The sequence below is a fragment of the Pleurodeles waltl genome, chromosome 7 (genome assembly GCF_031143425.1).
Source record: "Pleurodeles waltl isolate 20211129_DDA chromosome 7, aPleWal1.hap1.20221129, whole genome shotgun sequence".
Classification (NCBI taxonomy): Eukaryota; Metazoa; Chordata; class Amphibia; order Caudata; family Salamandridae; genus Pleurodeles; species Pleurodeles waltl.
Window position 1 is genome coordinate 1418970390 of NC_090446.1, and position 144179 is coordinate 1419114568.

At 44.9% G+C, this 144179-nt stretch overlaps 2 protein-coding genes across 2 annotated transcripts in view; both read left to right on the forward strand.

Moving 5' to 3' along the window:
- The first annotated feature begins 31281 nt into the window (after positions 1 to 31281).
- On the forward strand, positions 31282 to 84241 carry LOC138246427 (serine protease inhibitor swm-1-like). Its single transcript, XM_069201036.1, has 4 exons — positions 31282 to 31384; positions 42153 to 42205; positions 42297 to 42353; positions 83656 to 84241. The coding sequence occupies exons 2-4, from the start codon at positions 42166 to 42168 to the stop codon at positions 84021 to 84023; spliced, it is 465 nt and encodes a 154-aa protein (XP_069057137.1). The 5' UTR covers positions 31282 to 31384; positions 42153 to 42165; the 3' UTR covers positions 84024 to 84241.
- A 54576-nt stretch (positions 84242 to 138817) lies between these two features.
- LOC138246428 (serine protease inhibitor swm-1-like) overlaps positions 138818 to 144179 on the forward strand; it is a 25334-nt gene continuing 19972 nt past the window's right edge. The window contains exon 1 of the mRNA XM_069201037.1: positions 138818 to 138926. The gene's annotated coding sequence lies outside the window, so the exon portion shown is untranslated. The remainder of the gene's footprint in view (positions 138927 to 144179) is intronic.

Below are 144179 nucleotides of genomic sequence, written 5' to 3' on the forward strand. Positions count from 1 at the left end.
TCACCTGGGAATTGACCAGGAATTTTATTATCTTCAAAGAGGTCTCCCCTGTCACAGGCAGATATAGCTCACACCTGGGCATGCCCCTTTTTTTCTCCCTAGCCTGCTAGTTCTCAATAAGTTGCAGTAAGAGTGAGAGAAGAGGCATAAAGAGTGTGAGAAGTGCCCTGGTGTCCTTGACTGGTGTCAGAGTCAATCCATCATGCTCAGACCTACAAGACTGGATCTTAGAAACGTTTTGCAAAAATTCATCAGGGATAGTCATTGTGGAACCAAGGCCAACATATTAGTTGAGCCACCAAGGATGTATGTATCCCACTCTTTTTGCCTGTTGTGCCAATCCTCACAATTTATTCTGATCTTTGCCATCCTTCCATTCCTCCAACCCTTGCTCCTTACCTGCTCCTTCAACCCTTCCCTGCCATTTAGCCCATCCACAGCCCTTCCCACAGCCTCCTCCCTTCCTAGGACTTACTTAATGGTGGCTAGAGTACAGACGTGGAGCAGATGAAGGTGCACCAATGTCAAGCCTGCAATTGGCCCACTCCCAGCACACAAACCTGTGTCCCCCCAGATCCCCCTGACTTATACCCCACTGTTCTTCGTGCCTTGAACCCCAAACTCCCCACTACACACTGATTTCACACCACACAACATAGAATAATCCTTTACATGCCAATTTTGCTGTTTCACCTGCACCACCATGCCTGCAACAGCTCCCAAGAAAAAATCCAGTACACCCACTCCTAAACACATTCAAATACCTACCAACAAGCACACTCACACCCCATCACATCCATATAATGCATGTTCCTCAACCACCACTCACTCAACAAGCATACCACTGAGATCTGGGACCTGCTAGAAGTTAGACTCCCTCTTCTTCACAGAAACATGACTCATCTTCAATGCCAGACAATGCCACTTTCATCCTGGATACGTAATCTTTAGGTAAACCCACAAAACATCCTAAAAGATCAATCGCCATTGTCTACAAAGACATCTGCACCACCTCAGCTGAAGCTGGAACAAACTCAGTTGAACATCAAATTACAAGTCACAGCAAATTGCATCCTGGGTGGGACGCTAGTCGACCATCCACCTGGCCCCTGAGCCAAATTTGTAAGACTACATAGTCCCCTCCCGTCTGCAACACCAGTGCTTTCATCCTCCTAGGAGACCTCAATTTCCATTGACTAACCCTAACTCAGCTGCCTATTTTGACAACCTTGGGAACCTGGGATTAACCTTATGTGTCATGGAGGCCATCCATACTGCCAGGTATGTCCTAGACCCCATATACGCATCTTTTGACAATATCATGAGCAACACTTCAAGACCTGTCACCTGGAAAATACAGAGTCAGTTTTCAGTTGACATCCAACAACCTCATGACAGCCCTACACAATCACAAACCAGAGCCAACAGGAATCCTGGCCCTCAACAACAGGAACTTCAAGTGGATCTCCAACAGCACCAATACTCTGGCCCTCATGAAACTGAAAAACACAGCAAAAACCAGAACACAAGCCAGCTGGTACACAGAAGATGCCGAAATGACACAAGTGACTCTGAAAACAACTGGAACGGAAATAGAGAACCAACAAGAGGAAATGGAAAAACACACATTCAAAGTCACCCAGAGGATGTACCAGTAGCTCGTCCGTGGAACCAAGAGGAAAACCCTGTCAAAAGAATAAGAAACAGCTAAGACTATAGCAAAGAAATCTTCGCAATCATCAAGGACTTTATCACACCTACAGCTGTCACCGGAAACATCAATCCATCACAAGATTTGTGAAACAACCTCTTAAACTTGTTTTGCAGCTGTGGTGAATCCATTTTAGCTTCCTCTTGGGACGCAAGAGTCAGCTTAGCCTTTGACTTGCAGGCCTGTGCCCCCATCACCTAGTGATCTTTTACCTATTTAGCCTGCTCTGTTTTGTTTGATTTATTTTATTATTTCTGTTAGCTTTTGCCATGTGCTTCATTTTATAAGAAATGTTTTGATTCCCATTGTCAGTCCCATTCTGAGAAGGTGTCATTATCGGCATCATTATCTTTGATACACGTAGGTATTATCATTATATCCCTTTCATACTTATGTGTGATAGGAACATCATGCACACTTGTTAAGGATTGGCTATGCAATTGCCGACAACAAGTCTGCCACATTATCAGTTGTTTAGGAACAATCCTGCATCAGGGATCCAACATAATTTATATAAATACACCTCATACGGATTAGGTCCTTAGAGGGGTTCCTTCCAGATGCCATCTATGCTGCATGTCACCAAGGGTAGGTCGCTCCCTCTGCCGCTGCAGCCCCTCCAGGTTCCTGAGTTCCTGAGTTCCTTAGACCCACCTCACAGTAAGTACCCCCCCCCCCAGCCCCTCGCTCTACCCCGCGCTACTCACCCTCTCTCCTGCTTCTTTTCTTCTTCTCTGTTCTTCTGTTCTTCCTCCTCGCTCCTCGTCTGTAATCTTCTTCTGTACTCTTCTTTCCCCCGTCTTCACTCTTCCTCTCTTCTTCCTCATCTTCTTCTGTGGTCTTCTGCCCTCTGTTCTTCGTTTTCTGTATCTTCTTCTGTGTTCTTCTGTGTTTCTTCTGTGTTCTTCTGTGTTCTTCTGTGTTCTTCCGGTCTTCCTTTCTTCTCTCCTTCCGGTCTTCTGATCTTCCTTTCTTCTCTCCTTCCGGTGTTCTGTTCTTCTGTTCTTCTGTTCTTCTGTTCTTCTGTTCTTGTTTTTCTTGTCTTCTGTTCTTCTGTTCTTCTTGTCTTCTGCCTTCGGCTCTTCTGCCTCCTCCGTCCTCTTCTCCCCGCGCCTGCCCTCCTGCTCCTGCCTCATCCCCCTCCCCCACTCGCATCCCCTTCTCTATCTCCCCTATCTAACCCGTTCACCATCTACCTCCCTCACTCCTCCTATCTACCTATCTCTCTATCTCTCTATCCCACTATCTAACTCCCTCACTCTCCACCTCCTCCTATCTTCTTATCTCTCTATCTATTTCCCTATCTATCGATTTCCCTATCTATCTATTTTCTCTATCTATTTCTCTATCTCTCCCCCCTCCATCACCCCCTCTATTACCTATCTTCCTATCCTCTCACTCTACCTCTCACCCTCACCCACCTCTACAACCCCCTCTCCCCTATCTTCTCAACCCTACTCCTATCTTTCTCCCTTATCTCCTAAACCTCCTAACACTCACCCCCCTCCACCCTTAAACCCCCCTCCCCCAGCTCTTCTCACTCTACCTGTCCCCCCTCCCTCGCGCTTTCCCGCCGCGACCTCCTGCACGCCCCCGCCCCCAGCTCCCATTCGCTCCCACCTGACCCCTCCTACCTCATATGGCGCCCGCTGCGCGACAGTGGTAGCGACCCTTGACCCAAGGGTAGGTCGCTCCCCCTGCCGCTGCAGCCCCTCCAGGTTCCTGAGTTCCTGAGTTCCTGAGACCCACCTCACAGTAAGTACCCCCCCTCCCAGCCCCTCGCTCTGCCCCGCGCTACTCACCCTCTCTCCTGCTCCTGCTTCTTTTCTTCTTTTCTTCTTCTCTGTTCTTCTGTTCTTCCTCCACGCTCCTCGTCTGTAATCTTCTTCTGTACTCTTCTTTCCCCCGTCTTCACTCTTCCTCTCTTCTTCCTCATCTTCTTCTGTGGTCTTCTGCCCTCTGTTCTTCGTTTTCTGTATCTTCTTCTGTGTTCTTCTGTGTTTCTTCTGTGTTCTTCTGTGTTCTTCTGTGTTCTTCCGGTCTTCCTTTCTTCTCTCCTTCCGGTCTTCTGATCTTCCTTTCTTCTCTCCTTCCGGTCTTCTGTTCTTCTGTTCTTCTGTTCTTCTTGTCTTCTGTTCTTCTGTTCTTCTTGTCTTCTGCCTTCGGCTCTTCTGCCTCCTCCGTCCTCTTCTCCCCGCGCCTGCCCTCCTGCTCCTGCCTCATCCCCCTCCCCCACTCGCATCCCCCCATCTATCTCCCCTATCTAACCCGTTCTCTATCTACCTCCCTCACTCCTCCTATCTACCTATCTCTCTATCTCTCTATCCCACTATCTAACTCCCTCACTCTCCACCTCCTTCTATCTTCCTATCTCTCTGTCTATTTCCCTATCTATCGATTTCCCTATCTATCTATTTTCTCTATCTATTTCTCTATCTCTCCCCCCTCCCTCAGCCCCTCTATTACCTATCTTCCTATCCTCTCATTCTACCTCTCACCCTCACCCACCTCTACAACCCCCCCTCCCTATCTTCTCAACCCTACTCCTATCTTTCTCCCTTATCTCCTAAACCTCCTAACACTCACCCCCCTCCACCCTTAAACCCCCCTTACCCAGCTCTTCTCACTCTACCTGTCCCCCCCCTCCCTCGCGCTTTCCCGCCGCGACCTCCTGCACGCCCCCGCCCCTCAGCTCCCATTCGCCCCCACCTGACCCCTCCCCCCCCCTCCTACCTCATATGGCGGCCGCTGCGCGACAGTGATAGCGACCCTTGACCCAAGGGTAGGTCGCTCCCCCTGCCGCTGCAGCCCCTCCAGGTTCCTGAGTTCCTGAGTTCCTGAGATCCACCTCACAGTAAGTACCCCCCCCTCACAGCCCCTCGCTCTGCCCCGCGCTACTCACCCTCTCTCCTGCTCCTGCTTCTTTTCTTCTTTTCTTCTTCTCTGTTCTTCTGTTCTTCCTCCTCGCTCCTCGTCTGTAATCTTCTTCTGTACTCTTCTTTCCCCCGTCTTCACTCTTCCTCTCTTCTTCCTCATCTTCTTCTGTGGTCTTCTGCCCTCTGTTCTTCGTTTTCTGTATCTTCTTCTGTGTTCTTCTGTGTTTCTTCTGTGTTCTGTGTTCTTCTGTGTTCTTCCGGTCTTCCTTTCTTCTCTCCTTCCGGTCTTCTGATCTTCCTTTCTTCTGTTCTTCTGTTCTCCTGTTCTTCTGTTCTTCTTGTCTTCTGTTCTTCTGTTCTTCTTGTCTTCTGCCTTCGGCTCTTCTGCCTCCTCCGTCCTCTTCTCCCCACGCCTGCCCTCCTGCTCCTTCCTCATCCCCCTCCCCCACTCGCATCCCCCTCTCTATCTCCCCTATCTAACCCGTTCACTATCTACCTCCCTCACTCCTCCTATCTACCTATCTCTCTATCTCTCTATCCCACTATCTAACTCCCTCACTCTCCACCTCCTCCTATCTTCTTATCTCTCTATCTTTTTCCCTATCTATCGATTTCTCTATCTATCTATTTTCTCTATCTATTTCTCCATCTCTCCCCCCCTCCCTCACCCCCTCTATTACCTATCTTCCTATCCTCTCACTCTACCTCTCACCCTCACCCACCTCTACAACCCCCCCTCCCCTATCTTCTCAACCCTACTCCTATCTTTCTCCCTTATCTCCTAAACCTCCTAACACTCACCCCCCTCCACCCTTAAACCCCCCTCCCTCAGCTCTTCTCACTCTACCTGTCCCCCCTCCCTCGCGCTTTCCCGCCGCGACCTCCTGCACGCCCCCGCCCCCCAGCTCCCATTCGCCCCCACCTGACCCCTCCCCCCCTCCTACCTCATATGGCGGCCGCTGCGCGACCGCGCCGCTGGCGCGCCGGAGGCGCGCCAGAGGCAAGCCCGTCTGCACCCGTCCGCGCCTGTCCCGTGCCCAGCGCCACGACCCCTGGTCCCTAGCTCTCCCAAGCCCCGCTGATCCGCTACGACCCCACCACCCTCCACGCCCTCAACCCAGGACGCTCCAACACTTGCTTCCAAGCTCACCCCAAACGCACCCATGGACCCTTCGTCTGCAACTCCTGCAAACGCACCTTCCACCACGCAACAAACACGACCACAAGCCCACGCGCCATCAACCACCTCAAGTGCATCCTAGTCAACGCTCGCTCCGTCCACAAACACGCCGTTGAACTCTGGGACCTCCTGGACTCCATAGCACCGGACGTCGCCTTCATCACGGAGACCTGGATGAACGCCTCCTCGGCCCCTGACATCGCCACTGCCATCCCCGAAGGCTACAAGATCTCCAGAAAAGACCGTACCAACCAGGTAGGAGGAGGTATCGCCATCGTCTTCAAAGACTCCATCAGCGTCACCACCTCCACCGAAGACACCCCTCTCACAGCTGAACACCTGCATTTTCAGATTCGCACCGATCCGAGGACCACCCTTAGAGGATCCCTCGTCTACCGTCCTCCCGGGCCACGCGCCCCTTTCAGCGACGCCATCGCCGACTTCATCTCCCCGCACGCCCTCGCCTCGCCGGACTACATCCTCCTAGGTGACCTCAACTTCCACCAGGAACAAAACAACGACCCCAACACCACCACCCTGCTCGACAACCTCGCCAACCTCGGCCTCAAACAACTGGTGAACACCGCCACCCACATCGCCGGACACACGCTTGACCCCATCTTCTCCGCCAGCAAACAGGTCTTCTTCAGCCACGCCTCCGCCCTACACTGGACCGACCACAGCAGCGTCCACTTCACATTCCGACGCGAGACCCGCCACCTCCGCACCCAACCCATCCCTCGTCGACAGTGGAACAAGATCCCCGAAGAGCAACTCTTCTCCGCACTCGCCGCCAACCAACCCACCCTCACCACTGACCCCAACGACGCAGCCCTCAACCTCACAAACTGGATCTCCAACTGCGCAGACATCCTTGCTCCCCTCAAACGCACGCATCGACAGACCAACACCAAAAAACCTCTCTGGTTCTCTGACACCCTCAAAGAATCAAAGAAAACTTGTTGCGCCCTTGAGAAAGCCTGGCGCAAGGACCGCACCGCTGACAACATGACCGCCCTCAAGAACGCTACCTGCGAACACCACCACCTGATCCCCGCTGCCAAAAGGAACTTTTTCACCGACAGACTGGACAAAAACAGACACAACAGCAGAGAACTCTTCAGCATCGTCAAGAAGTTCTCCAACCCCAGCGCCAACGCTGTCACGCCCTCACAGGATCTGTGCGAATCCCTCGCCACTTTCTTCCATCGCAAGATTAGCGACCTCCACGACAGCTTCGGACGTCAGACCCAACCAAACACCACCGAACCGGCATCCACGGCCATCACCCTCAACAACTGATCCCACATCAACACGGAAGAAACCAAATCCATCATGAACTCTATCCACTCCGGCGCCCCTTCGGACCCCTGCCCGCACTTCATCTTTAACAAAGACGACGACATCATCGCCCCGCACCTCCAGACCGTCATCAACTCTTCTTTTTCTTCTGCTACCTTCCCCGAATGCTGGAAACACGCCGAAGTCAACGCCCTACTAAAGAAACCTACGGCTGACCCGAGCGACCTGAAAAACTTACGCCCCATCTCTCTTCTGCCTTTCCCAGCCAAAGTTATAGAGAAGACCGTCAACAAACAGCTGACCACCTTCCTGGAAGACAACAACCTGCTCGACCCCTCACAAACCGGATTCCGAACCAACCACAGCACTGAAACCGCCCTCATCCCAGTCACTGACGACATCAGAACCCTGATGGACAAAGGTGAAACAGTCGCCCTCATTCTGCTCGACCTCTCGGCTGCCTTTGACACCGTCTGTCACCGCACCCTAATCACCCGCCTCCGCTTCACCGGAATCCAAGGCCAGGCCCTGGACTGGATCGCCTCCTTCCTCTCAAACCGTTCCCAAAGAGTTTACCTCCCTCCGTTTCGCTCAGAACCCACCGAGATCATCTGCGGCGTACCCCAAGGCTCATCACTCAGCCCGACACTCTTCAATGTCTACATGATCCCCCTCGCCAACATCGTACGCAAGCACGACATCATCATCACCTCCTACGCCGACGACACCCAACTTATACTCTCCCTCACCAAGGACCCCGCCAGTGCCAAGACCAACCTACAAGAGGGTATGAAGGACGTCGCAGATTGGATGAGGCTCAACCGCCTAAAGCTGAACTCTGAAAAAACGGAAGTCCTCATCCTCGGTGTTGGACCTGGCTTTTTGACAGGGACATCCCCAAACTTTTTGCCTCCTTCCTCCTAATTTTTCTGACCTGTTGTTGTTGGCTTTTGACCTCTGAGCACTTTACCACTGCTAACCAGTGCTAAAGTGCATATGCTCTCTGTGTAAATTGTACTACTGATTGGTTTATCCATGATTGACTATTTAATTTACCTGTAAGTCCCTATTAGAGTGCACTACATGTGCCTAGGGCATGTAGATTAAATGCTACTAGGGGGCCTGCAGCACTGGTTGTGCCGCCCACCTCAGTAGCCCCTTAACCTTGTCTCAGGCCTGCCATTGCCAGGCCTGTGTGTGCAGTTTCACTGCCACTTCGACTTGGCATTTAAAAGTACTTGCCAAGCCTAGAACTCCCCTTTTTCTACATATAAGTCATCCCTAATGTGTGCCCTAGGTATCCCCTAGAGCAGGGTGCTGTGTAGGTAAAAGGCAGGACATGTACCTGTGTAGTTATGTGTCCTGGTAGTGTAAAACTCCTAAATTCGTTTTTACACTACTGTGAGGCCTGCTCCATTCATAGGCTAACATTGGGGCTGCCCTCATACACTGTTGAAGTGGCAGCTGCTGATCTGAAAGGAGCAGGAAGGTCATATTTAGTATGGCCAGAATGGTAATACAAAATCCTGCTGACTGGTGACGTCGGATTTAATATTACTATTCTAGAAATGCCACTTTTAGAAAGTGAGCATTTCTTTGCACTAAAATCTTGTTGTGCCCTTCAATCCACGTCTGGCTAGGTTTAGTTGACAGCTCCTTGTGCATTCACTCAGACACACCCCAAACACAGGGTACTCAGCCTCACTTGCATACATCTGCATTTTGAATGGGTCTTCCTGGGCTGGGAGGGTGGAGGGCCTGCTCTCACACAAAGGACTGCCACACACCCTACTGGGACTCTGGCAGACAGGATTGAGCTGAAAGGGAACTTGGTGCATTTCTTAGAGACTCTTTGAAGTCACCCCCACTTCAAAGGCACAACTTAGTATAAAACAGGGCCTCTGCCCTACCTCATCAGACACTTGCTGGAGAAGAAACCTGAACCAGAAACTACATCCTGCCAAGAAGAACTGCCTGGCTGCTCAAAGGACTCACCTGTCTGCTTTCTCCAAAGGACTGCTGTCTTGCTGTTGCCCTGCTGCCTTGCTGAACTCTTGTCTGGCTGTGAAAGTGCTCTCCAAGGGCTTGGATAGAGCTTGCCTCCTGTTCCTTGAAGTCTCAGGACCAAAAAGACTTCTTCCTTTCACGTGGACGCTCCGTGCGCCGAAACTTTCGACGCACAGCTTGTTTCGCGGCGAGAAAAACGCCGCACACCGACGCTGATCAAAGCGACGCCCTCGGGACGATCGAGACTTCGACGCACAACCTCGCAAGGACAAAGCCGCCCGACTTCCAAGGAGAAATCGACGCGACGCCTACCGTGAGTGCGAAACTTTGACGCACGGCCTCGCAAGGACAACGCCGCCCGACTTCCAAGGAGAAATCGACGCGACGCCTGCCGTGAGACCAAAATTTCGACGCACGGCCTCGCAAGGTCAACGCCGCCCGACTTCCAAGGAGAAATCGACGCGACGCCTACCGTGAGATCGAAACTTCGACGCGCAGCCCCGCAGAACGACGCGCAGCCGGAAAATAAGCAGGAGAATCCACGCACAGACCCGGGACATCTGGTAATCCCCGCGATCCACAAAAAGAGACTGTCTGCGCGCCGGAAAACGACGCCCGACTTCCCCGCGTGGAAAAGAACGACGCAAGTCTGTGTGTGCTGAGGAGAAATCGACGCACACACCCCTTTTTCCACGCATCTCTTCTCCTGTGGCCCTCTGAGGAGATTTCCCCCCCAGAAACCAGGTACTCTGTGCTTGAAAGACACTTTATTGCTTTTTAAAGACTTAAAGACTCTTAATATCACTTTTCAGTGATATCTTTACAAATTCGTATTGCAACTTTGATCGTTTTGACCTACAATTATCCAGATAAATATTCTATATTTTTCTAAACACTGTGTGGTGTATTTTTGTGGTGTTATACTATGGTGTTGTATGATTTATTGCACAAATGCTTTACACATTGCCTTCTAAGTTAAGCCTGACTGCTCGTGCCAAGCTACCGGAGGGTGAGCACAGGCTGATTTTGGATTGTGTGTGACTTACCCTGACTAGAGTGAGGGTTCTTGCTTGGACAGAGGGCAACCTAACTGCCAACCAAAAACCCCATTTCTAACATTGGTGATCAGCGGTGAGGATAGGACCTGTGTTTGTGCAGTGACATACAGTAGCTAAGTATTTCACTACCTACCCACAGTTGAAGGTCAACTTGATTTTTTATCTCTTTTTTTGACTTTTGGTCTCTGATGTCCTCCTGGATATACTATTGATATTTTGGACTTTGGATTTTGGTTTTTGCTGGTAAGATCCTATCAGAATGGGATCGCTTACCTACTTATTCTTTTTGCCTACTGACCACCTCACTAAGGCTGACCTAAGGAAGCTTTGCAGAGAATGTGGCCTTCCTGTAGCAAAGAGATCTACTAAAGCAGAGATGCTACATGCCTACATAGTCTGGGAGGAAGACAGATGGGCAGAGAGAGAGGCAGCAAGAAACCAAATGACTAAGTACCCCTCAGAGGAGGAGGAGGACGACTCAGATGAGGAAAGAGACCCAGTGAAAAAAGAATGGCTCATGGCTCAAGCACGGTGGATGGAAGAGCTAGATGAGTTTATTGAAAGGGCTGAGGCAGCAAGTCTCTTAGCCCTGGAAGAAGAAAAGATTGCAGCTCAAGAGCTGAGCTGTAAAGAGCTGAAACTGGAGGCTGGAAGGGCTGAGTCCAGTTCAGATGGTGGCAGCAAAAATCTTGCATCTAGTACTGCTGAAGAAGGGCACAAGCCCAGAGATGTGGTACCCAACTTGAAGAAGAGAGTTGACACACCCCAGGCGGTTCAAGGGTATGAGGTAGTTCCCGTTATGCACAGGGTCCCTGAGAAGGATTGGGGAACTGGCACAGGGAGTCATATTCCTACTGGGGGGAGGGACACTTTACTGACTCTAGCAGAGAGTGACAGAGAAAAGGGTTCCCCCCTGGTGGACGTCCTGGATATAGAGTGTAGAGACATCCCAGAAGAGTTTGGGTTGAGTGTCAGGGACAGACAGAAACTGTCTCACCAGTCTCAAGAGGGTGATGTAGAGTGCTTTTCCAAGGCTGAGTTACTAGGTGGTTGGGTGAAGGGTACTGTGGTTAATACATGTGAAGGGCAGAGTGATGTAATTGCTGGAGAGCATATGTCTGGTCCTTATTTTCCAGAGCTACGCCAACACCAGGTGGAGTGTGAGTTCTCTGACCCCAGGGAACTTACAGTGGAGGCAGACTTTTGGGTGAGTACCAGAGAGTCTGAAGAGGCATTTGGGGGTGCTCCTGAAGGGAGTGGTCTAGGTGGTTCCCGACCAAGTGAGGTGGGAGAGGATTGTAGTGTCCCAGGTAGGTCTCAGAGCCTAACCTGTACCGTAGGGCCACCTTTTGAGGGAAACCCCGCAGTGTCAGAAGAACTTGGGGGGATGACTGTAGACAGCATCCCAACAGTTCTGGTGTCTGGCAGTACCACTCCTAGTGAGGGGGTGCAGAAGTCCAGACATAGGGTTGAGAGGGGGTGGCAGACCCCAGTGGAGGATCTTGAAAGTCAGGGGTCAGCTCTGAGAGCAGAGCCCCCCAGGAATGACCCAGGTGAGACCGTTTCTGGTTTGGGGGAAACCCAGACTCTGCCGGATGGGCAGAGGTCGGGAGACCTGCGCCAACCAGACTCTTGTGTGGCCCTTGGGGACGGCGTGTCCCTTGTGGGGGGTGAGAGTGCCCCCCAGGAAGTCCTGGCATGCCAGGCAAAGATTCAACCTCAGGGTGGTGACTCGGGGTTGAATAACCGGGTTCAGAGGTTAAACTTTGACCTGGTGGGGGTAGATGTGCCCCCCAGAAAGTCCTGGAATGCCAGGCAATGGCTCAACCTCAGGGTGGTGACTCTGGGTTGGCTTACCAGGTGAAGAGGTCAAACTCTGACCTGGTGGGGGGTAGGTGTGCCCCCCAGAAAGTCCTGGCGTGCCAGGCAGTTGTCCAACCTCAGGGTGTCGACTCTGGGTTGGATGGCCAGGTTCAGAGGTCAAACTCTGACCTGGTGGGAGGTAGGTGTGCCTCCCAGAAAGTCCTGGGGTGCCAGGCAATTGCCCAACCTCAGGGTGGTGACTCTGGGTTGGCTAACCCGGTTCAGAGGTCAAACTCTGACCTGGTGGGGGGTAGGTGTGCCCCCCAGAAAGTCCTGGTATACCAGGCAATGGTTCAACCTCAGGGTGGTGACCCTGGGTTGGAGAACCAGGCTCAGAGGTTAAACTCTGACCTGGTGGGAGGTAGGTGTGCCTCCCTGAAAGTCCTGGCCTGCCAGGCAATGGTTCAACCTCAGGGTGGTGACTCTGGGTTGGATATCCAGGTTCAGAGGTTAACCTCTGACCTGGTGGGGGGTAGGTGTGCCCCCCAGAAAGCCCTGGTGTAACAGGCAGTTGTCCAACCTCAGGATGGTGACCCTAGGTTGGAGAACCAGGTTCAGAGGTTAAACTCTGACCTGGTGGAAGGTCAGTGTGCCCTCCAGGAAGTCCTGGCGTGCCAGGCGATTGTTCTACTTCAGGGTGGTAACTCTGAGTTGAATGGCCCAGTTCAGAGGTTAAACTCTGACCTGGTGGAGGGTCAGTGTGCCCTCCAGAAAGTCCTGGCGTGCCAGGCAATTGTTCAACCTCAGAGTGCTGACTCTGGGTTGGATACCCAGGTTCAGAGGTTAAACTCTGACCTGGTGGGAGGTAGGTGTGCCTCCCAAGAAGCCCTGCTGTGCCAGGCAATTGTCCAACCTCAGGGTGTTGACTCTGGGTTGGATGACCAGGTTCAGAGGTTAAACTCTGACCTGGTGGGGGGTAGGTGTGCCCCCCAGAAAGTCCTGGCGTGCCAGGCAATTGCCCAACCTCAGGGTGGTGACCCTGGGTTGGGGAACCAGGCTCAGAGGTTAAACTCTGACCTGGTGGGAGGTAGGTGTGCCTCCCAGAAAGTCCTGGTGCGCCAGGCAACTGTTCAACTTCAGGGTGGTGACTCTGAGTTGAATGGTCAGGTGCAGAGGTTAAACTCTGACCTGGTGGAGGGTCAGTGTGCCCTCCAGGAAGTCCTGGCGTGCCAGGCAATTGTTCAACTTCAGGGTGGTGACTCTGAGTTGAATGGGCAGGTGCAGAGGTTAAACTCTGACCTGGTGGGGGGTAGGTGTGCCTCCCAGGAAGTCCTGGTTTGCCAGGCGGTGATCCAGTCTGAGGGTACAGACCCTGGGCTGGAAGACCAGGTTCAGGGTGTCCCCCCGGACCTGGAGGGAGGGGCTACTGATAACAGTGCCCCTACCATGTTGTCTTCTGAGGAGGCCACTCCTAGTTGGAGGGTGCTGGACCCCAGAAGGGAGGGCAGGGGGAGGGAAGCCTCACCCCGGGCCCTAGTCCAACCTGAAGGTACAGACCCCAGGTTGGAGGGCAGGTGGCAGGTTAACAGCCCTGCACTGGTGGAGGAATGGTACAGGGCGACTTCTGTAAGCCCCCTGGCCATGTTGGACTCTGGGGGTACCGCTCCAGGAAGGAGGGTACAAAGCCCCAGAGGGGAGGACCAGGTTCAGGCTGTCATCCCTGACCTGGTGGAAGGGAGAGTGGTTAAAGGGTGCCCAGCACCTGGGGCTACCGCCCCCCACTCTCCACAGCCACAGTGGTTGGAGAGCTTTGAGAGGCCTGGGGCCTGGCTCTCATCCCTGGCAGCTGTCAGTAATCACTGTGGCTTGCTGTCCGGGTGGACAGAGTTATCCCTGGGGAGGGGACAAGTGTCACACCCCAGGGGTAGAGTGGGCAACACCACTATGTTGGTCATGGGGGTACTATCCTGCTCCTGGGATACATCTGTGAGCAAAGTAAGGTTAGGTGCTGCACAGATGGGATCCGCAGGAAAGGAGAAAGGTTCCCCATGGATGGGCTTAGTGGGCCCTGAGAGTATGGACAGAGGGATCCAATTGGAGTCAGGAAGGCGAAGAACTGGAGCATGCCCCTGCTGTTGTGGGCCTGGGTCCTTGTTCTGTCGCCTCAAACAGGGAAGTACATCAGGATAGTGATTGTTCTCCCCTGGCTTTAGGCTGGTGGGGGGTCATGTTGGACCTGGCTTTTTGACAGGGACATCCCCAAACTTTTTGCCTCCTTCCTCCTAATTTTTCTGACCTGTTGTTGTTGGCTTTTGACCTCTGAGCACTTTACCACTGCTAACCAGTGCTAAAGTGCATATGCTCTCTGTGTAAATTGTACTATTGATTGGTTTATCCATGATTGACTATTTAATTTACCTGTAAGTCCCTATTAGAGTGCACTACATGTGCCTAGGGCATGTAGATTAAATGCTACTAGGGGGCCTGCAGCACTGGTTGTGCCGCCCACCTCAGTAGCCCCTTAACCTTGTCTCAGGCCTGCCATTGCCAGGCCTGTGTGTGCAGTTTCACTGCCACTTCGACTTGGCATTTAAAAGTACTTGCCAAGCCTAGAACTCCCCTTTTTCTACATATAAGTCATCCCTAATGTGTGCCCTAGGTATCCCCTAGAGCAGGGTGCTGTGTAGGTAAAAGGCAGGACATGTACCTGTGTAGTTATGTGTCCTGGTAGTGTAAAACTCCTAAATTCGTTTTTACACTACTGTGAGGCCTGCTCCCTTCATAGGCTAACATTGGGGCTGCCCTCATACACTGTTGAAGTGGCAGCTGCTGATCTGAAAGGAGCAGGAAGGTCATATTTAGTATGGCCAGAATGGTAATACAAAATCCTGCTGACTGGTGAAGTCGGATTTAATATTACTATTCTAGAAATGCCACTTTTAGAAAGTGAGCATTTCTTTGCACTAAAATCTTGTTGTGCCCTTCAATCCACGTCTGGCTAGGTTTAGTTGACAGCTCCTTGTGCATTCACTCAGACACACCCCAAACACAGGGTACTCAGCCTCACTTGCATACATCTGCATTTTGAATGGGTCTTCCTGGGCTGGGAGGGTGGAGGGCCTGCTCTCACACAAAGGACTGCCACACCCCCTACTGGGACTCTGGCAGACAGGATTGAGCTGAAAGGGAACTTGGTGCATTTCTTAGAGACTCTTTGAAGTCACCCCCACTTCAAAGGCACAACTTAGTATAAAACAGGGCCTCTGCCCTACCTCATCAGACACTTGCTGGAGAAGAAACCTGAACCAGAAACTACATCCTGCCAAGAAGAACTGCCTGGCTGCTCAAAGGACTCACCTGTCTGCTTTCTCCAAAGGACTGCTGCCTTGCTGTTGCCCTGCTGCCTTGCTGAACTCTTGTCTGGCTGTGAAAGTGCTCTCCAAGGGCTTGGATAGAGCTTGCCTCCTGTTCCTTGAAGTCTCAGGACCAAAAAGACTTCTTCCTTTCACGTGGACGCTCCGTGCGCCGAAAATTTCGACGCACAGCTTGTTTCGCGGCGAGAAAAACGCCGCACACCGACGCTGATCAACGCGACGCCCTCGGGACGATCGAGACTTCGACGCACAACCTCGCAAGGACAAAGCCGCCCGACTTCCAAGGAGAAATCGACGCGACGCCTACCGTGAGTGCGAAACTTTGACGCACGGCCTCGCAAGGACAACGCCGCCCGACTTCCAAGGAGAAATCGACGCGACGCCTGCCGTGAGACCAAAATTTCGACGCACGGCCTCGCAAGGTCAACGCCGCCCGACTTCCAAGGAGAAATCGACGCGACGCCTACCGTGAGATCGAAACTTCGATGCGCAGCCCCGCAGAACGACGCGCAGCCGGAAAATAAGCAGGAGAATCCACGCACAGACCCGGGACATCTGGTAATCCCTGCGATCCACAAAAAGAGACTGTCTGCGCGCCGGAAAACGACGCCTGACTTCCCCGCGTGGAAAAGAACGACGCAAGTCTGTGTGTGCTGAGGAGAAATCGACGCACACACCCCTTTTTCCACGCATCTCTTCTCCTGTGGCCCTCTGAGGAGATTCCCCCCCAGAAACCAGGTACTCTGTGCTTGAAAGACACTTTATTGCTTTTTAAAGACTTAAAGACTCTTAATATCACTTTTCAGTGATATCTTTACAAATTCGTATTGCAACTTTGATCGTTTTGACCTACAATTATCCAGATAAATATTCTATATTTTTCTAAACACTGTGTGGTGTATTTTTGTGGTGTTATACTATGGTGTTGTATGATTTATTGCACAAATGCTTTACACATTGCCTTCTAAGTTAAGCCTGACTGCTCGTGCCAAGCTACCGGAGGGTGAGCACAGGCTGATTTTGGATTGTGTGTGACTTACCCTGACTAGAGTGAGGGTTCTTGCTTGGACAGAGGGCAACCTAACTGCCAACCAAAAACCCCATTTCTAACACTCGGCAACACCCCGTCCGCCTGGGATGACTCCTGGTGGCCCACGGCCCTCGGCACCGCACCGACCCCCACAGACCACGCCCGCAACCTCGGCTTCATCTTGGACCCTCTTCTCACCATGACCAAGCAAGTCAACGCCGTGTCCTCCGCCTGCTTCCTCACCCTCCACATGCTCCGCAAGATCTTCCGCTGGATCCCCGCCGACACCAGAAAAACCGTGACCCACGCCCTCGTCACGAGCCGCCTGGACTACGGCAACACCCTCTACGCCGGGACCACAGCCAAACTCCAAAATCGACTGCAACGCATTCAAAACGCCTCGGCCCGCCTCATCCTCGACATACCCCGCAGCAGCCACATTTCCGCACACCTGAGACACCTGCATTGGCTCCCAGTCAGCAAAAGGATCACCTTCCGACTTCTCACCCACGCACACAAAGCCCTCCACGACAAGGGACCGGAATACCTCAACAGACGCCTCAGCTTCTACGTCCCCACCCGCCTCCTCCGCTCCTCTGGCCTCACACTCGCTGCTGTCCCTCGCATCCGCCGCTCCACGGCGGGTGGGAGATCTTTCTCCTTCCTGGCGGCCAAGACCTGGAACTCCCTCCCCACCAGCCTCAGGACCACCCAGGACCACTCCGCTTTCCAGAGACTCCTAAAGACCTGGCTGTTCGAGCAGCGATAACCCCCCCTTTTTCCCCTTAGCGCCTTGAGACCCGCACGGGTGAGTAGCTCGCTTTATAAATGTTAATGATTTGATTTGATTTGATCACCTTGCTGCAGAACTCAGCCTTTGTGTCACCACAGAGTCTGACCTAGAGACCTCATTCCAAGGTAGCAAGGGTTGGGGGGTGCTTCTCATGGACATGGTATTAGCAGATTGGGTTTATCACACCCAGCTCTCTCTAGGGTAATGATTTGGTTTTCTTTGCTAGGAATTGTATGTCTCATGTTTATTGTAAGATGGTAGGGGTTTTTATATTTACAACTCCTATCTTCACAATCCTGCTTGTTTTACTGTTCATTTTCCTAATTATTACAGCACATGCATTGTATTGTAGATTGCAGTCTTTTCAATAAATATATATTTAAACTCTCCAGCATCTCTTTCATTGCCTTTTAGTGTATGAGACTTGTTGCTAAGGAGAGAAAAGGGTAACTTGAATTCCACAATGACTTCCCTGAGAGGTCTAATCTACAGTCCATGTGTAAGGCTGCCAGAAATCAGCTTTGCTTTCTGAGTTTTGGTGAGGTACTGCTTGTGAGCTGGGCCGACAGTTGTGACTTGTAGGAATGACTCAGTCACCTACAAATAAAAGTGCTGTCATCCCTAAACCAGCAGTCTCCCCTAGGAGTGAGAGCCCAACTACGCCACAGCAATACCGCAACCATGTAATTCCCCCTGCATCTGGACCCCCTGGTTGTCTCCAGAACTCTCCAAGTGACAAAGGAAGTCAATTCAATCACCACATGGAACACCATTAGTACAGAGGAAACCACAACAATGATGAAGACATTTAAATCCCAGACCCCAGTGAACCCCTGCCCCCAGCACACCATTGACATAGGATCAATCCCTATAGCTAGGTTCTCACCCCCTATCCTCAACACCACCATAAATAGAGCCACCTTCACAGAACCAGGCAAATATGCAGCTGTCAACGGCCTTCTAAAGAAACCCTCAGCGGACCCAACCAAACTCACCAATTATCAACTGACATCCCTCCATGCCTACACTGTCGGAAATAGTCATCAACAAGCTCCTCTCTGTCCAACTCACCATACACCAGCTTATCAACACCACTCACTCATTATTCAGACCTAACCACAGCACAGATCCCACCCTTAAATTTGCAACAGATAACAACCAGTGTATCCTCAACAGGGAGAAAACCGTAGCTCTCATCCTTCTAGACCTATTAGCAGCCTTCAGGACTGTCTCCCAACCCATCCTAATAAAAAGAGTCAATGAAGCAGGCATCCAGGGTTTCATCCTAGAATGGATATGCTCCTTCATCACTGGAAGAACCCATACCATCAAAATGTTCCCATGCACCTCTGAAGCACAAGAGCTTATTGGTGGACTCCCAAAGGTCTTCTCGCTCAGGCCAAATCTCTTCAATATTTAGATGCCGCCCCTGGCCAACATCAAATGAGCTCATAACATATACATATTCACCTATACAGGATACTGTCCCTCTTGGATAAAACAACCAACACTAGAAACAAGTTCACCACATGCTTGACAGAAGTGGCCACCTAGATGAAATCCAATTGCCTGAAAACCAGACCACGTGCTAGTCCTTGGGAAGACTGCCTCTTAATGCGACCCCACCTGGTGGACAACAGACCTTGCAACTACCCACATGCCCTGCTTGCAGGTAAATAATCATAGACAACAAACATGACGTGACTGCCCAAGTCAATACAGTAGTCTCAGCCTGCTTCAACACACTAAGGATGTTGAAAAAAATCTTCAAGTGACTACCAGACAAGATCAGAAAAATTATCACCCAAGTCATCATCACTAGGAGACTAGACTATAAAAATGGACCCAGTCTGTAGGGATTACCAACCAGCTCAAAATAAGACTGCAGATTTTCCAAAATGCGGCACCCAGATTAGTCATCAACCTCCCACCCCAAGCCCACATCACAACACACCTAAGGGAACTTCACGAGCTCGCAATACACAAGCATGCCCACACCTACAAATCTCTGTGCAGCACTGGTGGTGCCAGTCTCAAACTAGCATACTCCCCACACATACACTGAAGGAAAGCAGGAACTGCACCTTCTCATACCAGGCCCCTAATGCCTGAAATGACCTCCCACAACATATCAGAGCTGCCTCCTCACTTCTTGACATTTGTAAGAAGCTGAAGACCTAGCTTTTCGAATTTGTTCTCAGGGTTGGTCTCACACACCTGCTACAGATACCCTCACGGGTGAATAGTGCGCTATAAAACTAGGTCCAAGTGAAATTTCAATTATGCCAGATTAATCTGAGTAATTTCAGTAACTTTGCAGTACTCTTGTGATGTAGAATTCCTGAAATGTTGTGATTATGGCAGCTTGAGTGATTAAGAGTAATTAGGGCACAAATCCTTAACTAAACTACAGGACAAAATTAATTGAGGGAGAGAGCGGATGCTGGCTACTGCTGTTCATGTCCTGTAGCATTTATTGCTATCTTCTTGGCTCAAAATGCATTTTCTGCCTCAATTTGGTGGCAAAGGGGCATTTTATACTAATAAAATATCGATAAATGCTGGATTATGCTTCTCATGTAATTTAATATAATTGCAAATAATTTGCGGTAATTATGAGTAAATACGCTAGAGAAAATTTTGCCAGTTACTCCCACCTCTAATAAAAACACTGATAACATAACATAAAATACGTAGAATAGCAATGGTGTGAAAGGCACAAGAGAACCCTAGAATATACAAGTAGGCCAATAATTTTACATTTTAGGCTGGCATAGACCTTGACACAATTCAGAAGGACAACTACAAAGGGCAAGGTAAGCGGTAAAGCATTCAAGGTTGGTAGAAAATTATAGAATACAACAAGCAGGACATACATGGCATTATGAGAGACTCTCCGACCAGCATGCAGGGTAGTCGCCTGCAGAGAGGCTCTAAGACATGGACAAAGTGTGCTCGGGCCCAGGGCCCCAGTCTTTCTGGGTGCGCCCTGATAGAGTCAGTTCTTCTCTGCAGAAAGTTTTGTCCTGCTGGCCTTCAATAATTCCTAAATAGATTGGTTTTAAATACTGTTTTCCTTTCATTTATTTTTGATATGGGTGATGTGTGAGAGCCTCTTACAGATATTTTCAGAGAAACGTGTGTTGATGTTTAATGCAACATTCATAAAAAAAATCTTTTAGATCGAAAGAGGACCTCAGAAGTGAGAAATGGGAGAGTGTCACAGAGAGTATCTGTAGTAATATTAGTTAGCTGCAGCTGTATTACAATATTGAAGAACACAAGTCACTATCCCTGTATATTGGATGCGTACGCATTTAGAATTTGGACCAGTGTGCCTGTACACTGTTGGTGACCTTGCCAAAGAGGGCAAAAAGCTGAAACTGGATTATATAATCAAAGCTGTTCCAGAATGGCCCCCATAATGCTAAGATGTTCCTGGTGGCCCTGGTGACTGTAGGGAAACCTCGGTTATAAGCCTGCCACGGACTGACTCACAAATGGCATGGGACCAAGTGTTACCTGGCCCTACTACCGATTCATCTCAATGTCAGGCCCAAGGAAGGGGCAAAGGAACCGGCTGGAGACCCCCAGTCGTACCCCTTAAGGACCACTTGTTAACTAAAACATAAACTATACCAAATGGTGCTAGTCAATAGTGTTAGAGGGTAATAGATCCCAACTCGACAGAGAATATGCTGAATGATGAGGTGTATCACTTGTAAAAGTTCAATATTTTTCTTTAAAAAAGGGACCTTTGCAAACTACATTTCAGCCATTATACTATATTTTAGATGCCATTGCATGGAGTGCTTTGTCGAGTTTACAATCCCAGTATTATACTCCGCTACAGATTTTCTTATTCCATTTTAATTAACCATGAAAAATCATCCAAAGGTTGCAAGACATAAATTCATTGCTTTCTATAACATGTTAACACTCTTTAGGGTTCCTCTTTTTTTTTTTGCTCTCCTAGTGCACTGGTTAGTAAACTTCAATTTAAATCTCTGTGATTTTTTCATTTATTTGATTTGGATGTTTCCTATAGATTATTGTATTTTGTAGCGCTGTGTATTTATATAGTAATTCAGAGTAGCACCGTTTTTATGTATTTTCAGTGTATTGTATTCGACATTTATATGAAGTTTAAATCACAGCAACTGAATTCCCAAATCATTTCTATAATATAACTTGTAAAATTAATTTTGTACGGGCAAATTCTCTTGTCCCCTTGTATTTAGTACGCCTGGAAGTGTATGTGGTGTTGGGAAAGAGACTGCCCTATTGTTAGAAATTGGGTTTTTGGTTGGCAGTCAGGTTACCCCCTGTCCAAGCAAAAGCCCTCACTCTAGTCAGGGTAAGTCACACACAATCCAAGATTATCCTGTGCCCACCCTCTGGTAGCTTGGCACGAGCAGTCAGGCTTAACTTAGAAGGCAATGTGTAAAGTATTTGTGCAATAAATCATACAATACCACCATATAGCACCACATAAATACACCACACAGTGTTTAGAAAAATATATAATATTTATCAGGATAATTGTAGGTCAAAAAGAATAAAGTTGCAATGGGAAATTGTAGAGATATCACTGAAAAGTGATATAAAGTGTCTTAAGTCTTTAGAATATGAACAAAGTCTCTTTCAAGCACAAGTACCTAGTTTAGAGTGGTAAAATCTCCTCAGAGGGCCACAAAGGAAGAGGTGCGTGGAAAAAGGGTGTGTGCGTCGATTTCCCCCCAGCACACACGGACTTGCGTCGTTATTTTCCACGCGGGGAAGTCGGCGTCGTTTTCCGGCGCGCGGACAGTCTCTTTCTGTGGGTCGCCGGGATTACCAGATGTCCCGGGTCTGTGCGGGGATTTTCCGGCTTGTTCTCCGGCTGCGCGTCGGTCTGCGGGGCTGCGCGTCGAATTTACGATCTCACGGCAGGCGTCGCGTCGATTTCTCCTCTAGACTTCGATCAGCGGGGCTGCGCGTTGAAATTACGATCTCACGGCAGGCGTTGCGTCGATTTCTCCTCTAGAGGTCGGGCGGCGTTGTCCTTGCGAGGCCGTGCGTCGGATCTTCGATCGTCCCAAGAGCGTCGCGTCGATCAGCGTCGGAGTGCGGCATTTTTCTCGCCGCGAAACAAGCTGTGCGTCGAAATTTTTCGGCGCACGGAGCGTCCAAGTAAAAGAGAGAAGTCTTTTTGGTCCTGAGACTTCAAGGAACAGGAGGCAAGCTCTATCCAAGCCCTTGGAGAGCACTTTCACAGCCAGACAAGAGTTCAGCAAGGCAGCAGGGCAACAGCAAGGCAGCAGTCCTTTGTAGAAAGCAGACAGGTGAGTCCTTTGAGCAGCCAGGCAGTTCTTCTTGGCAGGATGTAGTTTCTGGTTCAGGTTTCTTCTCCAGCAAGTGTCTGATGAGGTAGGGCAGAGGCCCTGTTTTATACCCAAATGTGCCTTTGAAGTGGGGGAGACTTCAAAGAGTGGCTAAGAAGTGCACCAGGTCCCCTTTCAGTTCAATCCTGTCTGCCAGGGTCCCAGTAGGGGGTGTGGCAGTCCTTTGTGTGAGAGCAGGCCCTCCACCCTCCCAGCCCAGGAAGACCCATTCAAAATGCAGATGTATGCAAGTGAGGCTGAGTACCCTGTGTTTGGGGTGTGTCTGAGTGAATGCACAAGGAGCTGTCAACCAAGCCCAGCCAGACGTGGATTGTAAGGCACAGAAAGATTTAAGTGCACAGAAATGCTCACTTTCTAAAAGTGGCATTTCTAGAATAGTAATATTAAATCCGACTTCACCAGTCAGCAGGATTTTGTATTACCATTCTGGCCATACTAAATATGACCTCCCTGCTCCATTCAGATCAGCAGCTGCCACTTCAACAGTGTATGAGGGCAGCCCCAATGTTAGCCTATGAAGGGAGCAGGCCTCACAGTAGTCTAAAAACGAATTTAGGAGCTTTACACTACCAGGACATATAACTACACAGGTACATGTCCTGCCTTTTACCTACACAGCACCCGGCTCTAGGGGTTACCTAGGGCACACATTAAGGGTGACTTATATGTAGAAAAAGGGGAGTTCTAGGCTTGGCAAGTACTTTTAAATGCCAAGTCGAGGTGGCAGTGAAACTGCACACACCGGCCTTGCAATGGCAAGCCTGAGACAAGGTTAAGGGGGCTACTTACGTGGGTGGCACAATCAGTGCTGCAGGTCCACTAGTAGCATTTAATCCACAGGCCCTAGGCACATGTAGTGCACATTACTAGGGACTTATAAATAGATTAAATAGTCCAATCAGGTATGATCCAGAGTTACCATGTTTAAAAAGGGAGAGAGCATATGCACTTTAGCACTGGTTAGCAGTGGTAAAGTGCGCAGAGTCTAAAAGCCAGCAAAACAGGGTCCAAAAAGTGGAGGGAGGCAGGCAAAAAGTTAGGGGTGACCACCCTAAGGCATGTCAGGTCTAACATGTGTCCCCCCCAGCTGAAAGTGGGGAGAGCTACCCGACCTCCTGGGAGCTCTCATCGCTAAGGCAGAAGTATCTGGAGAGACCATCAGCATTGGTGTGGTCAACCCCTGGGCGATGCTCCACCGTAAAGTCCATCCCCTGTAGGGAAATAGACCATCTCAAGAGTTTTGGATTCTCACCCCTCATCTGCATGAGCCATCTGAGGGGCCTGTGGTCTGTCTGAACCCGGAAGTGAGTCCCAAACAGGTAGGGTCTTAGCTTCTTCAGTGCCCAGACCACAGCAAATGCTTCTCTCTCAATAGCACTCCACCTTTGTTCCCGTGGTAATAGTCTTCTGCTAATAAACACTACTGGTAAGTCTGAGCCCTCCTCATTCAGCTGTGCTCGAACAGCCGCTATGCCATGCTCTGAAGCGTCTGTCTGAACAATAAATTCCTGGGAGTAGTCAGGGGCCTTGAGCACGGGGGCCGTGCACATGGCTTCCTTCAGAGAATCAAAGGCCTTCTGACAGGCCTCTGTCCAATTCACTAACCTAGGTTGTTTCTTGGAAGTGAGTTCAGTCAAGGGGGACACAATGGTACCTTAGCCCTTGACGAACCTGCGGTAGTATCCAGTGAGGCCCAAAAAGGCTCTCACCTCAGTCTGTGTTCGAGGTGGTTGCCAGGCCTTGATAGTTTCAATCTTGGCCTGGAGCAGCTGCACCCTTCCACCACCTACGAGGTGTCCCAAGTACACCACGGAACCCTGCCCAATCTGGCACTTACTAGCCTTGATAGTCAGGCCTGCCTGTTGCAGGGCCTGAAGCACCTCCTTGAGGTGGAGCAGGTGTTCCTCCCAGCTGGAACTGTAGACAGCTATGTCGTCTAGGTAAGCTGCACAGAAGGCATCTTTACCAGCTAGGACCCCGTTAACCAATCGTTGGAAGGTAGCGGGGGCATTTTTCAGCCCAAATGGCATCACCCGGAATTGGTAATGGCCATCAGGGGTGGAAAAAGCAGATCTTTCTTTAGCCCCCTCAGTCAGGCCAATCTGCCAGTACCCAGAAGTAAGATCTAACGTACTCAGAAACATGGCAGCGCCTAGCCTGTCAACGAGCTCATCAGCTCGGGGGATGGGGTGAGCATCAGTCCGGGTGACTGAATTGAGACCCCGGTAGTCCACACAGAACCGGAGTTCTGGTTTCGCACCTGGGGCAGTAGCCTTGGGAACCAATACCACAGGGCTGGCCCAGGGACTACTGGATTTCTCAATAACCCCCAAAGTCAACATCTTGGAGACCTCCTCCTTGATGCTGGCCTTCACTTTATCTGACAACCTGTAAATTTTGTTCTTTACAGGAGCACTGTCACCTGTGTCAATGTCATGCACACAGAGGTGGGTTAGTCCAGGTGTAAGGGAGAACAGGGGGGAGAACTGCTCTAGCAGCTCATAGCAGTCCCCTCTCTGTGTTGGAGTCAGGGAGTCAGAGAGAATGACACCACCTACTGACCCATCCCCTTCTTTGACAGCGAGGAGGTCGGGGAGAGGTTCACTCTCCTCTTCCATGCCCTCATCGGTGACTAGGAGCATACTGACCTCAGACCTCTCAAAGTGAGGTTTGAGCCGGTTGTGATGTAGGACCCTTAGGGGTTGCCTAGGGGTCTTGATGTCCACTAAGTAAGTGGCCTCCCCTTTACGCTCCTTGATCTCAAAGGGGACAGTCCAGCGGTCCTGGAGAGCCCTGGGCTCTACTGGCTCCATCACCCAAACTTTGTCTCCAGGTGAGAACTCAACTAGAGTGGCCTTTTGGTCGTACCACTCCTTCATCACCTCTTGACTGGCCTCGAGGTTACTCTGGGCCTCCTTCCAGAAGCGTTGGGTTTGTTTGCGGAGGGCCAGCATGTAGCTGACCACATCCTGGGGAGGGGCCTGGGGAGCTCTCTCCCAGCCCTCCTTAACGATGCTTAGGGGTCCCCTGACAGGGTGACCATAGAGAAGCTCAAAGGGGCTGAACCCCACCCCTTTCTGGGGCACCTCTCTATAAGCAAACAACAGGCAGGGTAAGAGGACGTCCCACTTACGCCTCATGGCCTCCGTCAGGCCACCAATCATGCCTTTCAGGGTCTGGTTGAATCTCTCAACCAGCCCATTGGTTTGAGGATGATAAGGGGTGGTAAACCGGTAGGTCACCCCACACTCATCCCACAGGGTCTTCATGTATGCAGACATGAGGTTTGTGCCCCTGTCAGACACGACTTCCTTAGGGAATCCCACACGGGTAAATATTCCCATCAGGGCTCTGGTCACCACCTTTGCAGTCACTGTTCTCAGAGGGATTGCCTCTGGATAGCGGGTGGCATGGTCCACCAAAACCAGGATAAACCTGTTGCCCAGGGCAGTTTTGGGGTCCAAGGGACCAACAATGTCGATGCCCACCCTTTCAAATGGGGTGCCAACGACTGGGAGTGGGATCAGGGGAGCTTTAAGCCGTTTCCCTGCCTTCCCACTAGCCTGGCAGGTGGGGCAAGCTCTGCAGAAGTTATCTGAGGCTTTCCTCATTCTGGGCCAATGAAAGTGGGTGTTAAGCTTGTTAAAGGTCTTGTCTTGGCCCAGGTGTCCTGCCAGGGGAATGTCGTGAGCCAGGCCTAGTAGGAATTTCCGGTAACACTGGGGGACCACCAGCACACGGTGTGGCCCAGGACCTGGAATTCTACGCTCACTGTAAAGGAGATCATTCTCCCAGTAAATATGGTGGGCGCCAGAGGCGTCACCTGCTGCGTGGTCTGTGGGGCTGCTTCCTCAGACCCTCAAGGGTGGGGCATTCTCTCTGCGCCTTGCAGAATGCTTCCCTGGTTGGCCCCCCCTCTACTTGCCAGCCAGCAAGTTCAGGTAGGTTACCCAGGGCAGCTATGTCCTCCCCGGTTGGCTCAGGGGCCTCCTCTTCCTCAGGGACCTCGTCTACCACCGTGGGAACATTGGAGGCGGGTTTCCCGCGCCCCTGGCCCCCCTCTTGGGCGGCTGTCTGGGCCATTTTTCCAGGCTCCAGACGACCTTGACTCCCTTCCCGGGCAGCCATGGACCTGGTGGTCATGCAGACCCACTCAGGTAACCCTAACATCTCCAGGTGAGATCTGAGCTCTACTTCTTTCCAAGCAGTGTGCTCAAGATCATTGCCTAACAGTCAATCTACAGGCATGGCAGGACTCACAGCTACTTTCAGAGTACCAGAGACCCCCCCCCACTCAAAGGGAACCAGAGCCACCGGTAGGTGACTCTCACGATTGTCAGCGACTATGACCTGGTGGAATGTATTAGGGACTATCTGCTCTGGGGACACCAGCTGACTCTGGATAGTAGTCATACTGGCTCCTGTGTCACGCAGAGCCTCCACCTTCTGCCCATTAATGGTGACCCACTGCCTGTACTTGGAAGTATTTCGGGGCATGTGGGCTTTGGGCACCATTTCTCTTTCTCCCAGGGACACTAGGGAAATCTCTACTTGCTCCCCAAAGCTATCTGGGTCCATCTCCCCTCCAAGCGCTACACTAGTTATCCCAGGTGTCTGTCCGGTAGTGGACGGTGCCCTTTTGGAGCACTGGGGGTCGCCTTTATAGTGACCATACTGGTAACACTCCATACATTTGGGGTTGGATTTCCCTGACTTGTCAAATGTCCCTGGCTTCTTCCCAAATCTAGAGAAGGAATAGTTGCCACCCCCTCCCTGGGAATTCTTTTGGGGGCCTTTTGAGAGTTCCTTATCTGTAAGTTTATCTCCCCCCTCTTTCTTCTGTTGGGAACCCTGACCACCTTTGTGTGAGTCCCCCCCAGGTACCTTTTTGGACACTCTGGTGCTAACCCAGAGGTCCGCCTCCTCAGCAAGCTTCCTGGGATAAGTCAGCTTACTATCTACCAAGTGCTGGCGCAACTCTGTAAAAGTAGTATTAAGCATATGCTCTCTCAGAATCAAGTCATATAACCCTTTATAGTCATTTACTTTGTTGCCCCGCACCCATCCATTCAGTGCCTTACTGGAAAAGTCAAAGAAATCTACCCATGTTTGTGTGTGTTGTTTGGTGCTGTCCCTGAACCTCTGACGGTATCCCTCAGGGGTCAGCCCAAACTTGGCAAGTAAAGTGGCTTTCTGAAGTGGGTATGTGTTTTGATCAGGTTGATCCAATGTGAGAAGTGTGTCCCTCCCCAATGGCGGCACATAACCCCACATAGCTACCCCCCATTGTCCTTCAGGAACCTCATGAGCCCTTAGTGCAACTTCATAAGCAGATAACCATTTATCTATGTCATCTCCCACCACAAAACTGGGCACCACATTTTTGGGTATACGAACCTTCTTTTCTCCAGCAGGTCCTGTCTGTATGCTGCCACCATTATTGCTGGATTCAGACTGTCTCGCCTTGATCTCCAGCTCCTTGAGACTCAGTTCATGAGCCAACAATAGTTTCTTTTCAGCCAAAGCTCTTTCAGCTTCCACCTGTTTGGCTGCTCTTTCAGCTTCTGCTTGTTTGGCTGTTCTTTCAGCCTCAGCTTGTTTGGCTTCTCTCTCTGCCCTTCTCTCCTCCTGTTGAGCCTCAATTTTCAGTTTTGCCATTTGCAATTGGAACTCCCTTTCTTCTCTCCTTTCCTCTGTGGTCAGGCTTTGCACAGAGACACTGCTCCCTGGTCTGGAAGGGGGCACAATTGCAGTGGTAACACCATCCACAGATAGTGAAAATCCCTCTGAGGGGCCATTTTCTGGCTCCTCTTCCTCATCATCCTCTAAATGGGCTTCTGCCCAGGCCCTCAGCGCCACTTGAAAGTCCTCCTTTCTGGAGGCCCCTTGGGTGGGTACCCTCAATGCCCTGCAGAATCCTCTTAGTTGTTTGACCGTATATGTATCCAACTGGACTAGGTCAAAGTCCCCTGTCTGAGACCCAGTCAGAGACATGTTGAGTGAGGATTTAGTTTTTGAAAATTGTCAGGAAAAAAAAAACAGATTTGCAAAAAGAGATAAAAACCAAGTTGACCTTCAACTGTGGGTAGGTAGTGAAATACTTAGCTACTGTATGTCACTGCACAAATACAAGTCCTATCCTCACCGCTGATCACCAATGTTAGAAATGGGGTTTTTGGTTGGCAGTCAGGTTACCCCCTGTCCAAGCAAAAGCCCTCACCCTAGTCGGGGTAAGTCATACACAATCCAAGATTATCCTGTGCCCACCCTCTGGTAGCTTGGCACGAGCAGTCAGGCTTAACTTAGAAGGCAATGTGTAAAGTATTTGTGCAATAAATCATACAATACCACCATATAGCACCACATAAATACGCCACACAGTGTTTAGAAAAATATATAATATTTATCAGGATAATTGTAGGTCAAAAAGAATAAAGTTGCAATGGGAAATTGTAGAGATATCACTGAAAAGTGATATAAAGTGTCTTAAGTCTTTAGAATACGAACAAAGTCTCTTTCAAGCACAAGTACCTGGTTTAGAGTGGTAAAATCTCCTCAGAGGGCCACAAAGGAAGAGGTGCGTGGAAAAAGGGTGTGTGCGTCGATTTCCCCCCAGCACACACGGACTTGCGTCGTTATTTTCCACGCGGGGAAGTCGGCGTCGTTTTCCGGCGCGCGGACAGTCTTTTTCTGTGGATCGAGGGGATTACCAGATGTCCCGGGTCTGTGCGTGGATTTTCTGGCTTGTTCTCCGGCTGCGCGTCGGTCTGCGGGGCTGCGCGTCGAATTTACGATCTCACGGCAGGCGTCGCGTCGATTTCTCCTCTAGACTTCGATCAGCGGGGCTGCGCGTTGAAATTACGATCTCACGGCAGGCGTCGCGTCGATTTCTCCTCTAGAGGTCGGGCGGCGTTGTCCTTGCGAGGCCGTGCGTCGGATCTTCGATCGTCCCAAGAGCGTTGCGTCGATCAGCGTCGGAGTGCGGCGTTTTTCTCGCCGCGAAACAAGCTGTGCGTCGAAATTTTCGGCACACGGAGCGTCCAAGTAAAAGAGAGAAGTCTTTTTGGTCCTGAGACTTCAAGGAACAGGAGGCAAGCTCTATCCAAGCCCTTGGAGAGCACTTTCACAGCCAGACAAGAGTTCAGCAAGGCAGCAGGGCAACAGCAAGGCAGCAGTCCTTTGTAGAAAGCAGACAGGTGAGTCCTTTGAGCAGCCAGGCAGTTCTTCTTGGCAGGATGTAGTTTCTGGTTCAGGTTTCTTCTCCAGCAAGTGTCTGATGAGGTAGGGCAGAGGCCCTGTTTTATACCCAAATGTGCCTTTGAAGTGGGGGAGACTTCAAAGAGTGGCTAAGAAGTGCACCAGGTCCCCTTTCAGTTCAATCCTGTCTGCCAGGGTCCCAGTAGGGGGTGTGGCAGTCCTTTGTGTGAGAGCAGGCCCTCCACCCACCCAGCCCAGGAAGACCCATTCAAAATGCAGATGTATGCAAGTGAGGCTGAGTACCCTGTGTTTGGGGTGTGTCTGAGTGAATGCACAAGGAGCTGTCAACCAAGCCCAGCCAGACGTGGATTGTAAGGCACAGAAAGATTTAAGTGCACAAAAATGCTCACTTTCTAAAAGTGGCATTTCTAGAATAGTAATATTAAATCCGACTTCACCAGTCAGCAGGATTTTGTATTACCATTCTGGCCATACTAAATATGACCTCCCTGCTCCATTCAGATCAGCAGCTGCCACTTCAACAGTGTATGAGGGCAGCCCCAATGTTAGCCTATGAAGGGAGCAGGCCTCACAGTAGTGTAAAAACGAATTTAGGAGCTTTACACTACCAGGACATATAACTACACAGGTACATGTCCTGCCTTTTACCTACACAGCACCCGGCTCTAGGGGTTACCTAGGGCACACATTAAGGGTGACTTATATGTAGAAAAAGGGGAGTTCTAGGCTTGGCAAGTACTTTTAAATGCCAAGTCGAGGTGGCAGTGAAACTGCACACACCGGCCTTGCAATGGCAAGCCTGAGACAAGGTTAAGGGGGCTACTTACGTGGGTGGCACAATCAGTGCTGCAGGTCCACTAGTAGCATTTAATCCACAGGCACATGTAGTGCACATTACTAGGGACTTATAAGTAGATTAAATAGTCCAATCAGGTATGATCCAGAGTTACCATGTTTAAAAAGGGAGAGAGCATATGCACTTTAGCACTGGTTAGCAGTGGTAAAGTGTGCAGAGTCTAAAAGCCAGCAAAACAGGGTCCAAAAAGTGGAGGGAGGCAGGCAAAAAGTGAGGGGTGACCACCCTAAGGCATGTCAGGTCTAACACCTATGAGCTTGACATTGATTCTCCCCCCCCGCCCCCCCGTGTCCCTAACACCCAGCAGCCCCCTCCTTTACAGACTCTATCGTGCATGGCTGGCCTTGGATACTAAGGAGTTTTAAATACTTGTCCCTCACGCTGGATCCAGAAGTAAGGTGAGCTAGTGACACTAGTGAATGAAAATCTATTTTATTAAAAGCTCTTCGTGTTATTACGGAAAATGGATCCGATGATATCATGTATAGCACAATAAGAGGGCGAGAATGTCTTGCAAAACAGGTCATTGCAAACAGGCACTCGTTCTAACTTGAATGACTAATGCAACCGCGTCCTGAGAAGATCTTCTGAACTAGTGGCAATTAAACTGCACCAAGCGGGCGGGTCTGCACAATTATGCAATCGTAAAAAAAAAAAAAAAAAAAACGATTTAAGTGTTGGGAGTTTCAGTGAGTGACCTACGTCTTGCTTCAAGAGCTGACACACCGGCCAGGGATCATCAGACTGAGGAAGCCCAAGAACACAGCGCATCTTTAGCACAAGGCCAGAAAGGTATGTGATGGGAAGAGATCATTCTGTGCCATGATCTTGAATGGCTGCATGAGTCACTAGACGAATACCTTGTGAAATTCGAGCAGGTTGGGTCATGCTGTGTACTAGCTGGTGCAATTTTTCAGGGTCTAGAAAAATCTTAAAAGAGAAGTCGGAAGTCTTTAAAATAAATGGTCACCCACCCGCTAATATAAGGCACAGACTAGAAGCATGGTTCGAAAGCAGCTGCAAAATTGAAGTTCTTGTTTAAGTCTCTGCCTCTGCTGGCAGATTATGAGGCCCTGTCACCAACCAGACTCACACATACACATCAGGTGGATTAGTGTAGTTTCTTCTTCCCAACAGCTTGCTTATCTTTATTGCTTGGTATAGCGCCAATGCGAACGTAATTTGCATCGGGGCACTTCTGTGAAGGGTGATGTAAACAACATGGGAGCAAAGGGGGGAGTTTTAGTTATAATGATATGCATATATTTTATCTACACTGGCAGTGATAGTGCCAGTGTAGTTATAGTCAAATATTCCTCCCTACAGGAAATGAATGTCTGTTTTGTTGACATGTTTGACGCTGTTCGACGAATCTGCTTGAAATCTTTCAAAAACAAAATATACTCACTGTGGCTCTATCTTGATGTGTTTAACACTGATTTGACATGCAAGGTCCAAGAAAAGTGGGGGGAGGGCCCAAAACAACAGTTTCTAGTGTTCATTACCCCAGAAGACTCTGCTCACTATTATAGTAATTGTCATTATTTGGTGTAAATTCCTTCCGTATGTTTCAGGGAAATTTGATTTTAAAGAGGTGTTTGGGGTGGTCATGAAGGTGTTTCCCTCCTAGAAAAGCTGGAAATATCTGCACCATTGGGTTTCTGCTCGACAGGACCGAAAATGTTAACAAAAAATCAAATCCTTTTGGCTGAGGGAACCTTTACTTCTATTTACCAGTGGGGTCCTCATGTACCCTGGACCTCACAATCTCATTGGGCAACCACATTTTATCATGTTGGGCTGGCTATTACAGGACTCAGAGGCTTAGTCCAAGTGTGCTGAAAAAAAAACCAGAAAATATTAGGGAGTAGGAGAGGGACAGCCTGACCCTGTGACACTTGTGGGAGTGGTAGGGGGTGCCCAGAGGGTCAGCCTAGAGTCCATAATAAAGCAATGGGTCTCGCGTTTGCTCGAGTAATCACTATTAGCATTGTAAATTCCTAACTGGACTTTTCTTGTCACATAAATTGAAAATAAAAAGTAAAACAGTTGGCATAAGCAAGCTGATTCAAAGCACCATGGCCGACAACAGCATGAATGAGACACACAAAAGGAAAAAGAAGTTCACTTGCAGTCAAATGTATTGCAAAAGTGCAGTAATCCATGTAACAGGGTCGATGTCCAAGGTGGTAACCAAACTGCCCCAAGAAGGGACAAACATAAAGTATTTTTCCAATGATAACAAAGGATTTTTGAAAGGCAAGCCCATGAACGAGTTATAGTGATGGGCGAACGCTGGGTGTGGTTAAAAGCCCACAGATATATTACAACACTTGTGTGCTCAAAAAAAAAAATGGGCCGTGAGTGCCAATGTACACTACCTAGAACTCCTGTCAGGTTCTCTGGTATTCCACTATACACGCTTCCAGCCCATTTTACTGCAGGGCACGTAAGCTTTCTCAGGAAAACGTGGTGAAAGTTTTCATGGTGGGAGGACTGTTGTACCCTAAAACAATTTAAAAAGAAGAAAATGTGAGGGTTGGCCAGATTTAAAACGCGAGCCTTCTGATCCAGTGGCAATAACATTGATTAATAATCATGGATTACAAACTTAGCAGGAGTTTGCTTCTGCACTTACAAAGGTGTGAAATACATTTCGACAAGTTCAAGAAATTTGCATTATTTAAATACGGGAAATAAGTCAAAAGACAAGCAAGTTCGAAAGTACTAAGCAAGAAGTATTCGAATCATTGGGCGAGAAGATTAACCGAAAGGGCCTCCTAATTCCTTTTTCAAGGCAGCACAACCATTTTGAAAGACCTAATTTTAATGTGCACAGAATAAGGGAAACGTGGCTCTAATTGCCAACTACTACTAATGGAGAGAACAGAACCCTTCACTAGTTGAAGCATATACTTATAGCCATATCAGGAAGACTTTATGGCCCAGATTGACTCATTTTCCATGCAATGCAAAGCAGCATCCAAATGCGCTATGCCGCTTTGTGCAAGGGTGAAACCACACTGCTGAGCCCAATCTACATAGTGGTCTTCTAGCCATCCCCAGCGCACGTGCTCAAACAATGCTTTCTGCTATGAGGCACTTCCTTTCACCATGGTGCATAGGTGAGTGTTCTCTTTCCGGCTGGGAATGTATCCTTCTCGTACAAATTCCTGTGCATAAACAAACTGAGAAGTTCCCACATGTTGAATGTGTGCTGTGCTTTTTTTTTTACAAATGAGCACATTTCCCCTGACACAAAGCACTGTCTAGTACGTCGAGTTTTGTGTTAAATTGTCAAAGATCTACCCCAGTAATCCCTCTTTGATGACTCTCTGACAGCAGCGTAGAACAAAGAAAAGTTGCATTTGCACTGAAAAAAGAGTTAAAAACCCTTTGCGCTGGGTAGGAAACAGCGTGCACTATGTTGCCTCACTTTACATACGTTTGTGCCAGCACAACGAAATAGGAAATCTCAGCGTTTCCCATTAACAGTGCCTTGTTTTAAAGCACTTTAGTCTAAATTGCTCAACAGAAGTGAAGCAATTCAGCAGCTGCATAACTCAATGGTTTCTCAAAGGGAACACTGTATTTTGTTGACATACATGAATTGTGCAAAACTGAAAAGAACTATAAGAAAATATTCAAGAACATCTCTCATGCTTCTCTAGAAAAAGCTTTAAAGTGCATTTATATGTTGCTCATCGTGCTCAAGTTTCTGTTGGTGTGAGAGGGTTATCCTGGAGATTGAGGGCCCGATTTACATGGCCCTAGAGCCTCCTGAGTATCACTTTCAGTGACGCTCTGATGGCGCTTTTCACTGCCCCATATTTACAAGGAGGAGTTAAGCCACTTTGGGCCTGATTACAACTTTGGCGGAGGGGGTTAATGGATCCCAAATGTGACGGATATCCTGCCCACGTATTACGAGTTCCATAGGATATAATGCACTCGTAATACCGTAGGCGGGATATCCGTCACATTTGGGACAGATTAACCCCCTCTGCCAAAGTTGTAATCAGACCCTTTATGTCCACAATGCAGTTTTCTGTGTCAGAGGTCCGTGCAATGGGTGTTGCTGTGAGTGTTACACCCCAAAACCCATTGCTTTTAACGCTGCCCCATATTTACAAGAATACAAATAGAAGGAGGGGGAGTCCCTATAACCCGCCTGGATTAGGGACAAAAACAGTACACAATGCAAAATATCCAACCAGGACAAATAATTGTTCAATATCTAAGTAAAAAACACAATTTTTTACTGAATCGTAATTTCTTTTATTCCAAGTACATCAAATGAAACCTAATGTCAACTGATCACCTATCGAACTAAAGACTAAAACCTGTGAACCTAAATATATACATACAAACCAAACACAAAATTACAACCCAGCACCGTGATATATAAAAAATATAGGCTGCTAAACCATCAAGTGGCGAGCAGTCATCCATCCAGGTAGTAACTGTAATAGAAGGGAAGTATCCTGCAACAGTGAGACGAGTCAATCACTGGGGTAAATGTCCGATACAGTCCACAATTTGCTTAATCCTGGTGTTTCAGGAATTATAACAGTCACTCCATAGAACGTTATAGTCAACGCGTTTCGGCCTCAGCAACTAAGGCCTCCTCAGGACAGTGAAGACAGTGCTTTGGCTTGAAAACTCAGTATGGAGCACAAGCACTAAAACGATAATCAGTGCGACCACACCGCAGCTTAGTCTAAAAAAATCGCCGGACAGCTTGAAGCGGGACTTCAAAGCATGATACAACTGTTAAAAGAGAAAATCTGCTCGAAACATGCCAGTTGGGCACACAAACTGCAGCTGTGCATGTTAGGACCCATTCTGTGCAGGAAACCTCAAAATGATTGTAATTGTGCACCTGGTACCAGGTATAAAGCTTCCCTGATGCTGTCTTCCTTGGATTACAGGTAATGATGCCTTTAGTATCTCATTTAAAGGTTTGTATAGGTGGTGTAACATCTGCCAGTGTGATGGACAAGTGTGAAGGAGGCAACACTATTTTATTTTATTTTTTTAAGTAATCACTATGGCTTGAGGTTGTTACCACTGAAGTGGCTTCCACTGCTATGGTGTGAGATATCTTGGTGCAAAGCACAGTAGCGGCAGTGCCTGGATGCCACATGCAGGAATTAGATAAATTCATAGGCATATCCATCTGGGGTTACATTTGCAGTCCATAAAGGCACCTGCCCTCTTAGTGCACACCATAATTAAATCCTTAAGCTGTATTTAGGCATGCATCCAAGGCGTGTCCTCCATCCTGAGGCACCATGTGAACGCAAACAATAGCTGTACCTTGTGAAGAGTACAGTAACACATTGTCATTTACTGGTTATCAGAAGCTTGAATTTAAGCTATAGGTTTGTGCAATGAGATATATGTGAGAAATTTTAAATCCGAATCCCTGGCCTACCACACAATCACCCCCCCCACCACCCTGAACCAATCACTATTATGACCCTATATAGTTATTTAAGAAATGAGTAGAACCTCAATCTACCTCAAACTCATATCTATCGTAGAGTACCTTATTATTAATGTGCCCTTGAATTGTTTTCCTCTTTCCCATCATTACTAAGAAATAAATGTATTATAAAGTGTTGTTTTTGAAAGTAGTAGTTATTGTAATGTACTTGTGTTTGAATTGTGTTTGTGTCTTACTATATTCTGTGGATTTGTTACATTTACTTAAATCTGTTGCTTTACATGAGGAGTAAATTATGACACACTAATTTGCATTGAATATATATTTGATTTAAAACTGATAACTTTTGCTATCACTTGACTCCAGATAACATATGTCTTAGCGATGAACAAAGGTAACCCACTTTTTCTTTGATTTTCAAACAATAACAAAATTATTGATCAACATTACCCCCTGGTATGCCCGGTCCTCGTCCCATTCATGACAAGTGGAGATAGAGATATCCCAGGCAGAAAAAAGAAAAAACATAAGGAATGCTAGGACCCTTTTTAACCCCCTCCCATCCAGAGTACTTAACCAGTACCTACCCAGCATTCGTTCTGTTCTTTTTTTTCTGTCGGGTCAGAATGGACATGGAGTACTGGAGCTGTTCTCATGGGGCAAGGGGTGGTGATGTTTTTTCTGTGGTCAGCATTTCTGGATGATTCACGTCCTTCTGCCTGCGGGGCTTGCGGAAGGACACTTGGGCAGCAGATATTTCCCTTGTTGCTGTAGTTTCCTCCGGAGCCCAGGTCTCATGGTGGATGGCATTCTTGGTGCGTCCCTGGCTGCCGTTTGGGCAAGGAGATGCGCTGCAGTTGCTGGTGCTCTGGTGAGCCAGGAAGCTCTTGCGGGGAAGATCTTCTGTGTATTGCCTGAATTCCGGGAGGAGGTGTGTGTGATGCACAGGTGCACAGGCTGTTTGGAGCATGCGCCTGTGCTAATGAGCATTTCTGGATGGTGGTGTGGTGTCCAGGAGCCTATATTTGGCCCACTCCAGGTGTAAGTACTGCAAGCAGTTGTTTTTTGCTGTTTTCTTCTGATAGTGTCTTTTTGCTGTGGTTCTTCTCATGTTGCTGGGGTGACGTATTGTTCCCAGTGATTCCTTCTGCTGTGTCATGGGCAAGCATTCATTGAGGTGCAAACATGGGGAGGAGTCTACTTCTCCGTCTTCCTCCTCTTCTTCTCCATTCTCTCATTTGCTTTTTAAGGCAAAGTGGCACAGGGAGTGCGAGGATTCTAGGCTCAGGCAACTTATTGGGGAGATTCTGTTGGAAATGGAGGGGCTCTGGTCGCTCTAAGGCCTGTCTCCCTAGCTCATCTTCACAGTCCTCTGGTTTGCACGACAAGGGGCCTGGTCCTGAGTTACAGAAGGAGAAATACATTGCCCGTGATTGTTGTCGGACTTGATCAGACATGTTAAGTCTAATATGGGGTTTCCTTATGAGGAGATGCTGGATATTTCATCCTCTTGCTACACTTTCAGATTGCAGCGCCGCTTAATGCTTATTGTCCAAGTGCATCCCTGTATTCATGAAGTCCTCAAGCGTTAATGGAGAGACCTGACAAGATCATGCTGCCATGCTTAATGGGCATACTGTACCTGTTGCAGGATTCGCTGAAGGATTTGCTGGACTTCTTTCAAATTGATTCTTTTGTGGCCAGTCTTGTGGGACAGACGTCCCTGGCTGAGGATGCATTCATTAGGGATGCTATTGATAAGTGGGTGAATGCTTCTCTTCGCAAGATGTACTCTGTCTCTCATCTGGCCCTTAGGATGGGGATCTATGACACTTATGTGGCTCAGTCACTCATTACGGACATTAAGTCTTTGTTTTGGTAACTTGATGATTCTTCTGATTGCTCTGATATTCTGGAGCAGAATGAGAAGCAATTGGAATATCTGTCTGAGATCTCTTTTGATGTAGTCCATATGTTAGTGCTTTCAGTTGGGGCTTGTCTGAACTTGGTCTTGAAGGACTGGAGGACTATTTCCATGCAGAAATCGTCTGCCTTCAGGCTCCCATTCCAGGGGAATGCACTGTTTGGGCCAGAACAGGAGAAAGTTGCACAGGCTGTTTAAGGAGAAGAAACATTCCTCCTCCCTAAAGTTGTCTTGTGCGGATAAGCCATCTTTGAAGCCTAAGTCCCATTTTCACCGGCCTTCTCGTCGTCATTTTACCAAGGCCCAGGGGAGGTTCTCCTCATGTAGGGGTTCAGATTTGAAGGCAAGCCCCCCCCCCCCACCAAAGCCTCAAGCCTGATTATATGGCACAGCTGGATCTGTGGTTGGCTGGGGTCTCCATCACTTCCTTCCGGCGTAGGAGGTATCCACTTCAGACACATGGGTGCTGCAACTCTTGCAAACAGGCTTTTTGGATAGAGTTCAGCACAGTTCCTCTTGTATTGGGGGTCCGTCCCACTCCTTGGACTTCCCCAAAGGAGAAACAGGTGGCCGTGTCTCAAGGACTTTCTTTGTTCTTGCAGAAAGCAGCCAATCGGATGGTTACTCCATTGCAGCAGGGCACAAGGTTCTACTCCATCTTCCTTCTGGTGGCAAAATCAATGGACAGCTTCTGGCTGGTTTGGGATTTGAGGGCTCAGAACAAGTTTGTCCTCCACTTTCCCTTCAAAATGGATACTTTACAAAGGATCATTCCGTTGGTGGCCAAGAGGCATTGGATGTGCACCTTGGATCTGCAGGATGCCTTTTAACATGTGCCAATCCATCCTCACTTCCAGTAGTTCCTGAAGTTCTGCATTCAGGGAGTTCATTACCAGTTTCTGGTGCTGCCATCCAGCCTTCAGTCAGCTCAGTGGGTCCTCACCAAGATTTTGGCTCTGCTGGTAGCGTCTCTCAATTTCCAGGGCACCCACCCCTACCCCAACTGGATGATTGGCTTCCCCATGCACCATAAGTGGAACAGCCTATTCACAGCTTGCAGGTTGTGTGTGCAGCTCTCACGGCTCATGGGTTTCTTCTGAGCCTGCTGAAGTGCCAGTTGGAACCTTCTCAGGACCTAACTTTTATTGGGACTCGGTTTCAGACTAACCTCAACAAGGTTCTTCCTTCCTCCTCAAAGGGCCTTGATGTTGCAGTCAGTGGTGAGGGATGCATTGGTCAGTGACTCTTTGCCAGTTCACAGCTGGTTGAGGCTGTTGGGACACATGACAGTGGCAGTGTTCACTGTTCCTTGGGCACACTTTCAAATTCTGCCTCTGTGGATTCACCTGCTGTCCTCTTGGAATCTGTGTTCCATAGACTGGGACCAGCGGGTTCAGCTAATACCAGCAATCTTTCCGGACCTGCACTGGTGGATGGTTCTGAACCATTTTTTGAGGGGTGTTCATTTGCAACCAGATCCTCTGCTGGTCCTCACTATGGACACCAGTTTCATGGATTGGGGTGCGACTCTGGGGGAACGGTCACTGCAGGCTCGTTGGTCTCTTCAGGAAAGCAGGCCTTATTCCAATAAGCGGGATCGCATGGTGATCTACAGGGCAATCATGGGGTTTCAACAGGTCCTGGTGGGTCACAATTTGTCGGTCTGATCAGACAAATGGGTGGCTGTTGCTTATTTGAACAATCAAGGGGGAATCCTCTCCAAGTCTCTCAATGCTGTGTCTCTGCCTCTTTTTCAGTGGGGCGGGGGGTCATCTTCAGTCTCTGGTTGCTGTTTATGTCAGGGGGTGGACATAGTGGTGGCTGATGCCCTCAGTCAGTGTTTCCTCCCTTTCAGGAACTGTCTCTCACCAGGAAGGTGTTTTTGCAGGTGTGCAAGACATTTGGTGTGTCTTTTCTAGGACTATTTGTGTCCTGGCACAATACACAGGTTCCCAGGTTTTGCCCCTGCTCATGGCAGAAAGTAGCTTTGGAGGTGGTTGCCCTGTCATGTTCTTGGCCTCGCCATCTGTTGTACTACAATCCCCAGATTGCTGTGATTCCCCGGTTTCTGGTCTGTCTGCTGAGGGAGTCCAGCATGGTGGTTGTGGTGTTGCCCTTTGGGCCCCAGAGGTCTCAGTTCCCCAGTCTCAAGTTGATGGTAGTTCAGGGTCCTTAGTTATTTTCTTGCTGCCCATCTCCTCTATGATCTTTTCCACCGCTGGCCCTTCAGAAGCTTCATTTCTCTGTGTGGAGGTTAAGAGGCGGGGATTGCAGCGCAAAGGGGTCCCCAAGCACTTAACAGTGGCTATCCAACAGTCTCAACGGCCTTTCATTTTGAAGTCCTCTGAGATGCATTGGGGTAATTTTCAGCACTGGTGTGATTCGTTGCAGTTGTCCCCCCTGGATTTCTCCTTGACTAATGTCTTGCAGTTCTTGTGGGAGGGTTTTGAAAAATGGTGGCAGTGTCTACTCTGAGGGCACAGTGAGCCCCTATTAAGGCTTTTCACTCCCCTTGGGCAAACCTGGCTGATGTTTATGATTTGGTGTCACAACTGTTGCAAGGCTTTTCTCATTCCAGCCCCTTGGTTAAGCCCTTGTGTCCCTCCTGGGATTTCCCTCTGGTGTTGAAGGCTCTGTTCACTGCACCTTTTGAACCTTGAAAACTTGCAGATATTACGTTTGTCACATTTAAGATTGTATTTCTCGTTGCCATCACATCGGCTAGGCAGTTGGGAAAGCTGGGGACTCTGATGACTCAGGAGCCCTTTTTGTCATTTTCTGCTGATGGGGTGACCTAGAGGTTGGATTCCTGCTTTATGCTGTAGGTGGCTTCACGGTTTCTTAAGTCCCAGGAGGGTGTGTTGCCTGCCTTGGGGGTTGATTCAGGACTCTTCTGAGGAGGTTGCTTGGTCCTTGTTGGAAGTGAGGCAGGCCTTGTAGATATCTCTGGAGCAGACATGGTCTTTTTGAAAGTCAGACTCTCTGTTTGTCTCTTTTGGAGCTTCCTCATTGGGGGACTTCTGTGTCTCTGAGCAGTTGGATGAAGTAGATTATTGAGCTGGCTTACTCCTTAGCTGGGTCTCCTTCTCCTGCAGGGGTGCCGGGCTCTCTACTCAGGGATTGGAGGCTTCATGGCCTGAGTTGCAGGAGCTGCCCTTTGCCAAAAGTTGTCCTCCAATACCTTTGTGAGGCATTATCGTCTCCAGAATGTGCTAGGTGGTGAGGATAATTTTGAGTTGTGGGTCTTGCAGGCTTGCATTCCTGAATGTGTCTTTTTTCCTCTGTTTAATAAATAACTTTTGGGTGCTGCTAATGGTGTGGTGTCCTTTTGTTATATATGTGGTGTATGATGGCTGGTTTCCTTATTCTCCATGAATGGGAGGGGGACCGAGGGGTAATGTCCTATTACCAGTAATCGTCATTACTCCTGGTACCTCCCTCCCTCTCAAAATGCCAGCCTTCATGTTGGAGTGATTTGGTATGTTCAGAATGAATGCTGGGTATGTACTGGTTAAGTACTCCCAATGGGAAGGGCTGGTGTATGGTGCCAGCATTACTTATGTTCTTTTTTTCTACCTGGGAGAGATGTATCTCCATTTGTTATGAATGGGAAGAGGACCAGGACCAGGAGTAATGAAGATTATCAGTAAGCATCAGGACATTTTACATCACTTTCTTTCTCTGTTTAGATAAATACAGGTGTTTGAGTACCTCTTAGATACAATGGAATGCATAAAATAGTTTTAAATTAGAGTGAGGTCAAAGAATTGGTAAGTCAAAGTTATTTAGGTAAAGCTTTGGAGGTGTTGAAATTATAGAAGATGAAGTTATGAGGTCCCACCCACGTGGTAGCTTCAAATGTCAGATCCCTGCATTCTGTTCTTTGTGTATCTCAGTTATACGAGGTTGCTCATTTAGAGCTCTGAGATATTTATACTTATTTGTAGCAACATGTAAGGTTATGGACTCAAAATATAAACCCAGTGTTTATACCACCCAGTCATGGTGTTAGCTCATCATGCTATTACCCCTAGGTTTGAAAAAGACCCTATTATAAACCACATTTTTTTCTTGTCACTGCTATATCTCGTCCTCTATGACACACTTCATAACTCTTCTCCTAGATGTGATTACATCCAACTGTGTTCTGTGTAAATGTTCAGCTCATCAGTATTGTTTGCTCATAGATCCAAAAAGAGGATGAAAGGCTCCAGCTCTTCTCTACTGCTTCTGAGGCAGGGTGAGTATTGCATAAAGGAGCATTTGTTACAAATCACAGGCAATGAGAATGGATCCTCACAAGTCGATAAATTCTGCTTTCATCTTTTCAGCTCTGTCTGTCATCTTGATGAGTCTAATTGTGGCCCCTCAATTAACTATAGCAGATGGTAAGAACCAATGCTTTTTTAAATTCTTGGCACCAACATGTATGATTAGTGAATACAATTGTTGAATGAATGCCCTAATTTTCAAACTATTTCTCCAACAAAACCCTAGCAGAGACTTTGTGTTATTTAAGAGGAAGGTGGTGGAAAGAAAAATGTTGATATCTATGTTTCAGCGCATGTAACATAACTTAATAACTTCCTAAAATTGTAAGCAGTATCTAAAGAAGTTATTACACTTCTAAAACAAGCATTTGCAATGTAATAGGTCTCACATTTGTGAGAGTTAGTGGTAGTGGTGCTGTAAATGACAATGGACCTGATTACAACTTTGGAGGAGGTGTTAATCCGTCCCAATGTGACGGATATACCACCAGCCGTATTACGAGTTCCATAGGATATAATGGACTCGTAATACGGCTGGTGGTAAATCCGTCAATTTTCCGTCACTTTTGGGATGGATTAACACCTCCTCCAAAGTTGTAATCAGGCCCAATGTCTTTTACCCATGTGTTTTGGCTAGGAGTGTAATGGGTGTATGTGGTGTGTAGTGGAATTATGTGGGTGGTATTGGAATAGTTATTTGTGTAATTATGTGTCCAAATTTGAAAACCCAAGCGCAACTTCATAAACAACTTATGTTACAATATAGTGGAGGGGAAAGTAATTGCCAAAGCAATGGATTAATAGGCACGGTTACTGTAGTAAATTAAAAGTATCATCCCTCAGCATGTAACTGAAATATAAAACAACACGTTTTTTTGAAATGTCGGTAAGCAGTTTTTCAAACTAACATACCTATTACCAAGAAATGAGAGTTACTTTTGATAGCGCTAAAAAGAACATATTTAATACAATGTCCAAACATCCAAATCCACTTTGCAAACTCATTGACATAAGCTTGAATGCAAGCAGTGTAACGTCCGCTATAAAGTAACACTGCTTATATTTACGGTAGAGTTGCTGCGATAAAGTCATGGATATGGTTATTTTCGTGATGGGTTAATTATCTGTTTGGGTATACAGTTACAGGCAGGCCTCTTCATTATTTGTTTTAATTTTAGAAGGTGATTTACTAGCATGTGAAAGACAGCTCACATGTACACATAAATATTAAATGTCAACACCAAAAAAAAACAAAGAAGCATTTTCTAAAACAAAAATACTAAATTAGTAAAAAAAGCCTATTACAACTTATAATAATGTCACAAAATCGGCAATATGGCTTCATATGTAAAACAAACATCAAGCCATCTCCTACTCATCAGTCTCTGTGGATTTCGGGCAGTTCAAGGAATGGTCACACAATGTTTATGTGCCAATAAAACAGAAGCATTTGCAATGCAGTGGATCTCACGTTTCCTCCAGTTACAGCTATTAGCGTTTGAGGGCCGGCATTTAGTTTTCTGTATCAAACATTTACAGTGAGCAAAATACACTAATGTGAGCGACAGAGGAAGAGAAAAACAAAAAAGTGTCACAAAGGGAGCAAGCAGAAAGCTGCAAGAGTAAACTGAAGGAAGAGGGAGTGGTTGTGAACGGATTAAAGAGGCCGAGATGGATTGTTTCAAAGGAGAGCTTTGGGCACTGGTATGTTTTTATTTACAAACTAAGCACGATCCCGGCACAACCCATGTTTGCAAAGGGATTGGAATTGAGAGGTGTTTGATAATTATCACATCTTTATAGTATTCCCTTGATAAATTACGACAGGTCAAACAGATCAGATTTATCAAGATAAAATGCCCATGATTGGTCAATACATGCGGATTTGGGTGCTGCAAGCACCCAAATCCATATGTTATCCCCAAAAACCTTTTAATCAGGTGATATTTATTGCAAGTGATGACAAAAATGTAGATCTGGCGCGAATTTCAACATTGACCTCCAATCTCAAGAGCTCATAGTTGTGAGGTTAGTTTCAGGGTGTTAGGGAATACTATGAAATGGACTACAGCACAGGACACAGAATTCGATTTACCTGCATTTGCCTTCCGCCTTTAAGAGCCTGTAATGTTTTTGCAATATAAAAAGCTGTTCAGGCAGGAGTAGAAAACAAAGAGCACTTCAATTCGTAGGCTCGAGGACATTTCTGCAGAAGATATGCATGCTAAATTACAGAGTTTTGGATTATTCGATAAGGTGACTTTTAAAACTTAAAGCCCTCCCTGTATAATTCAAAGTCCATTCTTGCATCTGTCGTACAAGTGAAAAGGCAAAGGTGTGTATACAATTGTTCAGCAATATGCAGAAGAAACGCTGTTCATACTGTCAATATCAAGATAGTGATTTTCAGATACATGTGAAGATCCTGTAGCTTTCTATATTTTGAACGGAAATAAAGTTCTACAGCAGGTTCTGTGTTGGAGAACTGCTTCTATTGGCATTAAAGCTGCCACAGTTTCTCCGTACACTTCCACAATGTGACCCCGATTATGAGTGGGGCAGCGATTTTTGACCAAGGATGTAGTGAAGCACACGCTATCAGCTTAAGCGGGGTTGCCACTGAAAAGAAACTAAAATGTTTTGTGGTCCTTCCTATCTTTGATGTGTGGCTCTCAGTGCGGCAAGAATAATTACCATGACAAAGCTCTGGAATGAGGGCCAAAAGTTGACAAAGAAGCCAAAAGGTGACAGACAGAAAGAGAAATTATTGATGCAGGGAAGGGAGGACAGGAAGGACAACACGTAGAGAGTGAGGGCAGTTTAAAGGGACCCCTTAAAGAGGCAATCCCAGTTATAGTCTTGTGGGGCCCATAGCTGCCCTCACAGTGTTTTCTGTATGTTTTTGTGTCTGTTTCTCGTTCTTTACAGTTTATTTCATTTGTGTAAATAAACTGTAAGTTGCATTTTTGCTGTATTTAAATGCAGGCTTGTGGGATCATACTCATTCAAGCATCGCACTTCAGTCACTAATCAGCAGGGCACACCATTGAAGTAGCTCCAATCGGAGCACAGCAGCTGGTCTTTTATGGCTATGGCAGAGGCAATTCGGAAATTAAAGCTCTCTATTCCAAGTCAAACTTTGGAGCTAAGATAAACGAGGTTGACTGGAAAATCTCCCTCTGCTGTTGTTTTTATGTTTGCAGAGGGAGTTGGTGGGGAGGGGCGACTGAACACGCACCCACAGTGTAAGACCAACAGGCAAATACTAAAAAAGAAAAAAAGTCCCCTACAGAAGAGATAAACAGGACATAGCGTAGTTATACAGTAGTTGGTGCTGCTTCCAAAGAGAATTAGGCAGGACAAAGAGGTAGAACTGATCACTAGCAAGCAAGGATTTTTAAAGGTCACTGGAACCAACAAATGAAATCACTTGAAACCACAGCATAAGTATACTTAAAAGTATACAACACATCGAATGCTTACACTCGACCTAAGAAGAACATATATGTGTGGTTACAGCCTCCCACTCTCTGTGGTGCAGCTCAGACTGCCGCTTTTTGCCTCTGCTATACCACTCTGCCAACCTGCTTGTCACCTAATGGATTTGCTCTACTTCTTTATTCAGTCAAAGTTTTCATTCACATCTCTAAATATTCCTGTGTGCAGCAGCTCATGAAGATCACCTCACATTACATAGTTCTGTGAGTGCCCAACTGTGTTTTGAAAAGCACCATGACATGCAAGAGTGGCAGCATCCTAGGAATTCATTTAGAACATCAGATGTACTGTAACGAGAAGAAGAACCATGTTTATTCACTTCCCAATAAGAGGGAGTCTTTTGTAATTTATCAGCCTTTCTTGCCACGCCCATGCTCCAACGATGGTGATTGCATGTAAAATCTACACTAAGTACAAATGATTATGTAGGGAAAACCAGGGCGAGGCTTGCTGGGGGCCAATAAAATGTATATTTGGTTTGAAGATGCTGCGCAGCAGCCCCGGAAAAATGATGGAGTATAGCAGTCTGCAAACTCAATAATTGTTAGTCTCATGTTTCACAGCCTGTTTGGTCTTGTGTGCAAGTTTACCTCAGAGCATCTCCTGGGGGAAGCCTCTCAACGTCACCTATGCCACTGCCTTCTCCTTCATTTTACAATAATAGAAGAAGCCGTGAGTCTAAATGAGGGTTCCTGAATCTGTATGTACGGTGGCGACCCGCTTTGTTTGTGTATAGGGTAAATGTAATGCCTCAGCCTTGATGTGAACCCCTAGACTTAATGCTTTTTGGAAACCTATTGAGATCTTCATTTTTGCCTCAACCATAAAGTGCTTTCATTTGAATGGGCACAACACACTGATAACTATAGTTTGGCTTACACAATACTAATCCTGATGCTTCATGAATAAGAACCTAATGTGACTGGTTCCCTGTAGCAAATTGTTAGCAAAATACATAGTGGGAATACAAGAAGATGCTCCTCAATGTAACTTTTTATAATTAAATAACTACAATTAAAACTTCCAAACAATTGCAAAAACTCATACTTTTGACATGGTGTATGTAATTTACCCCTATAATATTTTAGCAACTTACTCTTCGATTTATTCACTAAGGGGCTTTTAAAATGCTTGTGAAAAAGATAAACATACACGTTATGTATGTATACAGCAGCTTTCTAGACAATCTAGATTGTGTGAACTTATTTTCATGAAATAGCTTGGGTTGGTCTGAAGAACTTCAAACCACTGTGTTCACCCACGATCCATACTTCACATAATTTAGCAGATTGTGTTTGCAAAGAACAACCTAACCTTGCTGATTTACACACTTTCGCTGGGTGTTTTCCTCACTCAGTCATATCTGGGAATGACAGAAATGCACTGAAAACGCTAAAAGAATGACTGTTGGACTTTTTCCCTTTTACAGGGTCATCTCCAATCTTTTTGTTTTGCCTCCTTCCTCCTATTTTTTCTGACCTGTTGTTGGCTTTAGGACTCTGGGCACTTTACCACTGCTAACCAGTGTTAAAGTGCCTATGCTCTCTGTTGGAAAATGTGTTATTGGTAAGGACAGGTAAGTACCTACACTTGGCAATAGGCCACTAACCTCCACTTAGGTCCAGTTGGGTCTCAGTAAATTAAACGCAGCTCAACCCTTGGTAGCTTGGCAACGAGCGACAAGGCTTAACTTAGGAGACAGAGTGTAAAGATTTCAAATATCACAAAACAGTAATTAAATAAAACACAGGAAACAGTTTAAAAATCCAAAGCCAATTTATAAACATAGATTATATTTTTATTTTTAAAATGACACAAAAAGAAATAACATTGAATAAGGTGAACCGGAGATATGAATTTTTAAAGAATTATTGTTTTATGGCGCCTAGAAGCAAAAAAGCGCCAATCTGGTCATCTGGTTGCACCTCGACTGGGGCAAAGTCAAAGGCCGACTGGGATGGAGCACGGCTCAGCTACAGCCCGCGGGAGGCCTCGGTCAAAAGTTTACCTTCACACTCAGTCGTTTTTCTGAAGATTTTCTTCAGAGGGACGAACCTGCCAGTCCAATCCGACCTCCTGGAACTCTTCTCCAGATATGCGTCGCGGGAGCCCTCGGTGAAGATTTTTACCTTCAGACTAAGTCGTTTTTTCGAGGTGAAAGTTCTTCGACCGGGGAAAACCTGGATCTTGATCTGACAGCGTTGGAGCCCTCCTCGGATATGCTGGCTGCGAGGTCCCGGTCAACTTTCTACATTTGGACTTAGTCTATTTTTTGGAGATTTTCTTCACCGGGACGAACCTGCAAATCAGGCGGGGTCACGGTTGAGGCAAGCCAGCTAGAGTTGCTGCAGCGGGTCGGTCCCTCTATTGAGCTTTCTTCCAAAACTTCTCCAAACATCTAGATCTTCTCCCAGATGTTCTTTTAAGGTTCTTTTGGGGTCCACAGCTCACCCCAAGGTTCCAGAAGCTCTGAGATGATCCTTGGGGTGTGAACTACAACTCCCAGAATGCACTTAGCGCAAACTCCTTTTTGGCCACTGGACAGTGGTCAGCTGGTTGATTTCTTCAGGAGTTGGTGCAGGGGACTCTGGTTACCAATTTTTCACCTGTAGCAAACAGGGAGTCCCTCCTTGAACCAGTTGAAGCCAGGCAAAGTCCTTCTTGTGGTGAAGCCCAAGTGTGCAGCTGGTGCAGTCCTTTAGAGTTCAGGATCCAGGTGCAGGCCAGGGGTCCAGCAGGGCAGTCCTTCTTCTCCTTTGGATCTTCCTTGTTGGAATCTGATAGGGATCTGAGGTGTGGGTGCAGGTCTGCCAGTTTTATCCTTGCTCCTGGGTGAAAAACAGGGGGGTCCTGGTTCTCCAATCAGGTGCAGGGTTCTTTCCCCCTGTGATGACCACTTCCTGGGAAGTGTGGCAAAAATCAATTCCAGGAGGTAACATTTCTCAAAAATCCATCATGGTTTAAAGTTATTTTTGGAGGTTACATCTGGCTGAGTCCACCCAATGGTGTGGCTAAAAATCCTAAACATACCCCTCTCCTGCCCTCTCCTAATCTAACCAAGGGGGCACCTAGTTGTCTGCGTTGGCAGGATGTGGGGGTGTTGCTGGGTTGCTCCAAATGTCCTTCTCTGCCTTTGAAGACCAGTTTGGCAGCCCTCCCCCTTCCTGCCTCAACATCTGCTGAGGGGAGATCCCCTCCCACAGGCACATCTCTTTGTGTGAAGCCAGGCCACTTCACACCTCATTATGGCAGCCTGGCCAGGGTGCCAGAGGCTGGCCAATCAGAGCACAGCAGCAAAAACAATGCAGGGATGAAGTTGGCAACTTTTCAGGTAAAGTTTAAAGCTCTTTACCTGAACAAGTTATATTAAATCCCACAACTGGAAGTTGTGGGATTTATTAAAACAAATAACTTGATACCAAACTCTTTGTATCTGTCACTTAAGGGGACTTTTCTAAAAAAATAAAGTCTCCCCATTCTAGCCTTTGAAGGCCATTCACTACAATGAGGGAAAAACTAATTTGGCTGTTTTTACCTCACCAGGGCTTATGAAACAATTTTTATAAGGTCCCTGCTTATAGTTACATGGCACCCAGCCCTATGGGAAAATAGGGCACACCTTACGGGTGACCTATATGTAAAAATAAGGTAGCTTAAGACTTTGGAACTACTTTTAATTCCAAAGTCGAATTTGCATATAACTTTAGTTTAAAAGCAGCCAGCAAGGCAGGCCTGCCTTTAAAATTACACTGGGCACCTCAGCAGTGCACCTATGGGTGCACTACCTATGCTGAGGTCCCTAAACCTACATGCCCTACCATATACTAGGGACTTACAGTTAGGTTGACTTAGCCAATTATAATTAGCCTAATTTGCATACTGATTTTCACACAGATCACAGGCCCTGGGACTGGTTAGCAGTACCCAGGGCACCATCCGAGTCAGGAAAACACCACCAAAAAGTGGGAAATGGGGGCAAAACGTTAGGGGGCCTCTGCAATCAGCCCTGTTCTCTCACACTCTCTGTGTAAATTGTACTGTTGATTGGATTATCGATGATTGGTATTTTAATTTACTAGTAAGTCTGTAGTAAAGTGCACTAGAGGTGCCTAGGGCCTGTTAATCAAATGCTACTAGTGGGCATGCAGCACTGGTTGTGCCACCCACATTAGTAGCCCTGTAAACATGGCTCGATCTGCCACTGCAGTGTCTGTGTCTGCAGTTTTAAAGCTGCCAAAGCGACTTGGTAAGTGTGACCACTTGCCAGGCCTAAACCTTCCCTTTTCTTACATGTAAGGCACCCCTAAGGTAGGCCCTAGGTAACCCCATGAGCAGGGTGCAGTGTATGTTTAAGGTAGGACATATACTAATGTGTTTTATATGTCCTGACAGTGAAATAATGCCACATTTATTTTTCACTGTTGCAAGGCCTATTTCTCTCATAGGTTAACATCGGGTGGCCTTTAAATATTATTAAAGCGCAGATACCCTTTGGGAGTAGATGAACATGTGGAGTTTGGGGTCTCTGAACTGACAATTAAAAAATACATATTTTAGTGAAGTTGGTTTTTAGATTGTGTGTTTGAAAATGCCACTTTTAGAAGATAGGCCTTTTTTTCTTGCTTAAACCATTCTGTGACTCTGCCTGTTTGTGGATTCCATGTCAGGGTCAGTTTGACAGTTGAAGTATTTGCACCTCTCCTCTAGACAGTGACACAAAGGGAGCTGGGGTGTAGCCTGCATATCCCGATGAGCCATATTTGCTGGGAGGGAGGGGTGGAGTGGTCACTCACAACTCACAGGGCTGTGCCTGCCCTCACACAATGCAGTCTCAAACCCCATGGTGTGTGCCTGGGGCCTGGCCTGGGCAAGGCAGGATTTTACAAACAAGAGAAACTTTTCTTTGAAGTTTGCCTACTTCAAAGGCAGAAAGGACTATACGCAGTGGGCCCAAAACCCCTGAAAATTAGATTATTTTAAGGATTTAAGAGGAACCTCTGACCGGAGAAGAGCCGAAGAGCTGAGGAGAAGTGCTGTCCTGTCCTGTGACTGTGCTTTGTTGGACTGTCCTTCAGTTGCCGCTTCTGCCTTTGTAAGGGGACAGAGACTGGACTTTGTTTGCATTCCTGCTTGAGAGGTATCTCCAAGGGCTTGGAGTAGAGCTTGTCTCCTGTTTAGAAGCCTCAGGGACAGCAAAGGCTTCACCATCCAGACCTCAGTCTACTTGCTGTGGACTGTAGCTTGTCAGAGGGTGCCATTCCAGTTCCTGGGCCCCTGAAAGTGAATTCCTGAAGAAAAACCAGTCTAGCGACGCTGGACGACGCTGTGCGACTTCGTAAAGGACGCCTCTGCCCAAACCTGAGTGTGAATCGGACGACCCTGTGAGCTGACGCTACTACTGAGGAACCGGAATGGCATCTGCCACGAGGCCATGGACCTCGTAGAAGTCTGACGACCCTGTAGGCCTCGCGTCCTGTGACGATCTGATGCCATTGCAGCACCTGCGTCCCTGTGACATCATTGCGACCCCGTGAGGTTGCCCCACAGCATCGTGACTTCGCTGGATTTTGAATTTGCTGGAACCAAGGAACCGACTTCGATTCCGATGCTGCTTCACCTCCACCACCCTGTAGTAAGGATCCAGTGCTGCTGCGTGATGCCTCAACCCTTCTGGCCCGTGACAGAAGAACCAACGCCGCATCAGATCCAGGGACACCTCGCTCCACGTGCACCAGCCTTGTTTCCAACTGTTTGACTAAGGTACTGTACCTGGGGGTCAAACGACTCCGTAAACGGTGCCATTGGCGTTGCATTGTAGGAACCGACTCCGTAGCCACGCTGCATTGTGCCAACTTTCAGTAATTGTTCCTCAAGGCACCGTTTTCATGATTTTAATTCTAAATTCGTGTTTTAAACTGTATTGTGTGGATTTGTGTCGTATTTGGTCTTGTTTATTTAGATAAAATAATACTTATTTTTCTAAACTTGTGTTGTGTCATTTTGTAGTGGTTCACTGTATTACTGTGTGTGTTTGTACAAATACTTAACACAATTGTCTCTAAAGTTAAGCCTGCCTGCTCGTGCCAAACTACCAAGGGGGTGATCGGGGGTTAACTGAGTGTGATTCTCCTTTACCCTGACTAGAGTGAGGGTCCTTGCTTGGACAGGGGGTAACCTGACTGCCAACCAAAGACACCATTTCTAACAATGACCCAATACACACTTACTCAAATTCTGAACTGCCCTCATTTTAGTATTCAAAATAGATGGACATAAAATTTTTCCGGCACTACTGTCAGAAAGTTTTGCTTATTTCATTTTGTTGGAAAAGTGGACGTAACTTTTTATGTAGCCGGAATTAGGATAAATGCATTATAGATTTTAATAGGGCACAGGCAAAAATAGGATCTAGCTATTCATTGCCCTAGATTTGTAGTAGTCCTGAACTCAGAAGGCTGTCTTGATTCCAGAAGCAAGGTTTAGCCTGTATCCACAGTGGGAATCTGAAAGCTATCCCTGAAAGAGGTGAATCAGCCACCATCCAAATTTGGGACAAATGCTACTTCCCCTGATTATCTGGTGTGCGTAAAGCATGGAAGTGTTGATGGTACAAGACAACTGTGGCACCCAGTAGGTCGAAGATAGCGAAGATGGACACCCTGGTATTTTTAGATATCTGATATGTTTGTTGGCAATAATAATCTGCAACACCATCAAGTGTCAACTGTGGACTTCCATGAGCAGTGCTCTTATTTAGCTCAGCAGTAAAGTTTATTTTTCCCTTTGGTACCACCAGGCTTTTCCTGCCAGCCCAAAAGATGGGGCTTTTTTGCAGTGCCCCTCCACTTTCTGCCCCGGTTTGTGACTACTAGATATTGGTTATGTGACTCTTAGGGTGCCCTGGGCTCTACTAACCAGGGCCTGTGCTCTGATTTAAAGCATATGCAAATTAAGCACAATTGTAATTGGCATGAAAACCTACCCATTAGTCCCTAGTATGTAATAGGGCATGGAGGGTTATAGGCCCAGATAATTTAATGCATTTAGGTGTGCACTGCAGTGGTGCCTGGTGTAATTTTAAAGGCAGCCCTGCTTTGCATGCTGTTTTTAAAAGTAAATGATATGCAACTTTGTCTTTGGAACTAAAGGTAATTCCAAAGTCTCTACCGACCTTATTTTTGCATATGTCACACTTAACGTCTCCCTTCAGTGCCCCTGGGGTAGGGTGCCTTGTAACTATAAGCAGGGACATGATAAAATATGTTCTTTATGCCCTGGTGAGGGAAAAACAGCCAATTTCATTTTTCCCCATTGCAGAACAGTAGCTCCATAGCTAATATTTTATTAAAGTATAGCCTTTGCTGGAAATGGGTTACAAGTTCCAATCTTGGACTCAAAATAATAGAATAGATCTAACAATTTTCCACTGTTAGATTTATTATAACTATAACAGAATATAAGTTATGGAACTTTTATTTCGGTAAGCCAAAATCCAGCTCTCCAGCTGCCCTTCTCTGACTGGCCAGCCTCTGCCAGGCTGAGACAAGCTGCCTTAATGAGGTGTGAAATGGCCTGCATTGAGGCAATGTGACATCTGGTGGGTGGAGATCTGCATGCTGCTGAGCAAAGGGCAAGAAAAGTGGTTAGGTAGCCAAACTGGTCTAAGCATGGAAAATGACAATTAGGACAGGACACAGGTTCATCCCCTCTTTCTGTCACCCCAGACAGATTGGGGCCCCAGTAATTAGATTAAGAGAAGGAATGGAGGGGTGGTGTTTAGAGAAATAAGCCACACCAGTGGGATGGCTTAACCAGATCCTGAACTCAAGGAGAGATTTTCTCCATCTTGGATTTTGGAAGAATAGTGCTTCATGGGGTTGATTGTTTCCACAGTTTGCAGGACGTGGTCACCCTAGAGGGTGGCACCCTGCACCCCACTGGTCAGGGGTGCCCCCCTGCTTGCCAGCCCAGGAGCACTGGAACAATATGGGAGAGTTGCCTAGCAACTCAGATCACTGCCTGCAACTACCAGAAGAGGAAGGACTGCCCTGCTGGAACCTTGATCTACACCCCAAAGGTCTGCACTTTGGAAGACTGCATCTGCTGCACACTGTGGAACTACAGCTCTAAGGACTTTGTCTGGCTTCAAGAAGTGAAGGAGTAAACTTCCTGAAAGCAGCAGGTTAAAAGAGCTTCACCTGCACCATCTCCATCAAGAAGACACAACAGGACACTCTCCAGTTTCCTTTTAAGGAGTTGTCACGTGTATTCTAAAAAACACAGTCATGCATTCCCTACCTCGCTGCCATCAGGGTAATGTATCATTGATGGTTAGTTATATACAGGCGGTATGTGGGACAGGGCAATGGTGTATTTGAAGGCAACAGGAAGTAGAATGTTTTACAATAGAACTATGAAAATTGTTACTTTGCTTAGAAAAATTCAAGCTTTTGCAATCATGACTGCTTGTCTTGGAAAGGATAGTGATGAGGAACGATGGGACTTACAGTAATGAAAATTACCAATACATACTCTGGCCTTTGGAATGATATCAGGGATAAGGTCATGACCATTCCATTAGGAAGACTGTCAGGGTCGCCCTTTTCCTCGGAATCTGCGTGTTGCTGAACAAGGAGGCCCACCTCCAGGCTACACCAACTCAGAATGCTTTTGTAGCGCTGAGTTTTGGAGGCACCAGGTGAGGGGAAGGGAAGTTAGGAAGGGGAACAGTAGGAGGGAGATCTGAAAGACAAAAGGTTAATGCAAACACACTGTGGTGACATAAATGTTATCACACATTAGAATAGAAACTCTTGACTTTTAGAACTTGAATGTCCCAGAAGTGACAGAAAGCTTGATGTACAACAATCTATATTCACAGAAAATAACTTAACAACAAAAGCCTATAATCAAAGCATGTCAAACAATCTAATCTCCTCAACAAATCTGAAGTAGACTAAAGCGGCCTCTTTCTTTGTAGATAAAATATTGTAGCCGGGGAAAGCGTCAGAAAATGTGGTCCCTGAACCAAACACTGGAATAAAGGTTGAGGCCTTTTGTACAAGTAGCAAAAGGAAAAATGAACTTGAATACAATGTTTGAAGTCTTTTAGAAAAAACGGTATTAAAAGGGGTTGTAACTGAAATGAGAGAGGCCTCGAGAACAATGACCTCTCACCTTTGCTTCTGAGCGTGTGTGCAACTGAATCTCTCAGCTCCGCTGAGAATTTCTGGTTGCAGACGATAATAGGATACAAGAGTACCCAAGGGAAAGCGTCATGCTCCCGGGAAAGACTCACCTTCACGAGTAAGACCTACTTGTTAGACCCAGCTGGGACACAGAGAAAGAACTCGCTCTTGCTCCAAGGATGCCTCCAGAACAGTGAGCAAGCCCAGTAGGGTGTGGCTGATATTTATAGAGCAGCCACGCCTCAAGATGGCCGCCGCTAATGTAAAACTGGGAATGGTAGTCCTTCTCATAAGCCCCAGTGTTACCAAGGCACATGTCAGTTAAAGTTGCAGCGCAGCCACCATCAACCAGCACCCGCAGCCCGATGGGCTTTACCACGTGGGGGGTGCAGAGAGCGCGACTTGGCACAGGAAGGATTTGTTAACGGGGGCTCCATATATGAGCGGTGGAAACGCTGGCGGGGGCAGGCTCTAGACCGCACAATACCTTGCCCCTGACAAAGACATATTTTGGTGGCTCATCAGAACTTTTGATGTTATTTAGGTTTTGGATATCAAATTTAGCAGCTCTTCAGCTGAAGAAAGATGTTCATGTGTTTCTCAGGATGCCATTTAGCTTTAACAAAAATGTATGTATTTACTTTTGTCATGATATATTGATCATGCCCACTCTCCCTGCCCCAATGAAACACTTGACGAACCTTGGGTTGTGTCCATTTGTTGCTGTTAGAAAATGACAGCCTTGGTCCTTTTGCCACTCGCTATGCTTGGTCTCCTACTCATTATACCGAGCAGGCACATGGCGAATGGTATGTCTGCTGGTCATGACTGGGTCCTATACTTCTATCTGGCCTGGGACAACCATCCATCCACCTCAGTTTTTGGCATGGATTATACACATGTCTAGTTCTTATTTGCAAAAATTAATAGGCCTTTGACACTGCCCCCCATGTAAACTGAGACTGGCCATAGCAACAACCCTGTCATTACCACAGACTGCCTTTGGCCACGTGTAGTGGTACTTGGATGGACATTGTGCCCATTCTGTTAACCCCTCTTCTCTTGCCCCTGTGCAGGTGTTTATGTCCTTCAGGAATGCACTGGTTGTACTGTGAAGTCTTTTCATAGCCTGTGAACCAAGACTCAGATGGAATGCAACATTGCGGTTTGGTTATTTTGAAGCAGCATCATACTGTTGTAGTGGCTATGGGCCAGATGTATTAAAATGCAAATTTGCATTTCTTAAATAGCGACTTCATAGAAATCGCTATTTAGGAAATGCAAAATGCTATGTACAGTGATACCGATTTCTTAATAGTGATAGCAAGCTGCAAATGGGAAATGCTTTGTTGGAAACAATATAAGGAAATTGCAAAGAAGGAATCACATTGCATTTGTGTCAATAGGCTCGTTTTGTATTTCCCAAATAGCGATTTCCTATTAGGAAATTGCTATTTGGGAAATGAAAAACCAAGGATGGCAATGGGCTAAAGGCCCCCCTGGGTGCATCCCATAAAAAGTGGTGCCCATGTAGAGTACTTTTGCCCAAGGGGCATGTGTGTGTTCTATGGCAATTTGGAAAAAAAATGCATTTTGGACTGCTTTTTTAGGGTTGAACTCGCACAAGCGCTCTGGCCCCTGTTGTGATCTCTCTGTGGGCTTTTAGCAGCACCCATCAGTTTATTTGGTTTGTGGGCTTGACTTTTAAAATTTGCTTGATTTCATTAGTGAAAGGCATGCATACATCATGCCTTTTCTGTTTTTTAGCCCTCCTCTATACCAACGGTAAACTACTAAAAACATACAAGGCTCTGTGTTTTCCAAATGGTTTCAGCACTATTTCTTTTTATTTCCTACGCAGCGCAAACCCGCTGGTCAGTAGTCGAGCGTTTTGCATGACATCAAACCTTTTACATGGATAATTCTACTTTTGCTGGTTACATGGATAATTGCACTTTTGCTGATATGTTTCACTGCGAGCGAACTTCTGTTTCCTTTTCTGTGTCTCCTTCACGCTCATGGTGACCATTGGCTCACATATGTGAAACTGTTTTACTTTTCATTATCAGTTTATGTGGCAAGAAAAGTGTGGTTAGGAGTTTACAACGCTAGTAGCTCTAACTCGAGCAAATGCGAGACCCATTGTATTGCAAATGCTTGTTTAAATTGCACGTGGTTACCACTGACTTCGAGTCGATGGTAATGGCATTTCCTAAATGCCCAAATTGTATTTAGGAAATGCTTTGCACATCAGAATTGGAATCGCAAATAGGTAATCCCTATTTGCGATTTCCTAAAGGCCTTTGTACATCAGAAGAGTCTATTTACATTTCTTAACGGCCCAAAATACTGATTCGGACCGTTAAGTTATGCAAAACGGCTTTGTACATCTGGCCGTAAGTGTGGCTTACACATCCAGTCACATTGCAGCTCACATGCAGCTTGGTCTGGGCAGTGCAGTCTTGGCTTCATTATTCAGCCAACTGCTGATTATGTTAAATCACTGTATCACTCTGTGCTTCATACTGTAATTGTGTGTAAAATAAATATGTGTCAATGTGTAAGGAAAAGTGCTTAATGGTAATGCAAATGCATGAAAACCAGGTACTGCTTTAATTCTGTGTTCTGCTAGGGTGTGTGAAACTGTGCTGTTTGTCCCAAGACATTTCATGTAAATGTTACAAAATAATACTGCTGCATGAAATGTAGATTGTCGGTATCTTGCATTACTTTTTTCATATCAGAGCATACTTTTCTTGAAAAAAACACAACAGACCCTGACAGATACTGGTCCCAGCAGAAAATGTGTTTCACAAAATTATGTAATTTTGAAATGTAAAAAAAAAAAAAAACTTGAAGTTTCACTAATTTCACTTGCTAAATATAAACTAACAGACCCAGGTACATGAGCCCCTATTCATTTCAGAGCTGAGTTTGTCCTATTTCAGACACCTAAAGTAAACAATGATAATCTTCTTCTCTGATGCATGGCCATTAAACAGATGTTGTCCCAGCCTGCAAGTGAATCATTAAGCTTGTCTGAGCCTTGTAACTAACTACAAGAGATGTGACTAATTTATCGGCTAGCTACATCTAATTGAGGTTTCATCTCAATATTAACAAATGCAATAGCTGATTATGAAATAAGACGTACTTCCTGCTTTCAGTGTAGCATTGTCTGTTTATGCATTTTGTTTATGTTTGTGTTTTTGGGCTAGCCAACATGATCCGGGAGTTTTCATCAGACAATGACTGCAATCACTGTTCTAAGCCAGTTTCAATTAAATTTAATTTTGCAAGAATATTTAGGCCGGCTCTGTTACTTATTATAAATTCATCAGGAGCTTTTAATCTACAGTCTGTATGTGCTGTGTGCCTTCATATTCAGGCAGAATATGGCACTGTTTCACAAAGGAAACCTTCCACTTCTTTGTAAGTGTACTATTTTTCTCCAACTCAAAAACTCCCACTTAATAGTAGGTTTACAGCTGCAGATATTCCTCAGTCAGGGCAGAGTATTCAGCACATAGAACTATAGATATATTATCGGAGTTTGTGAATAGTGTGTAAGTTTACCTTTGTGAATCAGCCCCAAATTAATTTATTCTGTTGCCCTTTCAAGTAGGCGGAAGTTGCCGAGTACCGCATGGCAGAACACTTTGTTGGTGCTGTTGCATCACATTGGTGTTAAAGAGCACAAAACTACATGCAAGCGATTACAAGGTGTTTTATAGCATCCTTTGGTAGGAATATATAAGCAATGTTTAAGTTGGTTAAAGGCCTGAGGTGTCACTGGGTGAGTGTATGTAAATATTGACTCTAGAACATGGACTAAATCATCAAGAAACCATATATAGGAAAGGATAGCTTTACTTTACGCACCTTTTTGGTACCATGGCAAAACAAATGCACTGGTATAAAGACATTTTTCTAGGAAATTTAAATAATTCTGCCATCAAACTCGGTTCCCCCTTGCTGTAGAATCCTAGGGACCAATGACAAACAAACACTCTTCGGAGTGGTTTTGGTGGCTGTCATTACGTTGATGAAATCCATATTTCACAAGTGTAAATATGAATTTAATGTCACTGCATTTTGTTAAACAAAAGTAACAAAACAGTTAATACATATTTGAGGCACTTCTGATTTTTCCTGGTTCCTGATTGCACCGTTCATTTTCACACGTCAGTCAGTCAGTATGGATGTATTGTGTCCCTAGAGGCACACTATTCTGTGAAATGGTAGTAATAACATCAGACACTTACACAAATCCAAACAGCATCAACACCAGGCCAATAAAGTACACTAAATTACAATACAACAGCACATTAATACCACAAACCCCAATACAACAAAAGAACACCACTCAAAATGACACACACAACATAAGTGGACAGCATTGCATCACAAGACACCAACATATCACAAATCAAAACAATGCAACTTAAACTAACAATCGGACAGTGGCAACAAAATACAATAAGCATTGGTTAATGCATTAGGTTTTGCCTATGTGATTAATAATTACTTTTTTGTTGTAATTTGTAGATTGCAAGTAGTTGTGCAATATAAGTTATTAAAACTTTGTTAACGTAGTATGAGTTGTTTATTGAAAAAGTAATGATATTGTGCTGTTTCTGGTAGTATTATAAAGCAGGGTTATTTGGTAAAGGGGGAAGGTCAAAGTGAAAAACAATGTACGTGATAAGTAGAGTTTAACTGGGTGCTGCCATAGGCAGATTAGTATGCCTCATGTCAAAGACAGGAGTAGCCGGATTTTTGAATGGGAAAGGGCTGAGAACACGTTTGAAGTTTGTGGCGGTATATAGATAGGTGCCCTTTCCCAGAGTAAAATAGTAAAAAAGTAATGTGTATTTACACTTGTTTAGAGGTTTTGACATGAACATATGTGTGTATCATATTTATGTAAATATTTAATTCACCTAAGCTGTCAAGGAATAGTGAGAACTGTCACAGCTTTGTATTAATGTGCCTAAATTCCTTTGTGACCACCAAAGCACTTGAAAATTTAGGTTAAAGAGACACAAGAAGGAAGAACAGGTAATAGTATGCCACAGCCAATAGAAATCTAGAAAAAGTAAGTGTCAAGCACAGAAACCAATGAAAATTAAGGACAGCAAGTGGGCAGGATTTAGGCACCTTTGATAAGATATATTAACAATAGATTTCACCAGCACAGTGGGAGTGCTGTGCAGGTGAAACCTAAAACAGAACACACTTGAACAACACCCCAACTCAGTGAAATGGTATGCAAACATAACACAAAAGTAAACCAAAGAACAAAATCACACTAATATATAACAGCGCTGCAAAAGGGTGCACATAACACAACAGGCAAAAATAAAGCCTAAAAAAATCATGACTGAACACAACAAAATAGAAAAACACAGCACCAAAACACAATAAAACAATCAAACATAACAGCACAACACAACAAACTCCATCCACCACCTATCTACCTTCATCACCAACTGCTTTGTGTCAAATGGCATTTATTTTTCTATACACAATATACCCCAGAGTGTAAGATTTATTTGGACATTGTTATGTTTGACACATGAAAAAAAATGAAAAAAGGAGTGTTCCCTAAATTACATGGAAATGCGCCAGTAACATATGGATTTTACCATTTTAGGGACAGCCCTCAAACCACTCTGCAGAGTTGAACATTAACTTTGTCATGGCTACTTAAGATTGTGTTGAATGGAGTACCACATTATACATCAAGGTTATCTAAGTTATGTCAAAACAACTGCAATGTATGTTGTACATTCTATGTCTAGAAGCAATACTTTTGGTAAAACCTGAAAATTGCCTTTATATGTGGAAAATTATATGGCAAAGGAAGTCAGTCCGTAATTATGTGATAAACGCTGTAGCGATAAAATTAGATAATCCACTAGCCTCACTATTTCCCAATTTCATTAATCAACAATTTGTTTAAGAAAGGTAAACATAAGCTAAATCTTTTAATTAAAAAAAATCTCTATAGTTAGCTGCAGTTTGACAAAAATAGCTTTTTTCAAGCTAACTGCCCCCCAAACAAACCTGTAATACAGAAATACTTGATGGGTACCATGTACAATATGGTCCTAGATTGCGATCTGGCTTCTGGTGACATTTACAAATCACTCAGCCTTTGGTCTTGTGGTTCACCAGAATCCTTCAATGGCAACATTGGACCATTTCACAAATTTACTTTTTCCATTGAAAATGAAGTATTTGATTTGCTTATCACTTTTGAGCCAACATTGGGTCTGTAACCATTTGCCAACTGCTTATTGTAGACAGTTACTGCCAGCATGCTAACTTTTATGCTGTCTGTGCAGGGGGAGAAAAGTTAATGGTGGTTTAATAAATTGGGGTTTTCCTTTTTAGCTCCCATAAGAAATTTTGCTTACAGCCACAGCAAAAACCGCAGAACGGAAAACTTGGCACGAACTCACTTTACTTTGAAAGCCTGATTTTGTTGGTTTAGTGTAAATCCATTTAGTAGTTTTTGAGACTTAATACTTTCATATAAAAAAATTGCAGGTGGGATTGAAAGGGCTAACTCCCTTCTGTATTGCGGGTGTTTAAAGATGTGAGACTCACATTTGATATTTTTTGATAAACTGGATAAGGGCTCTCTAGAATACATTTTTGCCATCTTGAAAATAGTGAGTCGAATTTCAATTTGCAACTTTAATGTAGTGGTTAAAATATTCCAGATCAGTTGGGGGCATCGGGATGACTGTCAGACATGGTGCTAGTGGAGACCCTGGGGTACTGAAAACTGGAATACCACACCAGAAAAAACAGACATATCAGCGATTTAAAACATCATCACACAAGCCTCAAGTTGAACCAGGGGTTGTGTCGATCTGTTTATGAAAATCGAATTCACAAATGTGTAAAAGGTTCACAAAAACCTCAGAAAGAAAGAGGGAGTGTAAGATAGAAAAACAGAAAGACAAACAATGTCAGAGATGTCGCGAGCTAAAGGCTGTGAGCTGCGGGGGTTGTGTATTGCAGAGGGTTGGGAATCTGCTGTGGGCTGGGGAAGAGTTCATTCACAGAAGGGTTTGGGAACAAAGTAAATTATTTAAAGCTAGAAATTCCTTTAACAATACACAATAACTGAGCTGTGCGTTTGGTATAAATATACAAAACACCTGAATTTCAATATTTGTGGCATCGAACACATACAACGCCCCCATAACGTTTGTCACCCACCCTGTTTAATTCTTGATTCAAGACCTTTTTTGCAATTTCATTTGCAAATGAGGGTTATGTGCATGATGGGTGACGAGTTTTGGTGTGTGTTTTGTGCATTGCACACAATAACTGGTAAATGTCAGTGGTTCTTGACAAATATACACACAACAGACACACATTTACAGAAAAAACACAGTGATATTATAGTTTTTGGCTTCCATGACATTAGCTTCGTTTAAAAATAAAAATGAAATTCATTTGAAGAAAACAACGGTTAAAGTGATGTCATAGTAAGCTTTGGCCAGCACCCACTACCCATCCAGTCCTGGGCAAATACCCAACCCACATTCTAGCATTCTTATCTTTTTTTTTACTTTTAACATGTCATAGGTTATGTAATATGTGAAGTCATAAGCAATAGATGAAATGATAAGAAGTTATCGTTTTGTCTAAACAGTGGCTAGTGTATTATAGTGTTTTTTAATGTTAGCTCCTGCTTCATTCAAATATCTAACTATAAGGTAACTTTAACCTTTGGCCAGGTGTCTAGGTACCTCAGGCTGGTATGCTTAATTTGCCAATTGTGATATCAGTGAGAGTAGTCTCTGCAGATAAAAGTAATGCATATAAATACTTTTTGCTTGATTCTTTGATTGGAGTATGTTCTGGCTGGGCGCATCAAACTTAAGAAGTAGGGAAGTGTTATTGAGTCATGAAATCCTATTGCACATAATGTCAGGAGGCTCCCATCATGGCTTCAAACTCTTTGGATTAAACATTAAAATCTTGTTAATAAAATGTTGTTATTCAATTTATTAACAAAGAGCTAATGATTGGATGCGGAGACACTACAGGCTCTTAGACAAGTTGTAGACATTAGTGAGGCACCACAAGTAAATATGGTGGAGGATTTCTACATCAGCTGTCAGGGCTGCATTTCCCACATATTGTGTATGCTTAGGGAATAATGCAGGGAGAGGAGGGGAGAAGGCTCCAGACCGTTCTGTAGGAGGACCTATACTGATCCCTCCAAATACCTGTTTTCCCACTGTTCAATGTACAGTCTTAAAGTTGCATTAATTAAATGTTGTTATCTTGAGTCAGGAACGTATTTATGAAATATCCACATTTTATGTTATAGGTTTCGGGACTGTCTTGACAAATAATTTATGTTGATCTCTTTAATGTGCTGTAAAGCTGTTTACAGCTTAATTTTGTATATTAGTTTTGTGAAGCATGTCATTCATAAGTCACCTGTAATGAGGGCGGCCAACTATTCATAACGTCAAACAGGTATTGGGCTTGTACAAGGCTTTTGCTTATATGAAAAAGGCAGCAGCTCCAGACAGTAGGAATAGCCTAAAAATGTATGTGTTTCTGATGAGACCATGATGTTTACAAATACTCAGAGAAAGATCAAAACAGGTGTGAGGTAAGTCTCAAATGTATTGAGAAGAAAGCAAGGTATGTTTGAAGTCTCACCTGACAGGGCAACTGGCAGGATATTTACCAAAATTCTAAATAGACTCAGGTGACATTTTCCACATTTAGCTTAAGAAGAGGGAATGGGAGGGAGAGGGGAAGAAAAGGAAGAAGAGACAATACACCACATTTCCCTTCCCATAGAAAAAATGATCAAGCGTAAGGTGCACAATGCGAAACAGCGAAGTACCGAACACAGCATCATAAGTAATACAGAATACACTGTAATGAGATAATAAAAGCAATAGAAACCATTACATGTGTGAAACAATTGGATTCATACTAGACCCTGATTGTTAGAAATGGGGTATTTGGTTGGCAGTTAGGTTACCCCCTGTCCAAGCAAGGACCCTCACTCTAGTCAGGGTAAAGGGGAATCACCCTCAGCTAACCCCGCTCACCCCCTTGGTAGCTTGGCACGAGCAGGGAGGCTTAACTTCAGAGTCTATGTGTAAAGTATTTGTACCAACACACACAGTAACTCAGTGAAAACACTACAAAATGACACAACACAGGTTTAGAAAAATAGGAAATATTTATTGAAACAAAACAAGACCCGAAGACAAAAATCCAACATACACAAGTCAAGTTATTACTTTTAAAAGCAAAAGAGTCTTACATTCTTTTCTAAACAGGTAAAGCACTCTTAGCGTTGAAAAGTACCTGTGTAGAGTCAAAATGACACGCACGAGCGAGTGTGTTGAAAAAGGTAAGCAGTGCGTCGATTTCTCACCCGCAAGCAAGACCGTGCATCGTTTCTCCTTCACTGGTTGGGTTGGTGTGCGTTGTTTTTCCTCTCCACAGGAGAGCAATGCATCGATCCGAGCAGCACTCGGGTCCGGGCAGGCGTTGCATCATTTTTCCACACCCAACAAGGTTTGCATTGAAAATCCTGCTGCATGGTATCAACAAAACCACACTGTGTGGGTTGTGATGTTATCAGCCTCCGTAAGTGGGGTGGCGCGCCACTTCTCCAACTTCGTGCATCGATCTTCCAGCCGAGCTGCAGACTGAGCGTCGATTTCAGCTGCAAAGCCGGCGGCGCGTCATTTCTTCAGCCTCATCTCGGAGGTTGCGTCTGAAATTTCACTGCACAGCAGTCTGTGCGTGGATTTGCAATCTGGTCTGCCAGCTTCATCTGTCAAGGCCCCAAGAACTGGATAGGGCACCACTTGGTGGGGCAGGAGTCTCAGCAGAGAGTCCAGGTGCTGGCAGGGGAAGTCTTTGATGGGCCTGAAACTTCATTAACAGGAGGCAAGCTCAGGACAAGCCCTTGGAGAGTTCTTCACAAGCAGGAATGAACAACAAAGTCCAGTCTTTGTTCCCTTTCACCAGGCAGAAGCAGCCACTGCTGGATAGCTCCACAAAGCACAGTCACAGGCAGGGCAGCACTTCTCCTCCGCTCTTCAGCTCATCTCCAGGCAGAGGTTCCTCTTGATTTCCAGAGGTGATCTAACGTCTGTGGTTTTGGGATCCCATCTTATACCCATTTTGGCCTATGAAGTAGGCTTACTTCAAAGGAAAGTCTCTCTTGTTTGTGAAATCCTGCCTTGCCCAAGCCAGAACCCCGACACACACCAGGGGGTTGGAGACTGCATTGTGTGAGGGCAGACACAGCCCTTTCAAGTGTAAGTGACCACTCCTCCCCTCCCTCGGAGTACAGATGGCTCATCAGGATATGCAGGCTACTCCCCAACTCCCTGTGTGCGACTTTCTAGAGAGAGGTGCAAACAGCCCAACTGTCAAACTGACCCACACAGGGAAGAGTCGCAGAATGGTTTAAGCAAGAAAATGCCCACTTTCTAAAAGTGGCATTTTCAAACACACAATCTTAAAACCAACTTTACTAAAAAAAATATTTTTAGATTATGAGCTCAGAGACCCCAATATCCATATGTCTATCTGCTCCTAAAGGGAATAACCCTTTAATCATATTTAAAGACAGCCCCCATGTTAACCTATGAGAGGGATAGGCCTTGCAACAGTGAAAACCGAATTTGGCAGTATTTCACTGTTAGGACATATAAAACACATTAGTATGTGTCCTACCATAAACATACACTGCATCCTGCCCATGGGGCTACCTAGGGCCTACCTTAGGGGTGTCTTACATTTAAGAAAAGGGAAGGTTCAGACCTGGCAGGTGGGTACACTTGCCATGTCAAATTGGCAGTTTAAAACTGCACACACAGACACTGCAGTGGCAGGTCTGAGCCATGTTTACAGAGCTACTATGGTGGGTGGCACAACCAGTGCTGCATGCCCACTAGTAGCATTTGATTTACAGGCCCTGGACACCTCTAGTGCACTGTATTTACCAGTAAATCAAATATGTCAATCATGAATAAATCAATCAACAATACAATTTACACAGGGAGCATATGCACTTTAGAAGTGGTTAGCAGTGGTAAAGTGCTCAGAGTCTAAATGAGCAATTCTCTGGATAGAGGGTTTGCCCCAAGGAATTGAAAGAGCAGGACATCACGTCAACCTATCTATGCTCCAGCTGTATCCATTCTCTAGGAACACCACAATGTGTTTTACATTCCTTATCCTTACAGGTTTTGAGAATACATTGAACTTGTTTTGACTCACAACACCACCCAATAGCATACACTCCTGGTCAGATTTTTCACACCCTACCTTCTGTCATACCATCCTTGTATTTATTTTCCTGGAATACAACCCTTTTGTCAACAGCATCTATCTTGATTATAAACAGTTGTCCCTCATTTAACAATTGGGTATGATTTTTTATCTGTTTCTGTTGGAAAATAAGTTATTGGTAAGGGCAGGTAAGTACGTACACTGAGCAATAGGCCACTAACTTCCACTTAGGTTCAGTTAGGACTCAGTAAATTAAACCTAGCTCATCCCTTGGTAGCTTGGCAATGAGCGACAAGGCTTAACCTATGAGACAAAGCGTAAAGCATTCAAATATCACAAAACAGTAATTGAATAAAACACAGGAAACAGTTTAGAAATCCAAAACCAATTGATAACATTAGGAAATAATTTTAGCTTTAAAATGACACCAAAACTAATAAAATCGGATATAGGGAACCGGAGATATTAATTTGTAAAGAATTAAAGCTTTTTAGCGCTTAGAAATCAATAGTCCCAATCTGGTCATGTGGTCGCACCTCGACCGGGGCAAAGTCAAAGTTTGAGGCTGACCGTGATGGAGCCCTGCTTGGCTACAGCTCGCGAGAGGCCTTGATCAAAAGTTTACCTTCGGACTTAATCATTTTTCAGGAGATTTTATTCCGCGGGACCAAGATGCCAGTCCAATCTGACCTCTTGGAACTCTTCCTCAGATACGCGTCACGGTAGCCCTCTTGGAGACTTTTACCTTCGGACTTAATTGTTTTTTCAAGCTGAAAATCCATCGACCGGTGCAAACCTGAATCTGGGTCTGACGTCCCTGGAGCCCTCTTCGGATACACTGCCTGGGAAGTCCCAGTCAACTTCCCACGTTCGGGCTTAGTCACTTTTATGGAGATTTTCTTCACCAAGAGGCTCCTGCAAGTCAGGCCGGGTCACAGTTGAGGCAAGCCGGCTAGAGTTGCCCGCGCAGGTCAGCACCTTTATGGAGCTTTTTTCCAAAAGTTCTCCAAACTTCTCCAAACTTATGGATCTTCTTCCAGATATTCCTTTAAGGTTCTTTTGAGATCAACAGCACACCTCAAGGTTCCAGAAGCTCTGAGATGCTTCTTGAGGGTGCGGACTACAACTCCAAGAATGTGCCTGGCGCAAAATCCTTTTTGGCCACTGGACAGTTGTCAGCTGGTTGGTTTCTTCAGGATTTGGTGCAGTTGACTGGTTAGCAAGTTTTCACCTGTAGCAAACAGGGAGTCACTTCTTGAACCAGTTGACACCAGGCAAAGTCCTTCTTGTAGTGAAGCCCAAGTGTGCAGCTGGTGCAGTCCTCCAGAGTGCAGTGTCCAGGTGCAGGCCCGGGGTCCAGCAGGGCAGTCCTTCTTCTCCTGTAGTTCTTCCTTGTAGGGATATGAGGTGTGGGTGCAGGTCTGCCAGTGTTATCCTTGCTCCTGGGTGAAAAGCAAGGGGGTCCTGGTTTTCCAGTCAGGCGCAGGGTCCTTCCCCCTATGATGACCACTTCCTGTGAAGTGTGGCACAAATCAATTGCAGGGAGCACCATTCCCTAAAAATCCATCATGGCTGAAAATGATTTTTGGAGATTACATCTGGCTGAGCCCACCCACTGGTGTGGCTAGAAATCCTAAACACCCCCCTCTCCTGCCCTCTCCTAATCTAATCAATGGGGCACCTAATTGTCTGGGTTTACAGGATGTAAATGTCCTTCCCTGCTTTTGAAGACCAGTTTGGCAGCTCTCTCCCCTTCCTGCTACTTCATCTGCTGTGGGAAGATCTCCTCCCCCGGGCACATCTCTTTGTGTTGAGCCAGGCCACTTCATACCTCATCAAGGCAGCCTGGCCAGGCTGCCAGAGGCTGGCCAATCAGAGCAAAACAGCAAAACCACTGCAGGGCTGTAGTTGGCAACTTTTCAGGTAAAGTTTAAAACTCTTTACCTGAACAAGTTATATTAAATGCAACAACTGGAATTTGTGGGATTTATTATTATGACAATTAATTTGATACCAAACTTGTGGTATCATTTACTTAAGGGGACTTTTAAAATTAAAATATAATCCCCCCATTCTAGCCTATGGAAGCCATTTACTACAATGAGGGAAAAACTAATTTGGCTGTTTTACCTTACCTGGCTTTATAAAACTAGTTTTTATAAGGTCCCTGCTTATACTCACATGGCACCCAGCACTAGGGGCACATAGGGCACATCTTAGGGGTGACATATATAAAAATAAGGTAGGTTAAGACTTTGGAACTACTTTACAATTCCAAAGTCGAATTTGCATGTAACTTTAATTTAAAAGCAGCCTGCAAGGCTTACGGGTACGCGACCTCGGGTAGGTTCAAGACGGACCTCCAGGAGAATTTGATAGTACTCTCCTTGGGTAAGAGGTTTTACGCGTCCCCATGATGCCCGTTACCTACATGGGATGGGCGACTTACCACTTGACTGACAGACACAATAGATCGGCAGACTGTAAGTGACCTTCCAGCATTTATTGTCTTGTTTTTTCATGGAGAAGCAACTATTATCGGTCCTGATGAAGCGCCAGTGGATCCTTGTGTGACCGTGAGGGTGCGAAACATGTCGACCAAATGTTAGGAGCAAACAATTTGTCTCCTCTCTAGTTTTGAAGGAGTATTGGGAGCATTGTTCGCCTGAATACTCCGAGTTGTGTTTTTAACCTTGACCTAACCCTTATCGAAAATATAAAAAATTAGTATGAGGTGTTTAGAGCCAATTTTACACCCTTGACTCTCCTTTCTCTCCCCTGTCAGCATGGGCTGCAGACTTCTTTCGATTTATTAAACATCTTTCTGGTTGAAGAGCCTCCATCTCATGGATGGTGGCCCGTCAGACATTGCAGTGCCAGTCTGACGAGGAGTCAGCCCGATGATGATGCCTAGAATCCTAATGTGATGCTTGAGGGCACTCCTACAACTTCTTGACTGCAGTCCTCTCTTGTCCCCTGTGCTTACTCAGCCTAGAACAGTGTACTTATTTGGTTTATAGGTTCATGTAAAGGGAGACAGTACACTGGACCAATAAACTCCCTGTCCCTCTTGTCTTTAGAACTGCTTTAAAATGACACTGGGTACCTCAGCAGTGCACCTATGGGGACACCACCTATGCTGAGGTCCCTAAACCTACATGTCCTACCATATACTAGGGACTTATAAGTAGGTTAATTTTGCCAATTATAATCAGCATAATTTGCATCCACTTTACACAGAGCGCTGGCCCTGGGACTGATATGCAGTACCCAGGGCACAGCTAAGAGTCAGTAACCACCAGTATCTGTCCAAAAAGTTTGGTTGTGACCAGAGCAAAAAAGAGTACTTTCCTGCAGTTTGGAACATGCCCCTGAGCGATGCAAATGGTAAGATTTCTGTAACAGAACTGAGCATGTTGTGATAAGATCTCAGCATGTCCATTGATGTATTGACAATGCGTTTACCAGTAGCCTGAGATAACTGAATAGACTCTAGCCCCTTCAAATTGGGCCCAGTAAATCACACATGTGGAGTTTCACACAGATCCTCACTCTGCCTCAGCTTGTTCAATACCTACATGACACTACTCAGCAGCATCATATGTGCCCAAGAATCAACAACATATCATTTGCTGAAGGTACCCAGCTCCCATTCTCCCTCTCTGACAAAACACCAAATATCCATCTCAATTTCTCCATCTGCTTAGCCAAAGTTGCCAGATGGATGAAAACTAACACTCTGAGGACCTGATTTATACTTTTTGGTGCAAACCTCAAATAACAGAGTTTTGTACCAAAACGTTTAGCACCGGCTTGCACAATTTCTGTGCACCAGCCAGGCACTATATTTAGGGAATGGTGCAAGTCGGTGCAAAGGGTAGGCTAGCGTAAAAAAATATGGCGTTAGTCGGCTGGGGCTGACGGTATGGAAGAAGGATGTTTTGCACATAAAAATGACTTTAGGCAGGTTAGAGTAAAAGTAATGACTGTAACCTGCCTAGAATTATTTTCTGACGCAAAACCATCCATACCACATGACTCCTGTCTTAGAAAAGACAGGAGTCATGCCCACCACCCTAATGGCCAGCACAAGGGACAAGGGTCCCCTGGGCATGGCCATTGCAGCCAGTGCATATAATTATCTGTTCTTACCTATACATACCTGGGATGGGGCCCCCCATCCTCCACTGTCCCTCTGGTGTGGTTAGGGGTATCTCATGGGCTGGAAAAGGCACATGTGGGCTTATTCCATGGAGTTCCACCATGGAAATAAGCCCACAGGTCCCCTAACAACTGCCCTGACCCAGGGCCCTGAGCTTTGCACCATTTTCTGACCCCTCCTCCCTTCCGTGCGTGATTTTACCACGTGGGATAAATATGGTGCTAAGGCCATACAGTCATTCTTTGCACTGGAACGCCTACTTTGCGTCTCATTGATGCAAAGTAGGTTTCCACCTCCAAAAAATTACTTCAACTCCATAAATTTGGCACTAGATAGGTCTAGCACCAAAACATAAATATGGAGTTAGATTTGCACCAAATTTGTGTAAAAAACAAATCATGCAAATTTGGTGCAAAACAAGTATAAATATGACCCAAAGAATCCCAGAAAAGTAATCAACAGCAAACTCACCTTGACCAGTCAAGTGTACGTGGTCTCCATCTCCTGCTTCCACACACTCAATATGAACAAGAAGATCTTCAATTGGCTCTCTGCCAACACTTGCAGAACTGTCATCCAAGCCCTCCTCACCACTAAGCTGGACCACAGAAATACACTTTATGCCGGAATCAACCCTCAACTGACCAGAAGACTCCAGACCAAACAAAACTCAGTTGCCAGGCTCACCCTGTACTTCCCACCCCATACTCACATCACCCCACACCTCAAAGAACTCCACTGGCTCCTATTCTGCAAATGAGCTCTCTTCAAACTCTGCACACACACATACAAACCCTTACACAACATTGGCCCCACCAACAAATTCCCATTATTGGAACCAGACATTTCTGCTCAGCTGGACTGCCAATCACACACACCTTCCGTGTATGTGGAACACAGAAACAGATTTGTTGGTCATGCCTTCTCTGACCTCGTTTCTGAAGCCTGGAATGATGTGCCCCTGCACATCAATGCTACCTCTTGGTTAATGAGTTCTGCAAGAACCTGAAGACCTGGCTCTTCACATAGCCCCAGCACTGTCTCGGCCCATACAACTCACGATCAATATCAGGGTACCGTCTTGGGTGAGTTGTCTGCTATACAAATACACATAACATTACATACACAAGGTGAATGGATTACTCCTTTACACACTTTCTCATCACAATTGCTGAAATAGTCACCAATAGTATGAATTCATCCTATGCTATCTTGTATGTTAATGTCTTCTCAAATCCTTGACAGTAGGAGCACATTCCATCATGAAATTGTATCCTTGTGAGCCTATAATCAATTTTGCTATATCGCTATGACTAAGGCCAAAGATTTGTGGATTGTCTCTTCTTAAGAGAAACGGCAATCTGCAAAGATAGAATTTGAAATGCTTGACGGCCCAGAAGCAGGCAAATTTTTTTTTTCCCACTGTAGAGTAATTATATTCAGCATTTCTGATGGACCTAGAAGCAAAACATTTTTTTTCTGTTCCTTCAATGTATTGAGATAAGGAAGCCTGGGGTCTTTCCTACTTGCGTTGGTGATGGGTACAGTTTTAAGGCTGATATTGAAATTGTCTATGTTGGGGCCATTAATAATAGCATTCTTTATTGAAATTGTTACAGTGCTCTATAGATCGTCCAAGTGGGGGCCTTTTGTGAACAGGGATCTTAGTTGGTAAACTAAGTCTGAAAGGTTTCTCACATATTTGTACATAGACTAATAACCTCAAAATGATTTTAGTTTATCCGTGAAGGAAAGGGTTATTGCGTTTCTTACTACATAAACTAAACTCAGTCTGGGGTTAACCACTTTACTTGGAATAAAGTGTTTGAGATTCTCAACAAATGTCACATCCATCTTGGAATTTTTTTTCTCCTAATGATGAGACCTGCTTGTTTACGTTGGGTGTTACTTCTGTGAAATTGTCATTATGTTCTTTTTGGGGCCTCATAGATCAGGATATAGATCCTCATTACGACCCTGGCGGTCCGAAGACCGCCAGGGCGGCAGTGGTGGTGGTATCGCCGGCAGACCCGGTGGTGAATACTGCCAAATTAGGAGTTTGACGGTTTTGCCGAAGCCAAACCGCAGAGCCTCAACCAGTCCTGCCACATTACTGCATTCCTCCGGGCTAGAGGTGAGCACCTCCAGCACAGTGGATGGCGTGATACCGCTAGTGGTATCAGGAGGCGGAAGACCACCAGCATACTTCTGGCGGTCACACCGTAAGAATGGGCTGACGGTCTTGCACGCTGGTGACAGGAATAAGCACTCCTGTCACCAGGATACACTCGCACACACTTCCACATACCCGCAAATATGCACTCACACACTTCTACACACAAACAAACACACCCCACTCACCCACGCAAACGTGACATCCACACCCCTTCAAACTGACAAACACTGCATACACCCACGCATTCACCCCCCCAGCGCATACATACATTCCCACCTCCCTCCCCCTTCCCGCAGTGCATACAAACATTCACCCCCCTGCACTGCATACATGCACTCACCCACTCTCCCCGTCCACTGACACACAAGCACCCGCTCTCCCCTTTTCACTCACACAAACACACACACCCCTCCCCATCCACTTTCATACACATGCACACGCATACACGCACTCACCCCTTCCATCTGCTCAATTGCACTCACGTACTCAATCGCTCATACCGACACACACACACTCAGGCACTCACCCCCTTCACCCAGTCCACAAACAATCACACACTTCCCACCCCCATCCACAAACACTCACTCACTCCCTCACCCTGTCCACAATCACTCACACATGCAGACACGCACCCACAAACACCCTCTCTCCCCCTGCATTCACAACAGTCACAAATGCACTCGCACGTGAGCACCCCCCCCTAACGGACGATCCACTTACCTCTTTGGTCAGGAAGCTCATCCGGAATGGGACGAGTCCTGGTGCTTCCACCACCAGCAGGGCCTCACCATCTGGACACCGCCACACTGTATTACAGGTGCGGTCTCTTTTTGGCGTAGCCGCCTCTGCACTGCCGACTGCCAGCACAACTGGTCTCGGAATTCCACCCGATTTCAGGCAGAAGTCAGTGATCAGTCGCATTACGGCAGTCTTAGGGCAGAATTTCGGCACCACAGCTTCGGCGGTCTTTGGATAAGACCTCCGAAGTCATGATGCGGGCCATAATCTTGAAAACACATGCCATTGTGTAAATCTTTCAGTACATACTGCATCAGTTTTTGGAATACAGCAGTTGCAGATCCGAAAGACACACTATGGAATCTGTTTGCTTGATAGGGGTGGTAAAATATGTAAGAGATTTAGATTTTGTTCATAGTGCTATATAGTAATATATTCTACTGCAAAACCTAATATCATTTATAACAGTCAACATTTTGATCATTTCCGTTAGAGGATGCCTATCCACCCATATGTTGGTATTTAAGTATCTTAAGTCTCACAATGGCATATTTTGTCCTCCTGGCTCTTAGTTGTGATGACTAATGGGGCTAGTCATTCCACGCTCCTGCTTTTTTCTGTAATCACCTGCATTTCTAGTTCATTCAATTCTCTCTTTAGGTTATCCCTCATAAGCAAGGGAATAGAATGTACTTTATGCACCACAAGAACTGTGTCAGACTTAAAAATAATCTTGTGGAAAAAAAAGGTTTTAGTGCCCACAACCTTTCAGAGAATACTTTGAGGAATTTATCACACATATTCCTACCTGCAATAGACCATTCAGTCAACACCACCTGTTCTTTGTTGTTTGGGTCAAGATTAATGTCAAGTTTCTTTTGATGGTTCCAACCCAATTGACTTGAACCTTGTTTAGTTACATAGATTTTCCAATTGTAGACCTATCTCTAATGGATTTCTGCATTCTTCCTCTGATTCAGTTTATTGATCTAGGTCTTTCTTGTATTCACCTGAGATTCTGTAAGATGGTTGTAGTGTGTATGTCTTTCCAGAATATTTCCCTTTAATCATCTCCCTGTCTATTAATGTATTAGAAGAGCATTAGTCAGCAAATACATTGGCAGTAACACCTTCAAGATTAATGCTGCTTGTAGCGCCTGTCATGTTCCCATCAGTTTTCATAGAGTTCACTTGGAAGACTGTTTTGTCTCTTTCTTCTTTTTCTTCTGATGTAATAACATTAATAGTTTTGTTTGTTGGTTCTCTACAGTTCTTGGCAATGAGGCCATGTTGGAAAATGGGTTATTGGTAGGGCAGGTAGGTACCTACACCTAGCAACAAGCCACTAACCTCCACATAGGTACAGTTAGGTCTCAGTAAATTAATCCCAGCTCTACCCTTGGTAGCTTGGCATTGAGCGTCAAGGCTTAACTTAGGAGACAAAGTGTAAAGCATTCAAATATCACAAAACAGTAATTAAATAAGACACAGGAAAAAGTTTAAAAATCCAAAACAATTTATAAAAATAGCTTATATTTTTATCTTTAAAATGACACAAAAACGATTAAAATCGGTTCAGGGGAACCGGAGATATGAATTTTTAAAGTATTATTATTTTCTAGCGCTTAGAAACAAAAAGCGCCAATCGGGTCATCTGGTTGCACCAGGACCGGGGCAAAGTCAAACTTTCAGGCCGACCGCGATGGAGCCCTGCTCGGCTACAAGTCGCGGGAGACCTCGGTTAAAAAGTTACCTTCTGACTTAGTCTCTTTTTTGATGTTTTTCTTCCCCGGGACGAACCGGAAAGTTGAATCCGACCTCCTGGAGCCCTTGTCCGGATACGCGAAGTCGGTTTCCTCGGTGGTGATTTTTACCTTCGGACTTAGTCGTTTTTTCGAGATGAAAATCCTTCGACCGGGGTAAACCTGGATCTTGATCCGACGTCCATGGAGCCCTTCTCGGATACGATGGCTGGGAGGTCCCGGTCAACTTTTTACGTTCGGACTTAGTCTCTTTTTTGGATGTTTTTCTTTACCGGGACGAACCACGAAGTCAGGCCGGGTCGCGGTTGAGGCAAGCCGGCTAGAATTTCTGCGTCGGGTCGGTCACTTTATGGAGCTTTTTTTCAAAAATTCTCCAATCTTTTCCAAACTTCTGGGGCTTCACCCAGATGTTCTTTCAAGGTTCCTTTGGGGTCCACAGCTCACCCCAAGGGTCCAGAAGTTCTGTGATGGTGCTTGGGGGTGCGGACTTCAACTCCCAGAATGCACCTGGCGCAAACTCCTTTTTGGCCACTGGGCAGTGGTCAGCTGGTCGCTTCTTTCAGGAGTTGGTGCAGGGGACTCTGGTTAGCAACTTTTCACCTGTAGCAAACAGGGAGTCCCTCCTTGAACCAGTTGAAGCCAGGCAAAGTCCTTCTTGTGGTGAAGCCCAAGTGTGCAGCTGGTGCAGTCCTTCTGAGTGCAGGGTCCAGGTGCAGGCCAGGGGTCCAGCAGGGCAGTCCTTCTTCTTCTTTAGTTCCTTTCTTGTTGAATTCTGGAGGGGATCTGAGGCGTGGGTGCAGGTCTGCCAGTTTTATCCTTGCTCCTGGGTGAAAAGCAGGGGGGCCCTGGTTCTCCAATCAGGACAGGGTCGTCCCCCTGTGATGACCACTTCCTGGGAAGTGTGGCAAAAATCCATCCCAGAAGGCAACAGTCTCTAAAAATCCAAAATGGATGAATCTGATTTTTGGAGGACAGATCTGGCTGAGCCCACCCACTGGTGTGGCTAAAAATCATAAACACACCCCTCTCCTGCCCTCTCCTAATCTAATCAAGGGGGCACCTAGCTGTCTGGGGTTGCAGGATGTGGGGGTGTTGCTGGGTGCTCCAGATGTCCTTCTCTGCCTTTGAAGACCAGTTTGGCAGCCCTCCCCCTTCCTGCCTCACCATCTGCTGAGGGGAGATTCTCTCCCCCAAGCCCATTCTTTTGTGTGAAGCCAGGCCACTTCACACCTCATTAAAGTAGCCTGGCAGAAGCTGCTGCAGGCTGGCCAATCAGAGCACAGCAGCAAAAACAATGCAGAGCTGAAATTGGCAACTTTTTAGGTAAAGTCTAAACTTTTTACCTGAACTGGTTATATTAAATCCAACAACTGGAAGTTGTGGGATTTATTATAACAATCAATTTGATACCAAATTCTTGGTATGTAACATTTAAGGAGACTTTAAAATTTAAAATAAAGTCTGCCCATTCTAGCCTATGAAGGCCATTTACTTCAATGAGGGAAAAACGAATTTGGCTGTTTTTACCTCACCAGGGCTTATAAATCTATTTTTATAAAGTCCCTGCTTATAGGTACATGGCACCCAGCCCTAGGGGCACATAGGGCACACCTTAGGGGTGACTTATATGTAAAAATAAGGTAGTTTAAGACTTTGGAAGTACCTTTAATTCCAAAGTCGAATTTGCATATAACTTTAATTTAAAAGCAGCCAGCAAGGCAGGCTTGCTTTTAAAATGACACTGGGCACCTCAGCAATTCACCTAGGTGTGCACCACCTATGCTGTGGTCCCTAAACCTACATGCCCTACCATATACTAGGGACTTATAGGTAGGTTAACTTAGCCAATTATAATTAGCCTAATTTGCATATCCATTTTACACAGAGCACAGGCCCTGGGACTGGTTAGCAGTACCCAGGGCACCATCAGAGTCAGGAAAACACCAGCATAAAGTGGAAAATGGGGGCAAAAAGTTATGGGGCCTCTGCAATCAGCCCTAGTTTCTCACAGGCCACGTCTGTTGTATTTACTCCAGATCACCCCAAGTGTAGAACATTTAGGGTTATTGGCTAGGTGATTACTACTTCCACACCTAAAACATTTAAGTTTCTCTGACTGTACTTTCAACTTTTGCTCATGTACTTCTATTTTACACACCTCTTTGGCATTGATAAGATTATCCACTTCATTTGTACACCTAGGAGATTTGTTAGATCTCAATTTCTTTGGAATATATATACCAAAAGCAGTAAGCTCAACAAGATTGGCAATGTTAAAGGCCTCTGCCAAATTGGTATAATGGGCATGTTAGATCTGGCATCCTTGGTATGGTTTTCCCCTAACGTTTTGCCTTCCAACCTCCTGTGCTGCTGACTTTGTTTTTGGTGGCCTTAGTACACTGCACACTTTACCACTGTTAACCATTGATAAAGTGTTTGTGTTATCTCCTTTAATCATGGTAACATTGGCTTTTTCTCATTTGGCATATTGAATTTATTTGTAAGTCTGTGGCAAAGTTGTACTATATGTATCCAGGCCCTGTAAATAAATGCTAATACTGGGCCTACAGCACTCATTGTGCCAGCCTCTCAAGAACCCCTTTAAATATGTCTTCGGCCTGCCATTGTAGCCTGTAAGTGCAGTTTTAAACTGCCATTTTGACCTGCCAAAATAAACCTTTTTCCAATTCTAGACTGACCTTTTTATTACATTTTAGTCACCGCGAAGGTAAGCCCTGGTCAGCCTCAAGCACAAGGTGGAGTATATTTAAGAATTTGCACATGTACTTCTAAGTTTCACAGGTCTTGGTAGTTCTCCCATAAGACACCATTGGGATTACCGTATTACATTTAATATGTGCAATTTCCAAATAGGAACAGGTAGCACCTTCATGTTTGGTGTTGCTAGAATTACAATTTAAAATCCTAAATTATGGTGAAGTCAGATTTTAAATTACAGTTCTGAAAATGCTACTTTTAGAATGCTGACATTTTCTTGCCTTAGCAGTTTGATACCTGCAGCCCGTCTCTGGGACACATGAGTGCGTGTGGGTGACAGTTGAGCTTTGTGTATTCATACTAGACAGCCACAGGCAATGGGAAGCTTTGGTGTGACTAGATGGGCCATCACTGCCAGGCTCAGTTACACTAGAATAGGCTGTTTCCTGTCTCCACACAAACTGCTGCATACCCTCTTTAGTTAGTCTGGAGCCAGGAAGGCAGGACACCTTGCACTTCAAAGGCATGCCTCTGGAAACTTCTCCCCACTTCAAAGGCGCAGGACCTCAGACACCAGTTCATCAACTTACTTCTGATCCTGTGGGTACTCTGCCAGGAATAAGGCCTGCCGTGCTGCTGAACAGACATCCACTCTGTTGGAATGTTGCTCTGAAGGAACTGCTGTCCTGCTGTGATGAGCTCCTGTCTGCTACCCTCTCACTTGGGTGAGAAGGACTGGGCCAGCATCTCTTGTACCCAGAACCCAAAGTGACTCTAAGAGCTAGTTGGCTGGCCTCCTGATCTGACAGCTCAGGGACATAACAGGCTTCCAACGACTTTGCATCTGCACCTGGACTCTGCCATCTGTGATTCTACCTTCTGAGTTGTGCCAGTCCAGTTCTGGGCCACTCAAAGTGTCTTTAAGGTGCTTTGACAGCATCTGTGGTACCAGCAAACAGACACTTCTCCTCTGCTGTGTATCGCATACCCATGCAAAACCGACACATCACACTGCTGATTGAATGGACACACCGCAAAAACCCACATTGCATTATAGCTCTTTGGAACTGACACATCACCTCAACTGTGCACTGCTTCCTAAACGCTGGACTTTGCTTCATCAGCCCTGTTGATGGGATCCTCGATAAATAATGCAGCCTCAACACATCTCAGGAATGATGCAACCAGAACTTGTGACTTTTCCCCGATCCGGGGCAACCAGATATCCATTGTTGGCTCTTTGTGCTTTTTGGTGCTATTGTCACTACAATGTTTAAAACTGAATATCTCTAGTTCTACTGATTGGATTTTTGTCAGTTTGCTCTTGATATATTTATTAAATAAAGTACCATATTTCCGACCTAGTAATCCTGACTGCAATGTGCCAAGCTACCAGATGGTTTCACACAGGTTAATTTAGGTCAGGCATGTGCCTCACCCTGACAAGGACTGTGGTTGTTGCCTGACCAGTGCTCACACCCCAGGCAACCAGTAACCCCATTTCTCACATGGCGAATAATTTCTCTGGAATTGTAGAGTCACTGGTGCAAATGACAAACTGATCTCTAATGAGTGAAGGCCCAAAATCACAAGTAGTAGAGAAGACTCTAAGAACAGCACATTGCTTGTAACCTGTGCACCTTTACCCTGGGCCCTGCTAAAGAATGTATGCCTCTCTAGTACTCCCAACATTTTCATTGTCACCTGGTAGACATCCAGTTTTGCCTCCTCTTCTCCATCTACTATATTTATGAAAGTATTTTTTACCCTGTGTGCCCAAACTATTTAGCAGTATATGTTGTTTGCATACAGAAGTTAACATTTTCCCTTATTGCTATTAGGTAAGATTCACAAATCCTTACCCATCGTTCCCATGGGAGCTCAGGCTTGTTAATATCATTTAGAAAAGGTGAAGGCTGGTTCATGCTGGTAGCAGCCATTAAAAAGGAGCAGGTGACAAGAGTAGAGTAATAGTATAAGGAATCTAAAGCAATTTAGCACAATTAGCAACACAAGTATATTTATGTACTGAATACCTCTGTACATATACAATACAATTGTAAGCTTAAACATGTACTAGGAGTAATGTTGTCAAGGACATAAAGTGCTATATAAATAGAAATAAGTGCATAAAGTACTCAGTCTTATTCAGTTTCCTGGTTGTGTGGAAGATGAAAGAGAATATGTAAAAATTAGTTTACAGTGAGCTATAGTCAGTGGCTAAAGTGGGGGGACTTGAGGAGCACATCATGCCCATACTTTTTTTAATTTAAGGAGAGACATTCCTCTACTTTTTGTGAAAAGACAACTGTCCCGAGATGGTTAATTCTGACATTTAAAATACTTCAGCTAAAGCATGAGGAAGGGAGTCTCCTGTGCTGTGAAACTGAGGGAGTGGCAGACAGCTAAATAAGCACAGTCCTATGTCTGTGGTGGTGCTCCTGCAGCAGCCCCAGGAGGCATGTCAACTTGAAGAGTGGCGATCCCCATAGGAGGAGGAGGGCTTTTCATGAAGAGAAAAGACACATCAGCCCCACATGGCTGCCGAGATGGTGGTCAGCACCATCGGCTCCCCTTCTTCTGATCCAAGGAGAACACCAGGAAAAATTACTGTGTTTTAAATTATTGCAGAATACTTCCAGAAAAGAATACAACACAGTGAAATGCTGCAGTCAGAATCTTGAATGCACAGAAGAGTCCTCATGCAGCAGATATCACAAAGACGGCTGTTGGAATCCTGTAGCTGGGACCCGGAAGTGTCATAGACCTCCTGAGGAAAAAGGTCTTCACACCAGCAAATACTACTCAAGAGTCATAGGAGTTACTTCCGCCATTCGACTGGGGAAACAAGAGTCCTCCAACCACCTCACAGCAGTACAAAACACTTAGGTGGCCATAGGAGGTACTACCTCAGTGAGAGTTCTTGAAAGGGCACCACTCAAAATTCCACCCCAAGGCAGTGCTAGAACATTTCGCCACAATATAGTTTCAAAGACAGCAGAAACCAGTTCGAGCCCAGAGTGACACTTACTCTGAGGGGAAGTTGGATGGGGAACCTGGCCCAGGACTGTGTTAAAGTTAAAGCCAGAAGCACTACTCAAACTGAGGAGTGTAGGGCCAAGAGCTATGCCTTCTTTAGTTTAATGACTCAGTGGCATAGGCTTTGTAATAGCGCTGCTGTTTGCACTCAAACTAGGCACTGTGGGAAAATTGGGTAATAAGTTGCATAGGAGCCTTAGATAAATGTACAATACCAAATTTGCTGCAATAGAGGCACAACACGAGACCTATGGGGCCCGATTCACAAAGGTAATCTTAAACCAAAAGTCTAAGTTTAGAACAAAAGCCCAAACTTAGGCCAAAAGTGTACATTTACTAAAAGAAAAGTTAGACTTTAGGTCTAAACCTAGACTTTTGGTCTAAACTAAGAGTTTTGGTCCAAGTTTACTTTTGTGAATCAGGCCGTAGAGTCCACACTCAGCACATGAGGCAGTCTTCTATTGCCACTGCGCAATAGTCAGTCTTATAGTACAGATCTGAGCAGGTTTGGAGGTGAGAGTTCATAACTTCAAAGGGGAACACACGCTCTGCCCTTTGGGCAGCATCCTTCCCTCGTCACCAGTAAAGGAATATCAACACTGGGATGAGTTAAGTCCTAAATTTATTGAGACGCTAACAGGGTATGTCTCCAGTGTCACCTGACGAGGCATCTTACAAAAAAACAAAAGATTCACCAACATGAAGGAGCGAGGGGAGAGAAAGGGGAAGAACAGTAAGAGAATTATATATAAAGGCATAATCGACAGAGACATGTTTCTGGTGGAGATACTAACCTCTGATGAAATGTATTCCATGCTGCCCTCACAATGTTTGATTTTTGACCTACCTGCATATATCACTGTAAACATCTTTTAGCCATTTTACTTTTTTTGTAATCTTTTATTAACTTGTGGTCATGATTTGAGGATAAGTTAAGCCCCCTTAAAGTTCATGATGCTTCAATTGAGTCTCTCTGCCCACTGTGTTTGCCATTGCCAAATTGTCTTTCTATGCTTCTATGCAGCTGCATCTTGCTGGCTTTTAGGGTCGACCCTGCAAGTGCATGTGCTTGCATATGCATCTCATATGTGAGACGTGTGAGACACTGTTGTGTTCAGTAAAGTGTTGCTCACCATTTGTTGGTTTGCGTGGCACTCTTCAAGGTATGTCTGGGATCATTTCCGTTCCTCGATGTGGAGCAGGGATCAAGCACTAATTAATTTCAACTTAGTTAGTGCCCATCTGCTGCTCCCAATGTGATTGAGGTACTATTTTGTTCTAACTTCCAGTGTCCCGCAAACAGAAGGCTTGTGACTGGCAAAAACATGCCCTGCAGAACAAACAATATTGCAAGGTTTTATTTTTTTGAAGCTAACTTTATTTTTTTTTGTTAAGTCATCTTTTCTCAGTTTCCACTCACTTTTGTTTTTGTTTTCGCTCATGGGCGCTGTTGTCAAAAGATGACAATTAACTTGTTTACTGTTTGACGTCAATCAATCTGCAGCTATCAATTTAAATCTTCAAAGAAAAAAAAGTCTGCGCATGTGCTATTGTAGTGAATCCTAGTTTGTTTTAATGAGAAACAGGAGTTGGCTCAGCCTTTGGCTTGCATCTAGTGACTTTCACCCTACTTAGCTTGCTCTGTTTTAGCACATTTAATTATATCTTTTAAGATGGCTGCCTTGTTTTAGTTAAGGCCTATGTTTTACTTTCATGTTATCAGTGCCACCGCGCTAACGTGTCAATATCGAGCGACAAAGATAAATAAACCGTATGTGTTCACATTAGGTACATTCCCTCTTCATGCTTTTGAGGGAATTGTTTACATAAATTACTGTCCCAGACATGTCTTGGTATCTATTGTTTGAGAACAGACCTACGTCAGGGGCCCGGGCAAATCTGTATAAAGGCACCTCACTTAGACAGATAGTCAAAGGGATTGAGACCAGATGTCATCACTGCTATTGATGCTGCGATGCTGCATGTCTTCGTGTCCCTACATAGTCTGAACTAGCGATCTCATTCCAAGTTAACGAGGGTTGGGGGGCTCTTCTCATGGACATGGCATTGGCAGATTAGATTTAACATGCATAGCTCTCTTTTAGGTTAGAGGTTAGGTTCTCTTCATTAGGGTATTAGGACATATATTACACTTCATGTAATTTCATGTCATTGCGAGATGGTGGGGGTCTTTGTACTACTGACTCTTATCTTTACTATTCTGTTTCTTGCACTGTTCATTATCCTAATCATTGCAGCCTATGCAACTTATCATAGATTGCAGTTCTGTTAAAATAAAAACTATTGAAACCTTACTGCATCATCTTCATTACCTGTGTTTGATTGAGACATGTTAATGCGAGAAAAGGGTAATCTCGGTTTAACCACAACACTTCCTGAGATGTCGCACTCTTGAGTCCATGTGTAAAGGCTGACACAAATCACCTTTGACTGTTTTGGGTTTTTGGTGAGGTGCTGCTTTTGAGCCGGGAGGGTTGGGACGACAGTTGCGATTTGTTGTAGGATTGCCATAGTTGCCTACAAACATAAGTACTGTCATCCTTAAACCAGTAGTCTTGACTAGAACAAGAGTCCAACTACAACACCATGAGAATGATATAGTGTAACTAAAGACCTAAGTGTCAATTAATGAAAGATATAGAGGGAAACAGGTTTATAAAGAAGCTTTCTGGTAAACACTGACCAAAAAACAGATGAGAGGATGATAATGTGATAGAGAAAGGAAATGCATTGGGGGTGTACGGAAAAAAAGAGCTGTCGCATTTATGCTACAAATCATACTTAAACTGCAATTTTTGTCTCTCAACAGATGTCGTCTGCCCAGCCAACAGCTCAATTGAGTGCCAGAGGACCTGCCGAGCAACCTGTGATGAACTGAGCCAAATAAACATCCCTGGCTGCATAGAAATTTGCAAAATTGGCTGTGAATGCAACGAGGGTTACATTTTTAAAACCAGTGAAAAGAAGGAGTGTGTGCGCTATGACCAGTGCCAGGTTAAGTGCCCAGACCTCATGCATTACGAACCATGTCCACGTAATCCTCATGCAACCTGTGAGAAGCCAGAAGAGACCTCCAGCACACCACGAAGATGTGAACCCTGGTGCGTCTGCAATAAGGGCTACGTGTACCGCTCTAATCAAGATCGCACATGTGTGCGCAAGAAAAAGTGCACCTGAAACACATACAATGTATCTCAGCTGTCAGTCTAATTCACTGAGGTGTACTTTTATAATTAACAGCCTTTCACTTGCTTTTATTTTCATAAGAATTGTCTTGCATTGCATTTTTACATTTTTTCTTCAATGGGACATTTTCCTTTTTATCCTACCTTGTGAATACATTCTCCAATATGTATCATATTATCTGCTTTTTAAATATTCTACTTTTCTCTAAATATGGTGTGATACTTTATGTTATTTCTTTCTTTAACTGTTTTGTGTTTGTTTGGCTTATTATAGGCATCACATCATTCATTTTCGTCTGTGATTCATCAGAGAAAGTGAGTTGAATGTGACCTGTTAGCCCTCTTTATTTTGCAGGCCAGCTTCTGTAGACAAGTCATTGTTCCCTTAGCCTTCCAGAGAAGAGTCAAGGTTCCTTTAACATTCAGAAATTGTGATACTTAGGAGAGAGTGACACCAACTGATTTAACAACCACAATCTAGTTATGTCAAAAGTACAGTTCTGAGAGAATCAATACTGTCTAGCTATACAACTGGCAGTCCCCAGAGATGTGCATGTAACTTCAAGCAGTACTAACAATTTTGAAGTACAGAATATATGCAATAATATTCTTACACACATTTAGACTGGTAGAAACATTTCAATGAAAAAAAGGACTGCAAGATCATAAAACTTCATTGAAGGAAACCATAGATAAGATGATGGTAGAAAAGGTAAAGTAGTATTGAAAACATTGTTACCTTCTAACTCTGAACTAGAAGAAAAAACTTTCAGTAGCGCAAGGTCAAAACTTTGAGTAGGGCACGGTCCAAAGCCATGTCTGGTGAGGGTACCTGGAAGTCAGATGTGTCATCATCAATTTCACACTGATGGTTGGTTTGGGTGCAAAAAGTTCAGAGCAAGAACAACGCTGCATTGGGAGGCTACTGAGAGTGGTTCATCAGTAATATAGCTTTTCAGCCTCACCCCAGTCCTTGTTGAAATCCTCAAGTGGGGCAAGGGTGGAAGCTATTGCCAGGCAGCGTTTCAAGATTACAAGGTTCCATTAAACCTGCTTTCAGTGCTATAATAATCTCAGATGAAAGATGAACCTGGTTTTGTTGCCTGCCTAATATATAGTCCTCCTCAGCAAGCCTTAGCACCCTGACTCAGTCCTCTGCAAATAGAAAAATGTCCCTTTTTCTCCAACTGTTAGGAACGTTTCTTCTGAATAGCCATGCAAGACCCAGCTCCACAGGGCAGTTTCCAGACTCCAAGTCTTTCTCCTGCTAGACCTCCTGTAGGGTCCAGCTCTCTGTGCTCAGCTGTATCCTCATTCAATCAGGACTCCTGCTTTTTGTGCTCCTGAAGCAGACAAATAAAAGGCAAACATTTGCCTCCTGGAATGCAGCTCCAGTTCCTTGCAGCCAGCAGGATTCAGTAGTACTTGAGTCCTTGAGTCAGGGGTCAAGAGCCAGGAGTCTTCTCTATAGGGAGTTTTCCCAGGAGTTGGGCTCAAGTTGCAAGATTATCCTGTGGACGAGCCAGTGATATGAGGAAATGTGATAGCCAATCATAAATATTTTCCTGCAGTGCCCAATCTCCTTTTGCAGCACTTCTTTCTCTCCTTACTGTCAAATTGTCCTGCCCGGATATTGCAGAGCTCCTCTACCACCAGGCATGCCTTTCTCAGCTCTTTGGACACTCTTACTTAGATTAGCACCCATGCTCCCTTCCAGGACCCAAGCTGGCTGCCTCTTGGCATTACAACTACTGCCTGCCTCGGAGGTTGATGTGAATGAACAGGATAATTCCTCCCTAGTATCCTCAAGTCAAAAGAGGCAGTGTTAATATTATCCTTTGTACTGCCAACTGTATCTATCCAATTCTAGATAAGTAACCTGGTCTAACTGGTAAATAGTAAACACTTCATTGCCTTTTTGGGGCTCCGAGGGAGGCCATTGTCATCTAAATCAGAAACATTCACTTTTCCAGCAAATAAAAAATGTTCCATCACTAGTTGTGATGATTGTCAGAACTGGTTTTAAGCCTTTTCTAGCTCAGGTAGCCAAAACTTTTTTTATTTTTTTTATGAAGGCCCTTTTGCAAGTAAGTTTTCAAAATGTGATTTCACCATTGAATCAGATTTTGAAATGTAAGTAAAAAACTGAATTTGAAGAGCGTTGCTAAGCATTTTCACCGGACGCAATGTGATTAAATACAGTAATCACCTCCTTGGCTGCTCGGCTGTACCTTCACATTGAACTAGCTTTTCGGCCTTCAGTCACTATGAGGACACATTTTTTAAATATAGAATGTACCATAAGTGTTATACATTAGGCACCCTACATTGTATCCTTTGAGCTAACAAGGTAAACTTTAGAGGCAAATTAATATATACAAAATCTTCTTAACAAGTGTCACTGCAGTGCCTTAAAACTGCAGCCTAACAAGAGCACAGTAATGCCCCTCGATATATTTTTTGTTATATAGGTGGATGATGTCCTCATATACCATTTACCTTCCAATGCCTAGGTACATTCTATACACTATCTACAATGGACTTATAATTAATTTAAATCAACAAGCAAATCAAAGGGCAACACCATGTGTTAGGGGGAATCACAATTGCTTTCTGACTTTTTAGCAGTAGTAAAGTGCACAGAGCTCAAACGTTATCAAACACATCCATAAAATAGGGGGGACCACAAAAAAAATGATGCAATTCCTTAGAGTCCTACATTACTAATGGTGTTCTGTAAAGTTTAACAATGAAGTCTTGTGTAATATGAGTGAAGGAAATCAAAATGGAGCTTGATATATGGTCAATGGATCTCAGACTCTTTCTGACATGGTGCTCCTGACCTCCTGGATTAAACAAGAAATAATTTTGGATATCTTACATGAATCAATTCAGTAAAAGAAGGCTGTGGAAGAGGATATTTGTAAGAAATGTAGTTATTAGTTGAGAGTGGCGAGAGCCTCACTCGAGTATAAACACAACCATTGTCAGCGTAAACCAGAGTGTTCACTAGATCACTAAACAAAAGCAGGTAAGTTTAACTTAGAGACAATGTGTAAAGTATGCATGCAGTACTCAAATATCAATATGTGAAAACACCAAACAAGGAAAATCCCAAACAATTTAGAAAAATAGAGGACATTTTAATAAATAAAATTAAATTTCACCAACATCACAAAAACCCAATAGGTAGAATCAGGGATATGAATGTTTAAAATTGTCAGTAAAATAGCACCAAAAAGCCCAAAGAGCCAATCACAGTAATCACAGTAATCAAAGTCAAACGGTAACACTGACCGTGCTTGAGCACATATAAAATACAGGGATTAGGTTAAACGTGTGCCTTCTAATTTAGACCTGTTTCAAGGAAGAAGCTCTTGTCAATAAGGTCATTGGCAGTCGGGCTGCAATCTTGATCTGGAGAGGGGCAGTCGACTGTGAGGTGCTGAAGTAGTAGGCCTCACTTGGAACTTTACCTTGGCTGGTTACTTTGGGGCGCTGATTGTCAGAGTGGGTCAACAATCGAAGCTTTACGTTGGTGGGAAGGTTCATTGTTGACTCAAAGAGTCCCGTATGGACAAAGTTGGGTGTTTGAATCCGGGAAGGTTTCCTCAGCAGACGGATACAGGTTCTGTGTCAGACTCGGTGAAGTCCAGTCATGTTTGTATGGAGATGGGCTAAAATTACAAAAACAGGGCCCCTAAGCAAACTATATGTGGTATCCCTCCCAGGGGAGATGACTGTATCTATACACAAAAAATGGCCAACCCACTATTATACCTGTGGCTTTCCAAAACTCATACATAATCTACATAAAGCCCATACTACCAAAAATCTTACTCTTTTATTACAAATTGAGTTACATCTCAATAATTATATACATAAGTATTAATTCAACTCTACATATACATACCAATCATGATATCTATTCAATCAGAAAATGAAACTAAGAAATAAAGAACAATCATGAAAAACATAGTAAAAAAGAATTTAGAGAGACTAGCACCCCCCTGGTTCAATCAATCACACCTTACTTTCATACTCCATAATCACACATAACTAGCACTCACACCCATTCAATCAATCTTCCAATAAGATCCAAGTACATTTCATCCATTCCAAATCATACCTCTGCTATTACAATAACCTCTTATAAAACATCAACACATTATTATCACATATCCTATAATAGCACCAGTAGTGTTATCTATTGCTCAGAAAGATCAAAGGCTTATTCTGCTTGATGCTCATCTTACAGTTGCAAAACATGCTATGAGCACTAAAGCTCATTCTTCTAAATACAAGCCATATAGTTGCAAGGGGAGGTATAAGCGCCGACGCACGTTTCGGTGTCTCTTTCCCCTGGGTCTGGCACAGCCTGGGTAGTGAAACAAAGTGCAGACAGGCCCACGAGAGAGCGGTATTTACCAGTGACAGAACATGCATCTTCTGAAGTCAGTCAGGGACTGGGTATCGCCTTCGGACTGAAGGGGATGGGCACCATCCTCCAAGCCATCCTACTCTAGAGTGAACAGTCATGTAACTCTGAACACCTGCAGAAAGACACATTTTGGTTTAGGCAGAAAAAATACCAACTTTCTAAAAGTGGCATTTCCAAAATAGTAATTTAACATCCTACTTTTTCATTCAGGATTTTAAGCACAATAATTATTTCTCTAGCTGTCCCAAAACTAAAGTTATCACATTAAATCTAATGAGGTAACCCGGTGTTTGTCTGGGGGTGGGGGGATAGCCTTGCCACAGTGAAAAATGTCTTTAGGAGTTTTCACTGTCAAGACATGGAACCTTAAGTATGCATGTCCTAACATTTAGAATACATTTTGTTTTATTTAGTTTTAAGCTATTATAAATGGGGTCTCTAGTTGGCAGAGGTATACACCCTTGTCCAAGTAGGGACCACAATCTTAGTCAGGGTAAGTCACACACAATCCAAATTATCCTGTGCCCAACCTCTGATAGCTTGGCACTGAGCAGTCAGGCTTAACTTAGAATGCAATGTGTAAAGTATTTATGCAATAAATCATGCAGTAACACAGTGAAAGCACCACAAAAATACACCACACAGGTTTAGAAAAATGTAATATATTTATCTGATTAAATTAAGGTCAAAGCAATAAAGATTTTATAAGCATAAGTTGAAATATCACTTTTGCAATGTTAAGAAGAGTCTTAAGTCTTCATAAAACAACAATTGTGTCTTGTGTGCACAAAGTACCTAGTTTGTGTCAAAAGTACACACTGCAGAGACCGCAGAAGAGCTGTGTGGAAAAAGGAAGATATGCATCATATTTTGCGACGTGGCACAGACGATGCATTGTTTCTTCCATGCTGCAAGGGCTTTGCATCGATTTCCAGCATGCAGACTTGTTATGTTATGTTATGTCCTCAAGGCGAGAGACCCAGTTAATATACCCAAAATGCCTTTGAAGTGGGGGAGACTTCAAAGAGTGGTTTTGAAGTGCACAAGGTCCCCTTTCAGTACTGGTCTGTCTGTCAGGGTCCAAGTAGGGAGTTCCACCATTATAGCCCAGAAAACCCATTCAGTATGCAGATGAGTGCAGGTGTGACTGAGTATCCTGTGTTTGTGGTTGTCTGGGTGAGATGCACAAGACAGCAGTCAACCAGTCCAACCCAGATGTGGATTTGAGACACGCTGTAAGGAACAGATAAATGTTAAGTGCAGAGAAATGCTCACTTTCTAAAAGTGGCATTTCCAAAATAGTAATATAAAATCCAACCTCTCCAATAAGCAGGATTTTCTACTGCCATTCTGGCCGTACTAAACATGATCTGTTTACCCCTTTCTGACCGAAATCTACCACTCAAACAGTATGTGAGTGTAGCCCTAATGTTAGCCTATGAAAGGAGCAGGCCTCACAGTAGTAGAAAATAAATTTATGAGTTTTCCACTACTAGGACATATAAGAAACACAGGTATATGTCTTGCCTTTTACCAGCATAGCACCCTGCCCTACGGATTACCTTAAGGGTGACATATAGAGAAAAGGGGAGTTTAAGGCTTGGCAAGAACTTTTAAATGCCAAGTCGAAGTGGCAGTGAAACTACATACATAGACCTTGCAAAAGTAGGCCTGAGACATTGTTAAGGGGGCTGCTTCTGTGGGTGTCAAAATCATTTCTGCAAGCACACTAGTAGCATTTAATATACAGGCCCTGGGCACGTGTAGTGCATTTGACTAGGAACCTACAAGTAAATGAAATATGCCAATTAGGTATGAGCCAATGTTACCATGCTTTTAGGGAGAGAGCACATGCACTTTAGCAAAACGTTTGGGGGCGACCCTGCAGAGGGACCATTTCCAACATAAGCCAATACTGTATAAAGATACAACATACCTGCCTAGCAGGTCAATAAGAAGATAAAGAAAGGAATATTAAACCATACACAAGCCATGACATGAACTAAACTGCCCTGACCCCTTCCTCCTCTCTCCTCCCTCCCCACACCAGACCAGCAACCCGTCTTTTCTGTCTATTCCTCAACAATCCACATCCCTTTTCCACCCCTTGATTCTTACTTTACACCTTCAGTATTTTTCTCTTGTTTCCCCCATATTGCCAATCAAGAACTCTAAGATAACAGTGCATGTAAGGTTGCTCGATTGTCATAGAAATGTTTTCTATATTTAGGAGGTCCCAACACCAATTAAACCATTGTCTTTGATCTTGTGTGAAAGTGGCCCCCTTTGTACTCACAACCCTTTGCTTGGCTACACACAGGATAATTGTCATTAAATTGCCCTTGCTAGAGGGTAAGAGAGGCTATCCTCAACACCAACGATTATGTACACTGGGAGCCTCAGTATTTTGTACAGAAAAATGCATCTATGTCATTCAACACATTGACCTTCTACTTAGTAAGATTTGAGCAGTGGCAGAGCAGATATAGAAATGAGCCTGTTTGCCCACATCCTCTCTAGCACATGCTGCCTTTAGAAGTATTCCATTCATTTAACTGCTACAGTGTATAGTAGTTTTAGGAGGTGATCTTGATCAACATCTCCCTCACTGGTGCACTTGCTGCATTTGTTTTTATGTGACTCTGAACATGAGGCGAAGTAGACTAGTGCTTGGAGTCACAATGAGAGACCTTTCATTCCTGTCCCCCAGCAATCTATCAAGCCGCTTTTCCCATCTCAGCTGGCCAGACGACTTCCCCAACAACTTTCCATGTGTGAAAAATGTATAAATCTATGAGAGGGTATACTTATCTCTTTCTTTAGCTAAGATCTATCATTCCAGTGTGAGGAAAAATGGCTGGCTTCTAGTTTAATGGCCAATCCGGTTATCTAGTGATGGATTTGATAATATTGAAACCACTCCACCTCCGGTTCAGCTGCTCAGTTTTGATTTCCCCAATTTTTGTAAGCCCTTCTTGGTCAAATAGGTTCCCAGTTCTCTACCAGCCTGCCTCTTGCCAAAGATCAAAGACCTCCTCTTTGAGGCCAGGGGTAAAATCAGGGTTGCCAAATGTAGGTGTGATAGGAGAGGGCACCGTAACCAGTCCCCTCATAAATCCACCCCATCCCACAGTGCCACAGTTGCACACATGATCATAGAAGACTACAGGCCCCATGGGCAATGCCTATAGGGAGCCATTACACCTTTGATGTATGCATTCCTGAAATTAACTGGTCCATAAGAAAACAGTGTTTCCCACTGTACCATCTGTGGCATTCAAAAACATAGTACAACTGGGACAGATATTAGTAATTATAGGTGTGAGGAATGCCCAGGCCATCCACCTCTAGCAGCCAGAGCATTTGCTTGTCTGCAAGTTTGGGTAGATTCCCAGCCCAGATAAAGTTGATGAAAAGAGATTGTGTATGGTTCAGCACTTCCTTCAGAGGGAGTACAGGCATCAAATGAACCAGGAAAAACTACCTCAGCAAGGCTGTCATCTTGGCCATAGCTATGCCGCCCAGCCACGATAGACCTGTGCCATGACATGATTGAAAATTGGATTTGAACTGATAGACAAATCTATCATGGTTTACCTTTTTTGTTCCATCAGCAGTGGGAGACTGTGATCCTTAAATAATGTATGCCATTTTTCACCCAGGGAAGTGGAAGCTGTGATTGTAACTGCCTTCCCCTCTCCAAAGGGATAGGCTAGGCTCAGTCACTGTAATTGTGAGTGGTGTAGCTCAGAGCGTACTGCAGGAAGGGAGCTCTCAGGATCAGTCAAGGTCAACAAAATATCATGTGTGCACAGGCTCAATTTTTGTACGGGAGAACATCTCCCAGCCACCAAGTGTGTTGCTGTACATGCATCTGAGAGGTGTGCAGGGTAACCCAAATTGCAGCATGGTCAGCATCCTGATTTGGGCCTCAGTCAGCAGGTTTAATGCTGCTGAAGATACCAGGAAATGATTGAGTATAGTGTAGGTTTTGAATGTTGCTGAGTAATGTATGTATTCACACTCATGGGGATGTTAGTGTCCCCACATGTCAAACAATTTCACCTTCTAAAGTCATGCCCTTCCATTTGGTGAAATTATCCCCTCCGGTCTCTCTCTTTGGGTAGATCTGTTCAGCACATTGCTCATGATGATTTTTGTTAGACCTGGCATCCTTGGCATGGTTTCCCCTAACTTTTTTGCCTTCAGAATTCCTGTTTTGCTGGCGTTGTTTTGCAGGCTTTACAAATCTTAGCACTTTGCCACTGCTAACTAGTGCTAAAGTGCATGTGCTTTCTGCTTAAAACATGATAACATTGGCATATCCACAATAAGAATATTTAAAGTAAAGTAAAGTGCACTGCCTGTGTCCAGAGCCTGTAACTTAAATGCTACTGGTGGGCTTGCAGCACTGATTGTGCCACCCACTTAAATAGTCATTCAACATCTCAGGCCTGCCATTGCAGAGCCTGTGTTTGCAGGTTTGAACAGTCATCTCAACCTGGCAAGTTATCCCTCATGCCAGACTCAAACCTCCCTTTTTAATACTTAGAAGTCACCATTGAGGAAGGCCCTAGACAGCCCAAGGGCAGGGTGCAATGTATTTAAAAAGTAGGACATGTACTGTTAAGTTTCACATGTCCTGGTAGTGAAAAACTGTTTAATTTGTTTTTCCCTACTGCAAGGCCTATATCTTCCATAGAGTAGCATTGGGATTACGTTATTACAAGTGCAATTTCCAATTGGGGAGAGATGGGCCCCCCAGGTTTGGTGTCTCACTATTTACAATTTGAAATCTCAATCTATGGTGAAGTCAGATTTTTAAAAATGCCACTTTTAGAAAGTTGCCTTTTTCTTATTTTACCCATCTGTTGCCTACTGCCTGTGTCCAATACAATTGGGTGGGATGACAGCTGGGCTTGTGCAATCCCTATTGACAGCCACACACAAAGGGAGCTAAGGTGTGATGGAAGGGCCGTCCACAGCCTGATGGACCATACTGGGTAGGATGGGAGGGAGGAGCTGACATTTACACCTGAATTAGCAGAGTCCTGTCCTCATACAGAGCAGCCTCCCCCCGTAGTGAGTCTGGAGCCAAGGTAGGAAGGGCAGAAACTCTGTGAATTTTAAAGACCTCTCTCTGAAGTCTCACCCACTTCAAATGCACAACTAGGCATCAGTACTGGACTTCATACACCACCAGCTCAGTGCACTTCTGGACCTGTTGATGCTGTGCCAGGAAGACGGACTTGATGAGCTTCTGAAAGACTGTCACTCTGATGGATTTCTGCTCTGCTGTGCTGACCTGCTGACCTCCTTGCCTGGTAGTGAGAAGGTCTGGACCTGAAGCTCTGCACTCCAGAACCAAAGTGACTCTAAGAGCTTGCTGAGTTGCCTCCTTTTCTTCAAAGTGACTCTAAGAACTTGTTGAGTTGCCTCCTTTTCTTCTGAAATCTCAAAGATACTAAAGACTTCCAAGTCACCACCTAGAGCACCTGGATTCTGCCATCTGAGAGGCTTGGCCTGCCAGTGCTGCCAATCCAGTACTGGGCCCTTGAAAGTGTGTGTTAAGTGCTGCGCCAATCCCAAATCCATGCACAAACGCCATTGCACCTCTAAGAGCTGATGCATCTTCATCAAAGCTTATGCATCGCTGCTGCTGTGAGGATCAAGGGCACTGCATCACTGTCAACACTGGTGTATCTCTGCGGGGATGGGGAACACCACATTGCCAACAGTGTTATGCATTGCCTCCATTCCCGATGCATCCCCGAATTTGTGCGCCTCAGAGCCGACACAATGCAACCTCTTTAGGATTGACACCAATGCATAGTCTCCTTTGCTCCTCGCATCTTATTCTCGACATCAACGCAACTCCAAACCACAATACTGTTTCAGCAGGCTAAGGTTGGTCCTGTATCTGACATGTACTCCATCAGGATCAGACTGACTTTTCAGATTTGTCCAGGTCTAGCATGACCAGATAGCCTTAGTTGGCACTTTATGCTTCTAAGCACTACAACTAAGTTTATTCTTAAAAAATTAATGTCTCAACTTCTACTTATTTTTGTCGTTTTGGTTCAATTTTGTTCATTAAATTAGGCTCCTTTTTTCTAACTGTGATATCTTTTTGTGTGGTGTTTTCTTCACAGTTTTACTGTTTCAAGTGTTGCTCAAATACTTAACAAATTGCCTCTTAAGTTAAGCTTCATTACTCTGTGCCAAGCTACCAAAGAGGGGGCACAGGTTAATTTAGGGTGTATTTGTGACTAACCCTGACTAGGATTTTGGTTCCTGCTTGGACAGGATGCATACCTCTGCCAACCAGAAACCCAATTGCTAACAACGTTGACGTCCCCTTCAATGACTATCTGCTGATCCATCAACTTCAAAATGTTTATGATGTCATTCTCAAGAATTGCTCATGATTAGTGTTAGGTGCATAAACAGAGGCCTCGATGAAAGTGTGTGTGCTGAGGGATAGGCTCATAGTAAGTGCCCTCCTGCTATTGTCTGTGATAATGTTTTTCACACTCCATGTGAATGTATGAGTCAAAACAATTACTTCTCCTCCCTTCTTTTTCATGTATGAGGAGTACTACTGGGGGACTATTTGGTGAGTAGTCTGTGCTAGTCTTTAGCTAGTAAAGGAATCTTATGTATGGGGAATATCTGATTGCCTGTGTCTCTAAAAAATTACTTCACTGCCCCCCACTTGGCTGGTGCATTGAGGCCTCTAACATTAAGGCTCAGTATCTTTAAGTTACTCATGGATATTGTGTATTGATATTGGAAGGCATGTGATCTCGTCCTTGCCGCTATCTGCCATTCTTCTTGGTTAGGGACCATTCCAATTGTATGAGACACTCAAACGGTTTATCTATTATCTGAAAAATTGCCAGTTCCACTTGAAATTTAAATGTAATGTAGATCAACACCATACCCTTCCTGGATCGCTTAATTAAAAATTACAATAATCAACTCATTGTCACACTTTTTCGTAAACCAACAGAGCACAATACGTTATTACAGTACAACAGTTTCCCACCCAGTGCTCTTGGATATGGATTACCATTTGGACAATTCCTTTGCCTTCAAAGGAATTGTACCCTCAAGAGTGATTACTTCAAGAGGGAGCTATACTTAGCCAAAAAAGTACAAGAGAGAGGCTACCCTGTGCAATTAATTAGGAGCTCCTTCAAAAGAGCATGGAATCACCCAAGGGATACCATCTTACAGTCTCAAGAAAGGCCACCAATGGATAAGATTGTGTGTGTGACTACATTTTGTCCACACACAAATAATATTGTAAAACTCGTTAAGAAACACTGGTCCATTCTCAGAAGTAAGGATCCCTTCCAAAACATGCCACTCTTTTCTTACAAGGGGGGAAGAAACTTCAAGGATCATTTAGTGCATGCAGATACTAGAATTCAAAAGCATGACTTGACATTCCCTTCCTTAGTGGGTTTGGATCCTGGTAAGGGTCATCATAAATGTGGTAATTGTGTTGCCTGTCAATATACTTCAACTCCGAAATTGTTCATCCATGGTGACATTCGGGTTACCCTGAGGCATCATACTAACTGTGCCTCTACCAATATTATTTATTGCATTTGGTGTACATTTATATTGGACAGAAGACTCAACAGTTACGAACAAGAATCAGCTAGCATAAGAGCCACATCAGATGCTGGATGGAAACTGCACCAATGGTCCAGCGCTACCGGGAATAGCAACACACGTCAGAAGACCTCAGATGGCAAGTAGTTGAGAAGGTTGGTCTGTTCCCCCAGAGGGGGGTGACAATGCGTTGAACTTGCAGAGACTGGAATGTGAATGGATTAACAAGTGCGATTCTATAAGGAAAGGTCTGAACACCATGGAAGAATGGAGGAGGTATACTGCTGAACTAACTACCTCAGAAACAATTCTAACTTGGTACTGTATACAAAGACATGCCTTTGATTGCCTATTCTTTATCATATGTGCTGTAATTTTTCTTGTCGTTATGGGTAAGCGCAAAGCGCTCCGTCCCATTCTGTAATCTCTCTTTGGGCTTCAAACCACGCCCATGCCACGTCAGTCACTTACGTTGGTTCATGGGCTTACCTTTTAAAATCTGCTTGCTTTCATTTGTGAAAAGCATGCACACATCATGCCTTTTCCGGTGTTTAGCCCACCTACACAGCACCAGTAAACTACTAAAAACATACGAGGCTCGAATTTTCCAGCACGGTATCCGGACTACTTTGTCTGTTTATTTTCCATGTAGCGTGATTGCGCTTCATTTTACATAGTGTGATCGCGCTGCGTTTTTTTTTCTTTACAATGCTAATAGCTCTAACTCGAGCTAATGCGAGACCCGTTGCATTGAAAATGCTTGTTTTTCTTTTCCTTCTTCTTGGTACTGTGCCACTAGACTGCATTGTTTAATTATATTAGTAGTTATAGGTGTACCTTAAATGCAGTGTTCTAGTCCTCCTTCACACCACGCTCCATTATAAGACTGGCCGATAACCCTTCCTTTAGTCGCTCAGATTGCACAGGTTCAGCACATTCTGCCTTGCCAATAATAAAAGACTTTGCCCCCACATACATTATCATAAAATACATTTTTGCTTTTTTCCATACAAAGACAGATGCCACAGTAAATAGCGGATTGTATGTCTACCTCCCATGGTTAACAAAAATTAGGTTTATGAGGAGATACAACCTTACTTCTTTTGATCTCTCAGCCCTTCACTTAGCAAGGGGTTGTGCTTATCCTTCTCTAATGGTGTATATTTCATTGCCATTAACTGCTGAAGCCAATGGGGGCAGGCTCTCTCTTGCCCCTTCTGCCTTAGCTCCACGAAATCAACCTTTATTTATTATCTCTGGATCATCTGGGTTCGAATCCTTGCATGTAACGTCTTCCTACTTTTTTTCAAAATTGTTTTCTTCTTTTTTTTTGTCATTTGATTATTGTGGACCAGTATTACCCCCCTCCTCTTCCTCCAGGATACAATCCTTCGGGCGGTATTTTCATTAACAGCGCGCTGGCCTGAACGCGCGTTGCTTGAACAAGGGTCTCAGCTGTGCTTAATGAAACTACCCTAGGGCGATAGCGAACGCCGCTCTTGTTCCCATCTGTGTTTATTTAAAGAGAAGAGCTACAAGCTTTTTCTACTTATATCTCTCCGATCGGGAGGCACTGCTGAATAGCATTCGTGGGAACCTTTCAAGTCATTTAAGGCCACATTTTTTAAACGGTTACAGCTCATTAATTATATACATAAGTATTACTTTCTTCAACTCTAAATATAAATACGAATCATGATATCTATTCAATCAGAAAATGAAACCCCCTGGTTCAATCAATCACACCTTACTTTCATACTCCATAATCAAAAGGTAACTAGCACTCACGCCCATTCAATCAATCATACAGTAAGATCCAAGTACATTTCATCCATTCCAAATCATACCTCTGCTATAACAATAACGTAGAGTCTTTTCATTATCCAAGATATGTTAATGCATCAGATTATACAAATGAGCATTCATAAAACATCAACACATTATTATCACATATCCTATATTAGCACCAGTAGTGTTATCTATCTCTCAGAAAGATCAAAGGCTTATTATCCATGATGCTCATACTACAGTTGCAAAAAATGGTATGAGCACTGTTAGACCTGACATGCCTTAGGGTGGTCACCCCTAATTTTTTTCCTGCCTCCCTCCACTTTTTGGACACTGTTTTTGCTGGCTTTTAGACTCTGCGCACTTTACCACTGCTAACCAGTGCTAAAGTGCATATGCTCTCTCCCTTTAAACATGGCAACTTTGGATCATACCCAATTGGACTATTTAATCTACTTATAGGGCCCTAGCAATGTGCACCATATGTGCCTAGGGCCTGTAGATTAAATGCTACTAGTGGGCCTGCAGCACTGGTTGTGCCACCCACTTAGGTAGCCCCTTTACCTTGTCTCAGGCCTGCCATTGCAAGGCCTGGGTGTGCAGTTTCACTGTCACCTCAACTTGGCATTTAAAAGTATTTGCCAAGCCTAAACCTCCTCTTTTTCTACATATAAGTCACCTCTAATGGGTGCCCTATGTAACCCCTAGGGTAGGGTGCTGTGTGGGTGAAAGGCAGGACATGTACCTGGGTAGTTTACATGTCCTGGTAGTGTAAAACTCCTAAATTCGTTTTTACACTACTGTGAGGCCTGCTCCCTTCATAGGCTAACATTGGGGCTGCCCTCATAGATTGTTGAAGTGGTAGCTGCTGATCTGAAGGGAGTAGGAAGGTCATATTTAGTATGGCCAGAATGGTAATACAAAATCCTGCTGACTGGTGAAGTTGGATTTAATATTACTATTTTAAAAAAGCCACTTTTAGAAAGTGAGCATTTCTCTGCACTTAAATCTTTTTGTGCCTTACAATCCACGTCTGGCTAGGTTTAGTTGACAGCTCCTTGTGCATTCACTCAGACACACCACAAACACACAAACACAGGGTACTCAGCCTCACTTGCATACATCTGCATTTTGCATGGGTCTTCCTAGGCTGGGAGGGTGGAGGGCCTGCTCTGACACAAAGGACTGCCACACCCCCTACTGGGGCCCTGGCAGACAGAATTGAACTGAAAGGGGACCTGGTGCACTACTAAGCCACTCTTTGAAGTCTCCCCCACTTCAAAGGCACATTTGGGTATAAAACAGGGCCTCTGCCATACCAGCTCAGACACTTGCTGGAGAAGAAACCTGAACCAGAACCTGCATCCTGCCAAGAAGAACTGCCTGGCTGCTCAAAGGACTCACCTGACTGCTTTGTACAAAGGACTGCTGCCTTGCTGTTGGTCTGCTGCCTTGCAGAACTCTTGCCTTGCTGCAGAAGTGGTCTCCAAGGGCTTGGATAGAGCTTGCCTCCTGTTTCTTGAGGTCTCAGGACCAAAAAGACTTCCATCTTTTAACTGGACTCCTTGTGTGCTGCAAAATTTGACGTACAGCTTGCTTTGCGGTGAAAAATTCACTGCACGCCGATCCGGAAAGACGCCGCTCGACCCCACAAGGAAAAGATCGATGCGACGCCTGTGGTGCGACCGGAACTTCTACACACGGGCCGCCTGGACAACGCCGCCTGACTTCCAGAGAGGAAATCGACGTGACGCCTGCCATGAGGGAGAAAATTCCACGCACAGCCCACCTGAACGACGCGCAGCCGGATAAGAAGTCAAGGATTCCACGCACAGACCAAGGGACATCTGCTAATCCCGCGACCCAAAGAAGGAGACTGTCCGCGCGCCGAAAAACGACGCATGTCTTCCCCGCGTGAAAAATAACGACGCAAGTCCGTGTGTGAAGGGGCGAAACCGATGCACACACCATTTTTCCACGCATCTCCTCCTCTGCGGCCCTTTGCGGAGATTTTCCACTCCAAACCATGTACTTTGTGCTTGAAAGAGACTTTGTTTGCTTTTTAAGGACTTAAGACACCTTATATCACTTTTCAGTGATATCTCTACAATTTCATATTGCATCTTTTATCGTTTTGACCTGCAAATATCCAGATAAATATTATATATTTTTCTAAACACTGTGTGGTGTATTTTTGTGGTGCTATATTGTGTTATTGTATGATTTATTGCACAAATACTTTACACATTGCCTTCTACGTTAAGCCTGACTGCTCAGTGCCAAGCTACCAGAGGGTGGGCACAGGATAATTTGGATTGTGTGTGACTTACCCTGACTAGAGTGAGAGTCCTTGCTTGGACAGGGGGTAACCTGACTGCCAACCAAAGACCCCATTTCTAACAAGCACTAAAGTTCAATCTTCTAAATACAAGCCCTATAGTTGCAAGGGGTGGTATTAGCGCTGATGGACGTTTCCGTGTCTCTTTTCCCTGGGTCTGGACCAGCCTGGCTAGTGAAAAAAAGTGCAGACAGGCTCAGGTGGGAGCAGCATTTACCAGTGAAAGAACAGACATCTTGTAAAGTCAGTCAGGGACTGGGTATCGCCTTCGGTCTGAAGGGGATGGGCACCATCCTCCAGGCCATCCTGCTCTAGTGGGAACAGTCATGTTACCCTGAACACCTGCAGAAAGACACTTTTTGGTTTAGGAAGAAAAAATACCAACGTTCTAAAAGTGGCATTTCCAAAATAGTAATTTAACATCCTACTTTATCATTCAGGATTTTAAATTTCAATTTGATTGAGCAGAATAATTATTTCTCTAGCTGTCCCAAAACTAAAGTTATCACATTAAGTCTAATGAGGTAACCTGGTGTTTGTCTGGGGGTGGGGGATAGCTTTGCCACGGTGAAAAATGACTTTAGGAGTTTTCACTGTCAACACATGGAACCTTAAGTATGCATGTCCTAACATTTAGAATACATTTTGTTTTATTTAGTTTTAAGCTACTAGAAATGGGGTCTCTAGTTGGCAGAGGTATACACCCTACTCCAAGTAGGGACCACAATATTAGTCAGGGTAAGTCACACACAATCCAAATTATCCTGTGCCCACCCTCTGGTAGCTTGGCACTGAGCAGTCAGGCTTAACTTAGGATGCAATGTGTAAATTATGTGGGCAATATGTCATGCAGTAACACAGTGAAAACACCACAAAAATACACCACACAGGTTTAGAAAAATATAATATATATATCTGATTAAATTAAGGCAAAAACTGTAAATTATAAACTATTAAAAAAAGTCTATAAGCACAAGTTGAAATATCACTTTTGCAATGTTAAGAAGACTCTTAAGTCTTCAAAAATCAACAATTGTCTCTTGTGTGCACAAAGTACCTGGTTTGTATCACAATGACACGCACAGAGACCGCAGAAGAGCTGTGTGGAAAAAGGAAGATGTGGGTCATATTTTCCGACGTGGCACAGACAATGCGTTGTTTTTTCCCATGCTTCAAGGGCTTTGCGTTGATTTCCAGCATGCAGTATTGGGTCCTCAAAAACACATAGCACCTTTTCATCCTATAATATCTCTCTCCTTATCAGTTCCCCAGGTCACTGTTTGACCTGATGAGACCCTAGTATTCTTCTTTATGGTTGAAACGTCAGTGACAATCTAAAAGACAGATCTTACTTTTCATGATTTAAATGAAGAAAAGTTACTGGCTGGATAAATGTGTTGAGATTTTTAAGGAGGCTGTCTTTGTGAGATTCACCAGTAATTGGAGAAAGACAAGCAATTCTTTGATTGTTCTTCCTTTTTATGTGGTGCCCTTTTGTCACTGGGGTGCACTTTTTCACTACTGTGTTTGCTATTATCATGAAAGAGATATTTTATGCCATGGAGATGTTTTACAACAATAAAAAAGTATGCGTCCTTATATAGTTGGGTACTGGTTGTAGTGTATCTAACCAAGATGCTTTTTACAGATTACTAACTGTCTACTTTCATACAGTTTGGTTGATAAAGTCAGTGGCAAGGTTTGTTGCATAAATTTAAGTTTTTCTTAAAGTGGGCTTCACATGAATGTGTGCTTTATTGTAAATTGCACCCAGGTTCAAGTGAACCATCTGGGTTGCTCTTGATATTGTTGTTGTTTGCAGGCCCACTAGTAGCACTTAATTTATAGGCCATGAGTACTTGTACTTTACCAGAGGCCTATGAGTAAATTAAATATGTCAATTGAGGTCAAGAGAATGTTAACATGTTTTCAGGAGTGAGAACATACACCTTTGCACTGTTTAGCAATGGTACATTGCAGAGAGTCCTATGGTCAGCAAATCAAGATAAGCACTAATGGAGGAGGAAGGCATATTGTTTGGGGAAGACCACCTTAAATGCAAAAAGAACAAGTGATGGATCGAATGCTGAACAATGTCAGACATTCAACCCCAGTACAAAGATCTGGGCCTAAATCCGCTTTTTTTTTTGCCACCCATGCCATTCCAGTTTGGAACCAGTCATATTCAAATCAGTCTTGACCTTGTTCCCCATGGGAACAGTCCAGCCCGAACTGCCAAGCTAGGTCCTCCCTGGACTGGAAACAAGCATCCTAAGACCGGTTTCAGGGTATCACCCTTCATCAGCCAGGGTAGCCTGACTCCAGTGGCATAGGGAGCAAGGGACCCACGTCTGGGCATCATCCTTTTGTGTTGCCAAAGTTGCCCTAAGTGGGAAGGGTAAGTGGAAAGGGTATTTCCAGACGTGGGTCCCTTGCTCACTGTGCCACTGGATTCGAGCTAGCCTGGCGTAAATGGAGTACCATTTTCTAAAGACCTACAAGAAAATTTAATTTGCCAAATTCGGTGTAGTCCAATTTTTCCATGTTTGAAGGAGAGAGCACAAGCACTTGACCACCGGTTAACAGGGAAAAAGTCCAAGGAGTCCTAATGCCAACAAAAACAGGTTTTGCAACAGGAGGCAAAAATCTGGAGCAGACCCATGCAAGAAGGATCAGGCCCCTCACTATAAATGTGTTCAGAATGTATTCCTTCATCTAAAAATAATGAAGCATCGTAACTTGCAGGTCCGACCCTCATTTATTATGACGTAAACAATAAGTACATTTGTCAATTATCTATCATTATATATCGTGATATGGTCTATTTTGTCGTTGAAGCTTTGCAGAAAAATCGAAAAATAACAATTTTCAATAATCTCATAAACAAAAGACAGCTTATGAAGCTCGGTTCCTTATTGTGAAACAACCCTGAAGATGTTATTTTGCAACAATGAGGGATATGTTGCAAGACTAACAAAGCACAGGAGTCTTTTATCCTACTTATTAACTGCAACTCTTTCGCTGTGAGATGGTTCACTACTTACATCCTTCTCCGGGTTAATGACTGCACACAAAGCGCTCACACTTCAGCACAGTCACAGCAGGATCTGAATTATGGGAGGATACGAAAGATGGGAAGGAGCCGTACACTTCTGTTATTATCATGCAGAAATAATGCTGGTATCGCTTGTGTAATAGAGAAGTACAGTTCTAAACAGAGCCACAAACTACACAAAACGAAAACCCAAACAGTGAAAGAAAGACAGACTGGGAGTTTTTATCCTATTTTTTCTCGGTTCTGTAGCTCCTCCACCTATCAATCTATCAACAAAAGACACATCAACAATGTATGTATTCCATGTATCTTGTACATGTTCATGCATACCTTGCATAAATATACTTTTCCATCACCATTCTTTAATATTTCAGGAGCTACTGATTGAATGGAATATACCTGTGCATGTACCGTGACATATAAATAGTTACAATTTACAGTTAGGAATGCATTTGAAAAAATAGCAAGGGTCAAGATTTTCTGTTTATATTTCTTAATTTTCTGGTTAGAACACATCACTAAAAAATGACGCTAGACCAAAATATAAAAAGTACAAAGCTAGAAGTGCAGCTGCACCTGTCCCATCGTGCAAAGCATGGTCTTTGAGACAGTTACTATGATTTGTCATCAAGTTTGTGTCCCCTTTGTGGTGAATCCTCACAGCAAAATCATTTTTGTCATTTACTAAGCCACACAAAGCAACTTTGCATGACTTGGTGTGGTTTAGTAAATATAGGCCCAGATTTATACTCTGTGGGCGCTAAATTAGCATAATTTATTTTAACACGAAGGGGCATATTTATACTCCATCTGCGCCGATTGTGCGTCAAAAATGTTGATGCACAATCAGCGCAAACGTTGCCCCGTATTTAAACTTTGACGCCCGAGCCCGCGGACGACAAAATTCCGCAGTGTGCGTCATTTTTTGGATGTGTCAACCCGCCTTACGTTAATTATATGCAAGGTAGGCGTTCCCGTCCAAAAAATGGCTTAAAGGGCCATGCGTCGTATTTATGCTTACGGGCAAAAATTACGCATGGCCGGGAGGCGGAGCCAGAAAATGATGCACAGCCCGATTTGCGTCAAAAATTAACGCCAGGGTCAGGGCAGGCGTTAAAATGGGGCAAACACACCTGTATTTAATCAGGACACACAGAACAAACAACAGAGCAGCAGAGCAGCAACAGGGAGCCATGGAGGTGATACTAATCCAGCGTGCACGCAGACGCAGAGCCCAGCAGCAACAACAGCAGCTACGACAACACCAGCAGTGACCCCAAAGGCAGCGCAGAAGGCAGGAGAGGATATTCCGCCCAAGAACCACCCTTCAGGGCCTCAGGGAACACAAAATCATCCAGAGGTTCCGGTTGAACTGGCAGGCCATTCAGCAGCTGCTGCAAAACATTGAACAGCAGTTGGCCCCCACTTTGGTGACACCCCGCACCATCCCAACAGAAACAAAGCTGCTTGCCGTACTTCATATGCTGGCAAGTGGCTCTTTCCAAAAAACTGGTGCCCTGGTTGGAGGAATATCACAACCATCATTCTCCACCTTTTTGCCCAAAGTACTGGATGCCATCATTCGACTGACACCCCACCACATCTGCTTCCCTAACACACTGCAGAAGCAGCAGGAAACAAAACAGGGGTTCTACCTCATCAGTGGCTTCCCACACGTCCTTGGTGCAATCGACTGCACACATGTACGCCTTGTGCCACCTGCTGCAACTGAACACCTCTACCGCAACAGGAAGCACACACATTCCATCAACGTGCAGGCCATAGTCGATCACCAGGGATTGATCACCAACATCGTGGCTAAATATCCTGTGAGTGTACATGACTCATACATCTTCTGTCACTGCACCATCAATGAACACTTCCAGGATGGACGGTATGGCAATGGACTAGTTGTTGGTAAGTACAAAAACCTACTTATATACACACTGCACAGCAACCCTCTAGGACACACAACACATACACCACAACAGCAACATGTGAACAGGAACACACTGAGGTCGTGACATCGGTAGCCATGTTTCTTAAGTCACCATTGAACCTGTCACACATCGGAAATTACTGCACAGCCTAATGTTAAGATATCAAACATCACAAAGTGTGGAGTGGGTTGCCTAAATGTCACCTTGCAAATTGTAAGTGTCCCAATGACCTTTACATTGATCTATTGCATAAGTTTAAAGGTATGGGATGTCCAGGGTACATTGATATGAACGTGTTAACAACACTGTCAATTTTAAGTGTGCATGGAACTATCATCTCACCCCAGTGAAGACACACGGACACCTGTATCACAAGTCACAATGCTAGGGAGGGCACACTGTACTGCAAATCCCAAAACATACTGCTGACAAACGGTTAGCAGACAAAAACTCGTTCAGCCAAGGAAACAACACAATACAGATGGTACAACCTACAAGGATAGGATGCCACATTAGTACGCAAAATAGTCACAGACAACACAAGACAACTACTGCCATGAAAGGTCTTTTCAATAGTGCCAGCTACTTCAACATGATCCCATTCATTTTCTCTTGCAGCTGATCAGGGGTATGGCATCCAGCCATGGATTATGACACCATTTGGCAACCCAAGTACTGCTGCAGAGCATGCATACAATGACGCCCATAGGAGGACACGCAGCATTGTCGAGCGGACCTTCGGCATCCTCAAGTCAAGGTTCCGCTGCCTCGACATCACTGGTGGTAGCCTCCTATACTCCCCCGAGATGGTCTGTAGGATCATCCTCACATGTGCAATATTGCACAACATTTGTATCAAAAGAAACATTCCCCTCCTGGAACCAGAGCCACACATGCCTGAAGAGGAGGATGCTGGCCTGCAACAGGAGGGGAAACTACAGAACACAGCCGTTGGTATACGCAGGCGGCAACAGATTGTAAATAATTTCTTCTTAATATGATCACCTTCACCACTTTAGTTAACGAATTGAAATAAACACCTATTCTAATCACCATATCATGGTCTGGCTATTCCTTTTTGTACACCTTCATCTCTACTTATCAGAATAAGAGTGTTGCCTCATGGAGCATTGCTGAGATACTGAGTAGGACACAGAACATCCCAGAGCTAATGTGATGCCTAACATACAATGGTCACATACACACACACTCTTAACGACATATATCATGTACATATCTCCTTTGAAGGCCAATAGCAGAGGACCACAACTATTTCACACATACGTGTTGAAAGCAAGGTCCAACACAGCATATGGCACACAACTAAGACACCATCACTCTATAAGGGGAAAACAAGCTTCAATTCACAAAAAGAGAGTATATGGGAGAGAGGGGAAAGGCAAATGGAGAACACAACCATACTCAGCTCCCAAAATTGTTGACGCACAATCAGCGCAGATGGAGTATAAATATGCCCCTTAGTGTTAAAAAAAATGATGCTAATTTAGCGCCCACAGAGTATAAATCTGGGCCTATATTTACTAAACCACACCAAGTCATGCAAAGTTGCTTTGTGTGGGTTAGTAAATGACAAAAATGATTTTGCTTTGAGGATTCACCACAAAGGGGACACAAACCTGATGACAAATCATAGTAACTGTCTCAAAGGCCATGCTTTGCACGATGGGACAGGTGCAGCTGCACTTCTAGCTTTGTACTTTTTATATTTTGGTCTAGCGTCATTTTTTAGTGATGTGTTCTAACCAGAAAATTTAAAAATATAAACAGAAAATCTTGACCCTTGTTATTTTTTAAAATGCATTCCTAACTGTAAATTGTAACTATTTAAATGTCACGGTAAATGCACAGGTATATTCCATTCAATCAGTAGCTCCTGAAATATTAAAGAATGGTGATGGAAAAGTATATTTATGCAAGGTATGCATGAACATGTACAAGATACATGGAATACATACATTGTTGATGTGTCTTTTGTTGATAGATTGATAGGTGGAGGAGCTACAGAACCGAGAAAAAATAGGATAAAAACTCCCAGTCTGTCTTTCTTTCACTGTTTGGGTTTTTTTTTGTGTAGTTTGTGGCTCTGTTTAGAACTGTACATCTCTATTACACAAGCGATACCAGCATTATTTCCGCATGATAATAACAGAAGTGTACGGCTCCTTCCCATCTTTCGTATCCTCCCATAATTCAGATCCTGCTGTGACTGTGCTGAAGTGTGAGCGCTTTGTGTGCAGTCATTAATCCGGAGAAGGATGTAAGTAGTGAATCATCTCACAGCGCAAGAGTTGCGGTAAATAAGTAAGACAAAATACACCTGTGCTTAGTTAGTCTTGCAACATATCGCTCGTTGTTGCAAAATAACATCTTCAGGGTTGTTTCACAATAAGGAACCGAGCTGCATAAGCTGTCTTTTGTTTATGAGATTATTGAAAAATTTTATTTTTCGATTTTTCTGCAAAGCTTCAACGACAAAATAGACCATATCACAATATCTAATGATAGATAATTGACAAATGTACTTATTTTTTACGTCATAATAAATGAGAGCAAGGACTATCTAGGAGGATAGGTGACCCTGTGAGTCCTTGTTCTCACAGAGGTGTCCCAATCTCCACTTTTTTAACCACATCAAACAGAACCTTTCATTAAATATTCACACAGGTATCTGTTTAGGTGTTTGTATTTCCCTAGTTTAGCTGGATCCCTCTATTTCCAGAACCAGAATTAATTTACGCACTCCCTCATGTTCCTTTAACAGTGAGGTTGAGTACGCCCAGAGAGCACTGTCCTACCTGGGTGGGGGTAGGTGGTCATATGATGAAGCATGACACTATATAGTGTGTGAGACCACCTAGTCCTTAAAGGAAATTCCCCTCCCCTTTGAGTTCCCCACCGTGACCTCCAGACCCTCCTCAGCACCGTATTTAATTGATACCTTACCTCTAATTGAGGATCAACAAGGGATCTGGTGCTATAATTGATACACCATTTTTCGATTCCTCTTTTCAATAAAAGAACCCCGTACTCCTTGTTGTGATTTTGAAAACGAGCCTCATACATGAGGCAGTCAATGTGCTTTGGCATCAGTAACAGGAATGCCTGACCAGACCCTTGACAGCAGTAAGTCCAACTGCATCCATTATTTGCAAGGACTATCTGTGACTAGAGTTCCCTAGAAGCAGAACATAGACAGCACAAGTGCCACACATATGACATGCATTGCGCACATGACATTCCATGTACATGTCAGCCCATTTCCTAATTCCTGACACTCATGCACCTGGTCACAACCCACCTGTCAGAAGAGGTCCCTGGAATACTAAGATGTGTACCCTGGTATCACCTCCTCCACACAAACAGACCAACATTAGCAAACCAGTGTTCAACACCCTTTCCTATGGCTGCAAGGACGTCAGGTCAATTTATACACTGTATTCTAGTTTCAAAGCCCTGTTAGCACATGTAGATTGCTTCACCTTGTGAAAATGTCTGTTGGCCCTTAGAATGCAAGTGTCACCTACAGGACTGGTGAGAAACAGATGCAGCCCACACCTGTGATCACCTCCAGGCACAACACCCATTTCAAAAAGCACTGCCCCTGATGATGCCTGGAACAGCACAGGAGTTGCCATTATGTCAAAGACACCGTCAAGCATTGATACTAATTAAGCCGTGTAACACAGCCACTGGGTTCATTTGTCACCTTCAAAAACACAGGACGTACACAGTTTGACATGTCAGCTCTCTAGTTTGTCCTCAAAACAGACTCAGTCAGACCACTGATTATGTAACTTGTCAAGTAACTGGATCCTGAATCACCTTGCATTCTGTCAGCCTGACTGGCAACTGTCTGTGCGTCACATTAAAGTATCCCTGTGTCTACATATGTACCACACTTGCGTTAGCAAACCTCTCGTTCATCAGGGGGCATTGGGCATGGCCTTCTTCAATGCATACACAACTACATTGTATAGCATCATCTGCCTTTTAACTGTACCATTTGAGTTACATCCTCTTGGAAAAGCAAAATTCATGGCCCATCCCTTGTCTGGGTTGCATTTATGCATGAATGACAAAGTGTGACAGTGTCCCAGGGTCGTAGGCAGGGATTGGGTACGGGGCTTTCAGCACAACCACCAACCTCTGATAATGTCCATGAAAAATACACAAATGTCAAGACCATGACAGTTCACACACAGCATCACAGTGCGCACAACATAGTGATTGGCCGTGTGTGGTGAATAGCTGCGATAATAATCAGCACAGAGGCTATGATGTTCCCAGATGCAGTGGGAAGTGCAGAGGCCAACCTGTGTACAAATGTTGTAATGACACCTGCCGGAACATGACATCTGAGACATTATCTCACTCAGCACACCAAGGTTGCCCTGTTGACTGTCTCATTACACGTCTTTAGTGACATGGTTGGACCATCCACATGTTGGTTCACATGTCCACAACTACTTTACTCACATTGATCAACCAAGGATACTCAGTAGATACAGGAATAGCTGCCACTGACTCATGATGAGTCCTGGACCGAACTGTGACAAATTACACCCCAAACAATATACAGGATCATCATTGGACCACACACATTAACAAGACACCTATGTGCAATTGATCACTGGAAATAAGTGGACACGTGCTGTCTTGTATGCTGGTCCACCACAGCCACCTGATAGTTGGGGCTCACTTCTATGGCCTCAACTGTGGTGTCATCATACATATGAGATTCACCCTTGTCTGTCTGTGCAAACAACATGGTACCCACTTCCTCAATGCATGTGTATGACTCACTGTGGGATTCTCCAAGTAGTGCCTAGGAAGCTCTTACCAATACTCTAGGACATAGGATATAGAAAATGTGGACCATTGACATGAACAAGCGTCTGCCATCCATCTGGTGCATGCTATGTCACATGTGGTGTCTACGTGACCCTAAAACTTGGAAGTACACTTTACGGGTGTTGTTACATGTATGACTAACACATGCCCTTACTCATTTTCAATTTGACTTGCATCTAAGGATTGACACATGGACGTCACATTCATACAACCATATGTACAATTATGCTTCATGTGATACACACACACTTGATCAACCAACACATTAGTTGTCAAAGCACACACTTCGAAGCCAAAGGCATTTAGGTATTGTACATATTTGTGTCACAATGCTATCCTCTCCTAATGCCAAACATGCACAATTTGTGCAACACATATATGTAGGCCACACTTATGACCATCTATTGCATCAGCCCACTGTAAAAATAATGTGAAGGGTGTAGTGGATCATGTTCCGCTGCAGTATGATGTCACACATGTGAACATACACCATCAACACCATACTGTCTTCAATTAGCCAATCTCTGATGTGTTCCAAATGTAAAATAACCAAAAAACAAGTAAAAATGCCCCAAACCAGTTAATGCACTGTAATTTTGATGTCCCTAGCGGCGTGCGTCATTTTTTGAAACCAAAACTGTATTTGCATCATTTTTTTTGACGCACAGGAGTGAAATTTAGCCCGCATCCAGATATTTGTACAGTCCATGTATCATTATGTGGATGCGGGTTAATATTCACATCTGTGCGTAAAACAAAATGACGCAAATCCAGTTTTGGTAAACAAAAAATGACGCATAACGCGAAAAAGGTGGGACTTTTCATACAGGAAGTGATGTAATAGGATATCCTATTTACAGATCATGTACAGTGGGTGTACTTTCACTTTCACTTTGCAGTCTATGATCCTTCTAGACTGTGTGGCTGTGTAGAGAGTGTTGTCCTGAGATTTTGTGCTTTTTTGTCCTGTGTACTATCTGTAAAGTTAATTTGTGAAATAAATATTGTTTGTGTATACTGTACTACTGTGTTTTGTCTACATTTGTCCATTTATCTTGTGTTTTTCTTGTTTATGGGAGTCTGTTGTGGGTAGTATTAGTTTGGGGATAGTTGGGCTCTTTTAGTGTTTAGGTTTACTTTTTTTCTGTCTTTGTACCCCTACTTTCCCCTTTCTATTTCTTTTACCCCTATTCCATATCATCACTTATAAGTATGTCTGGTAGGCCATGTCTTGGCAGGATGGGAAAAGAGGAGTTGGGGGCTTCATCTGGCTGGTGACGCATTTCTTGCCGCTCATGATCCAGGCAGGGGGCAGGGTGATACAGGGGTATCCAACAGAGGCGCGCAGAATCCGGTGGGGAAAGGTGCTGCATCACCTGCAGCGTGTGTATGCCAGCCAGAGGAGTGACCACCAGCTGAAGCACCGGTGGGCTGACCTCATCACCAGGGAGCAGGATCTCTTGGACCACCTGGGAATCATGATTGGTGGCACTGTTGGTGATTTCGAATTATGTTAATGTGCACGATTAAATGCTCTGGAGTGACATGAGGGGATTAGTGCAATATCTGCCAGCTAACTTGCTGACTGTGTGTAATGCTGGGGAACTATAAGGGGATCATTGATGCACTATGGCAAGGATCACAATTGCTAGCTGTCAGGTAGCACGTGCTCAGCAAACTTACAGGTTACTTTTCCATGAAAGAAATTGGTGCAGCCTTTTTGTCAGAACAGCTAACAAAATATGAGTCAATCATGTCTATATAGGGTACTATTGACAGAGAAGTACAGATGTACCAACATTTAGGCCAAATATGTTGACGCAAGTGCTAGACTGACTTTAGAATCACTACATGATGCTGAAAATGAGTGCTGCCTTCACGTCAATTGATAATAGCAAAGTGGCTCAGACATATGTCTCATGTGAGTCTGGTGAGTGTGGAAGGAAAGCGTTCACAGAAGTACTATGAATGTGTGGGATTATTGTATTCCTTGATCTTTTTGCATACATGTCAGTTCTGGATTTGAAAACATTGTGAAAAGGTGTAAGGTGCCCTAAGCTAACATCTTAAGATGCTTGTTGGAATTAGTTGAGCCACTATCCAAATATGGATGTCAGTCCAAGTGTATGCACATGGCCTCACATCTCCATGGTTGCTGCAAATCACCATAGCTGAGCCACATCAATTGACTATACTGTAACAACAGGATGGCTTACAAACATCCCTGCCCCTCCCTCTGTACATTGGGCCTATGTGCAATAAATGTGTCATGGCCACAAGGCATGTTTGACTGGTAATGCATTCCTCAAGTAACCAGGCTTTGGATGTCTCGCTTGGATGCACATGACGAGACAATTACACTCCATATTTTTTAGTGCTCACCAATTATGGGGCATGTTTGCAACCACATGATAGTTAGGGCCAATGTATGTGTGCAGGTATGTGTGTAACTGTCACAGGAGACCCATGCTATGTACAAGTTGGCCGTGACATATCAGATCCAGTACCATCATGTCTGAATGGCTGCCTTTTCATTATTAAGCCTACACATTGTAAATGTTTATGAAATTGTTGCACTGTGCACAGATTTTGAGCACATTTCTTCCTTCCATACCTTACAGGTGGACCGGCATCCTACACTGTGGGAGAGGTGGCGACATTTGAGGACCCCGACCACACCAGTAAGTGTTGATATGTCTGTTATGTGTTGTGTTTGCTGGTTATGGACTCGTGTGAGTTGGACGCATAGCAAGGTCTGATGCGTTGGGCAAGCTTTTCTCTTGTTCCATGAGTGGGAATGCAGTTCTTACATGTTTTGAGTTTGCCAGTGCGTATCCAATGGTATCATGTAGGGATTGTAGGACATCCCTGTAGGCCCCACTGTGAGTACAGGGGATAGTCATGTGTATGACACTTGTATCACCAAGAGTCGCAATGGAAGTCAGCCCCAATTTAGTCAGCCTGTCAGACCCACATTCTCTAAGATTGGTAGAGCTAATAGCTTTCCAATAGACATCTGCTTCCCTATTTATCTATGTTATTTTGAAACAGTAGGTAGAACCTCCTAGCAGCATGTGCTTCCACATGTAGTGCAACAATCTTTGGAACCTGAGTGCAATGGCCTAGGTGTGCATGCAATTCATGATCATGGGTGTTCTAGCAACTCTGTGTCTGATGTAAGTCAGGCCTCACTGGAAGTATATGTTGTGTACTAAGTTCTGCATTTCCTGACATGTCTGACCCTATGAGTGCTCTAGGGTTTGCTGACTCCTAATTGTAGATAGACCTTACCTGTGGTGTGTCTGTAGAGACAAACATGTGTGGAGTTTCCTATACACTCCTCGGTGTACATGTTGTTGGCAAATTATAGTTGTGTATCCACCGCCCCCCCCTCAAACACGGCCATGGGTTTGTGAATGGGGTACCTAGTACTGATGCTACCAGTATTTTACACATACATGTGAATAAGTGACGGTTTGGTTGCATACTAGTATACACACTCAGGTTTGGCACTTGGTTCTATACTGGCAAGTCCAGTTACAACTTGCAGACCATGTGGCTTTAGTTTTGCTTTCCGTACACTGACATTTGTAGCCCAGCCTTTGGGGGAGGAGATGCAGCATGATTCTTAGATGATAACTGTCAGGACTCAGATTGCAAGTCAAGGCCAGTTATTACCCATCTTGTGGGTTATGGATGTGCTTTGTGTGATGGACCTTTGTAGTCTGGCCTGCCATATACTTCCTCAGGGACATTCAATGCTCTGTATTGTGATATGAGCTGTTACAAGTACAGTAGATGTAATGTCTGATTAACTTGCTGTGCCATTTCACACAATGCAGTTACTAATGTAGAATATCTGCATTTGTCTTCACAGCTGCTAACATGACTCCAGACCAGGTCCGTGAATTTCAGCCCCGGGCCATGCAATATCAGCACATCCTGCTGGTGGAGTCGGGGTTCCGGAAGATGGCCCGGCGATATCGCCATGAACGGGCCTCCGGGGCAAGACAGGCCTTCCCACAGGATGGGCCTACTTTGCCCACCACAGCCACCACCAGCACAACCACCAATCAGAGCCAGGTGGCCCCACCCACAGCTGCCACTGTTGGTCCAACATCTGCTGGACTTCCTGGCCCCAGCATTGCCACCGGTGCAGGACAGCCCACTAGGCCTGGCACCACACCCACACAGACCTCCTCCACCGGTACCCAGACTACCACTGCTCCATCTGTTGACCCTGCAGCCTTCAACAGAATGGAACATAAGATGGACAAAGTGCTGCGCAAGTTGAGCCACCTGAGCCGGGACGTGCAGCACATTAACCGGCGGGTCAAGGACATTAATAGGACCCTTTGGAGGGCCAACCTCTAGACACTTTTTTTGTTGGACATGATTCCCTCCCCTCTCTCCTCTTTCCTTGCTCTTATAGTTAGTGGGCTTAGGGGGCTTAGTGTTAGGTTAGTATAGGCTGTTAGTTTAGTTAGTGTTGGTGTGTGGGGGGTGAGGGTCCTCATTCTTTATATTTTTACTTATTAAGTGTGTGGGTGGATGGGTGGGGGGCTATGTTGGGGTTCTTGTCTGTTAAAAAAAAAAAAAAAAAAAAAAAAAAAAAAAAAAAAAAAAAAAATATGTTTGTTTAGGATAGTATAGTATGTGTTTAGGTTAGAATGTGTTGTCCTCCATGTGTCCCATCTCATAAGGGGGATGGGGGGTAGATGTTTAGAATGTTTCGTTACATGTGATAAGTAAGTGTAGCTTAGGTTAGTTAGTGACAGTTGTGGGTAATGAGTAGTCAGGTTTAGGGTAGGTAAGATTTTTCCCTCAGTTTCCTCATCTGTGGTTAGCATTTAATAAATATTTGGTTACCCCTTAATAGTATGTGTTGAATGGTACTTGATCGTGGGTTTGGATTCAGTGTACATCAATTTGGTACTATCACATCTGTGGCCTATGCTACAAACAAATCCCAACTGAGCTGTACGATTGGCAGCTAGCCCAGGGCTACCTTACAAAGTGTCGACCCTTTGTTGCAACCACCAATCACAGTTAATATGGATCCCAATGTGTTTCTGTTGATAAGTGTGTTTTCAAAGTCACTAACAGTGCTTCCAGACTTGATATTGGGGAAACAGTTTTAGGTCTGACTGCAGTGTGATGATCATGCACACCCTTTTAAGATGAGTTCTCATTGGCAAGCTTGTATTCTTGTCTTCATGACCCTCATACATCATTTGTGACACAGTTCGGCATGATTACCTATTTGTATGTTAACTCAGACACCTTCATTTGTGCAGTTTTTGTAGTGTTTACTTAGATTAGTGTGGCATGTTTATTGTGTTATTTTTGCATGTTTACAACATTTTGCGACCACTATTTGATGACTTAGTTATCCCCTGAGGAAGCATTTTTCTGTCCAACACAGCATGGTGGTATATGGTTTCACACTTCATCCGATGTGTCCCTCAGGAAGGACAAAGTATGATGCAATCATGGGCACTGTGCAGAATTCTCTGACTACATATTATCAGGACAGTTGTATTGACAAGCTTCGTAATTTGACAGTGGGCACATTTCAGTTATCTACTTCACAGTTGATATGTCACATTACCCAGAGACAGATTTGTTGTGTAAGTGCTATTTATTTAAACATGCTGTAGTGTTATCTGTACATTGTCCATGATTGCGAGTCCATTTAAATGACATTTTAAATTGGGATCCAACACAAAGGGTTACGTAAATGCTTTTGACATGCTGGGGTTGATGTTTCATGCAGTGCAGAGGGACAGGATTTGGCAATGAGTAGGAGAGAGACAATCACTGGGCTGGGTGACAAGATATACAGTGGTTTGCAGAACAGTGCTCGAGTAAAGTTGTTGCAAAACTGGCAAGTTACAATGCGCAGGACCTTGGTAAATGTGGGCCATGTGGCAGGGACTAGTGCTTCCGGGTCATTTTCCTTGTGAATGTGATCTGTTCCATGTCTTCTTCTTCTGATGTGTGTGTTGCCTGCTTTGTCCTTGTTGTTGTTGGTTATAAAGGGGCAACACACACCTCAGTGTTAGAAGACGTGGAGCCAGACATCCTGTTCGCTGCTCCCTGTGAAGGTCTTAAGGGCAGTACTGCAGCAAGGAGGGTCTGCTGGTTCTTGAGAACAGCAGCCACATCACGATGGCAGGCAGCCAGGTTGGCCCTGAAGGAGTCATGATTGCATTTGTGCATGCAGTGGAAGGTTTGGGGTGCGAGGTGTTGTGGCAACTCCCTTACTGCAGTGGTGAATTCCTTGACTGTTTCTTGTAGTCCTTGCAGCATGGATTTTAGGGCTTGCATAGCTGCTGCCTGGTCTGCAGATGACATCATGCACGAACGCACCCCCTCAAGGTTGGCTGCCATAGTTTGCATCCCCACCCGCACCTCCTTGGCCAGCTCCCGCTGTACTCCTACTACAGTTCTCTCAAAGCTGGTGTCAGTGTCGTCAGAGTCCTCAGCTGTATTGGAGCTGGCAGGTCTTACAATTGGGGTGGTGGGTGGATCCTCTGCAATGGCTGCTTGTTCTGTGCTCCTCCTTGTGACTGAAGGTGGGGTCTGGAGGGTTTCAGGGACCTTTTGGATAGTCTCCTGGGGAATGTTTATCAGCTCGTCATCCATGTCATCAGGGAACTCTGGGACAGGCATATCCGCAGGAGATCCATCTTCCTCTGCAATGAAACAGGGTACAATTAGTGTGTCTGTGTTGTGGCAATTTTGATGTGACGTGCCTGCCTTATGATAAATTTACTTTGTGATCTTGTTTTGTGTTAATTTCTCCAGATGGGCATTCTTCCAGGCCTATGGCCCACCTGTGTGGCACATGTATGTTATTGAGTTATCAGACTTGTCAGCCTCATCGCCTCTAGGTGTTGATTTATGCCAAAATAGAGAATTGCCACCTTCTTTTCCTACTCGACCCTCCGTGTACATCCATTCTCATGGTGAGACCTTTCACTGGCTGTGGGTGTACTGATGGCCCTGGCAGCACACTTAACAATCTGGACCTGCCCCAATCTCTGATCGTTCATATCCACTTAAATGTAATTGACATGTGTCATATCCTATGCATGGCAATGTTATGATCCGATATGGATGTTGACATTGATAATGTGTCCTGCTGATGTTGGGGAATGTGTGTTACATTGGATTGCCCTGATAGTCGTATCAGTGTCCTATTTCATCCTCTGACTGTGCAGGTGTATTTCAGTGACCAGTTACATGTGTCCCCTCCTCAATGCTGTTGTCTGAGGAGTATGACATTTGGGATTTTGCCTTGTTACCCAGGCACAGGATGGACCCTGACAAATGCAGCATGGGTGTGTCCTTAGTGCTGTGTAGCTCCTATTGTTGTTTACATTGGCTGATGTGTATGAGACAACTATGGGCATTGACATTTGAGAGTACTGGGGCCTTTGTATTGTTTCTGGGGATTGTTGCAGTTGTCATCCTCACCCCCTAATTTAGGTGTGTATGATCCATGGGGAGGTTACTGCCATTGGCTACTTGAGCTGCACACAGAGCAGAGGTGGTAGTGGCAACTGTTATCGCAGTTACATTCCAGTTGTCGGTATGGCTAGAGGATTGCTAATAGGGCCCTAGTTAATGTACGGGGTATGTTGGCTGACGTGTGCCAGGATGTCAGTTTGATGTAGTGGCCTTCCCTCCTTGCGTGGCTTTCCCTTTGCTCCATTGTTGTCATGACAGCATGCCCCCATGGGACTGTTGTTGGTGTTGTGTAATGGTGTGCCCCAGGTCTTCTTAGAATGGGCCATGCCCCCCTGCCGTGCCCCTTTACCCATGCCAATCCATGTATTAGATGACTTCTATGCATTTAGTGGTCGGTATCCCCCCCGGTTGTAGATGACATTATTGCATTATAATTCCCCATGCGACTTACCCTGCATGTGCGTTGTCTCCTGGTAGTCTGCGCTGTCCTGTCCTTGAATCCCTGTGACGATCTCCTCAGGGATGACGGCTGAAACCATCTCCTCCATGTGGTCCAGGGCCTCCTGGTGTGCTGGACTCCCCCCTCCAGTCTGCAGTGCTGCCTTCCTGTTCCTGGCCATCTTTTCCTTGGTCCTGCGCTTGCAGTCATGCCAGCGTTTCTTGCACTCAATGACTGTTCTGCGTACTTCAGCCACACTGTTAATCTTGTCAACAATTTGTTGCCATATTGCCTCTCTCCTACTAATTGGCAACTTTGATGTGACAAACAGTTGGTGCTGGTGTTCCGTCACCTCTTTAACCAGAATTTCCTGCTCCTCTGCACTAAAGCAACACTTTCTTTTCTTCTTAAAAGTGTCCTGGTTCTTGTGTGGGTCCTCCTGGCTGGTTCCTGGTCTGCTGTCATCTTCCTGGGGTCTGCAGTGGCATCTGGGATCCATTTTGGCTCTCCTCTGGTGAAATGGCTGTGTTCGCTGATTTTTTTGACGCTATTGCGTTAAAAAAACGGCGCATATCCGGTTTGCGGTGTTGTAAATCGACCCACAGTCATTTCCGCTCGTTAACGTCATTTTTCTTTACGACTTGATGCCGCGGTGTGCGTAAAAAATAATGACTCCCACCTGTTGTTTGCGCCGCCGTGCGTCAAAGTATAAATATGGCGCCCGCACGGCGCACCATAATGGTGTTAGCCGGCGGTAATATTTTTGACGCAAAACTGTGCTGCGTCAAAAAGTATAAAAGTGGGCCTAATTCTTTTTTTTTAACACTAATTCAGCGCAAACTTAACTCCATATTTATATTTTGACGCTAGACAGGAGTCATGTGGTATGGTAGGTTTTGCGTGGAGAAATGATGCTAGGCTGGTTAGTCATTTTTTCTTACTCCAACCAGCCTAACGTAATTTTTCAGTGCAAAACACCCTTTCCTTAGATCGCCACCCCCACCTGGCTAACATCGTTTTCGTTGACATTAGCTCACCCTTTGTGCCGGCTTGTGCCATTCCTTAAATATGACGCCCGGCTGGTGCTCTGGAATGGCGCAAGCCGGCTCTATTCTTTTCGATGGAAAACTGCGATAGTGCAGTTTTGCGTGAAAAAGTATAAATTTGGGCCATAAAGTAATGTAATGCAGCTAATAGCGCTCCCTTTCCTTGCTTTGTTGTGGGTAGGCATTATATGGGTGGAACATGGGCGGTCCTATCCATCAATCCATGTATTTTGACTCAGACTCATATTTACAGAGACTTCTATACCTTGCTTTGCTCAAAAAATGGCGCGCCTACCCAACAGAAGTGTAGCAAGGAGAAATATCTTTATTTCTTCTGGTTACTTTTCCTTTCCCTTGGAAAGAGGAATATGCATCTAAGTATTGTTTTATTTGCAGGAAGGGGTCCCTTACTGTACAGAACCAGCCATGCCAGTAACACAGGCATCCTCTCACTATGGAGCAAGGGTGCCTGAGTTGGTCCTAGACAGCATACAGTGCAATGGAGAGAGCTCAAAAGCTCCTTACCATGAAAATATGGAACATTTCCACGCTCTTGGTTTTATGCCAACAGCGCAGAAAGTTGCTGCACTGCATTCTGCGAAAGAGTAATAAATATGCCCCAGTTTCTTCTTAATATTAACTTACCATTTTTTGCAGTGGAATCTCGTTTTTCAGTCAACATCCTTTGACATCTCTGAGGTTTTTAACTTTGTTCACACCAGACAAGAGTTAATTATTCCGCCATTTATTCTTGAATATTTTCCCTCTCTTTCTCAGGTGTCATTCTGGCTCTCCTCAACACCTCAGGTACAAAGTCCTCATGTCATTCCTCACTACAGTTTCCTTTCCTTCAATGGAGATGAATCCTTCTCGATCAGACTTGAAACCCTTGACACTTAACCCTCTTCCAGATTGTCTTGTGGTGACCATGGCAAAGAAAAAATACAACTCCTGTGGCTCGTTTATGTTGATTGTCCAGCATAGAAGGGTAGCAGAATGGGTGACTAGAGTAAGAAATGTGCTAGGCATCATTGGAAGTCTAGGAAAAATGGCTGCATTGTTTGTGAAGTGTGTTTCAGTTTCTGTTGCTGGTAAGCAGTGCAATGTTAGACTGCATATGAAGTTACAAAAACTGAGAGAACAGTAAAGACTGCCTAGGAGTGTTGCATTGGAAGATTAAAAAGGCCAACAGCTTTGTGTCTCTTTATACAAAGATAGGAGTGTCTAATTCATAATTTTCTTCACAGTCTCACCCACATCCCAGGGTCTCATTCATACCTTGTCTGCCCAGTCTCACCCCTGAGGATAGGATCTTATTTCCTAGCAGCCAATGCTGCTGTTGGTCTCTCCATGTCACATTTCTCAAGATCAACATTGAGGACACCAATGTAGTCCGGCAGCAACATCAAAATTCAGCTCACTGTCAATGACTTTTCTGTCAACCAGGCTTACTGAATCTGTTTCATCTCTGTGGAGAGGGCTCTTCAAGATATCAAAGACACATACTATGGTGCAGACATGCTTTTCTCCTTCATTGGATGCCCCACAAGGCGCTACGTAGGTTGCATGACCAACTCTTGAGGTCCTAGCACATGGCTTCACAGGCAGCAGTTCAACTTCCAACTGCACTACTAACAGAAAACCAACCAATAAAACACTCTAATGGATCTTGTAAGATGGAATAACCATTAACTCCTTACCATCACAAAAGACAATGGGATAAGTGACCAAGACCAAACCACTGAGATAAGTTACAGAGAAGAGGTAAGGTATGCCCTACCTAGAACTGATCTTCCTTTCTAGACAATAACCATTGAAAAGGACATGCAATACAAATGGCAACTCTTTCCAAACATTCCACAACAAATATCAATTCAGGTTTTGACTGGAAAAAATTATTGATCCTCTCTAAGCTCACGGTTTAGACTGAGGGTGACAGAATCTTCCCAAAGGTAAAAAAGAGTGATAACAACTAAGGGACATATTTATAATCATCATACAAAGAATACACTGTTCCACTGAAAGATGAATCGCGAAATAAAGTGAAGAAAGGGGGGAAAAAAGGGAAAAGAAGTTCATGGAAGTCCGATTTGGATGGAGCAAGAGCCCTCACTCACCGCTTAGTGACATGCTTCATCATCGGGCTTTGCTCCTCATCAGGCCAGCACTGCAATGCCTGACGGAACCCACAAGAGGGCGCTTTGACGGAGATCTTTTACTAAGACAATTGCAGGTCAATAAATGCTGTAATATGGGATTGGTACAAAAAATTGTGCTGTTAAAAATGACTAAAGGAAGAAACAAAATAACTTTGTCATGATTAAAATAGGAGTGCTGGGGAGGAAATAAGCGTAATGTCTAGCCTCCCCTAATCAAGTGAACTATTTGAAAACATAGTACCCTAATAGTCTGGAAGTGTAGTGAGTGCAAGTACGGAAATCCCTATACTGCCTCAGAAAAAAAGGTCAACATGCTTCTCGCTTGTACAGTCAACAAGGATCTGGTGCGATTCGTCAGGACCAAAAAACCTACCTAATCCTGAATCTTCATCCGACCTACAATGAGATATCTTGCAGGAACCTGGAAAGAAAAAACAAAGAAAGCATATAACACAGTACAAAAGACAAATTAGGTGCACTGTGAACAAGTGGGGAAGTCAGAAACACACTAGTGAATAATCCCCTACATGGTGTGCCAAAAAAAGAGTTGTGAATGGTCGACACACATCGTCCTCTTTAAGTCAGAGGAATCATCCTTACCCTCCTCATATTAAAGGATGGGTCCCATCGGGATAGCAACAAGCTCCAGTGGTCCAAGAATCTAAGTATATATACACAAGTAAGAAGAATTGGTTACAAGCAGTTCTAATGCAAAGGTACCGGTAACTCAATCTGTCATTGGTTAAATAAAGGTACTCTGAGTATCTAAAAAGAAGACATGTCAAGTAAGGTATGTACTTCATCATTGGCGTCTCCTACCCTTAGTCTCTTCTAGATGAAGTACAAAAGTATACATAAAAAAAGTAAATTAAACAGTTGTGGTGACTACAGGCTCCTAAGGTCTATAGCAGCCTGTTGATGGTATGGCTTCATAGGTAGAGGGGTCATAAATTCGCTCTTAGTATCTTCAATCAAGAAAGTATGTATATTTTATGCCACAATTCACATGGATGAAAAAAAAAAAAAAAAAAAATTATATATATATATATACATATATATATATATATATATAATAATGGAAGAGGGTCACGGTGTGCAAATTAGTAACACACAGGAAAATAGAGATGGCAAATCCCACCAACATTAAAACGAAACAGGAGAGCTCCCAACGAAACCTGTATACAATGTGTTCTAAAAAAAAATGTGCTGCCCCCCAAAAAAGGGGAGCAATACTGAAAACAACTGGAACGGAAATAGAGAACCAGCAAGAGGAAGTGGAAAAAACAAAAATTTAAAGCCAACCTGAGGATGTACCAGTAGCTCATCCGAAAAACCAAGGGGATGAACCTAGTCAAAAGAATAAGCAAGAGAAAAGACTGCAGCAAAGAAATCTTCACAATCATCAAAGACTTTATTACACCTACAGTTCTCACCCGAAACATCAATCTATCACAAGATTTGTGACTTGCGATCTGTGACTCCAACCATGTATTTCCCCCCACAACCAGGCCCTCTGGTTGTTTCCAGAACTTTCCAAGTGACAAAGGAAGTTAATTCAATCACCACATGGAACATCATTACAGGAAACCACAACAATGATAAAGATATTTCGATCCCGGACCCCAGTGAACCCCTGCCCTCAGCACACCTTCGACATAGGAGCAATCCCTATTAGTGGCTTCCAGACATGAGGAAAATGATCACCCAAACCATTATCACCAGGAGAATAGACTAAAAAGCACTCTGCCTGTAGGGATCACCACATTTTGAAACATCTAGAAAAAAACTTTTGACAGTGAAAGGAATTCCTCCTTTGCCTAGATGTGGAGTCCCTACATACCAATATTCCCAGGGAAGCCACCCTGGAAGTAATAGACTGGCTCCTGAAGGGGTCAAACTGGGAGTCCATCACACCTTCTGAGTACATTTTGGACCTAGAGCATATGGCCCTCATGCAGAATTACTTTGGATATGAGTGTGAATTTTTCTTGCCGGTACACGGAACATCTAGTTCCTTTGCTCCAAGCCTGACAGCTATCTATATCCACTCTTTTGAGACTGATTATATATTACTCCCTTCAAATCCTTTTCTGGGGAAGGTCAGGTTGTGGAAATTGTATATTGATGATGTATTGGCAATTTGGAATGGCACAAAGAGAGAGGCATTGCTATTTGCTGATTGGCTAAATGTCCTCAATCCTTACTTTGGTTTACCATAAACTCGGATGGCACTGAATTAACCTTTCTTGACCTCTTGATTGAAGCTAAGAAAGGGCATCTACAAACCCAAGTCTACTTTAAACCTACAGACAGGAACAACCTGCAAAGATCTGAAAGTTTCCAATCCTGAGCGCTGAGAGAGAATTTACTGGTAGGCCAGTTTCTTCACCAGAGATGCAACTGTTCTGATATGAAGAATCACATCACACATGCAAGGAAACTCTCAAGTAAACTGGCAGCAAAAAACTATCCTCCCCAATAGGTATGAAGAGCCAACAAAAGAGTTTTGAACAACAACAGAGAACAACTGCTTTGAGTCTTTTAGGATGCCCACAGAGGATAGACTGAGTTGCGTCTCCACTTTTAGTCCTCTATCGAATTGACTACAGAAGATTCTCAAAGACAAATGGAGAATTCTTGTCTCAGGTGGCCTTCCTTTTGAACTTCTGATGCATTCATTTAAGAAGGCTTAGAGTGTCCGGGACATGATTGTGCACACATGTCCAAAAAAGAGGACCTACACTGATAGACAAAGAACACTGTGGAACCTCCCCCTCTATCAGGTCACTTCATGTGGAAAGTGTAGTGTCTGCCCTTTCACAAGAAAAATGACTACCCTTGATCTTGGATTTATAAACCCATGGGAATTACGATCATTATTGAATTACCACAGTAAAAATGTAATCCACGTGATCAAGTGTCCTTGCAACTTAAAATACATTGGGATGACCACGAGATCGGTTGGGTCACGGATTTGTGAACACAGAAGCACAATCCACTGTAAATGGTACTGAACAAGGCTGACTAATCATTTCATTTCCAAAAACCACAGCGTGGGCAACATGGAATGGTACGTTATTGAGAAACTCACACAAACCAGACAAGATATGTCACAACTACTGTTATGGTTTGAACAACGATGGCTATGAAGGCTCCATACAGACAAAGATGGGCTGAATGTTGAAGTACATTGGTCCGCAATAACAAAGTAATGCAAGTTCCGGGCAGGGGCCACCATATTATGATTACATCAGGCCTGCTGGCTACGAGCTTGATACCTCTTTCATTACATTTATCGGGACTTGTTACCCTGGTCATGCCCAGAGTCCGGAACAAACCCCTGCTTCTTCTCAAGTTAAGTTTTCCCCCCCCACTTTTATTCCTTTTTTCCCTTCCTTTTTATCCCCCGGCCTAGCCGCTCCCTCCTTTTCCCTTAATGAAGTGGACCACATATATATTAAAAAAAAAAAAAAAAAAATATATATATATATATATATATATATATATATATATATATATATATATATATATATATATATATACATATATATTTATATATATATATATGGCACTCTGCAAGGGACAAGGGATTCATCACAATACAAGTACTTGCCAGAAGTCGTGTGAATAGTGACATGGTTGCATGTGACTATGAATACGCTGTGCTGACGTCCCTCAACTTCAAAGGGTGGAGTTAAATAACCCCTCAAGCCTTCCCCAAGTTGTACAAGCGGCTGGGAGCAGCCACAGATAGGTGTAATCACACAATGATCCTTTTGATGCAGTAAGTGCACTGTGGAGGGAATTTAGGATTGTCACCATCTCTTCCCGGCCCACAGTCCTGCACTGTTTAATGATCACAACTATAGCTACGGATAGGTGTAACTGCACATTGATCCATTTGATGAAGTAAGTGCACTATGGGGGATGTCAGAATTGTTTGCAACTCTTCCTGGCCCACAGTTCTGCTCTGTAAAATGACTATAAATTTGGCCTTGATTTTGATGGTATTGCGCTGGCCGGCATCTTGCCTGTATGTGTCTTTTTCACTGTACACTTAGTGGCCGGGACACATATGTCCCCCTACGAGGGTCTCCATTGGGAGACTTATGCATAACTTGATTGGCAATCATTCATTCTAGTGACACAGGGGCATCTTTGCCCACGCTTACTTGAATATTCACTACAGCATACCAGTGTTATTCACTGGTCGATATAGTGGCACTCCCTGGTTCCTGATATAAATGGATGTAACTTAAGGCTCAGGTGCATGATGCAATATATAAAAGGATAAGGCACAGCTTATTAATTGCTGGGTTATATAGGAGCCTTTCTCATTATTTTTTACCATTTTCAGTCTAAGTGGAGCGAAACCAGAGGCATCTCCAGGTTAGTGAATAATTAACTGTGTCTTACATATGTATGTTTTTGTTCTCTCTTCCTCGGTGTGTGACAATAAAGCACATCATCCTGCCCCAGACTAGAAGCCTGTACTCCTAAAGTTTAGGGTAAGGAATCTTACATAACTATTTGAGGCCCGGCTTCATAGGGCGCTCACTTAGTGGTTGAAATGTCCCCTCTAAAGCCTGTATGTTGTGTCTTGTGACTATCTTGATACTGCCACGTAGAAATAAGTACTGTGGAGCACATGTTGTTTTTTCAGCACATAGTAGGCACTTTGTTTACAGTGTTTTTTAATGTCTCTCACCCTGCATGCTCACGTTTCGTGTACGCGTGTACAGACGTAATGTACTAAGGTATATTGACCTTGTAAGAATTGTGTCCTTTACCTTGCTCCTACAGATGCTCTGAAAATTATTTCTCACTCAGGTAGGATTTGAGTGTGCCCACATATATCTTTCTATGAATAGAGTAGGTCTTAGTACATCCCTCATAAATAGGGATCTGTAGCCCTGAAGAATGCCCCAGACCAGGATAGGCTTAAAGTGAGGGCAGAAACATGTTGGCTTGCATAAGACGGGTTGAGTCATTACACTCATACCTTCCGTCTACAGGTTTTTAACTATATCTACGGACACCACTAATAAAGGTAACATTTACCGGTAGTCTTTGAGGTATTTTTAACTGGTCTGGATCCCCACACTATCCAGTAACCTTTATCTAAGAAATCCCTCTGACACAAAGGCTAGCTTAAAGGTTGAGTCCACCCTGATGGCACCTGTCCTGTGGGGGAGAGGTGGTCATTGATGAAGCATGACACAATCAAGTGTGCGAGGCCACTTGTTATATAAGAAGGAATTCTCTGTCAACCCAGACAACACAGAGTTCCATCAAAAATGAGCATCACTAATGAGCTGGTTTTAAACAATTAGGCCATTGCCTTTTGTTCATGAAAAACCTCTTCCCCATCACACTGTTTCTATTGACTAACAAAGGGATTACCAGCCAGACCAAAAGAAGACTGCATACATTTGAAAACGCAGCAGCCAGATTAGTCGTGAACCTCCCACACCGAGCCCACATTAGACATGACACCACACCTGAAGGAACTTCACGAGCTCCCGATACACAAGCATGCACACTTTAAACTCCTACTCCAGTGCTACAAATCTCTAAGCAGCACTGGCGCTGCTTATCTGAACAGTCACATTCACTTCCATCAACTGTCCAGACACTTCCGATCTGGCGGTCTCAAACTAGCACACACCCCACACATGCACAAAAGCAGAGCAGGAGACCCCTTAATGCCTGGAATAACCTCCCACAACACATCAGAGCCTCCTCCTCTCTTCTTGACCCTCACAAGAACCTGAAGATCTAGCTTTTTAAGTAAGTTCTCAGGGCTGCAACATTGTAGGCTGGCATAGAGCTTGACACAATACACAAGGACAACTACAAAAGGAAAAGGCAAGCATTAAAACATGCAAGGTTGTGAGATAATAATAGAGTATAACAAGGAGGACATACATGGCATCCTGAGAGACTCTCCGACCAGCATGCAGAGTAGTCACTCGCAGAGACGCTTTAAGACATGGGCAAAGTGGGCTTTGGCCCAGGGCTCCAACCTTTCCGGGCATCTCCTGATAGAGTCAGCTTTGTTCTGCAGAGGGTTTTGCCCTGCCGACCTTCAATCATTTTTAAATAGATTGTTTTAAATGCGGTTTTCCTTTCATTCATTTTTTATATGGGTGATGTGAGAGAGTCTATTACAGATAGTTGCAGAGAAATGTGTGTTGATGTTTAATGCAACATCCATAAAAATGTTTATTTTTGATCAAAATGGGAGAGAGTCACAGAGAGTACTTGGAGTAATATTAGTGAACTGCTGCTGTATTCAAATATTGAAAACACAAGTCACTATCCCTGAATGTTGGATGTGAACACATTTAGAATTTGGACCAGTGTGCCTGTAGACTGTCAGTGAGCTGGCCAAAGATGGCAAAAAGCTGAAAGGTGATTATATAACCAAAGCTATTCCAAAATGGCCCCTATAATGCTAAGATGTCCCTGCTCGTCCGGATGACTGTAGGGAAAGCTCGGTTATAAGCCTGCCATGGGCTGGCTCACAAATGGCATGAGACCAAGTGTTATCTGTCTGTACTACACATTAATCTCAATGCCAGGCCCAAAGAAACCAGCAGGAGACCCCAGTCATGCCCCACCCCTTAAGGACCACTTGATAAGTAAAACATAAACTATACCAAACAGTGCTAGTCAATTGTGTTAGAGGGTAATAGATCCCAAATCAACAGAGAAAATGCTGAATGATGTGATGTACCACTTGTAAAAGTTCAAGATTTTTCTTTTAAAAAAAGGGACCTTTGCAAACTGCATTTCAGCCAATATTCTATATTTTAGGTGCCATTGCATGGAGTGCCTTGTCGACTTTACAATCCAAGTATTATACTCTGCTGCACATTTTATTACTCCCTTTTAATCAACCATTAAAAATCATCCAAAGATTGCGAAACATACAATGATAGTTTTCTATAACATGTTAATACTATTTTCGGTTGCTCTTCTTTTTTGTACTCCTCACGAACTGGATAGTAAACTTCAATTGAAAATCTCAGTGAATTTTTAACTTAATTGATTGGGCTGTTTCCTCTGGATTATTGTATTTTGTAGCACTTTGTATTCATAGACAAATACCGAGTAGCACAGTTTCTTGTGTATTGTATTCGACAGTTATATGAAGTTTAAATCACAGCAACTGAATTCTTAAATCATTTCTGTAATATAATTTGTGGAACAAATTTTGTTTGGTCCAATTCTCTTGTCCCCTTGTATTTAGTACATCAGGAAGGGTATGTGGTGTTATGAAAGAGACTCCCCTATGAGCTTGACCTTGACCCTCTCCCCGACCCCCCAATGCCCCTAACACCCACCAGCCCCCTCCTTTAAAGACTATCATGTACGGCTGGCTGTGGATACTAAGGAGTTTTAAATGCTTGTCCCCCACACTGGATCCAGAAGTAAGGTGAGCATTTGGAAACTAGTGAATGCAACAGTTTTTTATTATCCCCTTCCCTGCCAAGGACGTGATAGTTACATCCGTGGCTGCGGCGCTGAGGCACCACGTACAAAACATTACATCCTGGTACCGGCCCTAAGGGAAAGCGCTAGTGCTCCCCCCAGAGGGCTGCCCCCCATCCCCTCAGGTCAGCGAAGGAAGGGAAATTGCTTCCCCTTCCACCCCAACCCCCTTCACCCCCCCTAATGAGGTCAGCACGCAATCTTGCGCTGACATCATCAGAGGGTGCCAGACATGCTGGAAGCCATTTGCTTCCAGCGTGCCGAAGAACAAGGAGGTGAGTTTTTCCTCCAGGCAGGGGGGAATTACAAAAAAGGAGGCATTGGAAAAAAGGAAAGGGTTTTACTTTCCTGTCACGTATTCAGTTAGAGCTTTTGTGTTTGTAGTTTTGTACTTATTTATAATTAGTGGTTTCTTTAATGTTTAGAAACCAAAAAAAAGTGATCGCGGTGTGCGTGAACTGGTGCTTGGTGTGGTGTGCGTGGGGTGGCGCTTGGCTGGCAGTGTGTGTGGGGTGGCGCTTGGCTGTTGGTGTGCGTGGAGAGGCACTTTTGACTGGCGGTGCCAGCCAAACGCCAATCCACACACTCCCATTAGCTGGTGTGACTGCTGTATCAGGCATGTGGGCATATGAAAGTGATGAGACTTTGAATGGCGCTGTCTGTTGGTGCTAGTGTTGTAATGTGCTGGGCCCCCGGCTGGCGGCGTGAATGGTCTTAAGCATGTCACGTATGAAAGGTGTGTGAATGGACTGTAAAGCAGTTGGTGCCTTGAAACGGCTTTACAGTCCACGAGCTGTGAGTCATTGGTTCAGTTTTTTGGCTTTTCAGTGCATTTCACTTTTGTGAAATCATTTGTTAATAAAATTTGATCTACTAAACCATCACTCACTCTCGTGCCAAATCCAACCAGTATGTTTGGTAAAAATGACAAAAACTGCTCAGCTGTAATCAGGCGTCGCAGCACTACCATGACACACTAGGTGTCTCGGGTGGGACCTCAATAATGAAGCATGCCACCAACTTTTTAACATATCCTAAGTGAGTTTCTTTTCACAATTTTAGTGTTTAGAACATCACAGAAGTATGTGGACACATCAAAATGATCTATTACAAAACTACCTGTGTTTGGGGGAGGGCATCTATGTTTTTGGTCCCAGGTGCAGCCTTCATCTAGGAAAAACTAATAAATGCAGACATTTTGTAGAACTAGACACCCCAGGAAGTCCAGGGAGGTGTGGCTTGCCTGGACCCTCCAACATTTTCCTACCCAGACTCCTCTGCAAACCTCAAAATTTGCTTAAAGCATATTTTCCTCACTTTTCTTTGTAGAATCACCGCTCCAGCACACATTTCCTACCACCCAGCGTTTCCCTCAGTCTCCCAAGTAAAATGATATCTCACTTGTGTGGGTCCCCAAAGCAGAGTCAGCCTAAAGATGTATAAAAGAAAAATATGTGCTATCCCCTCAGTCTTTACAGGTTTTTGGCCTTTTTCTGTTGCAGGCACCTGGGCCACCCACACAAGTGAGGTATCATTTTTATCCGGAGACTTGGGGGGATGCTGGGTAGAAGGAAATGGGTGGCTCCTCTCAGGTTCCAGAACTTTCGGTCACCGAAATGTGAGGAAAAAGTGTTTTTTTAGCCAAATTTTGAGGTTTTCAAAGGATTCCGGGTAAGAAAACACTGAGGTATCAACGCAAGTCACATCTCCCTGGACTACCTCTGGGATCTAGTTTTCTGAAATGTTTGGGTTTGGTAGGTGTAGGAGGGTGGCCTGGTTTCTAGTGGGTACCTTAGGTACTTACACCTTACATCAGATCCAGTTATCCCTTGTCAGTGAATGTAGTAGTGTTCTAGCAGCTTAGGCTGAGCTAGGAGACATGCAAACCTCATTCAATACCCCTTATAGTTACACAGTACTTATACACAAGTAAAGACAATACTCAGTGTTACCAAAAATAAAGGTTTTTATTTGGGTGACACAGTACCAAAAATATCTTAGAAACAATACTCCTTCTGGAGGTAAGTATCATACACAACATATACACTAGACACCAAAATTAGACAAGTAAATAGTCATAGAACAATGCAAACAGTAGGAAATCCTATACAATGCAATTAGAGAAAATAGGTCTAGGGGCAACAAAAACCATATACTAAAAAAGTGGAATGTGAATCAAGAATTCCCCACTAGAAGTGTAGCGTGTGCAGAATCACTGGGAGAGTAAGAATACAGTAAAGGTAAGTAAATTACCCCACCCCAGAGCCCAGAAAAGCAGGAGTAAAGTACTGCAAGTTTCCTTAGGACACACTACACCTTGTTTTTGGTATTTTGCAGCAGCCAACCAAGTCTGCAAAGAACAACTGCTGGATTATTGGACCTGAAGACCTGCAAAAGAAGGGGACCAAGACCAGAAGTCGAAAGAAGTTCCAGGAAAGACAGGAGCCCCTGCCAACCCAGAATAGGGTGCAAAAGAAGAGTCCCTGGTTAGTTGAAGACTGCCGAAATGGCATGAAGATTGTTGCAGATTAGATTTCATGTTGGAAGGAGCCAAGAAGTGCTACGGCAAAAGTGCATTTTTCATCAAAATGGCACTGGATGGACCCAGGAGGGACCTGAGGGCCTCAACTCCGTGAGAGGAGGAGGAGGGGGTTCTCAGCATTTTAGCGAGCCCTCAGGATGCCAGCCAAAAGCCCCTGAAGCTGCAGGATCCGGGTTCAAGGGAGGTGCAAAATGCAGTTGATGCAGCACAACAAAAGAAGGTCCCACACCGCCGGAGAACAACTCAGTGAGTTGAGTATCACAGGGTGGATTGCTGGGGAACTGGACCAGGGTGTGCACAAAGGAATTTTGCAAAGAGTGCACAGAGGCCTCAGGAGGCAAAGAAGACACAAAACACAGGGGTACCGTTGTTCTTGGAGAAGGCAAGATCTTACCTCCTCCAAATTGCGTCAGCAGGACCTCAGGACAGTGTATGTCAATAATGTCCACCCTCTGAGTCCTTAGGAGCATGCTCATTGCCATGAGAGGAGTCCCAGGGTACCGGTCGTCCCCTTGGAAGGTGCCTGTTTGCAGCAGGGGAGTGACTTGTTCACTCCACAGTAGATTTCCTCGGTCCGTCTGGTGCAGGATCAAGACAGGGAGTCCCCAGAGCAAGCACACCATGGAAACTGTTGCAGTTGTGGTCTTATAGCTGATTTTGCTGAAGAAAAGTGTCTCTTGTAGACACTTTGTTGCAGTTACAGCATTTCTTAGAGCAGGCTGCAGTTGATTGGAGGTCAGAGGATGCTGAAGTTGTTGCAGAGGATTCCTGAAGGAAACTTGCAAGCAGAATCTGAAGAGAACCAACAGGAGAGACCCTAAATAGCCTTGTGAGGAGGATTGGCTACCTTATCAGCTAAGGACCTATCAGGAGGGGTCTCTGACGTCACCTGCCGGCACTGGCTACTCAGAGGCCTCCAGAGTGCCCCCACACCTTGCAAATCAAGATGGCTGAAGTCTGAGACCCTGGACTGGTTATGGACAGGGGAGTGGTCATTCCCCTTTCCTTTGTCCAATTTACTGCCAGAGCAGTGGAGAAGGGGTCCCTGAACCGGTGTAGAATGGCTTATCCAAGGAGGGCACCATCTGTGCCCTTCAAAGCATTTCCAGAGGCTGTGGGAGGCTACCCCTCCCCAGCCTGTAACATCTATTTCCAAAGGGAGAGGGTGTAACACCCTACCCCTACTCTCAGAGGAAATGCTTTGTTCTGCCTTCCTGGGTCTGGGCTGCCCAGACCCCAGGAGGGCAGAACCCTGTCTGTGAGGTGGCAGCAGCTGTAGCTGCAGTGCAAGCCTCAGAGAGCTGGTTTGGCAGTACTGCGGGTCCATGGTGGAGCCCCCAGGATGCATGGAATTGGCTCCTCAATCCCAGATTTGGAATGGGGGGACAATTCCATGATCTTAGACATGTTACATGGCCATATTTGGAGTTACATTGTGAAGCTACATATAGGTATTGACCTATATGTAGTGCACACGTGTAATGGTGTCCCTGCACTCACAAAGTCTGGGGAAATGGCCCTGAACTATGTGGGGCCACCTTTGCAAGTGCAAGGGTGCCCTCACACTTGGTAACTTTGCACCTAACCGTCAGCAAGTGAAGGTTAGACATATAGGTGACTTATATTTTACTTAAGTGCAGTGAAAATGGCTGTGAAATAACATGTGCGTTAATTCACTCAGGCTGCAATGGCAGGCCTGTGCAAGAGTTTGTCTGAGCTCCCTATGGGTGGAAAAAGAAATGCTGCAGCCCATATGGATCTCCTGGAACCCCAATGCTCTGGGTCCCTAGGTACCACATCCTAGGGACTTACAAGGGGGGTCCAGTATGCCAATTGAAATTTGTAAATGCAGTCACTGTCTACAGTGACAAATTTAAAAGCCGAGAGAGAATAAGCACTGAAGTTCTGATTAGCAGAGCCTCAGTGACACAGTTAGGCACTACAGAGGCATACACATTAGACCATGAACTATGAGCACTGGGGTAGTGGCTAGCAGGATCCCAGTGAGACAGGCAAAACACACTGACATATAGGTTATTATCTCTGAGCACTTGGGTCCTGGCTAGTAGGATCCCAATGGCACAGTAAAAACACACTGACACACACTCACTAACAGGCCAAAAGTGGGGGTAACCATGGTAGAAAGAGGCTACTTTCCTACAGTAGGTTTCCCTATATCACTGCTGAGCCCAGGACCAAAAACGCAGGTGCCCCCGCAAAAACAGTTAGTTTTGTATTTGATGTGTCTACATAGTGTTTTGGGGCATTTCCTGTTGCGAGCACTATGCCTACCCACACAAGTGAGGTACCATTTTTATTGGGAGACTTGGGGTAACGCTGGGTGGAAGGAAATTTGTGGCTCCTCCCAGATTTCAGAACTTTCTGTCACCGAAATGTGAGGCTAAAGTGTTTTTTTTTGCTAAATTTTGAGGTTTGCACAGGATTCTAGGTAACAGAACATGATGAGAGCCCCGCCAGTCACCCCTTCTTGTATTCCCCTAGGTGTCTACTTTTCAAAAATGCACAGGTTTGGTAGGTTTCCCGAAGTGCCGGCTGAGCTAGAGGCCAAAATCCACAGCTAGGCACTTTGCAAAAAAAAAAAGAACAGATTTCTCTGGGAAAATGTGATGTGTCCCCGTTGTGTTTTGGGGCATTTCCTGTCGCGGGCACTAGGCCTACCCACACAAGTGAAGTATCATTTTTATCGGGAGACTTGGGAACACTTGGTGGAAGGAAATTTGTGGCTCCTCCCAGATTTCAGAACTTTCTGTCACCGGAATGTGAGGCTAAAGGTTTTTTTTTTTGCCAAATTTTAAGGTTTGCACAGGATTCTAGTTAACAGAACCTGATGAGAGCCCCGCAAGTCACCCCTTCTTGTATTCCCCTAGGTGTCTACTTTTCAAAAATGCACAGGTTTGGTAGGTTTCCCTAAGTGCCGGCTGAGCTAGAGGCCAAAATCCACAGATAGGCTCTTTGCAAAAAAAGCAGGTCAGATTTCTCTGGGAAAATGTTAAGTGTCCACGTTGTGTTTTGGGGCATTTCCTGTTGCGGGCTCTAGGCCTACCCACACAAATGAGGTACCAATTTTTATTTGGAGACTTGGGGGAACGTTGGGTGCAAGGAAATTTGTGGCTACTCCCAGATTCCAGAACTTTGTGTCATTGAAATGTGAGGAAAAAGTGTTTTTTTTGCCACATTTTGAGGTTTGCACAGGATTCTGTGTAACAGAAACTGGTGAAAGCCCCACAAGGCAGCCCATCCTGGATTCCTCTAGGTGTCTAGTTTTAAAAAATGCACAGGTTTGGTAGGTTTCCCTAGGTGACGCCTGAGCTAGAGGCCAAAATCTACAGCTACAGACTTTGCAAACAACACGTCAGATTTAAATCTAAAAATATTATATGTCCATGTTGCGTTTCCTGTTGCGAGCATTAGGCCTACCAACGCAAGTGAGGTGCCATTTTTATCGGGAGACTTGGGGGAACACAGAATAGCAAAATCAAATCAAATCATTAACATTTATAAAGCGCGCTACTCACCCGTGCGGGTCTCAAGGCGCTAGGGGGGAAAAAAGGGGGGGTTATCGCTGCTCGAACAGCCAAGTCTTTAGGAGTCTCCGGAAAGCGGAGTGGTCCTGGGTGGTCCTGAGGCTGGTGGGGAGGGAGTTCCAGGTCTTGGCCGCCAGGAAGGAGAAAGATCTCCCACCCGCCGTGGAGCGGCGGGTGCGAGGGACGGCAGCAAGTGCGAGGCCAGCGGAGCGGAGGGGGCGGGTGGGGACGTAGAAGCTGAGGCGTCTGTTGAGGTATTCCGGTCCCTTGTTGTGGAGGGCTTTGTGTGCGTGGGTGAGAAGACGGAAGGTGATCCTTTTGCTGACTGGGAGCCAATGCAGGTGTCTCAGGTGTGCGGAGATGTGGCTGTTGCGGGGTACGTCGAGGATGAGGCGGGCCGAGGCGTTTTGGATGCGTTGCAGGCGGTTTGGGAGTTTGGCGGTGGTCCCGGCGTAGAGGGTGTTGCCGTAGTCCAGGCGACTCGTGACAAGGGCGTGGGTCACGGTTTTTCTGGTGTCGGCGGGGATCCAGCGGAAGATCTTGCGGAGCATGCGGAGAGTGAGGAAGCAGGCGGAGGACACGGCGTTGACTTGCTTGGTCATGGTGAGAAGAGGGTCCAAGATGAAGCCGAGGTTGCGGGCGTGGTCTGCGGGGGTCGGTGCGGTGCCGAGGGCCGTGGGCCACCAGGAGTCGTCCCAGGCGGACGGGGTGTTGCCGAGGATGAGGACTTCCGTTTTTTCAGAGTTCAGCTTTAGGCGGCTGAGCCTCATCCAATCTGCGACGTCCTTCATACCCTCTTGTAGGTTGGCCTTGGCGCTGGCGGGGTCCTTGGTGAGGGAGAGTACAAGTTGGGTGTCGTCGGCGTAGGAGGTGATGATGATGTCGTGCTTGCGTACGATGTCGGCGAGGGGGCTCATGTAGACATTGAAGAGTGTCGGGCTGAGCGATGAGCCTTGAGGTACGCCGCAGATGATCTTGGTGGGTTCTGAGCGAAACGGAGGGAGGTAAACTCTTTGGGAGCGGTTAGCGAGGAAGGAGGCGATCCAGTCCAGGGCCTGGCCTTGGATCCCGGTGGAGCGTAGGCGGGTGATTAGGGTGCGGTGACAGACGGTGTCAAAGGCAGCCGAGAGGTCGAGGAGAATGAGGGCGACTGTTTCACCGTTGTCCATCAGGGTTCTGATGTCGTCTGTGACTGAGATGAGGGCGGTTTCCGTGCTGTGGTTGGTTCGGAATCCGGTTTGTGAAGGGTCGAGCAGGTTGTTGTCTTCCAGGAAGGTGGTCAGCTGTTTGTTGACGGTCTTTTCTATTACCTTGGCTGGGAAAGGTAGAAGAGAGATGGGGCGGAAGTTTTTCAGGTCGCTTGGGTCAGCCGTAGGTTTCTTTAGTAGGGCGTTGACTTCAGCGTGCTTCCAGCATTCGGGGAAGGTAGCAGAAGAAAAAGAAGAGTTGATGACGGTCTGGAGGTGCGGGGCGATGATGTCGTCGGCTTTGTTAAAGATGAAGTGCGGGCAGGGGTCCGAAGGGGCGCTGGAGTGGATAGAGTTCATGATGGATTTGGTTTCTTCCGTGTTGATGTGGGTCCAGTTGTTGAGGGTGATGTCCGGGGAAGCGGGTTCAGTGGTGTATGGTTGGGTCTGGTGTCCGAAGCTGTCGTGGAGGTCGCTGATCTTGCGATGGAAGAAAGTGGCGAGGGATTCGCACAAATCCTGTGAGGGCGTGACGGCGTTGGCGCTGGCGCTGGGGTTGGAGAACTCTTTGACAATGCTGAAGAGTTCTCTGCTGTTGTGGCTGTTTTTGTCTAGTCTGTCGGTGAAAAAGTTCCTTTTGGCAGTGCGGATCAGGTGGTGGTGTTCGCGTGTAGCGTTCTTGAGGGCGGTCATGTTGTCCGCGGTGTGGTCCTTGCGCCAGGCCTTCTCAAGGGCACGACAAGTTTTCTTTGATTCTTTGAGGGTGTCAGAGAACCAGAGAGGTTTTTTGGTGTTGGTCTGTCGATGCGTGCGTTTGAGGGGAGCAAGGTTGTCAGCGCAGTTGGAGATCCAGTTTGTGAGGTTGAGAGCTGCGTCGTTGGGGTCGGTGGTGAGGGTGGGTTGGTTGGCGGCGAGAGCGGAGAAGAGTTGCTCTTCAGGGATCTTGTTCCACTGTCGACGAGGGGTGGGTTGAGTGCGGAGGTGGGAGGTCTTGCGTCGGAATGTGAAGTGGACGCAGCTGTGGTCGGTCCAGTGTAGGGCAGAGGTGTGGCTGAAGAAGACGTGTTTGCTGGCGGAGAAGATAGGGTCGAGCGTGTGTCCGGCGATGTGGGTGGCGGTGTTCACCAGTTGTTTGAGGCCGAGGTTGGCGAGGTTGTCGAGCAGGGTGGTGGTGTTGGGGTCGTTGTTTTGTTCCAGATGGAAGTTGAGGTCGCCTAGGAGGATGTAGTCCGGTGAGGCGAGGGCTAGCGGGGAGATGAAGTCGGCGATGGCGTCGCTGAAAGAGGCGCGAGGTCCGGGAGGACGGTAGACGAGGGATCCTCTGAGGGTGGTCCTTGGGTCGGTGCGAATCTGAAAATGCAGGTGTTCAGCGGCGAGGGGGGGGTCTTCGGTGGAGGTGGTGACGCTGATGGAGTCTTTGAAGATGATGGCGACACCTCCTCCTACTTGGTTGGTGCGGTCTTTTCTGGAGATCTTGTAGCCTTCGGGGATGGCGGTAGCGATGTCTGGAGCAGAGGAGGCGTTCATCCATGTCTCCGTGATGAAGGCGACGTCCGGGGCTGTGGAGTCCAGGAGGTCCCAAAGTTCAACGGCGTGCTTGTGGACGGAACGAGCGTTGATCAGGATGTTGATCAAACAAGTGTTATTGCCCCTTGTCTTTCTCAACATGTTTTCCTTCCAAATGTAAAGCAATGTGTAAAAAAGACATCTATTTGAGAAATACCCTGTAATTCACATGCTAGTATGGGCACTCCGGAATTCAGAGATGTGCAAATAACCAGTGCTTCTCAACACCTTATCTTGTGCTCATTTTGGAAATACAAAGGTTTTCATGATACCTATTTTTCACTCTTTATATTTCAGCAAATGAGTGGCTGTATACCTGGTACAGAATGAAAACCCATTGCAAGGTGCAGCTCATTTATTGGCTCTGGGTACCTAGGGTTCTTGATGAACCTACAAGCCCTATATATCCCCGCAACCAGAAGAGTCCAGCAGACGTAATGGTATATTGCTTTCAAAAATCTGACATCGCAGGAAAACGTGTACAAAAATGGCTGTTTTTTTCACCTCAATTTAAATATGTTTTTATTTCAGCTATTATTTTCTGTAGGAAACCCTTGTAGGATCTACACAAATGACCCCTTGCTGAATTCAGCATTTTGACTACTTTTCAGAAATGTTTTGCTTTCTGAGATCCAGCATTGGTTTCACACCCATTTCTGTCACTAACTGGAAGGAGGCTGAAAGTACAAAAAATAGTAAAAATGGGGTAGGCCCCAGTAAAATGCCAAAATTGTGTGGAAAAATGTGTTTTTCTGATTCAAGTCTACCTGTTCCTGAAAGCTGGGAAGATGGTGATTCTAGCGCTGCAAACCCTTTGTTGATGCTATTTTCAGGGGAAAAACACAAGACACCTTCTGCAACCCTTTTTTCCCATCTTTTTTTTTTAAAACTAAATTTTTGCTGTTTTTTGGCTAATTTCTCGGGCTCCTTCAGGGTAACCCACAAAGTCTGGGTACAAATTTGACGTGGGTAGCGTCCGTGGACAAAAAGTTATGAGGGCCTAAGCGCAAACTGCTCCAAACAGCCAAAAAAAGGCTTGGCACCTGAGAAGGAAATCGATCCGATGGTTTCATGTACAGCAGAATAAGAGGGCGAGAATGTTTTGCAAAATAATATCATTGCAAAACAGGCACTCGTTCTAATTTGAATGAGTTATGTAACCACGTCCTGAGTAGACGTTCTGCAATAGTGAAAATTAAACTTCACCAAGCGGGCAGGTCTGCATAATTATGCAATCGTAAAAAAAAACAGATTTGCGTGTTGGGAGTTTCAGCGAGTGACCTACTTCTTGCTTTAAGAGCTGACACACTGGCCAGGGATCATCAGACTGAGTAAGCACAAGAACAAGAACACAGCTCATCTTTAGAACAAGGACAGAAAGGTATGTGATGGGAAGAGATCATTCTGTGCCATGATCTTTAAATGGGTGCATGTGTCAATGGACGAATACCTTGTGTAATTCAAGCAGTGTGGGTCATTCTGGGTATTAGCTGGTGAAATTTTTCTGGGGTCTAGAAATATCTTAAAAGAGAAGTCGGAAGTCTTTAAAATAAATGGGCACCCACCTGCTTATATAAGTTACAGACTAGAAGTATGATTTCAAGCACTGAAAGCAGCTGCAAAATTGAAATTCTTGCTTATGCCTCTCCCTCTGATGGCAGATTCTAAGGCCCTGTCACCAACCAGACTCACACATATACATCAGGTGGATTAGTGTGGTTTCTTCTTCACCACAGGTAGCTTATCGTTATTGCTTGGTATAACGGCCAACGCCAACCTAATTTGCTTCTAGGTATTTCTGTGACGGGTGAGACAAACAACATGGGAGGAAAAGGTGGTGGGGTCGTAGTTATAATGATATAAATATATTGTATCTACACTGGCAGTAATAGTGCCAGTGTAGGTATAGTTAAATCTATCTCCCTATAGGAAAGGAATGCTTGTTTTGTTGATATCTTTAGCGCAGTTCGACGAATCTGCATGAAATCTTTCAAAAAACAAATTTACTCACTTGACTTGAAATTGATGCCTTTAAAGCTGATCTGTCATGCATGGGCCAAGAAAGGGGGGGGGGGAATGCCCAAAAATAACAATTTCCAGCGTTCATTATTGTAGAAGACTTTGCTCACCATTATAGAAATTCAGGCCCAACTCTCCTGGAACCTCCAAGGCTGAAGGTAAGTGTGTGTGTGTGTGTGTGAGATCTTTTTAAATGAATGTTTGGTGCGTGCATGCATGTTTGAATGTTAATGACTGTTGTTAATTGGTGTGTGTGCATGCGTGTGTTTGTGAAAGAATGAGTGTGCGTGTGCTTCTCGTCCACCCCTATCCCTCCTAACTGCTGGCCACCACTGTAGAAATTCTCATTATTTGGTGTAAATTCCTTTGGTGGATTTCAGGGAAATTTCATTTTAAAGAGGTGCTTGGGATGGTCATGAAGGTGATTCTCTCTTACAAAAGTTGGTAATATCTGCACTATTGAGTTTCTGCTCGTAAGGGACTGAACAGTTAAAAGAAAAATCAAATCAGTTTGGCTAAGGGAACCTTTTCTCCTATTTACCAGTGGAGTCCTCATGTACCCTGACCCCCGCAATCTCATTGGGCAACCACATCTTATTAAAATAATGTTGGGTTGCCCAATACAATGCTCGGAGACTTGGGCCACATGTCCTGAAGAAAAGAACATATTAGGGAGTAGGTAGGATAGGGACACACTGACACTGTGACACCTGTAGGGGGGTGGGGGAGTTGTTGCCCAGATGGTCACCCTAGAGTCCATAATAACACAAGCATTTGCACTGCAATGGGTCTCATCTTTACTTGCGTTAGAGCTATTAGTGTTGTGAATTCCTACCTGGACCTTTCATGCCACATAAATTTTAAATGAAAAGAAAAATAGTTGGCATAAACGAGCAGATTCAAATGGCCATGGTGGCCATGAGCATGAGCACGAAGGAAAGGCACAAAAGGAAAAAGAAGTTCGCTTGCAATTAAACATATCAGCAAACATGCAAATATCCATGTAACAGGGCTGTTGTCCAAGGCAGTAACTAAGCTGCCCCAAGGAGGGACAAATGTAAAGTATTTACCAATGATAACGAAGGATTTTTGAAAGGCAAGCCAATGAACGAGTGATAGTGATGGGCATGTGGTAGGCATGGTTAAAAGCCTACAGAGAGATTACAGCACGTCTGAGCAATTGTGCGCTCAACATAAAAAAATGGGCTGTGGGTGCCAATGTACTCCCTACACTGCCTAGAACTCCTGGTTGGTTCTCTTGCACTCCACTATACAAACTTCCGACCCATTGTACTGCAGGGCACGTCAGGAAAACTTTCCCATGTGGAACAAGCTTTCATGACAGGAAAACTGTTGTACCTGGAAAAAATTAAATAAGGAAATGTGGGCCAGGTTTAAAACGTGAGCCTTCTGATCATTAATAATTATGGATTACAAACGTTGCAGGACTTCAATTCCGCCCTTACAAAGGTTTGGAAACAATTTCGACAAGTTCAAATAATTTGCTTTATTTAAATGCTGGAAATAAGTAAAAAAAGAAGCAAGTTAGAGAGTGCTAATCAAGAAGTATTCAATTCCAGAAGAATTAGCGAAAGGGAGTCCAAATTCCTTTTTCAGGTTTTCAAGGCAGTGCCACCATTTTGAAAGCCCTAATTGTAGTTTACACAAACGTGGCTCTAATTGCCAACTACTGCCAATGGAGAAAATGGAACCGTTCCCTATAGCTGAAGCATGTACTCATAGCCACATCAGGAAGACTTCATGGCACGCATTTACAATTTTTTCATGCAATGCAAAGCAGCGTTCAAATTTACTATGCTGCTTTGTCCAAGGATGAAACCACAGTGCTGAGCCCAATCTACATACTGACCTTCTAGTCATCCCCAGCGCTAGTGCTCAAACAAGGCTTTCTGCTATGGCACACAGGTGAAAGTTCATTGTCTAGTGTAGGATTGTATCCTTCTTGTACAATTCCTATGCATAAACAAACTTAGAAGTTCCCACATATTGAATGTGGGCTGTGCTGTTTTTTTTTTTTTTTTTTTACAAATGAGCACATTTCCCCTGAAACAAAGCACTGTCTAGTAGATCGGGCTTTGTGTAAAATTTTCAAAGATCTACCCGAGTAATCCCTCTTTGATGGCCCTTGTCAGCAGCGCGGAACAGAGAACAGTTGCATCTGCTGTGAGAAAAGAGCTAAAAACCCTTTGTGCTGGGCAGGAAACAGTGAGCACTATTTTGTGTCACTTTACATCACTTTTTGCCAGCACAAAAAAAATAGGACATCTCAGCGTTTCCCTTTAAGAGTGTCTTGTTTTAAAGTGCTTTAGTCTAACTTGTTCAACAGAAGTGAAGCAATTCAACAGCTGCATAACGCAACAGTTTCTCAAAGGGAACACTGTATTTTGTTGACATACAGGAATTATTTAAGAACATGGCTCATGCTTCTCTAGAAAAAGCTTTAAAGTGCATTTATATGTTTCTCATCATGCTCAAGTTTCTGTTGGTGTGAGAGGGTTATCCTGGGGTACAGATTTACAAGCCCCTAGCGCCGCCGGAGCGTCACTTTCAGTGACACTCTGATGGCACTTTTCAATGCACCATGTTTACAAGGAGGCGTTCAGCTATTCTTTGTGGCTTAACACCTCCTTGAACATATGCACCCCGATGCAATTTCCTGGAGCATGCAGGGGGTGTTGCTGTGGGTGTTCTGATACCCATTGCTTTTGACGTTGCCCCAGATTTACAAGAATGCGTAAATCTGAGGCGGCACCAAAAACTAACTCCATCCCAGGAGTGGCATTAGCAAGACGCAACGAGGAAGATAACTTTTATTCCTCCTCGTTTTTTGCTCTTTCGAAGGAGCAAAAGACCTTTAATAATTGTTTATATGCAGGAAGGTGCACATAAACAATCTGCCCCCTCAACGCAGACACGCTTGCACTATGGTGCATGGTGCAAGAATGCCTGCGTTGGCGCAGGCAACTTAATTCAGCTCTGGTGCAGGGGGAAACACCGGAGTGCGCCGTGTTCCTTCCTGTAATCCCTGTGTTTTGAAAAGTGACGCAGAGCGGCACAGGTAGTTTTGGTGCAGCACTGCCCACCGTCACTTTGTCATATATCTGGGCCTAAGGCCCCTTAATCTCCAAATAGTATTAGGTTTCTACATTTTGCAGTTATTTATTCGATATCTGAAATGTTTGACTTTCACATTGCACCCAAAAAAACCTGGTACAACTGTTAAAAGGGAAAATCTGCTGGAAATATGGCAGCCGGGCACACAAACTGCAGCTGTGCATGTTAGAACCCATTCTGTGCAGGAAAACTCAGAATGATTGTAATTGTGGACCTAGTATATAGCTCACCTGATGCTGTCTTCCTCGGATTACAGGTAACAATGCCTTTAGTATCTAATTTAAAGGTTTGAATGGAGGGTGTATCATCTGCCAGTGTGACGGAAGCAGTGTGAAGAGGGCAACATTAATTCCACTCCTTTTTATTGGAAGTGATCACTATGGCTTGAGGTTGTTACCACTGAGGTGGCCTCCACCATTATGATGGGAGATATCTTGGCGGGAAGCACAGCAGAGGCAGTTCCTGGATGCCACATGCATGAACTAGCTAAATGAATAAATATATCCATCTGGGGTTACAGTTGCAGTCCATAAAGGTACCAGCTCTCTTAGGGCACTCCATCATTAGATCCTTTAATTGAGCTGTATTTAGGCATGCATCCAAGGCGTGACCTCCATTCCGAGGCACTATGTGAATGTAAACAATAGATGTACTTTGTGATGAGTACACTAACACGATGCATAGTCATTTCCTGCTTATCAGAAGCTTGAATTCAAGCTAGAGGTTTGTGCAAGGAGATATATGTGAAAAATTTGAAATCCAAATCCCTGGCCTACCACAAAATCATCCCCCACCACCCTGAACCAATCATTCGTACGACCCTATATAGTTATTTAAGAAATGAGTAGAACCTCAAACTACCTCGAAATTACAGTAGTGAAATATCTACCTTATTTTTAATGTGCCCTTGATTTATTTTCCTATTATTAAGAAATATATGTATTATATAGTTTAGTTTTTTAAAGTAGTAGTTATTTTAATGTACTCATGTTTTGAATAGTGATTTGTCCTACTTTATTCTGTGGATTAGTTACATTTATTTAAATCTGTTGCTTTAAATGAAGAGTAAATCATAACATGCTAATTTGTATTGAATATATATTTGATTTAAAACTGATAAGTTTTGCGATCACTTAACGCAAGATAACACATGTCTATGTGGTGAACAAAGGTAACCCACTTTTTCTTTGTTTTTCAAACAATCACAAAATCATTGATCAACATTCCCCCTGGTACGCCCGGTCCTGGTCCCATTCATGACAAGTGCAGATAGATATCTCCCAGGCAGAAACCTACCGAGCATTCGTTCTGTTCTTTTCTGCCAGTTCAGAATGGACTTGGAGTGCTGGAGCTACTCCCATTGGGTGGTGATATTTTTCCTCATGGAGCCGTCTTGCACGTGGAGTGGTGTGGTCAGCGTTTCTGGATGATTCACATCCTTATGCTTGAGGGGCTTGCCGAAGGACACTTGGGCAGCAGA

Bases quoted from the DNA above. Each gene is read 5' to 3' on its own strand.
- LOC138246427 (XM_069201036.1), top strand. From the start codon at position 42,166: ATGAAAGGCTCCAGCTCTTCTCTACTGCTTCTGAGGCAGG. The intron at 42,206-42,296 runs GTGAGTATTGCA...TCATCTTTTCAG, and splicing joins TCTACTGCTTCTGAGGCAGG to CTCTGTCTGTCATCTTGATG. The intron at 42,354-83,655 runs GTAAGAACCAAT...GTCTCTCAACAG, and splicing joins TCAATTAACTATAGCAGATG to ATGTCGTCTGCCCAGCCAAC.